Below are 138,398 nucleotides of genomic sequence, written 5' to 3'. Positions count from 1 at the left end.
TGGACAAAAATTATGACAAAACTGTGATAGAGTCTGTGCTGCCAAATTGTATTTATTTCAGTACAAACAGTTGGTAATCTTCTCAAAGTGCTAGTCAGTATCTGTTGCATTTATGATATGCTGCTGAATGGGTTTTTGGGTCTGTATAGGACAAGGTATCAGCTAGTACCAGCTGGTGCTGGGTTGAAGAAAGAGTTCCTGTATATTTTCAAATAAAGATTCTGTGCCTTAGGAAATCTGCAGTGAGATTAGGGCCTACTAATAGTAGTTTATGTAATTAAATTTTTAATGTAAAAATTTGTGTTTTCTGTTTTCCTTCTGTCTTGGACTAGCTTTACTTTGGCAGAACAGATTCTATGTGCATATGTGCCAATATGATGTTACTTTTTTTTAAAGTGATTTTAAGAGGTTTTTTTCACTTTAATATATAGAAAAGTGTGTTAACAAGTCATGCAATTCTACCCTTGGCAGTGTGATAATGCTTTCTCTGGATCCTTGTCTACTTGCAGACTCTACAACTGCTCCTTGCAAATTCCACAGGCTGAGGGGCCAAATCTGTGATACATTCCACCCCTTCTGTGCCAGCTGTAGCTGGAAGCTTTTTTGGTAGAGATGCTTCAGTGCATCATCCTCAGGAAAAGATGATGAGGACAAAGTGCTATGGTGCTGCAGCTTCTGAAGCTACTCAAAAGACTTCAAGAAACAGACTTGGAGGTTTCTTCAGGTTTGAGCAGCTAATAATGAAAATTTGATTATTCTTCAGGATCTGTGAAACATGTGAGTGAACACCAACAGAACTTAAACTGATAGCTCAGATGTTCAAAAAATCTCTAACTACAGGACAGTTTATCCTGGATTGCCTTTCAAGGGAAGACAGTGACAATCAACATACACCCCTGCTGACAAATGGGGAAGATTGCCTCTTAAAATTAGTCCTCTATCAATTCATCATTCTATTGTTTTTATGATTAATCAAATTTGATTACAATCATTATGTGTAATGGGAAAAAAAGGCAGCCAAAATGCACAGGGTTTGATTTGAAGAAATTCTCTTAAAAATTTGTCAAAATCAGAAAAACAGTTTCTGGAAGGCAATTAATTTGCAGTGAGCACAATGTGTTGCTTCCAGACACTGGCACAATAGCAGCTGCAGTACTTGACTTTCCAAGAAAGGCAGGATGATCTGGAAAAGAAGAATTCTCATCAGTGTAGAAGTACAGCTGTTGAGGATAATGGCAGGCAGTGCTTCTTCACACAAATGCTGACAGGGAGGTTGTGGCAAAGCATCCCTCTGTTACTGTGCTGTTCCTGTTCTCGATGCAGGCTACTGCTGTTGAAATGCTGATTCATTTGCAGATATTATGTGATAAGCTTAATGCTGTCAATATGAAAGTAAATCCAGAGAAATGTAATATGTTCCATAAAGAGTAATTTATCGTGAACCTGGAATCAGCACAGGAAGAGGCGTTTTAATCATTGGAGAGAAAGAGAAGCTGTGCAGTGGTGACAGGAAGAAAGAGAAAGCTGGCTCACTGTGGTGACATGAAGCTCGTTTGCCAGCTTGCTAATCTTAGAGAATCATGGCAAAATCAGGACAAAAAGATTCAATGCTTTCAGTCACCAGCATGATACAATTTGGATTTTCTTTGCAGGCTTGAAAGGTTCTTCCTGTTTCTGTGTTAGCTTGCTAACTTTATCCAAGCCCCTTTGGCCACTGCTCACAGATGTTTGTGCTTTTGTTTTGGATGTAGAACAGTGCAGGAGTGTCACAACAGCATGGAAGATGATGACAGCTGAAGTGTATGTTCTTGTAGGATAAATGGTTTTACCAGTTGAAAGAGACCCCTGGCAATGGCTATAGCTGTGCAGCATTTCCATTTTGAGAAGTGTTGTTTAAGGACAACCACAATTGTTAGACTGGAAAAATCTGAAAGGTTATTTTCCCAGTAGCTGGACAAATCCCAGGACCCTCAGGCCTGGGCACAAGCATGGTGGTATCAGTGCCTTACAGAGGTGAGCTTGCTGACAGGCCAGTTGCTCTAGCAGCAGCTGAGTGGGAATGGCTGTTTAGGCATGCTTGGGAGGACATGCCAACTCCCCTGTAATTCACAGGAGGGCAAATGTTACAGAGGAAAAGAATTCTGAAAAATGCTAGCATAAAATGTGATTAGAAAACCCTTGAGCAAATGGAGGCACCTTGCTAAGAAATCTGATTCCATTACTGCCAAAGGCGTTTTCTGGCTGCACTGACTGAGGTGAAGTTTAACAAATGATGCAGCAAGAGGCAGTGATTAGCTGGGCAGGCTGTGGGAGTCTCAGAATGTCAAGACTGAGGCAAAAGCAGGATTTCTGTACAACAACATGTTGGCAGAATGCAGAAAACTGATGAAAAGAAATACTGTGTTTTCATTGCACAGGAGGTTTCCTGTGAAACATGGGAATCTCAGGGAATAGTTCTGTTCTGAGACAAACATTGGTAGCAGTGGACTGCTTTCTAAAAGTTTAAAAGTCATATGATTAGGAACCAAGAAATAGCAGGAATAATGGAGGGATAGAGATTGCAGTGAGCAAGTTCTTTATGCTGAGAGGATCACAGACCAAAAGGAACATCATCATCTTCAGTGGAGTCCACAGAATTTGTGTCACTGTTAGAAATGTGCAAAGATCGGTTGGGCCTGGAAGGCAGAGTCACACCAGAGATTGGAATGGGTTTGTGTTGTTGGTTCCTTTGAACTGTTGTCTTCAGGGCACTTCTGAAAAAAGCAGGAATTTTCAGGGAAGCCAGTGCCTGTGGAGCTGGATTGATGGAAGAATGCAATGAATTCAATGAATGGAGATAAGCATTTTTAGTCCTTATCAAATAATTTTATCAGGGCTCTTGATTTAGAAGACGAAGTGGTCTTAGTCTTTAGAATGCTTTAGGCTTGGTAGCTTCAGAAGATAAATCACATATTTGCTTTGCTTTAGTTGTGAGCAGCAACACAAGAAGTCTGTACATTGTTGTGTTCTGAAAGGGTAAACTTGTTTGGAGCAAACCCTGATTTCCCATCCATTCCTGTACCTTCTCCCACCATATATTTCTTGCTACAGATGGACTGATATGAAAACAAATACAGGATTAATGCATGGTAACCCCAGGAAAGTGTAATGGGGAGTTAAACCTAAACCACAGAACTTCTCAGGGGAGGATTAACACACTCCTCAAACCAACCCACCAAACAAACAACAATCCTGCCAGCAGCAGGCTCATAGCAAAAGTCATTGGGGAGTCTTTCTGTTGGAAGCAGAACATGGTTCAGTTTTGCTAAAAAACTAACCTCTCTGACCTTTGACAGAGGCTGGTAGGGGATGTTTTGAGGAACCAAGCCAGGTAATGTGAGAGACTAATTTCACTTCTGTTGCAGAAGAGATCACTGCTACTTAATGAAGACCTAATGAAGGGGGTTTCTTACAAAAAAAAAAAAAAATTCTCTGTTAGGCTTTTTGTCTGCAAATGCGTCACCTTCCATTGTAATCCCTTCCTTAGGACTGATAAAATTGTGTTTAGTGAGACTAAGAGCTTACACATGGTCTGAAATATTTCCAAGAGTTACTATTTAATGTAGTTATGAGGTTGGCAGTGGCAAGGACTAGTTTAAAACGTACTGTTCCAATAGTTAGGAACAGTGGGTCTTGTACAAGATCTAAGGTTTGCTTACCATTAGTGACTTGTTCTCACAGGAACCTTTGTGCGTGGCTCTTGGATACTTGTAAAGAAGCTGTATCTCTGACCGCTGTGTCACCATGATCTTTGACAATAGTAATGAAATACTGCTTCCACCTTGAAAACATATTATTTTTAAAATATCTATATAAAGCCTGTTGACAGGTTTTCCAGCTGTGCTGCTCCAGCAGAGAGCGCTTTTGTTACTGCTGGCACAGAGCCTGTTGAATCATCTGCAGCTCAGCTCTACATTACAGAACCCAACTCCTTTCTGATTTTCTTTCTAATACTTGACTAAGTGTCTCTTAAAACAGTACACATCTGTTTTGTTTATTTTCTTGATATCTTGCTCTAGACAAAGGTGTTTTAAACGGCTTTTGCACTGGAAATTTCACATGATTTTTGAATGCTGTGTGAGGAGAGTTACTATAATCCTTTCTCTTTAAAAAAATAATTTTTACAGTGATGGATCATGATGAAAAAATTTATTTGCCACACAATTTTAGTCAAATGTGTTTGTCTTAAAGCAGTGAAAATCAATATGAAAATAATGATTGGTTAAATGTCATGCTAAACGTCTATTTCAGACAAAGTAATTACTGAGTTTCAAAGTTTCTAACTTAGTAGAGAAAAGCCCACAAAGGGGTTTGTGACCTTGTTCTTGAAAAAGATATAGTTAGTTTAAATTTGAGAATACTCAGAGAAAACTCTTAGTTCTGTGAAATAAGAAAGTGAGGAAGAATTGGCTTTGAAAAGTTGCATTTTTCTTATTATACCATAGACTTCTAACCTTCTTTCATAGAAGGTTACAAAAATAAGGCTGGAATGTGCCTTCCCAAGGTGACCCAGCTCATTGGCTGCCCCAGGCCAGCCAGAACAGTAAAGCTGGGGGTGACACAGCTGTCTTCATGGATTGCTCTGAAATTCAGAGTGTAGTAAATGCTATGAAAGGGCTTAAATGAATCAGTCAGTTTATACTGGGAATATTTTGTAGACCCTGATATTTGCTTTTACTTCTCATACTGCAAAAAATCCCTTAGATTTTAATAGCATTCTGCTGAAGTTAACCTGAAAAACTATCACATTTAATAATAGCACTAATTCCCATGAAACTCTCAGATTTTCATCTGAACTGTGTTGATATCCTAGATTGTGCATACACACTTGAGCACTAAGAACCAGAAATACTAGCAACTGGGAAATTTGCTTTTCTGGCACTTTTGAAATAATAAATTTCAGGTGATCAGTTCCACCTTGAATATTTGTTTGTTTTTCTCAATTATATTGCATATGACTTTTGTTTGCTAAATTAGTAGCTCTTCTGTTTTTAAAAGAATAAGGTTTACTGACTCTCCTGGTTAATGCTATAGGGTTTTTGTGAAGCTCTGTCTGACTGGTTCTATTTCTGACACCATGCTAAAGGATGCACTTCAATCTGTGAGTGCATTTGCATTAGTAAGCCATTTGGCACAATAGGAGAGTGCCTGTAATGTGAACTAGTCCATGCTGTGGGCTAGCTCAGCTTTGCTCCCACAGGAGCAACACCCAGCAGCAGTCCAAGTGCATTCAGTGCACTCCTAGAGTGCATCCTCTGAGTTTCATCTGAAAGGAATCCAGCTGGTGCACTCTGGAAACCAAAGTGGAGTCGGCCAGGCTGATAGGGAGAGTCACTTCAAAAGCTGCCTCCTGCTCAAATCAAAATACCTGGGCAGGCACACCCTGCCTGTGCCAGGGCCCTGCTCAGCACCCCAGCCCCTCCAGCACATGCCTTCACCCCCCAAATACACCCTGCTGGGGAAAACACAGCTCTCTTCAATGCTTCTGCTCTTGGTAGCATGCTAATATCACCTTCTAAGTCAGCATTTTCCTCACCTTAGAGTGTGTCTTTCATATTAATTGATTCATTGGTTCTTATATTACAAAGGGTGATGGAAAAGGAGAGGAAGCTGCAGCACTGATCATTGCTTATCGGTTCCCAGAACGGTAACGTTTCTCCTTAGAGATTCTGCATTCTTTCCTGCAAGAATTTACACGTATGTATGAAATTCAGCTATGTATGAATCCCACCACCGGCAATGGAATGTCTGCTGTATATGAGCTAATTGCACATGTGAATTTACAGTGCTAGGACAATTGCACTGAACCTCTGTTTTTTGATGGGGGCTGAAGCCTTGTGCACCTTGCAGCTGAGTAAGGAAAAGGGATTTGTGGTTTTTTAACTCGTAGAAAGAATCGATTCCTTTCCCCTTCTATGTTTTCTTCTCAGGAAAACTTAACTGAATTTTGCAAGCTTACAAATGCATTTTTTCATTTTAATATAGATGTCTTAAAAGATTAATTTCTCCCTGAAGACATTTGGGCAAGGTGGAGAGAGAGATTGATCATTTCCAGATGTTCTTTGCTGACAGGCAAGAAAAACTGTGCTTCAGATTAATGTTTATGACTGTATTTAAAAAATATACATTTTGTATACAAATCTGCCAGAGAGAGCCCAAGCCAGTGCAGCAGGGGCTGAAATACACAGATTTGCAGTGTCATAGCTGCATTAATAAGTTGGGGCTTGTTCCTAATGACTGGGCTAAAAGCCTTGGGAACTTCCCTCCCTGTGTTTCCTATGGACAGGCAGGGGAGGTGGATGTGCTTTTCAGAGAGAAACACCAAGGCCACATGCGGTGTGCTTTTTTTGCAAACCTGACTCCACAGTGTTTGCTGAATCAGACATATTAAAATAGGTAATTCACTGTTCCTTTGGGAACATTTCAGACTGGGATTCCTGAACATTGCACACTAAATTCTAGCAAGAATTGGCACAGTGAATGACAAGTAGTTTAACTTTGGGCTTCTGGGAAGGACCCCACATTAGCAAAGCTGGGAGAGCTGGTGTCCTACACATTACCTGGGAAGACAGCCAGGCTGATGGAGCAACTGGGCACTGGCATCCAACTCCCTGTGTGTCTGTCTTGCTTCCCACAGAGCACAAGCAGCACTCCAGCGTCAGCCCTGCAGTTTCTACCCCCCTTGCCTCTGCACAAGCAATAGATGCTCACTCTGGTACTGGCTCCCTTGCCTGGCATTAGCCTCCAGTGACTACAACATGAGGACTTCTTAGTGGTGGAAGATGAGCATCAATCAGTTCTGTAGGAAACCCTGATGCCTGGGAAGAGCAGATTCTTCTTCAGTTGTTTCTGGTCTCTAAGACAACAGCAGCCTGAGCATGGGAAGTAACAGAGCTCATGCCTGTCAGTGGCAAAGGAAATGCCTCCTTGGGAAGCAGTCCTTTGTAACAACTGTTGTCCTTCTCAAATGATGTGTGGAACCAGAAACGCCACTGGGGACCAGGATGCCTTTATGAGTCACAAGCTGGTTTTCACTGGGTGGGCAGAGGAGGTGGGGGCAGTCAGTGGAACAAGCCCTGCATGTTGCCTTCTTGTGCACATTGAATCCTGGATGAATAGGTTTCTGTTGGAATGATCAGTAAACCTGTCTACATTCAGAGGCTGGTGACTACTAAGACTGTTTTAAGTAACTGACAGAAAAACGACTGATAAACCCATTTTGCTATCTAGAGAGGGCTCTGCCCCTGTGAGTGACAAAGCTCAGGGCCCTAGGAGCATTATGGGCAAAGCTCTCCCAAGGCCCAAGGAAGAGGTGTGTGAGGACTGCAGTGGATGTCAGGTCTGGAGATGGTGAAGGTCTGCTTCAGGAAATCTACGGAGCTGTGTCATGGTGCTTGTCCCAAACCCCTGCAGTAAGCTCTGCTGTGAGAGAGTAAGAGAGGGGAAGACAGGAGGTAAAACTAGGGGGACATTGCTCTCTGCGGTTCTTCAGGTAAAGCAGGTAAATACCTAAGGGTCTTCATTGAGTCCCTATGTTCTTTAGAAAGGAAAAACATGCTAGCTTGGAGCATTAATTGATTTCTTGTGTTTCAGAAGCAGACAAAGTAGAGGGCCAAATTTTGGAGTGTTTTCTATGAGAGGAAGATATTGATAGGAAGAAGGGGCAGGACTGGGGAAGAAAATTAAACACTATAGCTTTTGTCCATAAAGAAAGACAATGTGCTGTGCAAAAGAGGGCTTTGAATCCTGAGACAAGGTGTTGATGACATTTAGGTGTAAAAGTTCTGAGATTTGATACTGTAGTTAAAAAAAACCATCCACTTTACTGCCTCAGTGCTGTTGCTGAACTGATCTGTCAGTTTTGGGGCTGTTCATAGAGCTGTGCAGGAGGCAGTCTTTGGTGTTTGCTTAGGATTCTTTTTTTTTTCTCTAAATACACATATGAATATGTGAAGAAGCACGTTTAAGGTATGTTTCCTCAGGGTTTTCCTTTCTCAGCCTGCTTTGCCCCACCAATAGCTGCCCAGGTGGGGTCCTGCATGTCACATACATGTGCAAGGTGCAGCTCAGGAAGGCTGCAAACTGGTATGAGGGTCTCAGCAATAACTTAGCCTGTGACACCTGATGAACTGTAACTGTATGCATTATTAGAATGTGCTATTTGGGGATACATCTTCCAAAGGGATGCTAAAATTGGCAGCTTTACAATTTGACCTGATTTTCTTTTGTTGCTGGTTGTGAAGACAGAAGCCACTACACAGTTAAAATCTGTTGTTGTGTTTGGTTGGGTTTTATTTTGAGAAGTGGGATAATTTTAGTTCTTCAGTACTAAAAATTAGATCAAAATCCTGGCAACTGTACAACATAAATGAGCAACCTTGCAATAAAGGGGTTTTTGTCACCTTGGAAACACAGTTTGAATAAGCTACTTGGAGTAATTTTAGTTTCAGACTTCCCTCTGCCCTTGTCCCTCCCATGCAAATTCTGTTTTTACACTCAGTATATCCGGTTTAAATGTGTTTCTTTCATATATAGACAACAGTGGAATTTGCCAGACAAAAGTGGAAGAACACTGAAAATGACCTTGCACATTGTGTTTCAGAGCAGAAACTGGTGTTTGGAAACATACAAAGTTAAACCTGTCCAAAACCAGACTTTAAAATCCATTATTTTCGACCTCAGAGCTCAATGTAAAAAATCCAGGAGCTTAACTTTAAATAATTGGTTTTTACATACCAGTGGGTCTTGTTATTCTGGAGAAGAATATGGCATTTGGGAAACAAATTTTAGCTATACAAATTTTAACCAAGGAGGAAAGTCGAGGGAATAAATAAGGAGAAATAAATAAGGAAAAATTGATGTAATCTATCATATATACATGGTCTTTCAGAATCCCCAGTATTGTGATATCCATGTGAAATTCGTTGTATTAAAATGCTGTGGGTCTTTGTTGTGAACATTACACAGATTATGCTGTGGCGTAGCTGGAAACTCAAGTAATTACAGAAGAGATTAGGATAAAGTAGTGCTTCTATCCACTGAAGAATGTAAATATTTTGAATATTTTCAATAGCTCACACTTCTCTAACAGATCTCACCTGAAGAGTACCCTTACTGTGAGTGCCCACTAGAGAAAGCACAGAAGCCTTTGTAGCGTTTCCCAAATCAACTTGAAATCAGCTGAGAAATATTGACTTTCCACTCCCACAGAGAAAATATTTCAAAGTGAAAAGTAAATTGATTTTCAGTTATTTGAAAGAGTAAATTGCATTTGAATAGATGTTTTATTGTCCAGGTAATATTCCTGGAATCTCAGAGGAACCCATGTAGGACTGGATGGTGGTCCCTGTGCCAGTGCCTGGTGTCACCTCTGCCTCCAGCTGTGTGGTCTGCTAGGCTGGACAGGAAAAAGTGCCACCCAGGACCACGTGCCATGGTCTGAGCAGCCATAGAAGACCAGCAGGACATTACACCAATACATCACATGAGACATGATGAGACAGAACAGCTGACTAAGATTTGGGTAAAATGTTTGGAAATGCTTCCTAACCACATGACTGGTGAGGTTGCTGGGATAATAATAGGACCATATAACATGACATGCTTAAACCCAGATTGATTTGAATATGAGCAAATGGAGGACATGTATGATTAAGGGAGCACAAATTAGATTCTAAATCCATTTTTCTCCTCCATTTTCTTGGATTCTGTTTTGTCTCCTAGGAGTAACTGAATGTTATGATGGACATTAATAATTAGAGAAGGTTGACCATACCACCTTCCCATGAGCTGCTGTGCTTTTGCCATTCCTTGTTATCACAGAAGTGAGTGAGTGAGTGAGTGCTGGGAGCAAGCTGTCAGCAGATGGTAGGCAGCAACTCTGGCAAGTTTGCAAATAAGGGGCTTTCCCCGCTACAGCCAGCTGGCTCAAGCATTAATCTCCTTGCTGCACTGCTCTTTACAAGTCAAGAAAGCTCATCAGGTCAAAACATGTATTCCATACTGGCTGTCCAAAGCAGAAAAACCTTTTTCTCTGATGAAACACAGTTTTACTTGCTAGGTGCACTCCAGGACATGCAAAAAACTCTTCACAGTTCTTTACCATTAACTTCTCTGATTGCTCTGTTTGACACACACACAGTGGAGAGAAAGAAAAGAATATTTCATGTATGAAATTCCACAGATCTCTCAATAGCCTGAGGTGATATACTGTGTTTCTCTGGCTTCCCCTCCCCCCCCCCCCACCATTTATTTTGGCTTTGTAACATACAGGATAACTATAATGAAACAATCTTATATGCATCCATGTAAAATTTCTTGAGTAATAGAATTATTCAGCTTACATAAAAGAGAAAAATAGACTAGGTCCTTTCAGCTCGTTAAAGTCATTGCCAGATTTTGCCTACAGAAATCTCAGATCTGTTGCTTAAAATTTAAGATTATGAAAACACATCTTTAAGGCATTCTTGAGATTAAGTACTTTGACCACAGCATACTATATAGAGTATTTTTAAAGGATCAGTCTTTCAGTTTAAGGAATATATCTATATATATCTATATATTGCTTTTCCTGATACCACATTTAGAAGTCCTCTATACTTTGCTCTGATGTGAAACTCAGAGTTTGGAAGTTGATGATTTGAAAAATGACTATTTCTAATGGCAGAAGTGGAAGAAAGGGGAATCCACTTTCTGAAAATTCCTAAGAAGATGCTCATTAACTGTGTTCCCCAAATTTGGCATTTTGTTGGCTGACAGTAGGTAATTGGAAGTCATTCAAGACATTCTTACAGTGTTGTGAGTTTTGCAGGATTTTTAATAAATAAATTTTGCATATGCAGCAGGTTTTAAGGCCCTGTGCATGATGTGATTTATGATAGATGTACCTTGCAACATCCCCTGGGCTATGCTGGGTGGCCTGGCAGAGCCAGCTGTGCTAAGGGTCTGCAGGTGTTACAAGGACCTGTGCAATATAACAGGCATTGCTACAGGACACAGCTTGAAAACCTTGTAGTTCCAGCTAGATGGGGGATGAGATTCACAATTGTTACATTTATTCTAAATTTGGATTAATAGCCAAAATCTGTGAGAGCCTGAATGGTGATGGACACTTTGTGAACGCACAAGGTCAAGGAGAAAGATGCACCCCAGGTGGACATGGGTGAGAGCTCTGCTTCTTCTCTGTCCTCCCGGGGCAGAAATGGCAAGACCACAACTATGGTCCTGGCCTAAAGACATAGGACAAGATAGGCAGAGAAATGCTTATTTAGTGATTTCATTTCATCCACAGAGAATTTCCTGATGTTTGAGCAAAAGTTTGAAGCTGGTTTTTTTTTGACCAAATGTATTACGCTATTTGCTGGTGTTTACTTCCACTTCAACCCAGGTTGAGTGCCACCAATATGCTGGTTTTGTCTCCATGTTAGGAGAAGGTAATTTTGGTGATGGTCATGATACCGACTATTTTTACAGTATGGGTAATGCTTTGGCTTCTTTATATCCAAAATACTTTGGTATTTTTAGCATATCTTCAGTGAGACTGACATCTTACCATGCCACTGGCATGATGTAAGATTGCAGTCAGAGGTGGTAATGACAGCCCTGAAGTTCAATGATGCATTTTGAAAAACTCATAGAAATGTTTACTTGCATTCTCTAAAACGTCAAATACTAACTTAAAAAAAATGTGTAAGATGCTAAAAAGAGCATTAATTACTGTCTTATTTTTGCTTAAGCAACACACAGAAGGCAGAGCTGTGAACATTCCTGCTGCTTAATTTAGCTGATAACTATGAACAAAAGCATTTCCATCACATTGCTCATTTGAATCCAGGTTTACCTTATATGGCTCTTAAAATCCTTTCCAGTTCAATTTTAATTACAGTTTAACAGGACAGGTAGACCATGCCCCTGGGAGCAATGGGCTCAGCACTTTACAAAAAGGTAGGGTAACCATCCTGATGCTGTAGGTCACATTGCCAGAGCCCAGGTGGCCCATGCCACTGGAGTCAGAGAAGAACTGATGGTGGCAGTGGCCACCCACGTTTTGTTGGACATGGCCAAGCAACAGCAATGCAGGTGTAGTGTACCAGGTGTAAGATCTCGACAGTGGTACCTCTTAAAGCAGTTTTGGTTGAAGAAGGTGTCTGGCAATGATGCTCACGAGAAAGAGCCAGTGGTCTAAGCCAAACATTTAACTGTTCTTGGAGTTTAAAATATGCTTTTAAAAAGGGCAGCTCCAACTGCAAATATTTCCAGTGACCAGGGAGCAGATGGTGGACCCATTTTGGTAATGAACACCTTCAGCTTTGTCCAGCCTGTTGTCTATCAACCTCCTCAGGTTTAGAATATAAATGTTTTATTCTCCCATTGGTTTGTCTTCTTAAGATAAGCAGCTGTATTCTGGGCCTCTGGGGTGCCTTGGCTGGCCAGTTCAAAATAGGGTGTGGGGGTAACAAAGGTATGGATGACTGTAGTGGTGTCTGCATCTGAGAGAAATCAGTCATTTGGCAGGCTGGAGATAAGACACACAGCTATTAGCTGCCTGATAGAGTTTCACGGGATTCTTATTTCAGTCCATTTTGATGTCAGGAAGGCAGACGCTTTCAATAAAAAGAGTGCTCATAGATTTTATTGGGGCATTCAAATGCTTCCAGTTCCCAGCTGTCATCAGCTCCACTTTAGTCATATAGTTGTCACTTTATCCCTCTGTCTGCGACAGGTCCTGAGAGAAGAAAGATACTGATTTGTTAAGCTTTAATGAAAAGGAGACTCATTCATGTTTCCAGACACTTTTACTCAGAAAAATGAATCCCACTGAAGGAAAATAAAGTACATCTTTCCACAGCTACATCCTAAATTAATAAGAAATTATTATTTCAGATATATCTGAGGTGACCTTGTCCGCTATGAGGGATGGAATTTTCCAAAGTCAGACCGGAGCAGTTCAAAACCAGCCCCCAAGTGTGTACAGAAATTAAAACCTGTGTACTTAGGAAAGCACAATTTCTTCAACCTGTCTGCTGAGGCAGAGCTTATCTCTGACACTGTCAGCAAGGCTGGAAATGTTATTTTTCAGTCTTTTATTAGCAAATATTTAGCTGCATAATTTTATCATTCAACTATATCAGTGCTCAAACATTGCCACCTATGCATCAGCACCTTCACCAGGGATATCCTTCTAATCAATGCATTTTTTTCCACCTTAAGTTGGACTTTTTGCCTGTTCAGTTATTTACAGTTCTCACATTATCAATTCAGGAAAAATTAGGTAATTGGAGAAATCTCAATGTGTTAATGAAAAAACTTTTAAAAACATTTCTCTTTGTACCATCAGAAGAATACTGTTTTCTCTTTCTTAAAAGTTACACTGTTTAACTGGTCCTAAATATTTGCCAGTCTTCTTATTAGAAGCCTCTTCAAGTTGACGCAAGCTCCAGTCCTATCCTCTTAAAGTAGCTTTTACTTTTTGTAGACGGCCAAGTAAAAGGACTCACATTCTGCACTGTGTGCTTTGCAGCTCCTGAACAAAACAGGCTGAGCTGAAAACAAAAGCTCAGCTTTGACTCTTACTCCACTGGCTCAAGTTAGTTCCAGCCAGATCCTTAATGTTACTTTATCTGCAGGTTTGTTGGTTTTTTTTTTTTTTTGGTGTGATCAATGCCAACTCTGTTGGGCAAATACAGGATGCATAGGGATTTAAAAAAATCCAGCTGCCAAAAAGAAAAAGTGCTTTGTAACCACAGTTTGGAATGGAAACAATTTTCTAAGATACAGATCAAACTGTGTTTATAGACTCAACTATTGGCAGCTTTTCATGAGGCTATTTCCTGTGTGCCTATTGCATAGAGGAATAATCTAAGTGCTTAAACTAACATTTAAAACCATACAGAACATGAAGGAAATACTGTGTGAAGCAGCATGGAAAACACAATAGTGTTGAATTTTCTTTTGTTTCCATAGCTAATACTCATGGGAGAAGGCAGTAAGTACTGCACACCAAATGCCAGTACTCCAGTTCTTTGCAGGATTTGGTCCTCACTCTGGCCAGTACTTACTTTCTACTAACATTATTTTAATTGCTTAAATATTCAAGTAACAAACATTTTCAAAAATGCCTCCTAATTACAGGAACTTGCTAAAAGTTACATACAGTTACTTTAAGCGTAGCAAGTTATTATTCCTTAGGAAAATAATTCAGAGGCATATGTAAACAGAAGGAATCTGATTTCCCATTAGAACAAAGGGAAAATCTGAAGGTCTGAAGGTAAGAGTCAAAGTAGATGTAAACTGGTTTGCTCAGCTTGAAATGCTTGCAACAAATTTTTCTTGTAGAAAAAGCCCATAATTCAGCTGCTAGCTATTTTGAATCTTTCCAGTGTTTTTCAGTGGGGCAGATTTCCTCTCCCAGACTTCAAATGCATGCCCTTTGCTTCAGGCATGCATGTGTTGGTGTCACAGCTCACCTCCTGATAGCATCAGTAAGGTCAGGGCAGTCAAGCTGTGGTGCCCATGCAGAATTTTAAGGGGGATTTTGTCGCTGGTGTTCTGCTTGGCTGGACTTCATTCCTTCTATCCAAGCCATGTCTCAGCTAGAGAGCATGGCAGCTCCAGTAGAGGAAAACTTTATGGTTAGAAGAATAATTTAGGTTGGATGGAACCTCCCTGGAGGTTGTCTGATCAGCCCCAACACAGAGCAGGAGCCATGTAGGTGAGTTTGGCCAGGGCCAGACATGTTTCCAATTCTCCAGGATAGAATTCCCACAGCTTTTCTGGGCAACCTGTTTTGGCAGCTAATTATGGCATGCACAATTACAAAAAACCACATCAAATTTGTTTATACTTTTCTTCTTCAACTGTATCCTTACAGATCAGTTCTGGGAGGTATAGTAAAAGGCTTAGCTTTACATATTGATTCCAGCTGGAAATCAAACATTTTTGTTGGGAATGAAAACCACCTGAACAGGTAAGATCAATTTAGATGAGATGGTGTTGGGATTTTACTTTACCCAGACCCTTGGGTAATAAAGAAAATGTAATTGTGAATGAATTTGCTGGAGACAGATGCATTAACTGTACACAGTGAGTGTGATGTCAGAAAAGCACTGATAGTTTTGGGTTTATGCATTTCTTGCATGCCAATCTGCTCTAGATGCAGTTTCAAACCCAGTCCATGGGTGCTGCAATGCAGCTGTCAGAGGGAGCAGGATCTGAGGCCACAGGGACAGAGGCCTGGTGGATCCCTTGGGACTCACAGCTCATCTGCACAGTATTAGGACTGTCAGAGCCACCACCATCTCTTCTGGAATTTTTCCCAACCAAAGGCATTCTGGAATGGTTTTACATCTTGCTCAGAAACTTGTACACAGATATTTCACAACATGTGTATTTAAAGGAATGTAAATGATTTCACAAGACAGGATGGCAAAATAACATTTCAAGTTGTTGCCCTGTGACATATGATGACTGTTGTGAAATTTATTTTAGATTAAGAGAAATCACAACTAATCAGTAACGAGTTGTTTTTACATTGTTGAAATACAGGTATTACTGGGTTACTTCTGCTGGTGTCTCACATATAAAGATTCAAAATTTTATCAGATGAGAAAATTGTTAGACTTTCCTAAAAATCTGGTAAAAGAGGAAATCTGTGAATATGTGTGATGTTCATATATGGTGTGTTGCTTTCTCAAACAAGCACTTCCTTTGGCCCAGGATTTGAGGCATGCAGAATGCACAGAATGCCTGTCTGCTCCCAGCTGCCTTACACAGCAAGGTGACAGCCAACGGGTAGGAGATGGCAGTGGGTCCTCTGCTGTCACCCACAAGACAGGTGTACTACAGATCATTTGTAAGCCATGCCACATAAAAAGCTGCAAAATATACTCCTGAACTGTTTATAATGAAATTAAACGTAGGAGATGTAGATCCAGGTACAAGTTAACCAAGAAAACTGTCTCAGTACTTTATCTTGGTAAAAACTCAATGCCGTATCATCTCCTAGAGATCAGTTTTGAAGGGCTGTGCACTTGCTAATGGAACCAATGCAGGATGCAGCTGAGCATCATGTACACCAAAACTGGATTTTTGCCCTCTTGAGCAGCCTCAGTACATTATTTGCCCTGTCCCGATGCTGTTTGTCTTCTACCCGCGCGGCGTTTGGGCTGGGATAGCAACAGCTGCTAGCAGCGAGGCCAGCTCCATCCCTGCTGCGCTGGCATGGCTCCTTCAGCGCTGGAGCTGCTGCTCGCTGCACAGCAGGCCCGCCGAGAACCTGCCGGGAAGCGAGACCTGCCACATGCACGGCCTGGGCCCAGCGGGCACAAATCAGTTTGCAGCCCACAGATTTGCTTCTCTGGGGGCGGGGGTAAGCAACATCAAGGGAAAAGAAGTATTTAAAATATGCCGCGACTCCTTTGGTCTTCGTCAAGAAACGCTACACACATGGCTGCCGAAGGAGATGATGACACTGAGGGCCGCCGTGGGGAACAGGGTACCGATGGGGAGGCGGGGGCCGGTGGCACGGCACTCCCGGGCCCGCGGGCCCCTCCGGCGGGCAGGACGGGCGCGGCTCGGTGGGCACAGCACTCGCTGCCCGGCGCGGCTCGGCGGGTACGGCACTCGCTGCCCGGCGCGGCTCGGACGGTACGGCACTCGCTGCCCGGCGCGGCTCGGCGGGTACGGCACTCGCTGCCCGGCGCGGCTCGGACGGTACGGCACTCGCTGCCCGCCGCTGCTCCCGCAGCTCGCCGCTCTCGCCCCGCCCGCCCCTCACCCAGCTCCGCTCCGCTCCCCCGGGGCGACCCCGCGCGGCGGGTGGGGCGGGGCGGGTGCGCATGCGCGGCCGGCGCCCTCTCACCCCGCTCAGCTATGCCAAGTATGTGCGCGGCGGAGCCGGGGCCGGGCGCGCGCGGCGGCGGCGCCATGGGGCGGTCGGGGCCGGGGCTGCCGGCGGGGCCGCCGCGGCGCTCGGGGGCTGTGCGCTCCCGCGGGCCGGGGGGCAGCGCCCGCTGAGCGCGGCGCGGAGGCAGCGCCAGGCATGGCCGACCCGCTCCGCAGGACGCTCTCCAAGCTGCGGGGCAGAAGGTCCCAGCGAGGCGCGGCGGCGGGCGCCGGGCACCGCCACGGCGGGGTCTGCGCCCCGCAGGGTAAGTGTGCGCCGGGCTCGGCCGCGAGGCTCCGGCTGCCCGCCCGCGGCCGCTCCTCCACCTGCCGGGCAGCGCCGGACGGGGGCTCCCGCGGCGCCGGGATGCTCCGTGCCCGCTGCCCGCAGCGCCGCGCCGGGCCGGCCGTGAGCCTGGGGCTCGAGTCGGTCCTCAGCGGCGGCGGCGTGCCTTCGGTACCTGCGCCGCTTCTGCGAGCGGCAGTTCTCGTGAAAGCGAGAGCCGCTGGCGCTCAGACCAGCGCTGTCCCGGCTCGTTCTCTTGTCCGACATCTGCTTGTCACTCCGCGGCCGCTGTTCGCCCCAGCCCGCTGGGGTTGGTCGGTTTGCTCGCTTTTTAAAGATGCGCTCGAAATCTCGCAGATCAATTTTCAGTTTTGCCATTCTGCCATTTAGATACATAGTCGTTATATTTTATAGTTTTGTTAGGAAACTTAGTGAAAGGGAACGTGTTTAAATATCGGCCAGAAGAACTGTGAATTGTTTGATCCATATATGGAGAGGCTGGAAAAAGCTGTTCCCTGCTTCCATGCAATCTGCACAGCAAGGCATGGGATCGTGCTGAAGTATTTTCTATGCCCACGGAGTTGGCAGAATGTCAGTTTTGACCTCAGTTGAGTTGAAACATTGAAGCTTTGATTTCTGAGCATACACGTGTTGTTACTATCGTGGCTTAACTTGAAATACTGATTTATTTAATTTTTTTGTTGATACAGTGAAAGGCGAAGGGAATACCTGACTTTTTTTTTTTTCTTCTTGGACACCATATTGAAGCCTTTTGAAAAGGAACTGTTGACATGTTCAGTATTTGTGTGGAGACATGGTCTTAACTACATTAAGTATAATATTAAATATATATGTTAAAATGCTAATAGCAAGCAGCATTCTTCTGAATGAAACTTTACAAAGAGTTTGTTCCTTACCTGTATGTCTCTCAAAGCTTTGTATTTATTTAAAATCGACTCATTCCTCTAACAGCTAACAGCATTGAAAACTTGCACTGTGATATCGAACCACTGGTTGTGCAGATACTTGCATGTGAAGCAGTTTGTTACTAAAATAAACACAGGCATAAGGGCTTTCAGGATCAGGGCCAAGTTCGAATAAAGGGGAAGCAGTGCTTGCAAATACTGCTAGCAATTGCAGAAACTGCAGTTGGGAGATGTATAAGTGTATCATTTGGACGAGTTTCAGTGAACATTTCCAATCGATGACCTCTGGCAGCATGTTGGCTGGTCAGAGCTGGGCTTGTCCTGAGTCCTGGCAAGGTGGTAGGTCCCCTCAAGCAGCCTTTGTGGGGAGGCTGGGAGCTCATGGTTATTATATTTCTGCACTAAGCTTTTGCAGATGGTTTGTTATTGAGATACCTGGGTGGATGTTGAAAGCAGAGTTTTCTGCTGCTGAGGCTGAAGGGCAGCCTGAGGCTGACACCAGATGTGTTGCTGGGTGTATGTTTAGGCACATATGTGCTTGTTAGGAGCCCATTGTTTTGGGAATTGTAGGCTGTTTTAACCAGTGCAGAAGGACCGATGTTTCTACAGCAGAACAGGAAGTAGCAGATATTTTTGTTTGTGGAAATACAGCTCTCGGATGCTCCATCTATTTATGTCACTGGAGCAGGGACCATCCTTGGACTGAAGCAAGGACTTTGGGATAGTTGTCACAGGCAGGAGGATGCCTGCCCAGGAAGTCCCTGATCCAAATATACTTCTTGGAAACATAGGCATAGCCCTGTGCCCACTGCAGATTAGTTTCTTATCATTTTGTTTAGCCCTTACTTGAAGTTGTAGTGTGACAGTGTGTAAGGAGGAACCATTACAGTGGCATGCTTGCATTTCCGGGCTGTGGGTGGGAGAAGGAATATGATTGCTGCCAAATCACTGAGATTTTGACAGAGATCTGCATTCACATTTTCCTCAGATTCTGTTACTTGACCGGCTTAGGCCCTGGTGTAGCAAAGCACTTCAGTGGAGGTGTGCAAAGGCTTCAAATGGAGCACGGTTAATTTTGTTAATTCTTCGAAACAAGTTAATTCTTCAAATCACAAACAGTGATTATATTGCAGTTTAGCTGAACAAGCAAACTGTACTCTTTTGAAAAATCACCAAATGATGAATCCTTCATCAAATAAAATGGTGGTGTTTCAGATCTTATCAAAGATCTCTTTTATCATTAAAGTACAAACCTAAAAAGAGGGTCAAAGGGAAGGTGTTCAAATGAATTTTTTTCATGTCTCCCTTTCTACAGCAAACTTGACTGGATTTACAGGGCTGCTCCTTGAGTCCTCCAGAGAGGTGTCCATATTTTAACATCCATTATTGGTGTGTAAATAAATCTTTGCCGAGAATAATGTTCAAGCAGTAATGAGTAGCTGATTCCATCTGGAATTTCCAATTGCAGAGGGCTTCCTGTGGAAATAGGTTGTTTTATGCGAAGCCAGTTATCCCCATTCAGCCTTAGTGGCTGAACAAGCCCTATTTGAGTTGTCCTGTGCAGAGCAGCATGAGGATTGTCTGACCTGCTCCCTGTTTTGAATGTGGATGTATTTTCAGCTTTCCTTCCAGTCCCAGTGCAGGGTTCACAGCTGCCTGGCTGGGGTGGGCTGCAGCCAGGGTGGGTATGGCACTGCTGCTGGGAGTGGAGCTTGGATGTGCCCTGACAGGGAGCTCAAGTGGTGTGAGTGGCACTTTCCATGGACAATTAAATGTTTGTCTGTTGCTTCAACGAAACTGTGTCAAGTCTTGGGAGCAGTCAGTGGAATTTGTTTACTTGTTGAATAAAATTTTTGTTGTTTAAAAACTTTTCCACATTTCTTCCTTCTCCTTCCTTCTTTTCATGATGGTGTGTTTTGTTTTATTCACCCCAAGTCAGGGGGTGCTTCTGAATTGTAGGATAAAGCTGGTAAGGACAGTCCTTTCTGGAGGTTTTTGTGCAAGGCATATTCTCACCTTTTTTTATATGGAAATCTAGAAATGAATATATGTGGGGGGTTTGTAGCCATTTAAGCAGTACATTGCCTACTAAAAGTAGGGACTATTTCTTCACTGTCATAACTAAACTGCAGAAGTACTGTGTAGTAAATTTTCAAACCAACTGCACCTGAACTTGGCAGAAAAAAGCAGCCATTTCTGTGTAAATATGCATGACCTTTCAGCAGAGCTATCTCACTGCCATTTATCTAAATTACATGGTGTTAAAAATAAAACCAAACAGGCCTGACTCTTTATTAGTTATGTGCACATTCTGCTTTGACAGGCTGAAATCTAATTTTGCGATCATATCAACTTATCTTTTGTCCTTTCGGATGAGGTCTGATACAAGCGTTGTAAGACAGCAATGTGTTCATCTGTCAAAAGCAAAATGATATTCTAAACATTTGTCTTTCCCTCTCTTTTTGCCTTCCTTTCTGGGAACAGATTTCATAGAAAATGTTTACATATCTTCGAGAAGCAGGAAGGAGCCCAAGTGCCCCCAGGCCAGCGAGGTGCCCGAGCACAGGCCGCAGATGAACAGCATCACTGTTTCCAAGAAACGCAGCTGGCTGCAGCAGAGCACCCACCGACGACCTCCTCCTCCTCTGGAAGAAGAGAATGCCTGTAAGGAAGTGCAGGGGGCTGTTATCCCGGTCCCCAAATCCCCCGTCCCGCTGCCTGAGCCCGCGGTGCCGTGGGCTCCCTGCACAGCCGGACGGGAGCGGCCGGCTCGGAGCTGTGCCCTGCCGAGCCCCGGCGCGCTGAGCAGCACCGCCCTGGACTGCGGCGAGGATGGCGACGCCGACGATGAAGGAGAAATATGGTACAACCCCATCCCTGAAGATGATGAGCCCGACCTGCCCGGGGTCCACCCTTCTGCTGTGAATAGCCTTGTTGCTGTGGGCTCCCCGTCGGTTCGGTACAAAGCCCACCCCGGGGGTGACTCTGGGGGGGCCACAAGTCCCCATGAAGGTCCTGCACGCTCCGTGGAGAGCACGGGGAGCAGCTGGACAGCCCAGGCTGCTGAAGGGAGTCAGGTGGATGCTGCACATCCCGGGGAGCTTGCGCAGCAGCAGCGGCAGAAGTTTGCCTGCAAGGCTCCTGGTGTGCCGGCAGCAGAGGACAATCCTGCCTTGAAGTGCCCTTCCACAGGTAAGAGTGCTCAGGGACATAAGTGCTAGGATCTCTGTTGTCTTTTAGAGGAATAATAAACCTTTGTTATGGCTCTTATTTCTTTCTCCACCTCTTATGTTATCAAGCAGATTTTCAGTGGAAATGCATTTCAAGTTCATTGAAAATGACTCAGGACATGAGACTGATGCCTAGTAAGTGCAGAGCTGCACAGCTGTTCCTCAGGCAATCTGTTCATGCCATGTCCAGGTGTGCTTGGCCTCTGTTCTCTTTAGCCCCCACCTCGCTGAAGAGAAAGTTTTTACAAAATGAGCTTGCTGAAGCCTGGTAATGTGAGGACACACTGGGTTTCCTTTGTCAGCTGGTGTCTAGCCCTGGCCTTGGATTCTTGCCTCAAAGCTACTTAATGTCTGCAGAAGTTTCCTTAACTTGCTGTCTGGGACTTTTAATAAAGACTTTTTGGTAGACCATATAAATGCTATTCATCACGTCGCTTTCTGTAATTACTGTCTTGTTGACTGTCTCAGGCTAATCTAATAGACTGGAGAAGAGTGGTTTTCACTTTCAGAAGCCAGCCTCTTTGTTCCTTGTTATCTTTGGCTGAGTGTTTGATAGTCTCATTTCCATAATTCCATTAGTGTGTGAATTAAGTGTCATATTAAAGATTTTTCCCAGTCTGTTAAAAACCCCCAAACAAATATAAAACCACACCAAACAAAAGTAAGCAGAAAAAACCTTCCCAACCCTTTCCAAAAAGGTATTATTTTTAATTACTTATGTGCCTTATATTATCTTGACCTTAACTCTAGTGTCCTGTTCAAAGTTAGAAACAGTGTAAAGTTCAGGAGACAGGGAATTCAAGGTTCGAGAAAGGTTACACTTTCTTTACACTGGTGTTTAAGAGCCTGTATTTCTGCCTGGCTCATCAGAGAGGACCTGAAACATTGGCATGGGAGCTCAGGTGTGCATTGCCTTCCAGAAGGGCTGCCGTTTGGGTTGCCCCTATCCAGCCTTGCCATGCTGGCAGGCTCTGGCCTCGTGTCCCTGTGTGCCAGGAGCTGCTGTGCCTGGATTCCTGGTGTGGAGATTACTTCTGGGAACAGGGTTTGTTTTCAAAGGCACCAGAGCAACTGCTGTAAACAGCAGAAGAAAAAACACTTGGTCTTCTGGGGGCTCCCATTTTGTTCTTTTTGTGGAAATGCTACAGATACAAGCATATTTGTAGTTGCAAAGTGTGTTAAAGTTTTTGGGCATTTATTTAGGAATAGCTCATTTTGTAGCTGCTTCAAATACTTAGACCAGTTTTATTTGCTTGCAAGATAGTTGAGATAATATGTTCTTTGTTAGATTTTTGTCGTTTTTGGGGCACTAGATGCTTTGTAGATATCAGTAAGTGTGGTTATTTAGGAAGGCCATATGTGTCCTGCAAAGTGTTTGATCCCCATTTAGTTGGTTAATCTCTCAATACATTGGTGGCTATTTATTTTTTTAAAGAAATAAATCCCTTTCTGTAGGACCAAAAATGTCAAACCTGTTTTCATACCAAAGATGCATTTATCACTGAAAACAAAGGTGCCCATTTGAAGTGTCTCAGGGAACCAGAAGAAAAGTTACAAATTTCACCTGATTTGTTTGTTATGCATTGAGTTAATTAAGGTACTTCAAATGCAGCTCTCCTTCTACATGTGTTAGGTGGTGATCGCATTGAATAGATTAATTGTTGATGAAGTGGATCCCTGCTGCTCCATAATTGGCTTTATTAGGGAGAAGTGGCTTAGTTCTTCTTTTTAATCCAGTTAAAGTATCTACAGTTATTTTCAGTCAAATTTAAAATGACAGCTCATCCATATAAAATTACTGCATGAAGGGCAACATGGCCAATTTAACTTTATTTGTGTTAGGACCTTGTTTGAATTATACAACTGGAATGAAATGGGTGTCTGTGTTCAAAGAGAGCTGGGTACATTAAGCAGTAACTCCTGTCAAGTAAGCAGTTGCAGCTTTGAGGAAAAGTCTGCTTACCTTTCTTATTTATATGACTTTTATATTTCAATATTGGTTAGCATTAGAGCCTAAATGTTAGATTTTGGGAAGTGCAGACAGAAAAAAGAGGGACAGTACAAAATCCAACAAAATATGTATATTTGTTCATTTTGTCATTTGCTGTTTTCTTCTTTGGACAATGGAAACAATTTTACCTTTCAAACTTTAAACATTATTGCCTTACTTGGATTTCCAACTTTGTGCTGAGAAAATAGTGATGGCATTTTTTTCTTTTTTGTTGTTTTTTGAGACTCTTTATCAGACAGAAGATTTTTAAAAGAAGAAATGGTAGAATTCTGTTGTGACTCTTTCCAAACAGAGCAGCAAATAGGTATTTCCTGTAAATGTTACCAGTACAATGGATCATAGTTGTAGAGGTGCTAATTTGTCCCATAGTCTTAATTTACACTGCTAGCTCCTGGTATTAATCTGGTTACTTTCTACAGTAAATGCCATTTATGTTAATAGGATTTGTCAGGTAATTCCTTAGTGAATAATTCTAGCCTTGTTGTCTTTAAAAAAAAATTATTAGAAATAAGGCGCCCTTATAGCAGAGCTTGGGAAAATAATTCATGGATTTTGTTTATAACACGTACCCAAAAGGTATGAGTAAGAATGTAACTTGGTTCCAAGTTAGTAGTGTAGAAACAGCCCAGCTTGGGCTCTTAGGTCTGTGGGAGAAGAGTTTAAGTGGAAAGAACCCTGGAGGCTGTTTTTAATTATGTGTCTCCTTGCACAGGCAAAATGGTTGTGATTGAAAAACAGAAATATTTTTTTTAATAAATGCAATATGAGAATTTTTTTCATTTTAAAATGTTAAAGTAAATTTTCCTTATAACTCTTTAGGACTGAACTCTTAACTGTGTTTTTATAGATGTGAGTATCACCTGTAAATAGTTGAAAAAAAGCACCCTTTTGTAATGTTGGCTCATGAGATAGATTTACATCATGGAGCTCTGAATAGTGCCTTCTGAAGAATTTGCAATGTTTTTGCTTTTGTGGAGGATTGCTTTTGGGATTAGCGTCTACCTGATGAGTGGAATCATCTTGTGTATCTGTATCTGAGAGACATCCTGGTAGGACTTATGCATTGGAGATTGCCAGGATCTGGACTATGCTTTTGCTACTAAAAATGTACTTGAATTAACTCTCTGGGTGGAAAATCCTTGTAAGGATCACTGTCAACAATCTCTTTCAAATATTATGGCAAGTGAAGATTGATCCCATATTCCCACTTAACCCTGATATGTGCCAACTGGAGCTTGGCTTAAATCCTATTAAAACCACAGTGCTCTTTCTCCACTTAGACTGTGACCATTATCCTGGTTTCCAAATACATCTTTTGGGGCCAATGCAGGCAAATATTTTGCATGCTTACATGTTGCAGGCAAGCTTCCAGCAATATACATAGAGTACACTGGGCAGCAAATGCTATCTACCCCTTTCCTTCAAAATGTTGCAGATATTATTATCGTAATTTAATTTTTTTTTTTCCCAGATGGAAGATGCTTTGTGGTTACCTGTTTTTGAAGTGCAAGGAGCTTTGGTTTCATGAGACAGAAGTGGATGTATGTGAAATATTTGCATGATGTTTGAGATACCAGAATGGTTAGGGGTTTGGCAGAACAGTCCCTCTGCTCCCTCTTTCTCCTGCAGAGGTGAAGCCAGTTTTTTGGTGGGTTTTTCAGGAGTTTGTACACATGCTTTTGAAGGTCAAGGGCTTATTCATGCATTTGTCCTGGATTCATGGGGTGACAATGCCATAAAGACCTGGTGAAAGAGACAACAGAATGTAGCAGCTGTGGAGTGGAAGCAGTTCAGTCAACAAAGTTATTGCCTTTTAAAGTTTCTAATTGGTCCTGAGTAACTGTTTGTATCCTCTGACGGGGAAAATAGGGGCAAAGCTGCTTTTCATGCCCAGTGAGGAGAGTAAGTGTTCGTGAGAGCACAAGTGAAAGACCCAGTGAGGAGAGTAAGTGTTCGTGAGAGCAGCCTGAACAGACAGTGCTTGGCATCACCTTGGTGCTCTGCGAGTGCCTTGGTGCAGCTCCAGCGGCTGGGCAGAGCCGCCTCTGGTTTGTGTGCATCGCACGGTCATTCATGTTCAAAATACCTGCAACAAACTCGTGCTCCTTTGGAGCTACTGAATTCTCTAAGTCTGGTCAGAGATCTAAAGGGCTGTTATGTGTGCATGTGCCTCTCTGCTATGGGGTACTCCGTGGTGGATGCTCTGAGGGTAGCCGCTGGGAAGAGGAGCAGGCACTGCTCGCCCCCTTCACCCCTTGTGCCTGAGTCTTGGGGGGTTATGCTGTAACCATGCCCCGTTTTAATTAAGGCACTATTTAAAGCAATGTATTTTCTATCTTATGCTCCTGTAAAAGTGATCCCTGGGTTGATGGGTTCATCACAATTTAATTAGTATCAGTCGGTATAGTAATCAAAGAAAACAAACTAACTTTACAAAATTCTGAGTGGTTTTTTTGGTTGGTTTTTTTTTTTTACCTTTTTAATTATTTCTCCATTCCTTGACTCTGAAGCATTATGTGAGATAGAGACTGCACTGGTCAAAGTAGTAATTTATATAGGGGTAAAAAAGACCTTTTTTTTACAGGTTAGAAGCAGAGATTCTTCCATTCATTTAGATAAGTAAATAAGATGCTACATAAGAATAATTGCTTTCTAACTCAGTTTTTTTTAAAAGTGCTTTTTAGTTTTTTAATTTTCTTTTGCCCAGTTGCTGATGTAGATAGAGGTGATGCTACCTTACATCTTAATTGAAGTTGCTTGAATTTGATATGAGTTCTTCTCTCAATGCTATTTACAGTTCTGCTCTGAAGTTTTATATCAGAACACGTCTAGAACTGTGCCTGCACCTGAGGAACTTAACAGCCTTTGACATCGGTAGAGCTGATGTGCAGTTTGTGTCAGTTGAGGATCCAGATCAGTATCTCGTGGAATCTACCACAGAAAAACAGCAGCCCTTTTTCACCCATTGTTTGCTACAAGAACAGCTTTGAGATATTTGGGCTTTTTTGTTTTGATTTGCTTTTTCACTTTTAAAAGCATTCACTTTCAGCATTTCCATTAGATGTGAGAGAGGCTGTTTGATACTTCAATAGCTTAGTGTAATAAGCAACTGATAGCTTTCTGACCTACTCATTCACCTCGACTTCTTGTCTCAAAAATATATTACAGGTTTTCTGAGGAACTTTAAAATAACTCAGAAATCCTATCTTAAGCAATGTGACATATATAATAGGGTAGTGAAATGTGCCTGTAAAACAGTGTGTGTTGCTGGCAATGGGTGTGACAGTGATCTGTGTGCTCAAGCACATGTAAACAGCATTAAGCAGGGTCAGACAAGCATGTTTACTGTGCTAAATCACTGCATGTGTCTGGCAGGGGCTGTGTTGTAAGTGCTTAAGACAGGCTGAGCTCTCTTTCCCCTTGGGGCAGTGTTGTGTAGGGGTGTGTCTGCTCCACTGAGGGGACAGTAGTGACACCTGGTTGCATGGGCTGGGAGAGAGGGCCTGGTTTGTGGAGCACTGTGGGCTCTTGGTGTTTCTCTGGCCATGAAAAGGCTTTATGCTTTCACACAGTCATAGTGCTGAGCAAAGTAAAAGGTGGCTTTATACTCTAGCTGAACACACAGGTGATGTTACACACAGTTACGTGGGGTGTCGAGTCATTTTGGCTTGGACTGCATTGTCCTCCAAAAGCTTTTTTTTCCCTGTTACTCATACTGCTAAAGAGTCAGAGGGCATAAGGTAAATGTATTAAAGGTAGTATCTAATAGAACAGCCCAGGCTGGAGAGGACATCAGGTGATCATCTGGCCCACCCTTCAGCAGGACGGGGAGCCTAGATGAGACTACCTAGCACCCTGTGCAGTTGCAGCTTGAAGACCTGCAGTGGTGAGGACTCCACCATGTCCCTGGTTGTTCCAGGGATTGAGTGTTCTCACTGTAAAAGATAAGTTATACACACACACACACACAAATGGTCAGCTGTGTATATAAAACTGACCATCCCTGTGCTGTCCTGGTGCAACAGGTGCCTCTTATGTTTTGTCTTCTCCTACCACCATTCTGTAAGGATATTTTTAATGTCTGACTGCTGTTTACAGCACAGTCTTGTGACTTGGTTGAGAAAAGAGGTGCAACTCAGTTTTGCTGTCACCCTTGTGAGAAAGCTATGTCAGATGGCTAGGCTGGGAAGTGAAGTGTTACTGAACTGTGCTACAACTCCTCCTGCAGCTTGTTCAGAGTTGTCATGTACACTCTTTTAAAATTGCGTGCATACCTCAGCACATTGCTGGCTTTAGTGGAACAACATGTGGCTCAGCGCTGATGGGAATACCATCCTGCATAATACTCGACTGTTAAGTTTCTTCCAGCCACATATTTCACTTTAACTGTTTGGTGCTGAACGCAGCAGAAGTTGGACACATAAAAGTCATAGTGTTAGATTGACTCTTTGGTTTTAATGAGCTGGGGGGGAAGTTTAATTTGCTGGCCTGCTTTTCCAAGCCTGTGCCAGACTTTTGACAGAAAGGGAAGATTAATGTTAGAGGCTGCAGTGTGGCACTGATTGCTATAGAGCGCTCCACGCCAGCCCACCAGTGGGACTGTGCGGTGATTTGCAGTACAAGGGAAGGCTTTGTCCGCCTTTATCAAACACCACATTTCTAACGAGCTGCTTGCCAGAAAAGCACAGCAGGCGTGCTAGAAATAGCTCTTCCCCTGCAAGGGAACTACTTCCATGAGATGCAGGATTAAATGAATTTTCCTCTGTTCCTCTGGAAAACAGATTCTATGCATTATTCTTTGTAACTGAAACTTCCTTTTATGAAGGTACTCTTTTAAGCTACTATCTGCAAAAGTTACTTAATCCAAACTTCCAGTGAGACTAGAACTAGTCTTTGTGGGGTTTTTCTTGGAAGGGGGTGGGGGGACTAAAACCACAGCAAATCACTTTGGTCAAAGACCAGATTGCCTGATTGATATGTTTAAGCTTGGTGAAGTATAAAAAGTAAGTTACAGTCCAATCATGAAAATGAATTGGAATGCACAAAGCACTTGTACGAATCACTTGCTGTGGACTTGAAGTGATCCGTTTAGAATTAAAGTAGTAAGTCCTTGGCAAATCTGAAGGAGAAGCCTCTATAAAGTATGGTTTACTGAGTATCTTGTGAAAACAACACTTCTTTCTTTTTGTGTGCTGTGAACAGTCTCCCTTTCCCTGCCTAGCAAGGGGGAATGACTGATGGATAAAGGTGTTTGAGTCTCTGTGAGCTGCCTGGACGAACTGCATGACACAGGTTTAGTGTGCTTAGGGGCTCTATAGCACCCCAGCCTGCACAGGCAAGGCTACCCAGTCCTCTTGGGAGCTGCTTACATTTGAAAAATGATAAGTGATTGGGATGGCTATTGCTAGCAAAAGGCATTCTTTGTTCCTCAAGGGGTGGAAAAGTGACTCTAAGTAAAAGTACTCATATAATTTTATTAATATCTATCATTCTGGCCTCAGTTTCCCTCGTGCATGGTTCCTTAAGTCAGGTAAATTGATCAATTTTCATATAGTAATTACTGCCTCATGCTGGCAAAAGTGAGAGTGGCTTGAGCAAAACTTGGTATTTGCATTTCCTTAAGCATTAGAGCGTGAGGTGAACCACAGGTTCCTGTCTGGGTGCAGTACTGGCTTATGTCTAATTGTGTTCCTTAATTAGCTGTTCTTTACTGCTAAATTGAGGGAGTCTTGGGGTTTTTTTTTCCTTTTGCCCTTTTTAGCATCAGTGCTTGCTGCTGTAATTTTTTTTCTTTTTGGTACCTTGAAAGGGTGGTGATTTCCTTTGAGGATGTCACTGGGGAACAGTCTAACTTTAAACTCTCTTGTGGGATGGTAGTGCCAAGAAAGCTGGAACATTGCTGGCAGGCAGGGAAATGAGGCAGTGCAGGATGCAGCTTTTGGAAGGAATAAATCTTCCATCCTGCTGCAGAAAGGAGAAGCTGAGAGAAATAAAAGGTGTGAGGCTGCCTGCATCTACACAGGAGAGATTTAGGACTCTTTGAGGTAATAGGACACAAAGAGCCATATTCTTTCCTAGAGACAACTCATTCCTCTAGACCTAAGAGGGGTGGCAATGCTGATGTGTTGGCTGTGTCACTAACTGCTCTGTAGACAAGGGTGCCCTTGCCATGTTTCCAGGATTTTTCTCATTTAAGTCTGATTTTGTTGCACTTGTGCCCCAGGAATGCAGCCATGTGTGCTTGTATGGGGGATGCAGCACAAATGGGTCGAGCTGAATGCAGCGGGTGCAATTGCTCATTTGTTTATATGTAGTTTCTGGCCCTTTCATCTCCATAAAGCAGAACAAATCTGGCTTTTGACAATGAATTGCCAAATTTGGCTGAACGAGTCAGCAGAGCACAGCTTTCTGAGCACTTGTGAACATCTGACTGAATGAGTGATGGTTGTCTGAATGAATTGTGCTTATTGAGTTATGACAAATCAACAAGGTTTCCCCAAGTTCAAGGTTTATGTTTTCATTGCCAAGAGTTGCAGTTTGAAAATGATTATTCCTTCTCTTTTCTTCTAAAGGTCTTGGAGCTGCTCTTGCACACAAGCCTGATATACCCTCCACAGAGGTTTCTCCTCCAAGTCCCAGTCCTCTGAAAAAAAGTGGATCAATCAACTGGCCTTTCCCTGATAGAATAAAATCTCCCAGGACCGTGAGGAAGCTTTCCATGAAAATGAAAAAGCTGCCAGAGCTGAGCAGGAAGCTGAGTGTGAAGGGAACTTCAAGCCATAGTAGTTCAGATAATCCTCCTTCCCTGCTGAAAGGTAGCTGCCGGGATACAAGCCATACAGTATCTTTGCCTGCTTCAGGAAACTCAGCCACAGCTGCCAGCAGGAATGTGATAAGTCGTTACCATCTTGACAGCAGTGTGTCCTCGCAACACACCTCCTACAAAAAGAAGAGCTCAAGGAGCTCCAAATCCTTTAACAAGGGTGGTTACCTCAGTGATGGAGACTCTCCTGAACTTATAACAAAATCAGGTAAACACAGGCATGAAACCAAGTGTGGGAAAGGAAAGGAGAGTCTTTCAAGTAACAGTGGTAAGCCCGAAATAGATATCGATGCCTTCAGACACTACAACTTTTCTGATCAACCCAAGTGCTCTCAGTACATCTCTGGACTCATGAGCATTCACTTTTATGGTGCTGAAGACTTAAAGCCACCACGAATAGACTCAAAAGATGTCTTTTGTGCAATACAGGTTGACTCAGTAAACAAAGCAAGGACTGCCCTGCTTACATGTAGGACAACATTTCTAGACATGGACCACACATTCAACATAGAAATTGAAAATGCTCAGCACTTAAAGCTGGTGGTGTTCAGCTGGGAACCCACCCCACGGAAAAACCGAGTGTGTTGTCATGGAACTGTGGCTCTTCCCACTCTCTTTCGGGTCACCAAAACACATCAGCTGGCTGTCAAACTGGAGCCAAGGGGGCTTATTTATGTCAAGCTGTCGCTCATGGAGCAGTGGGAGAACTCTCTCGATGGCCTTGACGCAGACCGGGAGCCTGTGATGTTTGGGGTAGATGCTCGAAAAGTTGTAGAGAAGGAAAATGCAGGCTTGATGGTACCACTTTTGTTGCAGAAATGCATTCTGGAGATTGAAAAGAGAGGCTGTCAGGTACTGTGCGTATTTTAATCTCTTTTGTCAATATTTCTGTGTTGAGATAGCTGTTGTTGCAGTGTGAGCAGTGAGTGGAAATGGGGGAAATTAAAAACATCTTTACAAGTGAATTTTTTTCCTTTGCTGCTTCTGTGTGGTTGAACACTGGCCATTGTAATGTGGGAAGAATAGCAGGGCTGTGTGCAATCAGTGCTTCCAAATTGGCCTTTGTAGAGGAGAAGTACACTTGCTTGCAGGAGCTGCTCTCAGCAGAGCTTTAGGAGTAGGAGTGGTGAAACAAACCTGCAGCCCTCAGTGTGTAGAGTCACCCTCAGAAAGCAGAGATCAGTTGAGAACTTGGGAAGCTTGACCCCTGGGACATGGAACCCTCTGTAGGGACATGTGTCTAAATGCAAACATGATATGGTTCACTGTTTCCTCCAACCCAAACCTGAGACATTGTGAGCAGTGCCACAGTGACAAGGAGCACCTTTTTTTGGTGCAGTCTGAAGCCAATGTGCCTAAGCCCCATCTTTGTCATCACTTGGTACACAGCATTAGGATGAGGATGAGTCCTTGAGAGGCTGAATTAGTTCTTTACCCACACCACTGCTCCTTGTATTTCTTCAGGTTATTCTCAAAATTGGGACTGCTGCAAAGCAGAAGTGCCCAGTGTCTTTTTTTAATCCCAATATGGTTTTATTGGTGATGTAATCTAATAAACAAAAATATGTATGAGAAATGAGGTATGGAAACAAATCACTGGGTATGGGTGCTAGACAAGAGATCTATAAGGAAGAACTATGCACAGTCCTAAGCTCAGATGTTCCCCATGGCAATTAATTTGAAACTGGTGGGAGGACTCTTGCATGCTGTTCCACAGCATATGTGAGCCCTCCTTGTCTTTAGCACCTGTTCTCAGGTGAAATTGAGAAGTAGTCACACCTACCACTGTTGCTATTTTAAATTGCTGACAGGTTGGATATGCTTCCAGGTGTGATGAGATTAGCTCTGCTGTTTATAACCCAGGTCATGAACTATAGAGGGAAATGGTACTTCTGTGTAGCTCTTTTGCTGAAAGTCACTGCTGATAATAAGTGAATACTTTTCCTAACATCCAAATCACTGGAAAAGAAGAGTTTTATTCTTTCCAGTGTATGTGTCCCATGGTTTCAGCATTTTATTATGGGCTTATTAGCACCTAGTCATGCAAATGATATTGGGTAATCAAGGCAACACTGGTAATGAAGCAATTGGGATCTGAGTTATCTGAATGTACCTGGTGCTTTTGAGCATGAAATCTATTTTTGTATTTGCACAGAGAGAACCAAAACTGCAAAATATACTGTTAACTTCTTTTAACCACGTGCTTGTCTGACATTTTTGACTTTCCTGTAGACTGTAAACTACTGTCATGGTGCATGATCTCCACTTGAATTTCAGATGTGACGTTAGAAAACTTTAAAAGGTTAAAAGAAATTGTCTTGGTGTATACTAGATCATATTCAGTCTTGAAAAAGGGGGAGTACAAATTCCATTGGGTTACTTTCCATTTATTTAAACTGGAATTAATATATGACCAAAAAAATACTCTTGCTTGCAGACCTGCATTTTCATGGTCTTAAGGCAGTACAGGTGGCGGTTTTTGGTTTGGTGTTGGGTATTTTTTTTGTCTTGACTCCATGGTAATTTTGAATTAACCTTTTACTGCTCAGTACAGCTGCATTAATTAACATAATAATGTTAATTAAAATAAAATAAATATTTTAAGATTTAGTTTTGCAACATCATAGGAGTGCTTTATATAAATGGTGTTGATGAAAATGAAAAATAATGATAAAATGGAAAATTTGAATATATGAAAGCACATGATTTATCTGGTAATTCAATTCAAGAGTGGTGTGGGTTTCACTCCTATCACCTTAAAAATTTTAAATAACCCCTGTTTTGCAGAAAACTTTAAATATAATTTGAAACACGTGGAAGTCAGCATCTTTTCATCTTTAAAACAACATATTCTAGATGTAATAATGGGGTATTCATAATTTTCTTGAAATTCTGATAAAGGGTATAAAATTAAATTTTAATTTTTTTACTATATAATGTAATACTGTAGGAAGGATGTTCTGGTTTATTTTGATCTTGTGTTGATTTATTAATTGGTTTGTAACTTTTCTTATTTTTAGTATGGAGTCAGTTGTATGACTTTTTTTTCTGCTAATGATTAACACCCATTTTGGTATAATGTAATTTTGTCCACATAAAGCTCTAAACCCTTCTCACTTCTTTCTGCTGAAGTTTTAATTCTATTTTGTAAAATTAAACAACTATACCAGGAAAAATGACGATGATCTGAGTGAGTAGGGTGAGAAGCAAATACCTGTTTTATCTGCATTTCTTTCCCGAGTTTGCGTAAAAGCGAAACATTAAACAATTTCAATTTAAAACTCGTATTATGTCAATAAAACACTGCTCAGCATGTCCACAGTTGTGGAAACAGGAGCATCATTCAGTTGCTGCTTAGCAGCCCCTGCCGTGTGTCCTGCGAGGTGTGGATAACTGTGTGTGATGATGGTTTGCAGTTTGGCTTTCCCGGATTGCATTCCCAACACGCTGCTGCTGCTGCGCTCTCCGGATGGCTCAGGACACATGTCACTTGCTGGTCCCTCTGCAGGCCGGTGGCTGACGTGGGGCCATTGTTTGTGCTTGCAGGTGGTGGGTCTGTACCGGCTCTGCGGCTCGGCAGCGGTGAAGAAAGAGCTTCGAGAGGCGTTTGAGAGGGACAGCAAGGCTGTTACCCTCTGTGAAAGCCAGTACCCTGATATTAATGTCATCACAGGTAACACTTCCACTTGCCTTTCTTCTGATAGGGTTGTGTCATGTTCTTCATGTACCTTTTAAAAGGTGACATTGTGCTTTGAAATTATTTCCTATTGTCATTTTAAGAAGCTTTTAACTGCTGCTGAAAGCTGGCTGGGAATGAGTGCAGTTACTGTGGGGATGTGTAAGTGATTTGTAGGGAGGGGAGGACATGGAAGGACCTGCTTCCAGTAACTGCTCCCCCAGTTACAGAGGGAAGTGGGAGGCTGAAAGGAGCTGGGGTCTTGGAGCTGGTTTGTATTGGAACAGATCTGGAAAAGCTTGGTTGTGATCAGGCACCTCTTCTACGCTGGTGACCCACTACATGTGACCCAGGGCTGTCTTGGATCAGCTACTGTTCTCCCCTTTTTGTTGGAAGCTGCAGGAGTTGTGGAAACAGCTTGTCTGTTGTATTGTGCAGGCTAGTTAGGGCTGCAGGAAAGTGCCTTCATTTGATCATTGCTTTTTTAAAAACCTTACTAAGCTTTCTCCTGCTCCTGGAGTGGCCCTTTAGTTGGTGTCACACAGCAAGCTCCAGGCACAGGTAAGGTCCTGGGAAGCCTGTCTGCATCAGCTTCTTAGGTGGGTCTCTTCACAGGAGTTGCACTGCAGAAGTGAAGTAAGTTGTTGAGGATTTTTTGGTTTGCTTAAAACTGGAACAGTTTTATAACTATTGATACTTGTTATATAAGGTAAAGTTGGTCTAATTTCAGGCATCACTGAGTAAGCCAGTTGCTCTGGGAAATTAGTCAGAAGCATTCACTGTATATCTAGAGATGGAGAGAGTAACAGTAGTTGGGGTATAAATTTTCTGTGCCAAAACCCTTCCTGTAATATCCAACATCCAGCTGTATAAGAGAGTTATATGCTGTTTGGTGATTTATTTTGTTTCAATGTACTGGGAATTAATTTTATTCATTACATTTGTAATTATGCAATGTGTTATCAGGAGATAGTACTCAATGACATTTACTGAGTTACATAAACCTCTTGGTTCAGAGTGTGCAGCCAGTCAGTTCACCTTACTTGCCTCAGCTGATTTTGCTGTGGGTTCAGTGTTGTTCACACATACCAGCATTCTCAGCATTGGAAACTTGTATTTATACAATCATAGAATTGTTTAGGTTGAAAATACCTTTTAAGATCATCAAGTCCAGCCGTTAGCCCAGCAGTGTTTCACTCTGATGTTATACAGCTTTTATAAACAAGGTGTACGGTAAAGGTAAAAACTACACCTTTTAAACTGGATCATTTTCTTCTCTTTACAAATAAATTAATGAGACAAAGTAGTGAGAACTTCTAAGATCAGATTGTTCCATGAAATTATTGAAGTCCTATTTGCTCAAATTTTTTGTCAATCAACTCATAAGGTGGAGTAAAACCCCTCTGTTGCTTTCTGCCAGCAGCAAAAGCTGTCTGATATTGGCTTGTAAGCAGACAAATGCCAAACTGCAATTAGGTTCATATAAACTTTGGATTACTGGAAAACTTTGTTGTTACTTTTTAAAAAAATCTTAGTTACTAAAAATGGCATTGTACTTCCATGATACAAGTAATCATAAAAACAGTATTTGTAGAAACAGCTTAGGAGTATCATGGGGAAAGGGTGTAGGAATTAAATACTTATCCATATACCAAAGAATCTGGAACATTTCCTAAGCATGTTGATTTTCCTGAGTATATTGTAGAGTCAGAACCAACCAGAACAGGCTGAAGCCAAAGTCTGAGCTGCAGGAGAGCTCAGTATTCCTGCAAAGCCCTGGAAGGGCAGCCACACAGTCCGATTGATCTTTCCCTCATGAGTTTGTGCTGTGGTGGTCAAACTGAAAAGCTGAAGTACACTTTTCCATATACATTGCTCCAAGCCTCAGTGGTGGTGGTAAACTTCTGGTGACCATGCAGGTGCTGGTACTACTAAAGGATAGTATTTTGCATCCAGAGTTTGCATTGCAAGAGTGAAAAGACTACAGCTTTGTTTCCTGCCTTACAGAAAGTCTGCTGGGTGTGCTTTTGGATGCATTCTGTTGCAAGAATTTACTTACATGCTACTTTCCTTACAAGGGAAAAAACAGTTTTAGGAAATTACATTAGAAAAGCAGATTGTTCTCCCTGGTAGCCCTGCAGCTGTGCTGTACAAGAGCCTGCTTTGCCTCTGTCAGTGTTGTGCTGCAAGGACTGCCTGTGGGGGTTATGTGGGCTAGGGGAGCAGGGAGGGAGGGGTTATTGGCACCCAGAGCTTCCACAGACCAAAATGCAGCCACTCTCATTATTGGAAACTGCCTGGTGTGGATTGATGGGGCAACCTACAGTTTTTGTGGACAGCTGAATTAGCCACTGTGCTTAGTGGAAGGAATAAAAGAGCCCACAAAACTTACTGCATGTGCTTAGGGTGTTGGGTTGAGAGGGAATGTTTCCCCTGATTACTTAATGCTGAGGCTGGTGCACATGATTCATACTTCTATCAGCCAAAACATGTGTTCCACAGAATGTGAATCCTCAGCATAAATCTTGGCTGATTTGAAGAGAAGTGCTGCCTTATGTCCTTTTTGAAATTTGAGTAGCGCTCCTTTCCAAAAAGATGATTTTTTTTTTTTTGACAGCTCTCCAAAGACTAAAGAATGAACATTTAGTGATTAAATCTTGACTGAGAAATACTCTTGGGATTGGCACAGGCTTACACAGAATGAAGTGAGCTCATGGATCAAACTGAAGCGTGCAGGCAATTCATGGAACTGACCTGTAGCTGTGTGGTTGCATCGTGTCTGTTGGCATCCACGTGAATTCATATCTCTGCATAAAGCTTGCAATACTCTTAACAGTTCAGTGGGTCAGAAAAATGATGGATTAATGAAGTGGATGGCAATTTCTGCTCTCTGTCAAAATTTGTTGTGTGTGGTTGTGTCAAGAGGAATGTGCTAGTGGGCTGGCAGCAGCGGGAAGGTAGATTCATGGAAAAAAATAACAGCAGCCTCTTAGAAGGCTAATTTAGCTGAGTGAATAGCAAAAGGATTTAGAAAGGTCAAGGGGCATTCATGGCTCCCAAACCATCCTGTTATCCAGGGCTGAACAGGAGAAAGTCCTTTGGCAGGTGGTAGTCCTATGATTGTAGATGCTATTAGAGGAATTCCTGCTAAGTAATTACTAATAGACAGTTGTGAGTCTTTCAACAGTACAAGCTAATTTGATTAGAACATACCATTTCCTCCTGTAAGCTGATTTTGATTTCAGCTTCTGCCTCCAAAGAAAACACAATTGAAACAGGGATCCTGATAGAAGTCAGCACCTCTTGCTAAGGTATTGCTTATGAAAAAAGGAAGATATCCCAGACCATGTTGTACAGCACCAGCATCTGCCACATTTGTTTCATAAATATTTTAACCAGCTTATCCACACAGGGAACATGAGCCTCCAAATTCAGGGAAGGAAAAATATTTGATGGGAAGGGAGAAATATGAGTAAGTTACTAAACAAAAACCAGCCACTTAAGTGGAGAAGTATCAAAAGTGCACATTCTTTTTAAAGAAAACAAGAAAAACCCACCAAACCACCAGGGGAAATATTTTTTCAGGAAAAAATGGTTGTTCACGTATTTTGTGTTGCTGAGGGGATGTTCCCATTTTAAGCACTGAATGATCTGCTGGAGGCTATGTGGTGTCTGCAGAGATGGTTTTGCCTGGCTGCCCCATGCCCATGCTGCAGGGGAAGGTGATTTGGCAGCTCAGGGTCAGGGCACTGCTGCTTCAGGCAGTGCTGCTCCTGCAACACAGCTGCAGTAGCTGCACTGCTGGCAAGGCACAGGATTCTTTTTAAATTAAAATTTTTATACAGATATAAGCCAACTCTTGCATTCTGCATGTGAACATGGCTGTGAAGGGCAAAATGTTAACTTTTGTTCCCTGTACTTTTTTAGAAATAACCTCATAACAAAGGCCACACTGTCCAGTTCATTTTACAGCTCAATTACACAGACTTGGGTTAATGAAAACTGTTGCTTTGTTAAATAGCACGGTGTGATGGTAATTGCTGTGATGTGAGATTTTACAAGGATGCAGGGAGTGCCTGCTAAAAGATCTTCTGCCTTTCCACCTTCACCTGTTTGGAGGACAGGCTGCTTTTTTAACAGCAGTACCTGCTTTTAAGCAGTTTCTTTTAATCCAGCATTTCTTCCTAACAACATATTTAAATGCAGTTGTGATCTAGCTAAAATTAATGGATATTTGTAGCACAGGATGCATTCTTTTAAGGAAAACAAAACCTGCTGGGAAGCAGGCTTGTTTTCCTTCAGTGTCACTTGTCAATTGTATTGGATATGTTGCTCCTGGATAGCATTCTGCTATGTCCTTTCCAGAAACTGCTGAACTAGAAGCCTGAATATTTTGGGGTTTTTTCATTATTATTCTTGTAATCACTGAAACCCCTCTCAAAGTGAAGTATGAGCCATGTTCCAAAGGCAGCTTACAAGAATGCAAACGCTCAATTCCTCTTTGGAAAGAATAGGGTTCATGAGGCACTTGCCTGGTTGTTGCAGTGCCTAAGAACAGCCTCTTCCCCAGCACATCCCCAGCTTCAGAAATGGTGCAGTATTTCTCTGCAACAGGGAGGGCTCAGTGCCTGGACATTCTAGCCAGTGTCTGCTATGGGTGTGAATCATATCTGTCCCAGCAGGAGTGAGTGGTGCTGGGGCTGCAGGGAGTTGGTGGCTCCTTCTCATGAGGAGAGGTCTGGTTTGTGCTTGGCTGGGTGAGAAGGCATTATGTGCTTCCCTCTATGTGCCACTGTCACTGGGATGTTTGCTTATAATTTTATAGCTGAAAATAGAACAAAAAACTGAACTGACAGGTTTATATAAAAGAGGAGGGATCATCAAGCTGAAGACTTTGGTGTTTGTAGGAGCTCCTTTCCTTGGATGGGCGCTGGACTGCTCTGAGCTCTTTCCTTGCCTCCCCTCAACCTGAACATGAGGGAAACTTGGAGAGATGGTCACCTGGTGCCCAGTGTCCCCACTCCTGCACATGCAGCGGCCCCTGTGCTCAGACCCCTCTTTGCTGTGCCCTTTTGGTGTTGTCCTCCCATACCTCGTTCCTGAGTGCAAGGTTTGTCACTGACACAGAGGATTTTCTTGCGGTATGGGTGAAGTTGATGTGCCTTAATGCTCCCAAAAATTGCTTCAAAGTGAATCTGCATCTTGTTAAAGGTACCTGTTGTTGTGTCTCATTAGGTGTCCTAAAGGATTATCTGCGAGAGCTGCCCTCTCCCCTGATAACCAAGCAGCTCTACGAAGCAGTGTTGGATGCCATGGTGAAAAATCCCTTGAAAATGACAGCAAACGGTTGTGAGAATGACCCAAGTGACTCTGAGCACACAGCAGCCCTTCTGGATTGCCTGCCAGATGTTGAGAAGGTGAGTAGTGTTAGCGCATTCAAGTAGATTGCAAGCTTCAGAAAATAAAGGAACATTTTCACATTGGATATAAAATGTCTCAGAAGGTGTTTGCCTGTTTATCAGACCAAGTGGTTCGCTTGGATTTGTGATGTTCCCCATATTTGAAAATGTTTTCATGCTGTAATGAATTGGAGGGTGTGCGTTGCTGGATTTGCTCTAGTTTTCATTTTATATTGTTTCTTTAAATCTAAATGAAAGGCTGTGATCACTACTTTTACATGATTAGATCCATTATCCCTGTGTGTTGTCCTGCTCCACTTCTGCGGAGCTCTCTGATCTGTATGTTGTAATTATCTGGAGAAATCCATTCTTCTTTGTTAAGTATGTGCAATAAAGCCTTTGCTTCTCATACTGCTCAGTGTAAGAGAGCTGTGCACTGTTACCTGCCAAACTCACCTCTGTAGCAAAGCACAGCTAGCCCCTTCTGGGGTAGGGAGTGAGAGAGGGGCACAGTATCTGGAAGTTACCTGGAAGCTTGTGCAGAGGCTGACATCATATCGAGAATTTATTGTCTAATGTACCTGGATCATCTCTGCCACTTCTGCAGCCTCTTCTCCCTTCCTAAGGTACCCTTTTTACTGTGAGAAAACTCGTCCATGTAAAACTGAGTTCAGATGAAAAACAAGCTGAATTTTACCAGAAAATATCTTAATTGGTCTGCTCTGTCATAGTCCAATACAGCTTTCCCAATTCAGCACTTAGATGTTCTGTTGATGAGTGTTGGTAGTAAAACCAGAGCTGTCAGCCTTGATCTTTTCCCTCAAGAGCAGTGACCAGCACCACTGTTGTGTAGTATTTGGTTTCCTGAGTGTATTTTGTTTCTTTAGGCTACCCTGAAGATGCTGTTGGATCACCTGAAACTGGTAGCTTCTTACCACGAAGTAAATAAGATGACGTGCCAGAATTTAGCAGTGTGTTTTGGCCCTGTGTTACTGAGCCAGAGGCAGGAGACCACCAACCATAACAACAGAGTCTTCACAGACTCGGAGGAGCTTGCTAGTGCCCTGGACTTCAAAAAGCACATAGAGGTTCTTCACTATTTACTTCAGTTGTGGCCAGGTACTGTTCTTGAATCTGATGAAGGAAAAAGTCAAACCTTTGCTGTATGTTTTTACTGTGTGACACTGTACATTAATTCACAGGATGACTGAGCAGCATCAGAATTCTTCAAATGTGAGGTGCTATGGCATCACCTGATAATCTAAAGAAGTCATGACAGTTTTATAATATCCTCTATTTGGTCACTTTGCTGAGTGAGAAGTTTGTTTGTTTCATTGCTTTGTTACCAGATGGTAGAGTTTGAGTATAATGTAAGAAATGGTGAAGACTTTGAGTAAAGACACTAGAAAAAAGAAACCTAGTCACATTAAAGTTTCCTCATCTGAATTAGAGACCTTTGAGATTTTTTTTTTTCCCCTGGTCTCCAGCTTCGACCCGATGGGGTTAATTTATTTCTGCCCTTGTAATTTGGCAGAGTTGAGAACATACTTGGAATAAGAGCTCTGCAACTTCTACTTGTTTTTGCAGAGCTTTGCATAAGGAAACATGTTGCTGCTCCATGATGGGTTTGAGGTGACCAAAGATGCTGCTGCTCCCTTGTGAGCTGCAGATGGGCAGCTCCAAAGCTGCTGATCATCAAAAATTAAAAGAAGCTTTCAATCAGATCAGGGAGTCTGTGCAAGAGAGATGGGACATGTAGGAGGAGGAAGAGGGAGACCAAGAGCTGTCTGGGCAGCAAGTACTGTGCAGAAGCTAATCATGAAACCCTGGGGATGGGTTATGGCATGGCTGCTGTGGCCTACAAAAGCAAGTGGATGTAGCTCTGCCTATAGGAGTGTGTATTTCTCTAAGAGGGTAGGAGTAGGGTAGGTAATAGAGTTTTTGTTCACTTAGAAGAAAAAGCCGAGTGCTATCCCTTAGCTTGCAAAAACTGCAGAATGTGTTGCTAAAAGGGAAGTAAAACACAAATGCAGAGACTTGAGCAGGTGAACACCACACAGTGTAAACAGCACACTTGGACTGAATGGATGGATCACAGTGTTGTACCTTATATTTAATCTTCTGTAGTTTGAGACAGCTTGATAACCAACATGTTTTGCAATACTTCAATTTCCGTATATTTCCAGCCGAAAACAAATAGTCCTTGTTTGGTTAGACCATGTAACACTGGCAAGTTATTGTTAACCCATGGCCCTTTGTCTTAGTGGAGCATAGTCTAAACAGAAGGGGTTTTGTTACAGTAAAAGTGGGGGGGAAAAGCCAGTGAGAGTTATTGCATGTTACTGTGCAAGACATAAAGTGAAATCCCCTGGAGAGACCTGTAATGTGGATCCAGAAGGAGGATTGGGCACATTTCAGGGCTGAGCCTTTGTGCTTGTGTGTGGGGAGTCTAACAAGGTGGAGGTCAGATTGTGAACTGCATGGGTTTGTGTGCACTGCCTTTTCAGCAGTGAATAGGAATAGAAAGTCTCTGCTGCTCATTACAAGAAGCAATGGTCTGTATAAAACCAGAAGAAGTTTTGCAGCTCGAATACTTAATAAGCACAGGTCAGTGAAAAGAGTTGTGCTGTTTGCCGTAGGCAGCTGTAACAGCAGAGGAGCCTGTTAGTAACTTGTGCTGTGCAATGGTGAGCTCAGGTAACACTGCCAGCAAACCTCAGTGAGTGTATGTCTGCCATGGGCTTGTGGCTGCACGGAAAAATTACTGCAAGTGAGCTTCTTCAATAGCACAGAATGTTAGGGCAAAAGAGAAGCACAAGAGTTCAGCTCTTGGTGTGTTGTTGGCTTCTCTAGGTGTTTTTAGTGGTGGTGTTTTTGTTGGGTTTTAACCTTTTCTGCTGTGCCTGTTTTCTGTTACTCCTTAGCTGGGACAAAGTGTGTGAACTGAGCTGTTTGTTTTTCTTTCACCTGGAGCTGGATGGTGATTAACTGTGAATTTAATTGGTGTTCTGGGAGTTTCTACTTTTAGAAAGGCTTCTCTGCTGCAATTCGAAGCTGGCATGAATCTTCGAAATATTTTACAGTAGTTTTTCCTAATTATTTTATATCAAACAGTGGCAAAAAATGTGCAATGTGTTGGCTGTAAGCTTGCATGTATTAATGCATGCTGTTAGTGGGACAATGAGGGAGGACAGTGGGCATCTGCCATGGGCTTTTTTGTTGCAGCATGGATTCAGTTCTGACTGGTTTAACTTCTCTTTTCTAGTTCATCACTCACCTGCCAAAGAACCAGTGCATCTGAATGCCTTTCCTGAGCACTCCTCCTCCCTGAATTACCTGAGACCCAAGAGGCAGAGACCTCAGCTGCTGAACCTGAGCAGTACTGAGATGTCGGGGCTGCTCAGACCACGGCCAGCAGGGCTGGACAGCCCCTCGAGCAACCGCTACGCTGGGGACTGGAGCAGCTGTGGGGAGAACTACTTCCTGAACCCCAGAGACTGCCTGGGTGAGGCTGACTACGATGACGTCCCTTCGGAGGACACGGAGAGCGGCGATGACAGCAGCAAAGCCGAGGAGTTGGATGTCCCCAAAAGCTGCCCACAGCCCGTCCCTGGAGAGCACCCCTTTGGGAGCTACCTGGCAGTGCAAGCTATAGACTCTGCAGTGGATCACAGAGCAAACCTCAAGGACCTGCAGGAAAGTATTGATACTCTCATAGGAAACCTGGAAAGGGAACTCAATAAAAACAAACTAAATATGAGTTTTTAAATTCTGTCCTGCATGACGTCTCCTCCTTGTGCCTCCATGCCCCTTGTTGGGCTTCCCTAGCTGTGTGAGGAGTGATGGTGCCCCTGAACACCTTGTGGTTAGGCCACAGCCCACCTTGTGTTAGCACATTTTAAGCCATTCCGTAATGTTTCTGCCTTTTTGTTAGAAAGCATTGTCCTGATTTTTGTGTTGGAGACAAGCTTAGACTGTGATGGGATTCCACATAGTGGCATTTCTCCCTGAAAACACTATGCACTTAGGTGGCCTGGGCAATACCTGGTGGAAGATAAAGCAACATCTCTGCTGTCAGTGGCAGCAGAGCTCCTCATTCCTGAAATCCTGGCTCCAGTACAGATGTTCCTCTCAGAAGAGGATGAACGCTGCTTGGCCTGAGTTTTGCAGCAGGGACTTCAGATAGACTTGTTTTACTATATATGCAATGGCTGCTATGAAAAATGCTTTATATAATATTTATATATAAAGTTTTAATTGTACAAATATTAACGTATTACTGTATTAACACTTTTCAGTAATTATTTAAACAAGCAAAAATAAATATTTTTCTAACCTTGTTTGTATATATCTATGTATAAATGTGCATGTGTCTGTAGCCATCTTTGGAAAGGAAAGGTCTCAGAATTATGAAATGTTCCCATTTCTAGGAATACATGTTCAGTGATGCCAGGACGAGGTTACCCTTTGGGTAACACAGCGTTTGATTTATGCACAGAAACATGGCCAGAGAGAAGGTAGGGTGAATGATTAACGGAAATGACCTTGTGTATTGCAGGAACAGCAGTTTGCAGGTGTTGACTATTAACTCTCACTCACACACCATCCTTTGTTTGTTTTGTGGGATTTTTTTGCTTCATTGTTTGTTTCTTCCTCCATGGGTTTTTTTCACATATAAAGAAGGTCTGGAAAGTATATACTTTTCAAAAAATATTTTTTTGTTTGTCCTTGCAACATCTTACTTTATTCTTGATGATTCGGTACATTTGTGTGGGTTTTTTTCTCCAGAGTTTCATGTATTTTTGTTGTGGTACCCTTGGCTGCTGCTGGTGTTTGGATGTGTTCGAGCCCTCTGTAAAGGGTTGTGGCCCTGGAGATGCGAGATTCAAGTTCAGCACAAAGCCAGTTACTTTTTTTTTTAAATTAGTCTCCCGAAAATGGAAACCAGAGTTGTCACGTGGGGTTAAATGGGTGGAGTGATGGTACTCCTGGGGAGTTTGGGTGGGATTGCAGTTCACTGTGACCTTATTAGATTCAGCTATCATCATTTGCTCAGAGACTCTTTATCTCCAGTCTTTTATGGTGAGCCATTAAACATTTGACATTAAGGAAACACATTGTTGATTTAATTTAAAATTGTTACCAAATAGTTACCAAATTGTACACAGGTGTTTTGATAGTCCTTGTAACCAAAAGGACATGTGGAGTCATTCCTCGTCCTCTACAGGTCACATACCCCCAAGGAAGGGAGGATTTGGGCAGGTGGGGGTGAGAAGGTTTTGGTGTTTTGAGAGGTCAGACACAGAGTTGCTGTCAGTTGGCAGGGTAGAAATTAATTCCGCATCTTTTGGTACAATTTTTGGCATCCCACCATGGCATTCCATTCACCCTGTGGGTAAGTGCTTTTCTGCTAAACTGTACTTCCTTATATTGCTTAATTGAAGAGTTATTTATTTGCAGTAGCAAGGAATTAAGAATTGCTATGGCAAACTTCACCCCTCTTTTCTAAGGAATTATTTTAGCATGGTTCCAATGGTTTATTCAATCTCATTAATTTATTTTTATAAGTGTTAAAAGATGCAAAACAATTATTGCAATATAATGATATGAATGAAAATGTAAATTTAACCTCCTGAAGCATTTATCAATAAATCGATGTATTTTTTTAAACTTTTATACCTACAGAATGTGCATACTTTTTAAACTATAAATTTAAATTCTAAATAAAATTTGAATTACAAACAAAATCTGTCTGTGCCTAGCTAGTGTTTATTTAAACTTGTCTAAGATGATGTCATGCATTTGCACTGGCTGCACACATGAATTAATTCCATAAAGACATTTAGCTTTTCAGATGTTTTGTTCTGTTTTCATTTCTAGATTGACCCAACCTTTGAGTTAGGTAATTAAAAACAAACCACTACTCCATTAGCACTCTTTGAAAGATATTTGCATTTAAACTTATTTGTTAGTCTTTCATTGCCTGTAATAATCCAGATGATGTAAGTGGTCACCTCTTGAATATGTGTAAGCTTTTTCTCCAGGAGGCGTCTGTAACTCAGGGCAGCAGTGCACTGCTCTGTCAACTTTAGTATTTTAATATTACAGCAGCAGAAATTAATGACTCGATAAATTACATTCATGTTACTCTCACTAGGTAATTAAAATACAGTGATATATTGTACTGCTCAAATGAAACATTTCCTGGTAATTTAGTTATAACAACTTGTAAAACACATTTTGTATCTTAGAAATCCTCCTTTAATGGGACATTTCCCAAATGATATTTTTGCTATGTTATTCCTTATATATGTATTCTTGTAGATAATACTACATTTCATATAGTTACATAATCTGGTCAAGCTGCATTCTTTTTATGATTGTTACAGATTCTTAAGGAACAGGATTACTGTGGGAATTACTTTAATCTGGAAACACTAAAGTGGGAGATTAAAACAACCTACTTCTACCAAAGCAGTAATTAACTTTTTTACACACAAGGGCAGCCTCTGGCTCTGTGTGGTTCCAGGGCAGAGCTCCTCCAAACCCTGTGGCCACAGCCAGGAGCCTCCCTTGCTGTGCTGAGCTGTGCTGTTGTCTGCTTGGTGTGACTCTGTTTGGCATCAGGAGCAGCTCCTGTTCACCAGGGACGGGAAGAGGTTGACAGCAGAGGGCAGAGGCTGCGGTGGAGTTGAGAGAGCAGATTGTCCTTGGAGTCCATGGACTTCCTTCAGGTGTGACCTCTGCTTGCCAGGTAAAGGAGGTGAGTGTGGGGGCTTTCACAGAAGCAGTTCCAAGGCTTGCACCAAAATCACACACAAATGGTTTTACCCAAGCATGAGCCAGTGATGGCCACATGCAGGGCTGGGTCACAGCCAAAAATTGGAGTTTGTACTCCCCAGGGAAAAGCAGAACTACAAAGGTAGGCCTGTGCCATTCTTTGGTGCCAAGTGTTAGAGATATGATACACTGAGGTGGATTTAGGAATGGACTCCCATTCACAGAGTTTTAATCCTTTCCTGTTTGTTTCAATAGGATTTTCCAAACACTGGTGGTGCTGTGTGGCTGATCCACCTTTTTGCTTCTCCCCCTTTTTTGCTTCCCAAAGTGCTTATTACAGGAGCGTGCAAGAGGTGGGTGGGGATGGTGTGGGATGTGGAACAGTGAGGTGGCATGACCTCAGGCTGGCTTCAGCCATGGGGGACCCACATCCTCAGAAATGTCAGGTTTTTGCATCTGTCTTTCCCAAATGTCTAATGTATATGTGTGTCTGTTAATGCACCAGACAAGAAATGGAACTGCAGCTATTCAGATGTGTTCTAAAAGTGCAGGGAAACATCCCCAACAGATATTCAGGATTTTTACAGAATAAATCTACAAACCTGATAAGCCAGAGACACACGCAGTACCTCTGCTGTCAGATCTTAACCCTTTCACCTTCTTCCCCATCCCAAGGTGTAGGTTGGAGATACTGGGATTCTTGACAGTAAGTGTATATTGATACAGGAAGCTGTTGTCTCGCATTCTCTACCAGATGAAAGATGGTTATGTGGGGAGGGGGACAGGAGTGATGTCACACTGTCATGTAACTATGATACATTTGCTTTAAAATGTCACCCTACATAATGAATTTACTTATTTCATTCTGCTTGACTTTTAGAACCAGGCAGGAAAACCTGTAATGTGTCTTAACAACATTTTCAGGGCAAAATTGGAATGGCCGGACATGGGATGATGCAAAGCTGACCCTACAGGTATTTGAACATCTAGAATTGTATTAGACAGGATAAAGGATCCTGATGGGATGTATAATCTCGTGTCTCCTGTGTTACTTGGGAACAGAGATGACAAGGAAAATGGCTCTCAGGAAGATTACTCCATTTCCACTGGGGCATTCCTGCAGCTTCCCAAACTACTTTGATCTAGGGAGGGAGGGGGAGTGATAAGCAGAGTCCTGATCCACTGGCTCTTTGGCCTTACTGTTAGGAAAACCCATCTGAAATCCCTCTGTCTTTTGGAATATTTTCTTAACCAAAACTCTAAAGAGTGCCTCTGTGGTGGGGAACAAGGCTCCCATTGAGTCTGCTACCTCTTGCTGGGGGGCAGTGACAGAGCTGCAGGGGAGGGGGGTGGCTGGGTTGTCCAGATAAGCCATGACCATAGGATTGACATATATATGTAGTTTGCAGCCATGTAAATCAAAAGCAATGTGTGGAAGATGCTCTGAGGTGGTGTACTAATGAAGTCCAGGCCTGAAAACAGAGAGGTGAGCTTTTTAATTAGTCAGTTGTGTGATGTTTACATACCTGTGTAGAGCAGGCTGTTAGTTAAATATTGATTTAGCAGAGGAGCAGTGTTCTCTTCCTGTTTGTGCTCTGACTGCAAACACTGTGCTGCAGGTGCTAGGGACAGGCTTGTTGAATTTTCCTTGGTTTTAATTTAGATATAGTTCAATATGAAAGACAAGGAATATTGCTGTAATATTTAAACTTCAAAGCAGCAAACAAGAGACTGTTTTTCAAGCAGAGTCCTGTCTAGTGGCAGCAAACCTCTCTTAAATCTGACCAAAGTTCAATCAAAGTGCTAAAAGTACATGTCAGGGAGATCCTGGCTGTAGAAAATTGAAGGGGCATGTCTTTAACACTGCCTAACCCCAATTTGCAGTGTTTATTTTGGGACACAGGAGCCTCACACTGATCCTGTTTTCTCTTTGGCTGTGCTTTACTCTGATGAAGCAGAGCACTGGGGCTGGCTGTTGCTTGTCAGCTGAAGATCCTCTCTGCAAATCCCCTGTGTGTCAGTTGTCTTTTGTGCTTTAGTGTCTACTGTGACCACATGGACATTTGTTTGACAGGAGTCTGTGACCCTCAAACAGTTTGGTGAGTCATGGAAAGAGTGAACTCACCCGTATAGAGTTTAATCTGTCCTACTCTGATGGATTTAATTTCTGCTTGACAGGCTCTGCTCAGTTACATGGTGTCTGACCTGGCTATTGAAACCCAGCAGCAGCAGAACCACTTACCAAAGAGTCCTCTCTGGATGGAGGGTGAGCATTAATATTCATGAGCTGTTATTCATTTACACTGGTAAATATTAAAACTTCTGTGTAACACCATTTGATCTCTCCGAGGGATAATTGTCTTTTGACAGAAATGCACAGCTACAATGAGCTTGCTAAAAGCTGTTTGTTCTACATAATATGGATCTCTTTGAGGGAACAATATATTTTAATGGACTTGGTTTTCTGTTTGTAAGCACTTGCCAGAATTAAGTAACAATAACTTTGTCAACTGATGAGAGCAAGTAAAAGTGGTTCAGAGTCCTGACAGATAGAGCTTTGAATACTATTATTTAAAGAGAATATTCATTACAGTTGTATTAATGAAAAATAGTGGGGAAACTGTGTCCAAATCAATTGTTCTTTAACCACACTGTGAGCAAACAAATGGATAAGGTTAATGAAACAATCTCTCACTGCAAGAGTCTTTATTTCCAAAGCTAAACATGTTCTGCTGAAATAGTGGTCTTTAAATAAGAAGCTTTCTGGTTCTAAAGGTGATAATGGGCTCTAAGCATCCAATGAGAAAAGTATTTCTTGTCTCTAAATCCATTACTATCTGCTTCTCCAGCTCCAGAAACACAGTATGATGGGCAACTTCTTGATCCTCCATCTCTTCTTTTCTTTTCTGTAGTCATATGCTGAAGGAAAAGAAACATACCAGGCAATAACGCACTGTTAAGCTTTGAAATCTGTATGTGACCCCATTGCTTTCCAGTGGATTGTATCAGTGCTGTCACAAATTAATGAAAATAGTCATCACCTAGGGCTACATCAATCAACCAAAGAAATGACAGTTTACTTATTTAGTATAGTTATTTAGTATTATTAAACCATTTACCAAATAATGGATAGGCAAAATTCTTAACGTGAGCAAAGAATGGAAGGCTGGAATCCATCCTTGCTTGAAGGAGCAATGTTTATAGGGAAGTTGCCAAAATGTAACTTTTTTGAACAAGCATTTGATGTAATATGAAAAGCAAATTTATAGTTGTTACATGTCCATAGGCTCTAATGCTCTTGCAGGGGGTTGACTTGACCAAGAAATGTGCCCATGTGAACTAGGACCATCTTTTCCATTCTTAAGAACTGTAAATATGAAATAAAGAGCTAAGCTATTCTGATTATGTCCAACCTGATTTTTTGCAAATACTGTGGAAAATCCTGTCTAGCAATACAGGTGCATTTTAAAGATACAAACAAACATAGAAAGTTTTTGTGATTCCAAGCATAACATACGGTTTTCTGTATCTCCAGTTCAATTCCAATTTTGTTTTGGCATTAAACTTTTGATACTCTTTAAACTCCTGTTCACAGTACTTCAGATATTTGACTTCTCTTTTGAAGTAACCAAGTACGTTGGCCTCCTGTTAACACAGTGACAAACAAGGGTCATTACATGCCCAAAGACACAGATCTCTTGCTGATGATATGAACAGTATTAATATTTTATCTAAGTTGGAAATATGAGTATCTCTATTTATCCCAATAGTTTGCAATATAAGGATGTGACCAACTTGAGACACAAAGAAACCATAAACTACCATACTTCAGTATTACCCTATGCATTTATTTTATCTGGGATTCCATGTTTTAGTTTTTATTAGTCTCTTTAACAGCCTCGTATTTTTCAGTGAATACTTCAGTTACAATGAATGTAATCTAAAGATTAGTTCCTTGGTTAATAATTCTGCACCCTGAACAGTTTAGTTCCAAAACACAGGTAATCTGTGCAGAAGCAATGTGTTTCCTTATATCACTCAGCTCCTACCTTGCTTTGGAGAGGTTATTTTTACTAAAATGAAACTGCTGACTGGATGTTTTGTTGCTACCTACTGCAGCTCTGTGCATGGGAAACCTTTATGGGATGGTTATAAATTATTTAAATGCCTACATAAACTTAAAACTGCAATAGAATGGGAAGAGATTTTGTGATGTAAGAGTAACAGACTAGGTAGCAGGCAAGACTGCTAGACTGAAACAATAGCTTGATCTTTGGCTGGGAGGTGGAGGAAAAGAACAACTGAAAACTGTGTAGAAAAAAAGAAAAATTAAAACAGCTTCCATTGTCCCCATGGCCTTTTGGCACAGATAGTCCTTATTCCAAGAGCATGAATGAGTGGTAATGTTAGTAGCAGTTTTCAAAATGTGCTTTCATTAAACTAGAATACGAAGATATGTAGATTGAATTACCAAATTTAAAGGAAAAAATTAATGCAAATGTGGACAAGAAGGTGTAAAGAAAAAGGAATTCAGTATATCTACATTACTATGCACATTGTTTTAATGCATGAAAGGTGTAATTTTGTGGATGTGGCAAAAAGTGCTGACCTCTTAATTGTGTTTTCATGTAGCCAGGTTGGAGCAGTGGAATTCTGCCAACTATCACTGAAATTTCCTTAAGTTGACTCTTAGCTAAGCTCTGTGCAAAGGCATCTTGGCTACAAGTGATCTTTGGAGAATACAGCTATACTGATCTCAAATTGATTGCCATTATTTGAAGGCATTTTTGTCTAGGCAGACTTGTTTCTGTGTTGGAGTTTTCAGGATAAAGTGTCAACGAGATTTAATAAAAATTCTTACCAACCTCATTACTCAAAGGGTGAGATAGTGTTTGACAGATTTCCAAAATATGCAGTACTCCAAGATTGTCAGAAACAGCTAGAAGATGCTCCTCTGCTGAAAAATATTTGACAAAAAACATATAAACAATCCAAATTCCAACAGTAATGTGACCCTCCACCCAAAGACAAGCTACAGAGGGTTCTTTTTTTTCTGGTCTTTTTAGTTTATTGTTCACTGCAGCAAAAAAGGCAACCTTCTTGCTCCCTTATTTTATTAACAAATGAAGTTCCCTTTAAAGTTTGTCTTTTATCAGACTTTTTTTTTTTTTTAAATTAAATGTTTTCAGTTGCTTTTATGCCACAGTAGTACACTTAGAACTGATGTGTCCATTTTTGTATGTGGAATGTTAAATTTGTGGAAGTATGTACTTCTAGAAGATCATTTGTAGTAAGATTTATGTGCCTTGGAGTCATGGGCCATTTTGCAAACAGGGTAGCACAATAAAGTGCAATCACCATCAACATACCTGAGGCATTGCAGGGGCTGATGAAAGTGATGATTGATTTGGAGATGTTCTGGAAATAAGATGGCTCATGAGTTTTCTTCAGTAAGTCCCAAATATCTATATTTCCATTGTCTCTGCCAATGAAGAAAACTCCTGGTCTTGTTGAGGACCATTGTCCTGCAGTGTATCTTCCTGCAGAGCAGCTTGACTGAAGGATTGGTGCATTCTTAATTTTTTTTGAAAACAAATAAAAGATAGACCCAACAATCAAACAGTATTATCAGTTCACTACTTCAGATCACCTATAATTGGAAAATACTCACAATATAAGTGGTCCCATTACAAAAATTATATAGATGGCAAAATTCCTACCTATAAAAATAATTTATCTGCTGCAGATAAAAAGGATTGTGGGGAAGTAAAAAACCTGGTATCTCACTTCCAGTCTGTTAAGGTAATCTGTCTGTCTGCTGTTAAAACCTGTGGTCTGGAGATTTTGTCAGGTGCAGGATTCCTACATGAGACAAACTGTAAAAACCCCCATGTTTCTTTGTCTTCACATGATGAAAAAACCTTCTCCTAAAATACAAGTTCTTCAGATTTGTTCAGTATGCATTTGCTTTATTCTTTGGTTTCCCTAGCAGCAGAAATGAATAGTTGGGAAGCCACTTTTTTTACAAGGATGGAACTGAAGAAAGTCACTTCACTTTTTCTGTAAAAGGCAAGTTTACCAACCTATAGCTAAAATAGTTTTCTGATGTGAAGAAGACGGAAAGCTTCTTTTATATCTGGTTTGTTTCTAAAATATGAAGCTTTGAGACTTACATATGTTTCTAACAATACAGTCTCTGGGCCTGTTACAGTTCTGTTTTGTACACCTATCACATATGTTACAGCTGTGTTAAAGTAACTTACTGTAACCCCTTCTTTCCAAATGGCAAATTTCTGGCCTCCAATGCTTAGAAAGATGTCTTTAAAAAATGGAGATTTCTGGAGAGTGTTGATAGTTTCAATGTGGAGGTTGTATTTCTGAGAGTGCTTCTGACCTAATGAAGGAAAAAGGCAGTTGCTTGTTACTAGTGCCCTAGTGATCAAGGAATAAGAGTGCAGGACCCAGCAGAGACCTGGAAGATACCAGCTGCATTTTTTTGCTCACAAGGTACAGAAGTTGGAATTGCCACAAATCTGGTTACTTCCATGATTTGTGCCAATAGCTTTGTGCTGTTTTGTCATGCCAACTGAAGTGCTTGCACTTTTGAGGGTGTACTGCTAAATCCAGATGTTGTCAGTGAGATAGACTATTAGAGCTATGAGCAAGAGCCTTAAAAAGACAGAGTACTGACACTAATATTTTGAAATTGGTGATATATTAAGGTTTAGTCAGGTATTGAGAAACTTGAACTTACTAACTGGTTTTGCTGAATGAGTATCAGTTTTCATTTTCCAGTCAGAATAAACAATTTCTCCATCCTGTAATGCCAAAAGAATCAAGCAAGTGCTAATGTTAGAGCTTGGTGGCTTATTTCAAGGTGACTTGTTTTTAAGCTGTGACTTTAATTATAACCATCATTAGATATGATCTGAGCAAATTAAAACCTGAATTTGCAGCCAATGACTGAAAACACATAAAAATTTTGCATCACTATTTTTCAGTTATATATTGCCAAAACAACTTTACTTGCCATGATGTATGTAGGCAGTCCTTCCTGCACAATTAGGTGCTTGGTTTTTATAGTTCATGCTTTGCTCCAGTATCTGGGGAAAAGGTGACTGGAAGCAAAAAGTTATCTAGAAGCCAAATTTTCATTTCCATATGAACTCAGAACTGGGAGAGATTAATGAATTTTAGTTGCATAGGGTAGGTAGTGGGCTATGAATAGCTGGGATTTCCTAAAGTGAAATTAAGTTGGGGGGGGGCAAAGTCTAGTATAAATGTTTTCACTTGACTTGTGGGAAGACACTAAAAAAGATTGTGTGTTCTGGAATAAGGAAGTCCTCTTTGGTTCCTTATAGGTGGTTAAGCTTAACATATTCTGGAAATGTTTTTTAGTTTTTCCCTTGAAATAAAGGGTTCACAGTCTGCCACGTGTTGGAGGTTTGTTATTTTTTAAGCATGTAGCTAAAAGCATTGAAATGGAAGTAAAATGTGACATGTTCAGAAAGTTCTTTTCTTTTCAGACCTGAAGGAAACATGCAAGTGAAAACAGGCAAAACATATATGCAAACTCTGCCATTCAACTGTTCAGTCTTTTGGACACCTTGGATTAGCATTTTAATTGGTAATATATTGCTTTCACTTACTTCATTTCCAACAAAATATTCAGTGGATATATCCTCTAGCAATTCCAGATTTTTGCTTGAAGAGGTACTCATCTCTGTTATTGGCTTCTCTTCGGTGGGTGCTTTTAGTGCGCCCATATATTTTGGCTTCCCTGGGAAACAACAGTTACTTATTTTTGTCATACACTGGAATTTATCAGACTCAGCTATTCCTTCATCTTGTAATGGTAGTCCTTGGATAAGGGGAGTTTCAAGAGGAGATATGAAGACTGCCAAGAAAAGCAGCAGTTCTGTAGGTTTACTGTTTCCTGGTGGAATCTCCCCATTGCTGCAGCTCTGAAATCACTGTTTCCCATATCCAGACAATACTTAGGGCAGCACCATCCTGTTCTTCACCAGTTTTGCACAGCACCAGTGTCTCTGTGGGAACTGCCCTCACATATCACCATTAGCTGCTGCAACCAGGAGCTAACATCTCTGCTCCAGGGGGTGGATTATGTTTCTATAAATAGTTTTCTGTAATGGCTGAAAAGGACATACTGTTTCAGGGACAAAGAGATTGGATGGGGGATTTGCATGGGCTCTTAATTGAAAGTGGATAGAGTCGCTGTGTATATGGAATTGCTCAGTTTGCATTCAGTACATGTGCATCTCTTTGTAGTCAATACATGTAGGTCACACACCGAATACCACCATACTTAAGAAATCCTTTTCCCTGGGTGTGTTTAGCTATCCAGCATTTTGTTGCTCAGCTTTTATTGTGTACATACTGAAATACAAGCTTATTTAAAACATTTTCTTCAGTAAGATGTAATAACAAATATTACCTGATTTTTTGTAGCAATACTGCAGTTCCCTTAAGTTAATTCTGGTGGGACCATACTCAGTGTTGTTATCCCTTTCACGCAGATTTATCTGTTCAGAAAGAAGTGCAATTGCTAAACCATTTTGTCAGATCTTTGAGGTACAAATCTAAATGGCTTTCTGCTGTAGGAACAGATCTTTGCAGTGTAATACTCCACAAACAGTATGTGCTGCCTCACATACAAGCACGGAGAAAGTGCTCTTTGTGTTATCTTTTTCCTGTATGAATTTTGCTTTGTTTCTAGCAAAAAGGCCCAAAAAAACCAGTAGTCATACTTGTTCAAAAACTAAAAGCTGCAGCTATTCTGAGCAGCACAGATCACCATGCCAAAATTATAACTTCTTTTTCTTACCTAACACTGTTTTCAGCCTTGCTTTTTTCCCTAGAAAACTAAACTGCTACGACCATTTTCATGAGACTGAATGTTGGCTTGCTAGTAATTATGGTACTGCTGACCATGACTATGTTCCACCATTTGGGACCCACTGAAATAGACAGCAGAGCACCTAAAAAGCCTGACGGGAATTTATACTCTTTGCACAAATACTTTTGCACCTACTGCAGTTTTTTAGAAGCAGACATGCTGTTTCTCATTAATTAGCTTTTCAAAATACATTTTATTGTAGTTTCAAAGGAAAATTGAACTGTTTAATTTCATAATCAGAAAGAAAATCACAAGGAAGTCACAATTTTCTGGAAAAATTAGAGTTTGGAAACAAAAGAATACATTCCTATGGAGTTCTGGCCACATCTACAGTTTGGCTCGATCCCTGTGTTCTATATTTGTGTACACTACCTTTATGAGAGGTTTCCAGGAGAGATCTAAATTCTGATCAGTATCTGGACCACCAGGGGGCTTACGAGATCTTTTCTTCTCCTTTGCTTTTTCACGTAAAGCTTTTTCAAGTTGTTCGATGTCTGGAATATCCCAAAATAATATTGAGCTGCAAAATAATTGTATAATGTATATTGTATAGTGTTTTGGTTTGAAGTTACTTATAATTTTCCTTACATTATAAAGCTTGGAGGTTTTTAACCTTTCATATTTAGTCTTTATATAACAATAAAGACTAAAAATCAGACAAATGCTAGATAATTAATTGCTTCTCTTGTAAATGATGAAATATATTTCTTTATTCACCATTCCATCAGTTAATTATACCAAAGCAGTTAGATAGTATTCATACAGTTTACTTATGGACAGTTACTGGGTGAACTTACTGGCACTGCCTGGATTAAATTCTTGAAGGCTGATAAAACTTGATAGAATTCTGTAGCAGGTAATCTAGTAATCCAAATCAAAGATCAGTCTCAATTTTTGTGTGTATCAATTTATTTGCTGCCATTCAAGGCAAATGGTCCCACTCACTTGTATCTGTCATCTCACTGGAGTTTCAGCCCTCTGATTGTTCCTTTTGCTCTACTCTGGACATTCACTCACAGGTTGGTTTGAGCCAATGAAACTTTCCTCATTGCTGATATCTCTTTCCCTTTTCTAACAGGAGTTGCTCAGGGACCTGTTCTCCTCAAGTATGACATTACAGTGACTTCCCTGTTCTTAACTTCTGGTAAATACTTCCAATTTGGAACCCTGGTAGGTGAGTAGTTAGAATAATTTGTTCTATGTGTATTACTTGCATTACACTGCAAACTGAGAACTGCTTTCACAATCTTTCTTCTCATTTACTTCTTCAAAGTCCTCTCTGTTATTCAATTATGGAAAATAACTTATCATTATTATAAAATTTTCTCTCTCTGACCCTCCCTTTAATGTAACTAACAAATATATGATTGAGCCCAGCCATGCAGCCTTGAAGCCTTAAGCCTTTTGACATCATGAAAGCTAAACATTTATTTCCACTTTTTGCATTCTGCCCCCTTGCTAGACTTTCACACAGAATAATAATATAACTATCAAGACTATTCAGTCCATGAAAGAGGAGATTCATGCAGAGGAATTTTGCCAGCTAAGTCTCCAAATTTATCTATAGTTTACAGTATTTCTATGGTCTTAGAATCTTTTAACAGCTTCTTGTGCAACACACACAATCAAATGTGTGGGGATGCGGCTTTCCAGCTAATGCATGTGTGATCAAAACTCTTCTGAAGGTGGTATATACAGAATATAAATGTATATATGCAAGGTTTTTCAGTTAATAAACTCTTAATGTCACTGCTGTAAAGGGTTTAACTGGACAAGAATGCAAAGTGCTTGTCTTCTAGCATACAGAATTCCAGCTACTCAGGATATGCTGTTAGGAATCCAGAAATGTGCTAGTTAAATCATGGATTATGCTTCATAAAGTTTTCCAAAGGAAACTGGAAGATGTCTAGGAGAGTATGTATTGTATATACCAATCAGGGGAGCAGGTTACAAGCTGCAGGTACTTTTCCTCTTTGTTTGCTGAAGTACCACCCTTTTGGTCGCCCTGAAAATAATAGGAATAATTATTACAGGGGAAGCAGATGATGAAAGACAAAAATCACACTCTGATATGAAAGTACTTCAACACATAAAACATGCTACTAGAAATTAAGTCACTGTTTCTGCTTGGGTAAGGTTTGAAAATCAGGACTTACTAATTTGCAGTTATAGTGTCGAGCTATTTTAAAAATGTGCTTCCAGTGGACTGATATAGTTTTGCCTGCTACACACCTAAAATTCTAAATTAACTTAGCAGGATAAATACTTACTGGTACCACTGCAAGTCAAGCCCTCCTTAATTTGCCAAGTTTGTAACTTCTTTTATATGGCTTAACCAAAGATCTAGTAATTGAGAAATTTATCTCCAGCAGTTCAGTGTAGTGGGAGTGATGTGTCTTTGCCAAGTTTACACCATGGGTCATCTATCTTAAATTATCACTTGGCTAGACCTCACTGTGGCATCATAGTGGTGCCTTCAAATGTAAATTATTAATAGTTTAGTTTGTGTATGTGAGGTTCTGCAGCTTTTATTCTATTTATCATTTACCAAGTAGTTATTGGTTTATAGCAAATTAGTTTTAATTACTCAGGAAAATAAAGAACAGGTGTCAGGAGTAACAAATGGTTATAGGCTAATCAAGTATAACTTCCTGTACATGAAAAACAAATATATTTTGGCTAAAACTTATCAAATATGTGGTAAAATTTCAGCAACTTTTTTTTTTTTAGGCCAAAATTAGGCCTACTCTAATTTTTGTTCATGAGTTTGTCTACCTGGAATCACAGTGGTAGTCTTGCAACCAGGCAAATCTGAATTAGGTTCTGGATATAAGTTTGAAGAATTTTTCATTAATATGTAATTATAAAACTGCTGATTTTTAGGAACTGTGCAATGAAAACTGCTACACTGTGCAAAGGCTGGCACATATTCCATGTTTATATAACAAAAACTATGTCCCAACACATGTTGCTAAATACTGGCAAAGTGACTCTTTTGTCAGTGTTATTTATTAAGCTTGGGTCTCCTGTATCTGTTATGCCAGATGAACACAAAAACAGCTTTCTGAGCCTAAACCTTGACTAAAAAACCCCACCCAAACAACAAAAACCACAACAATGTTCTGCTATCCAATTCCATTCTTCATGCTTTACATCTGGTACCAATTAGTATCCACAACTATTACTGTATAAAATAATGAACAGTGGTACCAGCTGTCTTTTTCTTATACATTTGTGCCTTTTTCTTCACTTTTCTGGCTGTAGTATCTGTGAAGTCTTACAATTTTTTTTCCCCCAAAAATTTATTGCTATATAATTTCCATAAACCTTTTAAAGATTTCAGTTTTGTTCCTCTTGGCCTGCTTTTCCACTGTCATTATTTTGCATTTGACTACATTTTCATTTCGAATTAATTTAGCAACCATTTGGAATACTTTATCAGTAAATTAGCACACAGTAGTCCTGTTGGACACTTCAACTACATGGGTCCTAAGTACCTTGAAGCTTTAAAACCATCACAGAAGAAGCAACTTTTGAGTACACAGACAGCATCTAGAAAAATTAAGGCAACTACAATAACACCATTCTTGGGTATCCAGATATTTGGGTAATTGAAACTATTTCTTGGAATTTTCAGTGACTGGCTAAATTACTTATGGTAGAGATTCAATGCATTTTAGATAGGAAAGGTTCACTATAATTTTGAATTATAATTTTCTGTAAAAAAAAAGGTTTTTTACAGAAATTTCTTCCAATGTGAGCAGATTCATAACAGACTGGGAACACAGCAAAGTTCTAAAGCACAATGAACAGGACAAGAGGCACTGGATTATTAATGTTTACTAAATGCAGTGAGAAATAATAAATACATTATTATGTATTCATTGACTCTTTAGTATTTTCTCTAGAGTTTACACTAGGATTTCTGAGGTCGTAGATTAGAAAAGCAATGAAAAGAAGAAAAGTGAATTTTTAAGCTCACCTCAGAATCACACGGTAGCCAATGTATATCTGTTACTGGCATTTTATGACTATACAGCGTGGAAGAGATTGCACAGTATCTCACTAGAGCTGGCTCTGTTACTTTATTGCTCTCCTGGACTTCTGTAGCTGGTGGCTAGAAATGTTTTAAGAAAAAATATCTTAGTGTATTTCCAAAATAAAGTAGTAGATCAAAGAAAAAAAGATTACTTTGCATTCTATTAATGCTTCTTCAGATATTTCAGATCAGTTTATTGAACTTTCTAAGGCTCTAATACCTTCCATTAGGGAAAAAAAATAATAAGGAAGTCATCAAAACAGGGCTTTGGATAGGAAGCTCTAAAAATAATTCCAACATGCCACCTCAGACACACACATCATTACTGTCTCCTCTGCTTTTAGGTCTTTCTTCTGCTTATCCTCTTTACTGTCCTTCTCTACTGAAATCTTCTTCTCATCTTCCAACTGACCTTTTCTCTGTTCATAAACATCTAGAATACTTTTCAGTATTGCCTTCAGTAACAGCCACTATCTGTATTTAATAGGCTTTGTAAGAGTGGAGGGTATGTTGTTGCTTTGGATGCAGTAAAGGGTTCAGTTGGCATTCTGGGCTGCCAGTGCACACTGCTGGGGAACCTCTGTACACCCAACCAACCATCACCCCCAGAATTACCTCAGTCACCCCTGCTACAGCTGCTATTAGATCATCCTCTGTCAAGTCAGTGGGTTCCTCAGCAACAGGATTTGTTTTTTCAAGCCTTTCTTTATGTTTAGAGATATTCCACAGTACAATCTACAATGAGAAATAAGTATATTACAAATTATTTCACCCTGTGTATTAATATGCATTTTTTTTCAAATCATGGAGATTTGGGGGAAAATAGGAAATCTGTTCCCTGCACTAGACTTTATGAAGTCTTTAAAGTATTTTCTCTTTAGTCTGATGCAATCAGCAGAAGGGTTACACTTGTCTCTAAAAAAAGTCTTTACAACTTGACCTATTTATGAGTACTACAAAGAAGCATCATATAGTAATGTCTCAGCTATGGAATAACCAGACATAGCTTCAGTCTGGGTTAAGAAAGCTTCAAGACTCTGTGACATCTGTCTTTTGTCTCTACGTCTTACTATGAATGTTGAATACATCTCTTCACCCTTATTTTTATACTGGAAGAAAATACAGAAATAAGCTATTTTATTTTAAACAGCAAAAAACCTGTCCATTGACACATCCACCAGCAATGAAATTTGGATCACTTGGACTGAACTCAAAGCAGTAAATGTCTTCAGGAGCAGTCAAGATTAACTAGAGAGAAGAAAAACAAGATAGTTGAGAAATACAGTCACACCATTTGTTTATTCTCATTTTATTTAAATACTTGGCATATTTAAAAGTCTTGATTAAATACCTGGGGGCAGATAGGATCAAAAAAACTCCAGAGAAGTATAACTGACTGATGTAGCAATGATTTATTAGAAAGGTTAACTTGCTCTTCACACACAGGCTGTTCTCTTGCTGACAGTGCTATAATCCCTGATTGAAAGAGAAAATAAATTTTCTCAAAAGAGACAATTCAAGTTTCAACACATTGATAATTATTCTAAATGACTTATTTTTATACCTTCTGAATACAGTGAAAGAAACCAAAGCAGGAAAGAAACTCCAAACAAACCAGCCATGTAGTTTTCTTTTTTTTCAGACCAGCTTTGAGGAGACTGTTTTTGCTACTTAACATTAAGTAATTTAACAATGAGTCATAGAACCTATGCATCAGGATGAAACTCCTCTTTTATTGCTAGTGCTCCTCAGTGGTGTAATACTACCTGAAATGATGTGGCAGGCATGTTGTCCTGGCCACCCATCATGAAAACAAATCTTCGGTAACCCAATTAATTTTCTACACAGGCTGCAGTGTTGGTTAGTAGTATGCTGGGAGCTGGGGCATTTATATAGAACTTAATTGTGCCATTAATTCTGGCTGTGCAGAGCAATAATCCACAGCAGGGAGCAGGAGTTGACATTTAGTGTGTCTTGTGATGCTCCCTGGCACTCAGCAGAGCCACATCCCGTTGTGGCTGTAGCATTCCTCACAAGTATTGGGCTACAAAAGCAGGCATGGGGACAAGCACAGTGGTGTGCAGAGCCATCCAGAGAGTCTGGCACAACAACCCTGCTTAAAATGAGCCTCCTGGGGGGAAATTTCTCTTCCCTATGATCTCCACTTATACATTATATAAAGGACTTTGCATGGCTTGAATGAATTCTACAAAGAACTTGTCTGTCTCATTTTTCATTTTGTCTCAAATTGGCAATTCAGACAGGGATACTAAATCAGTTTTGATTTCTTTTTAAATTTGAAAGCTGATGGTTCTATGAAAGATGCATATTTAAAGCTGTCATATAATACCCATCACTGAAGACTCAAATCAGTACTGTAACTGCATTACCAAAAATGGTTGGATGCCAGTGAATGCAGCTAATGGTTCTGTTCTTGAGATACTGCTCATCTGTATATGAGTGGTATGCTTTAAGATAAACATCTGGTTTGCCATCAGAACTGCTTTCATCTTCTGTTAGGGCCTTCCAGTCATCAAAAAAAACATCCATAATTTCATTTTGCTGCAATGCAATTTCCATTCTGTTGTGTGAAAAGAACAGTTAACACTTCAATAATCCAGATGTGACTACTCAATAGTAGAATAGTATTTCTGTCAAGAGGTAGCTTTTTTCCCCACAAAATGATGATCACATTAGTTAAAAAATCAGGTATTATTTTCTTAGAGATGCATCACTGCAAGGAAACCCTCTTCTGTTTAAACAGAAATAGCTACTGTACCAAGAATTTAACTCTAGTTCTTTGTGGACCAAGTACAGAGCAATTGTCGAATTCTTACACAAAAAATGTCATTAAGTAGGTCTTGTCCCACTTAATGAGACATGGCTAAGGGCTTAGTCATGGGTAGGGGAGCACCTTTGCTCACTGCATAACCATCTGCTTGAGCGGGCAGTGTTAGAAAGATCAGCTTTGCAGTTTGTTTGAAAAGATGTATCACTATCAACTTTAGCAGTTCTGATTTCTATTTAAACAAACATTCATATTTATATATATAGTATAAACTTCATGCTTGTTTTCATAGAAACAAGTATTAAGTCAATATTTGTTAATATTAAAATAATAAAAAAGAAAAAACATATATATCAAAATAAAATTGGTATTTGACCAGACCAGTGATCTATTCAGATAAGAATACTTGCTTGTATTCTGTATTATTTCAGGTAGTCTTTCAGTGTATTGCTGCAGTAATTTTACCTTATATGTACTGATGTAAGAAATTCCTCCAGCGTCTTAGATGACAGACTCTCTGCTTTCGCTTCATTTGACAACTGTCTAGTAAAATACTGCGTGGATGCATTTTTTGGATAGGTCCTACCCAATTGGAATAAATTTGAATGTAAGTATAGAAAACATTTCAAAGACAGAAACCTGTGTAATGTGTAAAATTTAAGCATATAGTTTTTCTAGAAACTTTTTAGAAAAGAGCTAATGAAAAAAGATGCAAACAGAGCATCCAGTTTTGTTGTATTAATCAGTTTGAAACTGAGTAACTCCAGAATTGTAGTTGAGATAAGAAACAGTGCATAGCTTAATAAATAAGCTGATAAATATTTTCTCATACTTACCATTTTGTCTGAGTACTAGTTTCTCTTACTTTTGGAACTATTTGCAACCCCACATCTCTTTCAAGCATTTTAATACTGAAAGTCTCGTCTTCATAGGGTGTGCATTCAGCATAATTGTCTTTGTCATCTGAAGCATTCCTATCAGTAAATGTAATTGGTGCACCAAACTTCCTCCGAATTCGAGAAATCCTGAACTTAATCTGGAAAATATATATTTCCATGGCTAGCAGAAGAGAAAGTTTTTGGCAAGTTCATTCTGTAAAATGGCTGCATTCATATAATTGCAGAATTCGTTGTACTAACGATTTCCATGTTGAGCTTACTCATATTTCTGCATTTTGAAATTCTAAAGTGTTCTTATAAATAAACTACATATGTAATATAAGACGCGCTTTTAATTGTAAAACAAGAAGTTGTAACCTTTTTTGATTACTGCTAGGAGAATAAAAGAATTACATTTTCTAATTCATGCAATATCAAAACTCCATGTTTAATTAAAGGACTGATTTGCAGGAAGATTTATGTAATACTGAATTAGGCTTCCAAAACCTAACTTTTCAGCTCTTCCCTCTTAGTGGAATTCTCAGCTTTGGGTGAGGTATTTCAGCTTCCCTTGCAGTGACTAGGGAGAGAAAGATACTCTGAAGAAGATGCAAAAAAAATTTTGGAGTAGTTTCCTTATGTTGGGAACTAGGAAGGAAGAAGGGATGTGTCTTGACTTCTGCCCACAAAGAGAAGTAGGCACTTGATTTCAGGCAGTAGAGAGGTATTGCTTTGTCTTGGATTCATATCCAGGTACTTTTTCTCAGCACCTCCCACAGGACTGGAAGGGAAAGTAGGCTTAAAATACTTTTGAGTGGACCTTGCCAGCAATGCAGAATACAGAATGCTTGGACTACGAATGTGTTAAATTTAGTGACTGTGAATTAGCTTTAGAACAATCAGACATCTTTTTAAGTGTAAATAAGATGTCCATCTGCTGAGAACTATCAAAATTTAGCCAAACAAGGATTTAGATATTGAGTAAAAACCACTCATGGACAGTTAGATGCTTGGAGATTCCACACACATCACAAGTTAGGTGACAGCTGTGAGTGGATCTAGTTTTTGGACATAGAATTTTCTCAGTATAATCTATAGGTGTAATTAATCAAATATGTCCTTCCATAAAGTCAGCTTGTAATACCTGTAAATACTTTAAAAGTGTTGCATGCCACTGAAATGCCATCCATATACTAGAACTGTTTACTGAGCTTCATGGAAAGAGAGCAACAACTCACACAGCAATCTGGCCATATAGTAAATTGAGCAAAAAGTGGCAGAGGTGCCAATAACTAGAGATGATCAGGACTTTTGAACTTACACCTTAAAAAAGTAGTTATGTCCAATGCAGCATCACATGCCTTATTTGCAAGACTTAAAGAGAACAGAGTTTGAAAAAAAACTTTCTGCAATGTTTTCAACTTCTGTTAAAAGTCTAGCTATTTCTCTAGTTCTCCCTCTTTGTTAGTTTTCTTAAAAGACCTCAAGAAAAGCTAGGATTGCAGCTTCCATTTTTCTGACTTTTTTTTTTTTTTTTAAGGAACTTAAATTTGGGAGGTTTATATTGACTTGATTGACTATCATCTGTTGATTCTGACCTTTGTTTCCCTTTCTATAAGGGATTCTTCTTCAATTTCCTTTTCGCTGCCAAGGGAAATCCAAGGTCTGGGGCCTTCTGGAGTTTCCTGTTTATTTTCTTCTTCTGTTTCTTCAGTTACTGGAGGCTGTGATATCAAACAGTGAGAAATTGTACTTTTTCAAAAATTTGTTACTGAACTGTAAGTATGAACTAGAAACCCAATTTTCAGTCTTCATTCGCACATTCTTTACTTTTGTTTCAATGCAGTGAGTGTGGGTATACTGTGCCCCTGGGTAGGGCTAGGTTAGGTCCCATTCATTTGTGCATTAGAGTTTTCCAATAAATGTTACATATTTAATATTTAACTACTAAAGAGAGACTGTTGTCTTGAAAGCAAATAATTTTACATAAAAAGAATTTATAGTGATTTTTTCCATTAGGCTCTCTGGCCTGGAGCTGCATTTTACTTTTCTTAATTTTTGCTTCTCCTAATTCCCTGATGCTGGATGGAAAACTCATATTGAAAAATTATATAATCTTTCTATAAACATTCTCCTACAGTGCAGTGCACAAGTTCCATTTATCTAGAGCTATTTGGAATTCGAGAACATTTTAATGATTTGACAAATATATTCTTAGACATATATTGATATATTGATATGATATATCATATCTATATATCATATATGGATATTGATATATAGATATGACTAATATATTCTTAGATTATGAAAAGCAAGTATAATACTTTGAAGACACCCAATATATTGTCTTTTATTTTTATGTCTGAGAAATTTGGGTATTGGCAGAGAAAATTAATGCTTATAATAAAAATGCAGCAATGGGGGTTATCCTGGCCTCTACCTCTGAAGTAAAATACAAAAATTTAATCCGACCCCTTGCAGTGTAAAATATATTTTTACGATACACGTATTTTTCCATGATCAGTTTAACCATTAGAGAAACATGGGATGCTTAACATTACAATTCCTGACATCTTTATTTGAGACTAGATTATGAAACATTCATAGATAGAACAATGATATGGTATACTTGGATTTTACCTTTAGAAGGTTTTCTTTGGCTTCCTCAGAGGCGACAATGTAAAAGTTCTGTCCGTACTGGACCAATGGATCAAAAACTACCAAAAGTTCTTCCCCTGGATATTCCTATTTTAATTAAAAAAATTAGTGGAAAACTGAAAACAAATAACACTCAAAACAAATATGAGGTTGTGACTGGAAAAGCTTCCACTAGTGTAAATTTAGTATCTTAGGGTAATTTTGTGTTCTTGACAGAGAATTTCATGTGCTAATTGAAAGGAATAAATGAGATTTATTTTGGAATAAAAATAAGTCTGGGACAAAACTAATGTTTCATACAGACAATTAAACAGAAAAGAAACTATTTTAATGATTCTTAATAAATAGGCCATGAATTAGGGGAAGCCAAATATGTGAAGCTCTGTTAGTTCACTGAATCAAAACTAATAGTATTTATGTTACTTCAGCATATTTTCAATCTAAAGTTAGTAAAAAAAATACACAGCAAGCCATGAGAAACTTTGAGTTGACAATGGTTCATTACCTATTGCACTCAGATGTTACAGCATCAGTGTATTTACACGGAGTCAAACAAGAACAGACCCCTTCCATAAAAGAATGTACATTCTGAGAGCATGAGGTCTTAAAATGAGAATGAAATAAGCTACATACTAGGATAACTTTCTTGAGAGGGAGGAAATCAGAAGTTTTAGCTCTTGTTTTCATATCCTGAATGATGTCCTCTTTTTTAATACATTTGAAACAGTTTTCCTCTGTGACATCTTTATCAGGTCGGCAATTAAAAATTTCTTGGGTCTTTGCAGTCAAAAGCAAAGGAAAAATTTCTGGGTGGCCTATGAAAAAAAGCAAAATCACATGACAACTTCAAAGTCTTGTTTAAACATACACATATACTTTGATAACTCTATGTCTTTACTGTTTCTAGCATAATGCCTTTGAATCTCCCAGCCTTGTTTCTGGTATTTTGGAAGCCATGAAATACAAATTATATTTATTTTATTAATCTTTGAAAATACTCTACCCAACATTTTGCACATAATGAATATGATTTCCCTGGTATGAGGTTGGTTTTTTTTCCCTTCTTGATCAACAGATTATTAAGAATTTCAGTGAAAAATCTTTAATGGACTGGTTTTAATATATTAAGGGCAAAAATGCATCGTTCTGACTTCAGAAAGCCTTCGAATAAATATACTGTGGTCCTTCTCTGTAGGACAGCCAAAGTTTAATCTAGATGAGGCTTCTCCCAAGTAAGGATGTTTTTCTGATTTTGGACTTTCATCTTGCTCACATTGAGTTCAGAGTGCAGTAGAGACTTTTTTTCACTAATCAAATGAGACTAAAGCAAGGTCACTAAGATTAAAGTCAGATTTTTTTTCAGCTTTACTGAAGAATATATAGCTGTTGTTTTCTAGACACATGATCCCTGTTAGATTCATTCATATTAATTCAGAACAAGATATTTCTTATCCTAGTTCTAGCACTGATGTCTTCATTGCTTTTGGTAAGGCTGGATGCAGTTAGGTGACCTGTCAGGTGTGCTTTGCAAACACTCAATCTGATGATAATATACAGTACTTCTTCTTAAGTGTGTGCCAGCTGTAAGCAAGGCAATGTATGTAATGCTGGTCTTGCTCATGTTACATGTTCTGTCTGCAGCTTATGTTGCAGCTGTAAGTGGCTCAGATCACTCTAAACCCAGCTAGTCTAATCCTGCCCCTGAGACTCCTCCTTTGCTATCCTACCCTGCTAGCAGACCCATGCTCTGTCTCAGTAGCCCTAGTAAGAGCATTCCTCATGAAGACCACTTTATTTTTGCCTGAGAAGGGTAGCATATGTTCATCTTTTTGGTGAACTGGGAACTAAAAAACTTAAGGACATATATACTGTGTACTACTCTTCTGTACTGAAATGTGCTGGCTCTTGTGATAGTAGCTGATACTATCATCTTTTTTCAGTCTCTTAGTTTGAGTTACTTAGTATTTCATCTTAATTCCCAGCACCTGTGGGGTTTTTCCTCTTCATGCATGCCTTGAAGAGAAGTTGACATACCTCAAATGATGATTGTGACCAGATGTGTCAGCATGTTTTGAGAACTCATCTCTAATCTAAGCCAACAAGGACTGACAAAATGATAAATCCTCCTTAATCTCTGCATAATCCTATCATATAATACATTATGTTTGATGAATCTGACATTTATCCTTTAAAATCTTTCAGTGCTGCTACTCCACTCCTGCTCTGCAATAGTCATCAGTAAAATTAATGGCATGCATGATGTTTCTGCCACACTATGCCAACTATGGATTACTTAGTCCCCACTAGTTATTTGTAGCACACACTATCTGTTTGTAGCATGCACAGGCCATTACTTCACTTTCATCACAAGCTATAATTAATATTGCATTATTTTCCTTTTCGATATCTTGGAGATTTCCAGGATTTCTGTGTGGATGCTTCCAAAAAATACAGAATCATAGGGGTGTTGATTGGGACAGACTTCAAAGTCATCTGGTCCAAACTCACTGTTGATAACACCAGACCTCAGAAATCCCAGCCAGGAGTAATTGTGGTTTATTCAATAAGCTTTTATGCTATTGGTTTTTAAATGCTGAATCATATATACAGCCTTGTGCACAAATGCTAATGCTAAAAAAAAATAAAATCCTTTTAAAGAGATGTAAGTTTCATTGTCAAATGGAACTATACAAGCACACATTAAAGTTAAGCAAAAATACAATAGACTTCACTATGAGAGGAAACTGAGTAAGACAGATACTCTAAGTGTATTTTCTTCAATGCTGTATTTCTAGAAGCCCAAGTTAAAAACAAAGTCATTATCAGAATTAAAATTACACCTTTCCATTTAAAGACCTAAAATTCTATATTGCAGAATATTTTTTAACAGAATCTATAATATAAGAAGCTGATACTGGAATTCTTACATTATAAACATTTTATTGAATGCCATTTTCCAGTAAAAAGTGTGTGACATCAGATCATAGGCTTCACATTGTTTTTCTACTAGTAAATTGTACCTGTATCATTTGTAATAGTCAGCAGCTCTTAGTGCTACAAGAACTTCACAAAGGACCTGCAAACTCTAAGGTACAAGTAAAGAACACTTGCAGGTCTAAGGAGTGCATGCATGGAGTTTAAATCTTGCACAGCCAGTGTCTGCTTACACCAATGTTATTTTCCTGCTTTCAACAACAGATTCCTAGCAGTAGTTTAGCTGTTAGTGCTCTAACCTAATTTGCCAGTAGGTGGAGGTACAATTCTCTTTTTCTAAGTATCTCCTGGAACATTGAAAATACATTTTTTAAAGTGACACCATAATCACGAGGGATCACTTTTTGTACATTTTCATTAATGCATCTTAGCCATTTCGGTGATGCTAACCAAAGAACAATTTTCACTTCCACCCATGTGCTCACAGGATTATGTAGGAAAACAAGTGATTTATAGTTTCTTTTATTTATATTCTAATATTAATTTTTGTATTCCTTGTTTGCCACACTGTTTTAGCTTTTAACAATAAAAGCTATACTGTTACAAGCAAATTAATAACATAACCCTTTGGACTGTTCCTGTATACCATAGATGAATTTTACATTGACATAAATTTAAATTATATCTGAGAAACAATTGTACACATTGGGTCAGAAGAAAAATCCAACCAGAAATGTGGAAAATAAAAACCCAATTGAAAATAATTTGGTGTCTAAGAAAAAAGAATATATTTAAATTCAGAAAATTGCATACTTTTAGTCCTTAACTATGACCACGCTTAAAACTGAACTTTACTTGCACATAAGCTAAATTGTGACCTTTTCTTCCCCTACAAAACAAGATGCTAATCAATGTCTATTGGTATCTATGATTAAAAACCACAAGTGATATGCTAAAGTCATCTTCTCATGAAATTTATTAATGATTTGACAAAGATCAAAGCTTAATAAATTATAAAAACATTTAATGTTTTTCTTTCAATTGATAAACTATTTCTAAATGCAAAGATTTTGTATCCTATAATTCTGTTGTGATCCTTTTTATTTCCCCTGAGCCCAGCTCCCCTCAACTGAAGACAAAAACCTCTTCTACAAACACATACCTGTTTCCTGCTGCCCTGCCTGCTACCCAGAGAGCCACTGTAATCACTATGATAACTGCATTTCTTCATAATTTCTAATTTTTTTCATTATTAAAAAAGAAAATACTTCCTTTTTGTTCCCTGGCATTAGTAATACTGAAGCTTCAAAATGCTCTGAGTATTCCAGAACTACTACTTTAAAGCTTAGTCATCATAGCACTTACCTATACTGGCCATAGAAAGATCAACTTCATTTTCTTTACCTGAAATATAATGACATGATGTTATCAGTAGTGTTTGGTTACAAAGCTATAACAAGTAATTTTACCTATCTCAGTTATTTATATAAAATAGCATATTCTAATTCATCTCATAGTTTTTCAATGCAATGGGCCAAAATAATTAAGGTAGATCTCATGTGAGACCAGATTGCTGCTTTTTTGATTGCTGCTGTACCTTACAATACCAAGCTGTGCTCCTTTTCCTTTTGAGGGTTCCTTACCTTTGTGTTTACCTTTTTGTTTCTTTGGTGATTTTTTTGTCATGGTGGTGTTGCTGGGTTCTGATATTCAGATTTCTCTAGAGAAAGAAATGTATCATCAATAATTTTAAATAGACAACAGAATGCACCACATATGAGTGAAAATTTGATCCATGACTTTATGTAGCTTGTCATTATAGTAATATTTTCATATGCAGCTAAAGGTGTACTTCATAATTTTAAATCATAAGCTGTATTTTCATATAATGTGTAATAGATGGGAAGACATCTTCTGTCCAGGGTGATTAAAAATGAACACAGATTATCCAAAACATTTAAAGGTTAAATTAGGATGGGAGTTTCCCTTACTGAAAGTTAAGGACCTGAGCTAAAGTGGGAAGAGAGTGGGTGAAAATTCACCAGTTATGAATGTTTGTCCCAGTGCTCATAAGTGCAAATCATTACTCAGCTGCACAAAGCATTTCTATTTCCAGTTTATTTTTCAGTGTAGCTCTGTGGAAGAAAAACTCAGGAAGATGTAAGCATAATTAAATGTAGCGATCACACAGCAGGAGATGATACTGTATAGAAGGCTGCTCCTGTTTGATTTACTCTCCTTCATCCCACTAGCTGGCAATAGGATTAGAACAGCAGTACAGGAAAGGCTCAGTTCCATGGAAAGGAGAAATGCAGTTCAGCCTGCCTGCTGCTCAGGCCGGACAGCACCATCATGTGGGAGGTGCTCATGTAGCAGCCGATGGAACTAAATTGTGATGGCCCCAATTCTCTTAGAAGTATTGAACATTGTTTGATGTTAATAATGAAGAGCTAGAGGCATTCAGATGGGATGAGGACAATGGGGCTCTTACTTTGTGTCCTCCCTCTTGCATGTTCACACTTTTTAAGACTGTAAACTGACTGGGAGAGGAACCATTTTTAAAATGTTGACAGAACACCAATTGTATTTGGACACTATTACAGTTTTAACACTAACGAGTGGAAAGTAGATGCATATAGGACAGAAAGACATGGCACCTTCAATAATGCTGTCATGACAGAACTTTTTCTGATGATCTCTTACAGGAGCTACAGCCCATCTGCCTGGGCATGTGAACAGCACATTTACTGTCAAAAGGCTTCAGGTGAAAAGGTGAGTTTATAAAATAAATGTTCTGTCTTGAGAGTTTCCTTATGAACAGCCTAAAATATTGAGTGCTAAAACAAATACAGGAGTAGAAACACTGTTAAACATAGTTTTGTTTAACAGTCAATGTATTTTCATAGATATAGATATATGCATTTTATATATTTTAATATATTTTCATATATATGTGTAATCTTTCAAAGGAGCCTATACAATATGCTTAGTGTATAGTTTTGAAACACTTATTCCTACCTCACTGAGAATGCATATAAATTCAGATGGTTAAAAGAGACTAATTTTTCCTTATTTAAAAAGGAAAAAAAGTGCAAAGCTGTTTCTTATCTATCTCCTTGTATATTTTACATATAAAAATTGTGACCCATTTTGTAAATGGGTTCTGTGACTATTCTAATTTGAAACCAACCTTTATGCCTCTGTATAAGAGAGCCAGTTCTGCAGGATAGGAGGTGAGGCCAGCTGTTGCAGAAATTAGCTGATGGACAATATGAACCATCTCATACGTATTCCAGTCACAATGTCTTACTTCACCATTTCATAATTATGCACTGCCACAAAGCTAGCTTGGAAATTTTGAGTGAGTTCCTCTGAGTATGCTAAACTTTAAGTCATATGAATAGAGGAAACACTGAGAAGGCTGAGATAAATTACATGCCTATGTTTAGTAAAATAACTCACAAATAAAAACATCCCTTTACATTCAATTGATTTAAAGTATATTTTACCTATAAAAATGGCTAAAGCTCTTGCAAATGGTCTCCCAGTAATCAGTTCCTCCTCCTTCACTGAAAGGATGAGGTATAAAGGTAGATGCAGCACTCCAGAGATAAGGGCAGTGATCTGGTGTTGGTGCCTGGTGCATTTATTTGTGTATGTTAATAGAAAAAGTACCTCTGTTTATGGTTTGCAAATGAACAGAGCAGTCAGTGGGACTGTTTGTGCCTCCCTCCTTGTGGGATCCACAGGACCTCCCAAGTGGAATGCAGACAGAAAAGTACTTATCTTCTTTTATAATATCCCTAATACCATATCACCCCTGCCCATTTGTCATCCTGTGGGCATGTGATTGTCAGTGGGCAGGAAACATGGAAGGCCTGCAGAGAAAGCAAAGGCAGAGCTTCTAGAAACTTCTTTGGAAGCATAACCAGGCCCACAGCCATTTACAAAGCATATATGCAAAGGTGGTTTTTACACAGGAATATGGTAATCTCCAGGTGTTCCCTTCAGGAAACAAACCCAAACTGAGAACTTTAAAGTAGGTACTGAAGAGAAGCCTTTTGCACCTGTCCTCTTCCAAAAATAGAAATAAAGGAACAAAAGTCTCAATGTGTAAGTTAAAAGCCAGTATTTTTAGAAGTTACCTCTTAGTTTGGGGGTTTGCTTTTTTCACTCTCTTAAGTTTTTGTACAAAATACCAAATACTATCAAGAAAGCCATGAAAAAATCAGTCTTTATTAGTGGACTGTCTGAAAATATGACCAAAACAATTAATTTTTTTCATCTATTGTTACTTCCTATTCTCTTGGGGATATTTCTATATTGCATATTTAGAAAGGACTTGCCGAGACACGCAAACGTATTTCCCCTTTCCATTAAGTTTATGAAAATTCATGATTCTATAAATGAGAAGAGGTTGGAAACAAACATAACTTTAAAATTTTAAGAGTGCAAAACCTATATAAAATTACAGCTCTTGAAAATCAATGGTCATAAATATTGCTGTGTGGTTTATTTTTTTAATGTAAGTAATATTTAGAATTCATTAAATATGTTCAGTGTAATTTTTCAGCAGTTTTTCAGTGGAACATAGTGTTATATTATTTAATTGCTAAAACCTGAGTAAATAGTTGACAATTTTGTTTGGCATTTTATAGCCTAGTTTGTTTACAGATGGCTCTAATATTTTAAACATTAGACTCAAGAGAAAAAATAAGATCAGAGTGTTCTCCTAATCCCTTAATGTACCAAAACATTTACAGCTATAAAGAAATCCGTGAAGTTGCTAGGTACTGCAAAAAAGCAAAAGTTAATTAGCTATCAGTTCTACACAAGATGCTGTCTGATTTGAGGACACAGAGTGATCCATTAGTTGCCTAATTGAATGATTTAAGGTCAAGTTTGTGTACATTACTATTTTGGGACTGTAATTTGCTATAATTTGGAATGACAGAAGAAAATTGGATGCATGTCCATTTTACAAAAGCATTACAAGGAAATTATCAAAACCATGTGTTACTTGCTTTTTAAATTGTTGTTATTTCTACCAAGCTAAAAAAATACATTTCTGTTGGTAAACATTTAGGAAATTATTAAAAATACCATCTTGAGATTTACTTTGTCTCTCCAGAAATTCACATGCAATGTTCCCATTAATTAAATTTATTCTATTTTGCTCTACATGAAGAGCAAATAATACAAAATTATTAAAAATTATTAATAATGCTTGTGCATATTTGGATTCAACTTCACTGTAGAAATTGAAGGGAGTAAAGATGAAGTTTTGCAACTGCCAAATCATTTCAGCATATAAATAGTTCTATTTGAATGTACCTAGTTTCACACATACAACTTTTCATTAAATCAGGCTTACTTGAACCTGGTGTTAATTTTGTTATTTGATAGAAACCAGTAGATATAGTTACAGTATCTGGGATAGTAAATACAGTATGTGTAAAAAATTAGGTTAAGAATTATTAAGAAAGTAATAAGAGAACAAAATGGAAAACTCATTAGAATGTTGGCTAATACTGTGTTCTGTTTCTTTCCTTTCTTTCACTCAAAGAGAAATAGATTAAAATTGGAAAATGTATAACATGGATGATTGAAGACATAGAATATGTATTGTACTGGGAATAAACTAGGATTCTTTTTAGCCTGAAAATTATATAAGTCAGTGAAATCACAAGAGACATGGAGAAAGTGACCAGGAGATGCTGATTCACGGTCTTTCATACCACAAGATCGAGCTGGCATCACATGAGATTATGGATGTGAAACAAACAACTGGGAACAAACAACAGGACTGCAGAACTGTTTCACTGCACAGTAAGTGCTCGAATTATGGAATATGCTGCCTGTGGACAGGACAGCTGCAGAAAGCACACTATTTCAAAAAGTTAACAGCGCAAACTGACAGGTGAAAAATTGAGGGCTACTAAAAGTAATGATAAGACACCTGGCTAAAGAAATGAAACTGCAAAGTCAAGAAAAGAAGGGTGCAAAGACTGGAAGTATGCCTTTACTATCACCTTGCCCGGACAGAACTTCTGCTATGAGCCAGTACAGCTGGTTTAGGTTATTAATATTTTGTAGCAATCTCTTTTGTACTTCAAAAGTTACTAAGTATGGCAGAGAAGTTTCAAAACATGATCCTGCCAAGAACCAAACAGTAACATATGTTGCCTTGTGACGACTTTTGAAACAGAAATGCTATATTGTAAAAATTTACACTAGATAAGACTGTTCTAAGCGGAGGTAAGAAAAATAACCGTCTCGTCTTCGAAATGAGAGCGCTGGGTGGCTGGAACGAGATCATGCATGGAGAGCGGGGCTGGGGGTGTGGATCTGGGGGGTTTGCAGCAGCAGCAGGGGGTTCCGGCGGGGCTGGGCAGGGTTTGCAGCCCGGCTCTCCTCCCCAGCCCCTCCAGCCTGCGGCACAGCCCCTAGCAGATTGGAGCCCGGCGCTGCTCGGCCCGCGGGCACTGCCCGCAGCACAGGCGGCTGAGGCGGCTCGGCTCGGCCGCACGGGGCATGGCGGGCTCCGCAACGGCGGCTGTGCCCTGCCGGCGGCTGCCCGGGTGCTCCCGGCTCGGGCATCTTTCACCCGCTCCCGCCAGCGCTGCCGGGTCTCCTTCGTGCCCTTTGTCCCCTACCTGCGCGGCCCCGGCCCGGCGCGTCCCTAGCGGCGCGGTTGTCGTGGCGACGGGGCCAGCCGTGATTGACGGCTCGGACAGGCAATCAGCGCCCTGCTCCTCAGGCCCGCCCCCGCGGGGGCAGCCAGGGACGCAGCAGATAAAACTACCCGTCCCGGCATGCCCTGCGTGGGAGACGCGTGGCCGGCGGGCCTCTGGGGGCGCGGGGCATGATGGGGTTTGTAGGCGACAGCAGTTCCATCTGCGGCCAGGCCACCCACGCACCCCAGCCCCGGCATGGCCGCGGTGTTGTGTGCCGGGCAGGACTGGGGCCGTCTCCAGCTGGGTGCTAGGCGATTCGATGCGGTTTGTTAATATGAAGATTTGTATTCTGTATCTTTTGTATTTTGGATGCATAAAAATAATTTAGTTTGCCTTGCTGCAATGTAAAACACAGGAGCCCCGGAGTATCTTTCTCTCCGTGCAGAGCACTCAGTGCTGGTCCTTGGTGCCGCTCCGAGGTCCATCCAGCCCTTCTAACGGCAAGCAGGAGAGTTCCTTCTGTCTTCCGTTTCAATCTGTAAAGCCAGGAAGTTCCCTTTCTCAAAATGCCTCCTGCGCTCCTTGTTTTGGTCTTGGCCTTATTTCACCTTCTCGTTTTATACCAGTGTTCAGAGTGGTGCTCGCAGCACGAGTTAGGCAGCTGAAGGCTGGACCCATTTATAACCTGAGATTTATCATCTTGTCAGGCAGCAATGCCAAAGGGGTCATTTCGCAGTGCAGTGACCCAAGGCAGGAGTCTGTTCTCTTTGAAGTTCAGTTAATAACTTTGATAGTTTATGTATAAGTGGAATGACTTAAGCGTGTCAGTCATTCCACTCAGTTCACTGTACCACTAGCTACCCTTCATAACTACAGCTCTGTGACTTGAAAGGGATTTTTGTGGTTTTTTTTCGTTTGGCTGGTCGGGGTGTTTTTATGACGGGTGCGACAGAGCTACTTATAACATAAACATTATTTTCCCTGGTGGAGAAGCCTAGGTCATTAAATCTGGAGCCGGCATTGCCATCCTATAGCAGGTGTGTTACAGCGGGGAGAGCCGCCCGTCACGTGCGGCAGGAGGGGGATGTGCAGCACCAGGTGTCAGAGGCCGCGGGTGCCGGTGTGCACGGCACAGCCCCGCAGAGCAGAGCCTAGCACAGCACAGCCCGGCACAGCACGGCACAGCACAGCCCCGCATAGCAGAGCCTAGCACAGCACAGCACTGCACGGCACAGCACAGCACAGCCCTGCATAGCAGAGCCTAGCACAGCACAGCCCTGCACAGCAGAGCCTAGCCCGGCACGGCACTGCACAGCCCCGCACGGCAGAGCCTAGCCCGGCACAGCCCAGCCCCGCACGGCACAGCCCAGCCCAGGGGCCGGGCGGGCTGCCGGAGGCCGCGCTCCCCCGCCCAGCGAAGCGGAGCCGGCAGGGAGCGGGGGGCGGCCGGCGGCTCCCGGTGCGGGCCCCGGGCTGCGGGCTCCGCGCTCCCACGGCCGCCCCGCGGCGGCAGCAGCCCCCGGAGGCCGGGCAGCGGCAGGACCCGGCGCGGGTGGCAGGTACGCGGGAGCTTTTCACAGCGGGGAGCAGGGGGCGGGGTGCGCTCTCGGCCCCCGGCCTTCGGCCTGGGGGTGCCACGGCAAAGGGGAGCCGAGCCGGGGAGGGACAGCGGCTCCGAGCTCCGGCCGGGCCGGGGGTGGGGATGCGGATGCGGGGGGCTCCTCGTCCGTTCCTGTGCCATCCGCCAGGCTGCGGCAGCCCGCGGTGGGCAGGGAGGGCGGCTGAGGGAAGGGCTCGGCCCGCAGTGACGGCCCGGCTGGGATGGCCCCGGCTGCCGAGACCTCGGCCCGGCTTGCGGGGGAGCACGGGGCTGCGCTTGTCTGGAACGGCGTCTCAAGCCCACCGGGAGAACCAGAAGTGGGCTTGGGTTTTTTGTTTGTTTGTTGGGGGTTTTTTGTTTTTTTTCAATCCATCACATATATTGACGGGACTATTGCGGTGTCAGAGTAGGGCTTAATTTTAGAAATGCTGGATCAGCTGTGAGAAAGATGAGCAGAAACCACAGCATACTGTACTGTGTCCTGCAGGATAATGGGAGTCTGATAAAACGGGAGCTGAACTTTTTTAACCCTCTGTATGGGCTTGTTCTTAGTGTTAAACTGCTGACTCAAAACTTTCCTTGCCTTCCCTGACAATAGGGGAAATTGAAGGTCTCGAATCATATCTGAAACAGACTTTTGTTCTGGTGTGTGCAGGAGCTGCTGGAGGAGACTGGATGTGACTGGACGTGTAAAAATCAATCTAGATGATTTTGTGTTTGAGTTGTAAAAAAAACTATTCTTACAGGAATCAAAAATATTCTGTCTAATAAGGCACATCATTAGTCACAGCCTAGGCTGTCTTCTTGGTTCTTAATGTCATCAATCTTTTATCTGAAATAAGTATTCCTGGCTACCTCTTAAATATTTTACAAAGCATTTATAAAATGTTTGGGAATCAGTGAATTTAGTAACAGATCAAAATCTAAACATGCTGAATACTATGCAGAGCAATGTCTCAAACCATGTTTGGAAGATTCTCATCTAATCTTTCCCCCTTATATTCAACTCAAATATGAGCCTCTTCGGCTAATCGTGATTCAATTACCTCTTGATCTTTTTGTCTGGTTCATGATCACTGTTGGTTTGCATTGGGTCTTTTATGGCCAAAGAAATAGACCTAATCCTGGTAAATGACCAGTTAATGCTCTCAGGTAATTTATCTGAATTGCAATCGGTCATGCTCCGTCTTCATTTCCAAGAGAGAACAATGCTAAATACTAACTTATAAGAAAACTGTTGTCTGTCTTGAAAATTCCATTTCTTTCAGGGACTGGACATAGGCTTGTGGGTGTGGAGGAAAATACTAGCTACAAGAGTAGATAATTTTTCCAGAAGAGGGAATGCTCATGAGAGGCTTTTGGTGCTCTTCTTGAGTCAGGATGTCTTGCATATATGCTGTTGTTGTCAAGTGAGAGAGGAAGTTTCCAGGAAGTGCCCCTGTAATTCCAGATGGACAGAAATTCCACTATTAAATGAGTGTCCTGGCAATCTAGCTGCAAGTTTACGAACTTGCCCAAATTTTTCTTGGAGTTCTGCAGAACATGTGCAATAATGTGAGAAAGGTCTGAAATTCCATGTAATGTGCAAGTGCCTTTCACAGAAGATAAATATCTTTGGAGTCCAGGTTGTTAGTGCAGACTGATCTGGTGCTACTATATCGATGCTTGCATGTTTTTCAATTGACAAGGACTGTTTTTCTTTTCAGAAATGGAAAATCCTGACGTGTCTGTGAGCAGCTGCAGTGCTCATGACGATGAAAACCTTTGCAGCTACAAACGACACTCATCAGTATCACAGGAGGGTCTTTTGGAAGACCAGCTTAGAAGGAAGTTAAAATTTTTCTTCATGAACCCATGCGAAAAATTTTGGGCCCGGGGCAGAAAGCCTTGGAAACTTGGGATACAGTTACTCAAAATATTAATGGTTACAGTTCAGGTGAGTACCTATGGAAGCAGGGATTCAGCCTATGGGAAGTCAAATTAATGCAGGTGACATGCTATTCATGGTGTGGTGAAGAGAAAGGGAAAGTATAGATTGCAAAATTGTCTTATTTGCATATACATAGTTTAGATCTCAGGTGGCATAATCTTCTCATTAAACTATGAACTGAAAAAACCAGCTTTCCTAGGAGTACAGATGAAAGGAACCATGTGTAAGGGCTCAACTTGACTTTTCCCTTTTCTTTTTCTCTCCCATTTTACCCACAAAGGATGGCATCCCTACACATCTGTTACCCCAAGATCTGCTTCACTGTTGTGTTTGAGGGAAGGAAAAGTAATTTCTGTTTCAGTATCACAGTGACAAGAACTGAAACTGGTCACCTTTCATGATGTTTGCTTATATCTTGCATATGGTATACAAACTCTTGCATTGAAAAAAAACCTCAGAAATTCTCCTTCCCTCTTCCTCTCACCCAGCCTTGCACCACAGATTTCATAAAACACATTTATCTGCTGCCCAAAACGCAATTGTTTTTCTCAAAATCCTGTGGTTAAGGCCGAAGAAGGTTTTTCATAAAACCTTTCTAATGCCTCAGATGATGATTCTTCAGAGTTGCCCACGTGTGATTTCCCTTTATGGTCGAGTCAGTGTTATGACAATACACATATAGAAAAGGATGTTTTTCATGGTTGCAGGAATGATGGCACAAACTGCAGAAATAAGAGTTCTCCTGCTGTGCATCTGGCAGCATGTTTGTGTCCCTTACTGCATTGTTTTGAAATGTGCTATAATTCTCTGATTGTCATCTCTCCCATTTTGCAACTAAAAGCAAAATTTGATTATGGAAGAATCCAAATAAGAAGGAAATGAATACTGATTTAGTATTTTCAGAGAAAATCTGTCTGTAGTTAATTCAATCTTAGCAGTGTTTGCTGGTGTATTCCTGTGTGCAGAGCATGCTGAGCTTGCCTACAGAGCGTTTCAGCATCTCTGTAACTGAGTTACCCTTATCAAAACCTGCATATCCAGTTTGCATCATGGCCATAAAACTAATCTGTAGACTAATGATTCAGACTTATCTCTGATGAGTTTCTTCACGATACACCTGACACCAGATTTGAAACAATAGTCAAGAGAATTGTGAGCTCCCAGAAACAGTACATCATGTACGTCTAAACCCTTTTCCAGTCTGGAGAATAGCTAACAGAGTTTTGTGCTCACTTTTCATGAATGGTTCCAATATATTTTCTTTTTACCAGCTTAAGGTGTTATCCTATTACAAGTGCAGCTTTGCCCAGTTATTCTCAAAGCACTTTTCACTGAAACTTGATTGAGAGAAGTTTGTTTTCCTGAGTTGTCCTCAATTTGCCTTTTGTGCACTGGAGTAAGGACTTCAAAGGGGGGTCTTGTTAAGTCTCCTCCTGCCTTTTCGGCTGAGGAACAACGATATTCCCCCAGGGCAAGTCAATTGACACCAGGCTGAACTAACAAAGCATGTGTAACAGTATATAGGGAGCTCGAACTTGAGATTGTATCACTTTCTTTGTAAAAATGGCCAAGATGCTGTAAACATGTTAAAGGCACATTCTTGAAACTCAGTGCTTTCCCAAAGTCAAACTTTCTTTTGGCCAGCTGTGAAATGGAGCAGCCTGTATAATTGCCATGTCTACCAGTGTGACAAAAGACTAGCTGTTTGTTTTTAAGACAGGATTCATATGTTGATTCAGAACTCAACTTTGTCTTTGAACAGGAAATATAAATGTCTTTTTCAGCTGGTAGTTTTTGGATTGAGCAATCAAATGGTGGTTGCCTTCAAAGAAGAGAACACTGTTGCATTCAAACATCTCTTCTTAAAAGGATATACGGACAGAATGGATGATACCTACGCTGTATACACACAAACAGATGTCTATGACCAGATATTCTTTGCAATAAACCAGGTAGGGATTGTTGCTGCAATGTATACAGTATATGTGATCTTTGCCTGCGTACCTCTTCTTGAATTGAACTTCTGTGTCAATTGCTTAGGACTAAAGCATCAACTCATTTAGGTTTTCTGTCATTGCTGGAGCATTGTACTGTGGTGACATCCTTAATGCTAATCAGTGTACTAGTTCTACACTAAAAGCAGTCCTTGGATCTGAGGCAGAATTCTTTGCAAGTAACAAATTAGGCTTTGTAGTAAGGATTGTAAAGACAAAAACATAATAAGCAAAAAGGTATTTAGATCCAAATCCTGGACTTAGTGTTTTTGTCAAATACCTTAAAATATTTGAGGACTTAGCTGTTGCGTAGTTTAGGTTTCACAGTTCTTTAGGTGACCTCTTAAATAAAAGAGATGGATTATAACACAGATCCAAACACATCTAGGTTTGCTTTGTTTTGTTTTTTTCCCTCAGAGTCTAACAGTTTTATTGTCATTTAAGTTGGTTTGTTTCTTCTGAACTTTAGTACCTCCAGCTGCCCAACATCTCTGTTGGAAATCATGCTTATGAGAAGAGAGGGGCAGAAGAGACACCTCTGGCTGTTTGTCAGCAGTTCTACAAGCGAGGAATCATCTGTCCTGGAAATGACACCTTTGATATAGACCCAGAGATTGTGACTGGTGATGAACCTAATCTATTTTATCAGTACTTTGGGAGGAGGGACCCCAAGTTTTTGATAAATTATTTGGAAAACTTTACAGCACTGTATAGTCTTCTCACATGATCTGTATTGAACTTACTACCAGCCAAAATTGGTAAGAAAAGTACTGTGTAGGTAACCTCTAGCCCTCATCTCCAGTGTCTAATGCCACAAATAAGTGATGAGCCATTAGTACTGATGACCACCTAATGCAAGTATTTGGGGCTAATTTCAGGAGCCTTCCCTGTGAATTTATGATGAATATCTTGGCTGGTATTCAAGGAAGCCAGTGTATTTGTCAGTTGGCTTCTCAGATGACTCCTCACTCAAGCATGCTATCTTGTCTGGTGTAGCCAACAGCTCATAACAGCCTCGGGAGTGGGACAGGCAGATTACGGTTAAAGAACCTGATAATCCATGAGATATTGTTGTGAGTCCTTATCCATTCCAGACTGCTTGTACATTGAGCCAACGACTTCGTTAGACAACACAACAATGGGAAAGCACAATTTGAATCTCACTCTGGATTTCCCCAGGTGAGGAGGAATGAGCACCTCCTGCATTAGGGTATTGGTGCATTTTCCCCCTGGCAGGCTAATCTGAAGCTCTGTTGCAGGCTGGTTGCAGTGCAGCTCATGTTCAATCTGAAGGCAATCAACCTCCAGACCGTTCGGCACCACGAGCTCCCTGACTGTTACGATTTCACTCTGAGGGTATGTGGAAGCCTGCCATGTGCCTTTCTGTTCAAAACCAGAAACTGACTTGCTGGTTTACTGCACAAAGAAAGCACAGATATTTCCTGAAGAGTTGAGTACCACTGGGTCAGTGGTGCCTGGATTACTCTGTTCTGGTGTAGTGTCCTCTGTAAATAACCAGCATTTGTGACTGTGGGAGGCTGAGCTTTAAGTGCTCCTGATGTGGTCCTGAAGCACTTGCTTGGCTTACAGCCACTTGTGCTCTAATCCATCTGAAGTATAATGAAAGTGAAAATCTCTTCTCTTTGTTGAGATACTTCTGAGGAAAGTTGTTTCCAGATCATAGAGGAAGGAGAATGTAGTTTAAAAGAATTTCACCTAGTAACTAGTTGATCAAGAAATTTGTGGCAAGGTTCATCAGATTTTTCTTTCACGTTGACAGCATTTGTTTGAGGATAAATTTCGGAAAATTACTTTAAGCTTTAAGAATTTTTATAACTTCCCTCCTAGGAGAATTATTCTGGATCATTATGCAGGCTTAATAATACAGCAGGCTATATATGTAATTGTTTAAAGTTATAAGGACATGCATCTTTTTTCATTTGTTTTTGTTTTTAATACAGATCGTGTTTGATAATAAAGCACACAGTGGAAGAATTAAAATAAGTCTAGACAATGACATAGCAATCAGAGAATGTAAAGACTGGCATGTTTCTGGATCAAGTAAGTGACATAAATGTGTTCAAATTTTCATGCTGAAATTTTGTCCACTAGCACAATGTTTGTTAACATTTTTCTTTATTAAAAGATGAGGCATCATTGACAATCAATCTCTAGCATGTGCACTCTAAATCCTGATTTTCTAAGAAAGTGTTGTTCTTCAACCTCTGATCTGAAATCCTGGGAATCCAGCCACACCATTACTTTTTGTAGCAGTTCTCAAAGCTTGCACCATTGATAATGTCAAACCAAAAAATTTCCATGCCTCACCGTATATTGTTCTATCTTTGGCTACTAAATTTATGCTGCTCATTTCTTCAGGCAGGGTTGTGAACTGTTCTAGCACCAGGCAACAGGACACATGATAGTGGTGGAAAGTTGAAACTGATTTACTCTTATTTCAGGACTTAGCACCAGGAAAGATAAGGAAGCATTATTGCTAAGGCTTGCAGGAGTGGAATGGCTAGAAACGCTTCTTATTGTTGTTTAAATGTTGTTTGCTGTGTATTTGGCTATAACTGAGGTGCACAATATGGCTACATTTCTTGTATAGTGACTCACAAGAGTGAGCCACCTTTGTTGGCAGCTATTTGGCCTGGCCAAAACACCATCTTTTTTCATTAGCAAAAATTCTCTCCTTGATAGTTAGAAACTTCCCCGGACTTTAGATTCCTCTGTGCAATAGGATGAACCAGGTCCTTTTCCCTACTTTTCCCCATTCCCCGTTGCTTTGCCTATGCTTGGAAACGAAGAGCTGGTAGTGCAAAAGGAGCTCTGTTGTTTGTGTAAAGATCAGAGTGCAGTTAATGATGGGGATTGAAGGAGCTCATCCCGCAGCGCAGCGCGGGGCTCTGGGCTGCCGCCTGCCGTGCCAGCTGTGCCCAGCAGGCGGCGCTGCCCCAATGCCCGCGTTGGGTGACCAAGTTTGCCTCCAGCGCTACCCAAAAACATCTCCCGCAGTGCTCTCTGGTGCTCTGCAGCCCAGGGAAAGGCAGGAAGGTAATGACCGCAGCTGGACAATAACGGCTTGCTGCTGTTCTGCACTATACGGCAAAACCATCTTCAATGGCAGCAGTATAACAAGGAAGTACTGGGTGGGCTTTTTCTGAGAAGTGCAGTTTGTGAAGTCAACTAGAACTTCAGTAGCCCATTTTGTAGAATTGGTCCATGTTCTTGCAAGTTTGATTTTTTTTTTCTCAAACCACCATTCTTTTAGCATTAAGAATCTAATCTTTATTCTGTGACACTTATTTTCAGCTGTATGGTAGGGATAAAAATCAAGAAACAAACAAACAGATTTGGTGCAATGTTCAACATTAGATTGTGAATTTCAGTAACATAAGAGATGGAGAACTCATGTCTTACTCAATGTTGATCTTGGCTAGCTGAACAGCAGTGTAAGTTATCTGCACTTCTCTGGGACAGAAAAACTATCTCATTGTGAAATACTGGTCTGAAAGAGAAGATACTTGTTATAAAGTTGCTAGGATTTAAAAAAAAAAAAAAATCGAGACGTTCTATCACTCCAAAGGCCATTCCAGTCCCAGTAAAATGATTAATTCTCACCTCTGATTCTGCAGGGTTGTAAGAAGCACTCACACTCTGGTTGTAAGAAGCACTCATACTCTGGTATATTTTTGATGTGGTATCAACACTCCTAAATTTGTTGAAGTGGTATCTGTAGTGCAGATGCACTTATGTCTCTTGTGAAAATATGTCAGATAAACTTTAGTCAGAAAAATGCTAAGATTTTTCTTAATTCAGTTGTATAAATATAGTCAACACCAAAACTTGATTTTTACTTCAGTACTCAAGATGGCCAACAAGATTAAATTCACTATAAACATGCACATTTTTGTTCTTGCAGTACAGAAGAACACTCATTATATGATGATCTTCGATGCTTTTGTCATATTGACTTGTCTGGCTTCATTGATCCTTTGCACACGATCAGTGATTAAAGGAATTTGGCTCCAAAGGGTGGGTATAACTCCTTCTTTGTAAAGTCTTGTCTTGTGTAAGCCAAATTAACTGTTTTCTTTCGTCCTTTCCCCTAGGAATTTGTAAGGTTTTTTCTATATTATTATAAGAAAGAAGTATCTTTCAGTGATCAAATGGAATTTGTCAATGGATGGTACATCCTGATTATGGTTAGTGATGTCCTAACTATTGTTGGATCAACTCTAAAGATGGAGATACAAGCTAAGGTAAGCTTTTCACACTATCAGGTGGAAGCAAAACTGTTTCTGTCCCAACTAGGTTTAAATCTCTCAGAGGACTTTAGGCTGGCTGTACTTGCTTCTGAGTGGAATGAAATTTTAAAACTCTATCTTCTCCTCCAGAATTGTTACTGATGCATGTTGTTTCTAATAGCAAGATTTAAAAACTCCAAATATCACTATATATTATAGTTCTAAATTACCTTTGCTCCGTGTGGCTCTGAGGAATAAAATGAACTTCATCTCTGAAAGTGTGACTGTTCACTTCCTCTCTTCCTCACTTATGTTAGCTCATGTAATGGATTTTTTAAAATTTAACATGTAACTTTTGGAACTCTGTTTACAAATGTTTAATTAACACAGAGTCTCTCTCCTTAAACATCACTTTGCTGCTTTCCCAGCTTCTGTTTTCCAGCATGTATGTAACAGTCAGCCACAGCAGGTTCTGGGCTTTCAGTTTCTGAAATAAACTTGATATGGACAAAACCCAAAACTTGTAAAACATTATGTGCAGACAGAATTAAGGAAGAAAAAATATTTTAATATGCTATCCTGAAGCACTCTGGTGTTGAGATAATATCGTTCTTCACAAAATCTGTAGCAGACTTTGAAGTGTGACATTGCAACACAGGGGACTTTGGACAGTGGTGAGGAAAGGATGGGTCTGAAATCCATCTGCTGACAGCTTCACTATCACAAACACCCTGTACAAATTGCTCTATCTTACCACAAGACCTATAAACTCGCTAAGAGTAGAAAGAAGCTGTGAGGAAGTTGGCTAAGATAAGAGATAGCTCCCTCCTGCTTTGGGAGAAGCAAAGAAGAGAACAAGAGTGGAATAAGATCTTGCATTTGGTGTTCCTGTATCTTATATTATAAATACATCTATTGATATATGTTTCTTTTCTAAAAGAGTATTTTACTAGAAGTCCTCTCTACAGGTACTTTAGCTTCATTTTGCAAGCCTTGTGGACCATAATAAGATCTTGTTCCATGTTACTGTATGAAAGTGGTTGAATAACAAGTTCACATTAAAGTAGCCTAAATTTGTTTCTTGTCAAGCTCTAAATGAATTGTGCTGATAGAAGAGATTAGCCAATATCCATTGCCAATATTTATTGTTTATATTTTATTCTTAGGAGAATAGAAACAGAAAAAAATGAAAACTTCGTATTCAAGTAAGCTGTCACGATCCATGTCAGAGTAGAGGTGCAGCTCAGGAGCAGAATATATGCTAACTTGGATGAAAACAGGCCAGTATGTAAAGGTGGAAAAACCAGCAAAGTGCCAATAAATACAAGTTTGGTGGTTAGAATTAATTAGAAGTTAGTTAGTCTTCTCCTTGATAGCTTTCTATACCTCATAGTTCCCAACTAGCTAAGAAGATCCTGCTGAGTATTTATCTGAGCATTGCTGACAAGTCATGCTAATTTTTACAAGCAGCTTTTCCTACATACTGGAAGAACCTTCTTTGCTCTGTGTCATGTCTACATTGTCCATTGGGATGCAGTGGGGAGATTCCTAGGATGCTCTGAGGAGTCTGTCAATGCAGATTCCAGAAGCAGTTGCTGCAAGCCTGGAAACAGCACAAAAATGTTTGCAGTGCCACTGCAGATCTTGGTGAGCAGGGTACAGAGGAGGTGTCTCTGCTTCTGCAGTGCATCTGCACTCTTGGCCTTGCAAATAAACCTCATCTTGTCAGAATCTGTTTTACAAACAGCTGTGGGTAAAGGCATGTGTAATGAGTTGCACTTAAAAGTGTCCCTGCTCCTTGGTGAGACTGCTCTCTGATGTATATTGCCTCAAACTAATTTCTAACTGGGAGAGTTTGCCAAAGGAAAAAGGTTTGTTAACAAATCTTTGTAGTAATGGGAATCAAAATTTATAACCTGTCACTTGTTACAATATTTTTTTCCTTTCTTACTTTTTCTTTGTTTCTTCTCTTGCTTTTTTTTAGAGTCTGACAAGTTATGATGTCTGTAGCATACTCCTAGGAATATCCACTATGCTTGTGTGGCTTGGAGTCATTCGCTACCTAGGTTTCTTTCAGAAGTATAATGTAAGGATCTCCTGGGATCTTCATACTGTTGGTATTTATTCTGTTTGTTGCTATAAGAGGACTGGAAGAAGAATCTGGTTGAATTCTAATTGTTTGCATTGCTTTGTGCAGCTTCTCATCCTAACACTGCGAGCAGCATTACCCAACGTAATGAGGTTCTGCTGCTGCGCTGCTATGATCTACCTGGGCTATTGCTTCTGTGGATGGATTGTACTGGGACCATACCATGTGAAGGTAATGTACTGACCATGAAAAAAGACAACTTGAATAACAGAATGAGAGATTACTGTTGTTTTTTTCTAGTTCTCCATGTCAAGTCTTCCCTTAATATAAAAATAGTGCATCTTCAACATGACGCTGCTCTGTTTGAGGAGTCTGACTTCCATGACTCAATCAGACTTTCCTCAAGTTATGAAAGCTCCGAGTCAGAAGTGGAAGCTGCTGTGACTCCCAATCACATGCTGATATTTTAAGAAATAATTTCCATTTTGCAGAACACTGGTATCAGACTAAAACTTTGGAGACATTATGCTTATCTCTTTTAAAAGAGAAATTTGCTCATCTGAATTGAATATGTATAGGAGGTGACCAACTTTGCTTGTACCGCAGATGTTTTACTGTTTGCACCTTGTCATCCCTTGGGTGTAGGAAGAGATCTGAGGCAGCCAGTCATCAGCTGTATATCTTCATGTTATGTACAGTCTTTGTGTCCAAATAAAGCAGTGACACATGTCCTTGTCTTCTTCCCTCCTCTATAGTTTCGCAGTCTGAACATGGTTTCTGAATGCCTTTTTTCATTGATCAATGGAGATGACATGTTTGCCACCTTTGCACAAATGCAGCAGAAGAGTTACTTGGTTTGGTTATTCAGTAGGATCTACCTCTACTCCTTCATCAGTCTGTTCATCTATATGGTGCTGAGTCTCTTCATTGCACTCATTACAGATACATATGAAACAGTCAAGGTAAGCACAGACTGTTCATTTGGAAAAACAGTGCAAGATTGGTGCTGTCAAAACTCTCATCTCCCTCAATACTTTAACTTGCAGTGCATGCCAATATAAAGAATAAATATAGTGACTACTTTTGAAGGTGCAAAGTGATGACAGGAGGGTTTTTAATCCCTCTCTACTTTGTTTTTCTGAAAAAGTCTGTCTGTTTTTCTGCTCCAATGGAAGCTAAGTGTCTACTAAAAAGCAGTATTTTCACATTAGGTTCTGTGAATCTTCTAATTTTAGACTTGAACGGTGTCTGAATAGTGCTCTGGGGAGAATCTGGGTTATTGTAGATTAAAGGTTTAACTAAGTATCAATCTTTAGCACTACCAGCAAGATGGCTTTCCAGAGACAGAACTTCAGAGATTTATATCACAGTGCAAAGACTCACCAAACTCTGGCAGGTACAGGCTAGAGGAGGAAAGTTCTGCATCTCTCTTCTGTTGTTGTAATGGTATGTATCTATATTAAAATTATCTATTATGGTATATGCAAAAGCAACACACTATAAAATGTCCCTGGTACAATGTTTGTGAAAAGTACTTAAATTTTAGGGGAAGTTGGAGGGGGTGGGGAACCACACACGAAAATCCCAAGCTATTTCTAATGAACAGAGCACTTCAGCAAAATGTCTGCAGCCAACAAATTTCTTAGAAGATGCAAGGAAACTTCTAAATTAAGAATCATTTAACTTGTGAAAAATTATACAGAAAGTTAGATAATATATGCAGCAACTTGGGAACCCCATCTGTGTAATGTGTAGGCATTAACATTTCCTGCACTCACTGCAACAGGCAGGACTTAGAGAACTCCTTCAGTGTGTTCTTATCCACTTTTTAATGACACCTTGTGCAGGTAACAGACCTGAAACTTGGGGAGAAAATCAGCTTGTCAAGGTTTTAAGACAGCATGCAGTTTGAGATACTATCACAGCACTTGGAAAACATTGCCTAACTTCCATTATGGAGAGAAAATGCTCCAGTTATTTGAAGATGTGTTTCTTCAGGAATACTGATTGCAGGATACATGGTTTATATTTAACCTGGCTGGCAGCAACCTCGAATCTTCCTTGCTGAAGGGCCTTTTGGTGGGGGAGCTGAAAATTATTTGCTGCTTGGTTAAAATGATCAAAGGCATTTGCAACTCCTTGGTATTGGGCCTTTCTGGTGGACTGTATTGTTATGTGCCTGATAGAATATATCTATGAGAGGGAGGAGATGGGGACATATTTTGGAGCAGGGAGATGACAGAGCCTGCCCTGAGCCAGCCCCTGTTTTGACCAAGTGTCTTACTGGAGATAAAAGTGTGGGATGAAGCAGAGCAGGGCATCTTGCTCCTGGGTAAAGGGCATGGTCATGTTAATATTTCCTTTTCTGCACACACCTCTCAGTTTAACCAGACAAGAAAACCAGCATAAGGCAGAACAGGGTAGGGATGTAATAATTTTCCCACTGTCTGTGCAGTGGGGATCAGGCACCTAGAAGAGCAGTCTCATGTTCAAAATGTTTTCTGGTGGTTCATAGCAGTTTCTTATCAATAAATGTGAAACTAGTAATAGTGCAGTTGCATTTTGTACAGTAAAACTATTATTTTGATGCATGTACCTGACAACTTCCTCCTCCTCTCTTGCACAGGTTGTGGTGAACGTATTTAATGGATTGTGGGAGTTTATCATGGAGGCTTTGAAGCAGCACACATTGCAAGAACTGGACAATGGAACTGGTGGAAAACTTTATCTCTAAAGACTTAATTTGCTTTTCTCAAAAAACAGTGTAAGCCTGTGGCAGAAGTTTGTGCTAAAGTTACAGACTTTTTGATTAGATACTCACTGCTAGTTCAGGGGGTTTGGGAATTGGTTTTTATTAGTTTTATTCTATTTGTTTCCTCTGTTAAATTGTGCTAGAATGCAAAGGGCATAAAAACCTGTCTGTGTTCAGAGACTTGGCTAGATTATAACAGTAGAATATAAATGTAGTAACTTTCAACTATAAGTAGAACTAATGGTGGACAACTTCAGCTTTGAACACCAACCTAGCCCTCAGTACTGCAGGCATTATCTGTCTAAGGCTGACCTGTTACTGAAAGAATGCTCACTCTAGAGCCCTCAGCATTTTTTGTCCATTTGCACTCACAGTAAAAATAAATACTATGAAATTTGGAGTAATTTGTTTTTGGAGTCATTACAGTGACTTGATACACAGGCCATTCAAATATATCTGAAAGCATAAAATAAATATTTCTTTAAACAGAAGTACCACTGGATGTAAGTGGCAGTCTATTCTCAGAGAGCCTGGGATATGCCAGGCTGAACTGAAATTCGAGGGATGAGTTGAAGGGAGAAATGTTCTCATGTATTGAGCACTGGGCAGGATCAGTTACAGTGTTCAGCTTATGTTTTTAAAGGAAAAATCAGACAAAAGCACTTTCAAAATATCTATTTTTTTTAAACTTGAAATCTTCCTCTGGTATACAAGTCTGGAAACCTGAAGTCTAAACTAAGTTAAATACACAGGAGATATGTCTCTGAGACTCATATCTCTCCACACCTTAGAAACTGAATGCTTCCTACCAACCTAATAACCTGCTACTGTCAGTGGCTGGCTGAAACATTAGCTTTTACAAAAGATCAGTTTTGACAATTTAGTTTATATACTTTGTTGATTGTGATGCCATTTAATGGATGCCTTATCTTCTATAGACTATTCACTCCAGGAGCAGAATAAAAAACCAAAGGGAAGCATATTTTAGGGAACTTGCATTTGTGAGCAACATTGCTGTAGCTGTGTGTGACAATGTATAATGCTGCAGAGGACACTAAACATGTTCTGTCTGAATGCTTACACATTGTAAATGTGCTACAATAAATACTTCCAGCTGCAGTAAGTATTGGGTGTGTCAGTATTCATCTGTAGAGTAAATACATTGCCAGGTTAATGTAGGAGCTTTGGTTTTGAATAGTACTGTGTAATTTCTGGCATGAAACAGTGTGGTGTGAACTTGGATTTCTTGTAGTTGTGATAGTTCCTGTGGACCCTGGTGAGCATCTGTTTCCAGCCAATGTTTAACAGCATTTCAGAATTTGCCATAGAAACAAATATTCAAGTATTTCACCTTACACTAAAAACACTCCTTGAATTCAGCAAAAGCAAACCAAATGCAAGGAGTAGGCAGAACAGATTATTCACAGTACCTGAAAGTTTTGTGTACTAAGATCCTTGTCCTTCAATACTCACCTAAGATTGAAGACTTTTGAAGCTTTTCAAGAAGATGCAAGGCAGTCTTGCCTCCAAAAGCAATTATTAAGTGGCCATGTTTTCTCTTGGCACAATGAATTCCTTATGGATCTTTGACAACACACAAGATATAATGGGCACATTATTATTGTATAAAGTAGTTTATGCAAGGAATTCTGACAAGGGTGGCAAGCACTTTAAGATCAATGAAATGCTTTTTCATACAGAGTTAAGAGAAACCTAAGATTGATAATTCACTTAAAATACAGGTACATTTTGTAAACAGCTATGGAATACTTTGGTTGCCAATACAGTTATAAGGCAAGAAGTGGTCTGATTAATTTAGAAACGGGGCAAACATATGCTTCATCACTGTCAACTTATTAAATTAGCAGCAAGTTTCAACAAACTTGACAGAGCTCTAAGGTATCAAATTCTTACAGGGTTTTACAATAGCAGAGGGAAAGCATGTTAATAGAAGCCTGCAGTATGAACATACAGCATGGAAAGCTACAATGAGTGACCACAATGCAGGAAAAGACAGTGTATAGAATTCTTTCTATCCCTAGTACAAGTGGAGAAGACTTCCACTGAAACTGGCTTCTATCACCTGGAGTGAAGCATGTTTTGTAGTGTACCCTGGTAGAGTCTAAGTGATGACCTGTGCTTGTGCTACAGCTAAAAAGTCAATCAACTGAGATGCAGAAATTAATTGGAAAATCATGCTCTGTTACTTCTGCTGGACTACACAACTTTTAATTTAGCATTGCTGGCAGTTGTGTGGGTTTGGGGCGGAAAGAGTTGATGAAATACAAGTTGCTTTCAGACAGTAATAGGCAGGGGCAGACTGTAAAGTCAGAGGGAAGGGCTGTCTAAAAGAAGGAGAAGGATGTTTAAAGCAAAGGACAGGATGGGGTGACGGGAAAAGAAGGGACAATTGCCTAAAAATTTAGCAGGGCAGCAATTGTGTATTTCTGGCTACAGATGCAGGTCTTTACACTGGGAAAGAAGAACAATACCTTCAAAGGTTACTGGCTGACAACTGCTCAAAATATCCAGCTCTGACTGGGAAAATAAATGCTGTTTGTATTAGATATCTGGTACTTACATTCTGGGGTTTTTGGAGAAAATAACCAGACACTCAAACACACATTGTTCACCTTGGTGCTACTGCTGGCAGTCTAAGTGCTTGTTTGTCCAGGTTTCTGACCTGCTTGATCCTTGGTGTTTAAGATCTTCATCTGCCTGAGTATTTTGCTCACCTGAGAAGAAGCCAGTCCATGCTGTGTTTTCTAGCCTGCTGGCTGCATTTGAGATGAAGTACAGCTCTGCCAGATCTGTGGCTGCTGCTGTTGTGTGTGTGGTGAGGTTTTTTTATCTTATCAACATATGATGTGCTGTTCATGGCCTTGCAGAGCCAAGAAGTGTGACAATAATCTTATTCTAAAACAACCCTTGTGACTTCAGAGTATCAGTGATCTCAGCATTAGCAATGCTGGTAGCACATGTAAAGCTGCATCCTGGAGACATTGGTATCTTTATGCTGATACAATCAAGCAGGCACAGATAGGACTGTAAAATGCAGGTGGGGAGAGCAAGGAAGCAGATAAAGCATCCAATAAACTCATGCTTAAATATGCCATCCTAAGGAAAACAGGGCTTTCAACCAAGAAACTTGGAGGAGTAAGAGATTTTCTTTGTTCTGATTCTAACTGAATCACCTGAAAATACCAATAGTCAGTATTTCCTCATGAAAATGTTGCAGAGTGCTGAACTGGATAACAGCTGTTCTCATACCAAGGCTTATTTCAATACCAATGTTTTGCATATACAGTTAGGGAGAACTTCTTGTTTTCAGCAGAGCTCGGATCTCTTAGCACAATGAAGTTACACTGAGAGGAAGAGAGGTGGGGGCCCTACGTGTTTCTAAGTACCAGTTTCCGTGTTGGATTGAAGCACATCCTCAAGAGAACGTAAACAGCGTGCATGCAAAAGAGTAAGAACAAATTCATATATGTGCATACCTATCTGGTATTAAAACTTGTAAAGGTATAGTTTATCTGGTAGATAGCGGGGACAGGAAGGGAGACAAGAGGAAGGATGACACACAGATGCTACTGTAAAAAACCAAGCCGGTGGCTGCATCTACTGGGAGCATCTTCCTGCCTGAGGCAGAAGCTAATTGCAGAACAAGCCTTAAGAAAACTTTCATGCATGAGCTGACACAATGCTCTTGCAGCTAATGCTGAGTAACTGCATATGGATGTTTGTCTGGGCTTTTGTTCCTTCTTCTCCCTTAAACAATGTGACCATAACCAAATACGGCATCATCTGATAACATTTTGTAAGAATCCTACACTGCCCATCCCCACTGTGTGGGCAGGTAGAGAGCTCAGTTACTGCAATGATGGCTCTTATGAGTCTAGATTCTGTTTTGAACACCCTAGTTTGGAGTAACAATGGTGATGAGCGCCTTTGATTCTCATTAGCTTTAAAGGGAGATGAGAGGAATCAGTGGGTCACAGGATCAGACTCTAAAATGAAAGGGAGATTTGAAGGAGTCATCTACAAAATTTCAGACTGATGCTGAGTTGGAGGGGACCCACAATGATCTTCCACTCCAACTCTCAGCCCCGCACAGGACATCCCCAAATGTCACACCAGCCCCGTTCGGGACATCCCCAAGAGTCACACCATGTGCCTGAGAGCATCGAGCCTTACCCTCGCAGCCAGAGCCCGCGCAGGGGTAGGAGCAGGGGAGCGGGCAGGGAGCGGGCGGAGCAGGGGCAGGGGAAGCCGGGCTGCGGTCAGGGAGCCGGGCGGGCAGGGGAGCAGGGGCAGGGGAGCAGGCAGGGAGCGGGCGGAGCAGGGGCAGGGGAGCGGGCTGCGGGCAGGGGAAGCCGGGCTGCGGTCAGGGGAAGCCGGGCGGGCAGGGGAGCAGGGGCAGGGGAGCAGGCAGGGAGCGGGCGGAGCAGGGGCAGGGGAGCGGGCTGCGGGCAGTGGAAGCCGGGCTGCGGTCAGGGAGCCGGGCGGGCAGGGCACGTGGGCGGCGGGCGCCCTCCTCCGCCGGGCCCATAAAGGCGGCGCGGCCGGCGGGGCAGCGTGCGGGGCTTGGGCCGCTCCGCCGGACTCTTGCCCCGCCCGGGCAGCGGCCGAGCCCCGCGGCCCATGGAGATCCCCCTCAAGTGCCTGCCCGGCGGGCGGGCTGCGGCCAGCAGGTGAGCGGAGCTGCCGGGCCGGGGTGGGCGCCGTGCCGAGCCCTTGGGTCAGCCCGCCCGGCGCGCAGGGGTCAGGGCGCTCCCTGGCCGGGGCTGTCCCCTCCCGCCGGCCGGGGCCGCGACAGCTCCGGGCACGGGCAGGGCGGGGAGCCGCTCGGCGGCGGGCACAGGCGGGCAGCGGGCGGAGGTGTCGCGGCACACTCGTGTTTCGGGCGCTGCACAAGGTGGGTCCTGCGCTCCCCGGGAGGCTCAGCGGCGCTCGGAGCGCTCCCCGTGTGCCCCGGTGCGGCCGCTCCTCCCGCGGAGCCGAGCGGGGCTGGCGGCAGCAGCTCTGCCTGCACGGGAGGGCTTTTCCCTCCGTTTTTGGGAAACGCGAGGCGATGCCGTCCTGTAGCAGAGTGCTGATCTTAGGAGAATTCGTGAAGGTGAAGGTGGGGTTGCTTAGGCTGATAGGTAGAACTCAACTCAAGGAGTTTTTCTGTTCCGGTTTTTTTTCTCCTTTACCCCTTAACACCCCGTCAATCTCGTTAGCGCCGTTTCAAGATACAGAGCACAAGCAGATCAATGTTGTTGATAAGTGGTTCTGGTGGACACTGTTAGTGTTGCTACACAAGTGAGTTACTCATTAAAAAAAGTGACTATGCTCCCTTACTGAGCACATTTTAGCCACTTGATTCAATGGTGCTTTTTCTGCTGGGTGAACAGCTAAATATTACAAGTGTATTTCATAAGTAAGTAGCTGTAAATTGTAGTCCTTACTGTTGAAACCTCTTTATTGAGTGGAATGTTGAGCTTAAAATGCCTCCCTACAAAACAGCCGGACAGCAGACTGTCCTACCAGCTACAGCATTGAAGTGTTGGTTATATTATAGTAATGCAGTTGATAGAATTGAGTTGGTAACAGTTATAATATATGAGACTCGTGACACCTGATAGGCACCTAAGCATGCATAGTACAGTTGGCCTTCATCATCAAAAATTTGCTTGTGTCAGTGCTTCACAAAACACACTATGGAAACCTGTTAAGTGGTGTTAATTACACCAGTGTGTCTGAATTGAACTGTTTCATTGCTCTGTCTTGAGCTGGGTGCTTTGTTTCGATTAGTTTTAGATTATTAGGCTAGTAACCATTTGGCAGAACCACCTGGTTTGTTTAAAATATGCTAAGTCACTGTTAATCAGTTGTTTTTTTAAACTTCTTTAATGCTTTGGTTAAAGGTTCTAGTTCTGCAGATTTAATGCAGTCTATCTGGATGTATTTTTGACTCTATTCTAGAAGTGAATTAATTGAAAAACAGTTGATGTATTTCACCTGTTGCCCTGTTAGCTGTTTCACCTGTTTAAGAAATTGATTACTTCTTAAATACTACACCAGAGAATGCCTGTTTTTTATTGGAAGACAAAGTCCAACACTGATATAGGCTTGAATCTTGGATCTTAAGCAGAAAAAACATGTTGCTTTCCTTGGCAGAATTTCCTGCTAGTAATTTCTACAGTTAATTAATAAAGGGAGCTAAAGACATAATTGAAAATAATCCCTAGCCACAGGTGAGGGTTGTGTAAAAGTGAAGGTGCTGTAATTAGTCAACATCAAGTTTTTGGAATAGCTGTAAGGTCTTGACAAGCAACTTTGGAATAAACTATTATGCCTTTCCTGGTATGTATTTGAATATAAAAAAATAATGTTTGTTATGAAGTTTGCTGTTTGATTTTGTTTTGGGATGGTTTAGGGTTTTTTTGTTTGTGTTTTTTGGTTCTTTTTGGGGTTTTTTGGTGGGATTTTTTTTTTAAGATCTGTCACTTCTGATATGCATTTACTGAAAGCTTAGGGGAGGATTTTGCTGAAGTCTTGGAGTGCTTCTTATGTCATACCTTCATGCTTTAAAATTTGACCAAATTCAGCTTAACCCTGTTCTGTTTCCTCTTTCTTTCCTACCTGCTCCTGTCACTCTCACTCTGGGTTAGCTCTTGTTCATTGTTTTCTCACACAAATGTTTCTGCCTCTTCAAGAGAAGCTGGTGCAGGAGCAGTGATGTCTCTGGGTGTCAATGCAGGATTGAAGTATGTATGTACCTGTTGCCTTAACCAATGCTCTCAGCTGTAATTATCACATGCTCTTCTGTCAGGTGTGTTCACATTTTTCAAAGTTTATATCTTAGACATTACTAAAGCTAGTCAAGTATGTTTTTATTATAAATTTAAGTAGGGATGCTGTCCACAGTTCCTTTTTCTTGGAAACTTCCCATATTTTTCCTGCTTCAGAAACCAAAATCATCATGCCTCTCATCTTAATGAAAGAGTGATTTAAGGCTGTGTAGGAAAGATAGCTATGTAGGAAAGATAGCTTTTTGACCTTTTAACATTAAAACAGGGTTTTTTTGTTTTTTTCACTTCCTCTTCTGAGGAAACACCACAGTGTCAGCTTTACTGTGCTTTTTAACTTAAATTTCTCTTCTTGTGAGACAGCTGGTTCTAGAAAATCAAATGTGCTTCATGATCTACACTTTGAGTTTAAATACCTGTGCACTTCAGACAGGTGAGGACACAAAAAATAAAAACGAAAAAGTATTCCGAGTATCTGAAAACTTGAAATTAATGCTTTTGGTTTTGTGCCTGAGACAAAATGATATCCTTTATAAAATTCAGAACATTTGGAATAGTATTTTGAATGGTACATGGGACTGATAATCAGCTAGTGTCAGATATGATTCTCTTAACATGTAAAGGGAGGGAAAAAACAACAAGTTTGTTTCTGGTATGTGTGAAGTAGGAAAGTTCTGAAGATCTATGGCACTGGAAAACTGGGTCAAAATGATTAGGAGATGGGGAAAGTGTTTTCAATGTCCCGTTCATTTGAGAAGGAGAAACTTAAGGTGATTTAAGACACCTACAGCAACAGTCCTCTGTGCCTGGTCCTCTGATTTTTACATGCCTAGGTATTAAAGTAAATAAATGCCTATTAATTTAGCCCTTAAAGCTGCATGTTCATAACAGAAATGTGTGTAAAGCCTGCTCTGGTTTAATCTCTGACACCTTTTTCATCTTGTAGAATGTGGGTTATTCAGACAAGTGTGTTAACAGTGTCCATCTTTATTTCAAGTGGATTTTTAAGAGAGTAATAGCAAGTGTACATTTCTTTCTGTTACAGACCCTCTTATTTAATGCCTGTTAATTATTTGTCTAAATAGTGTATTTTAATGATTAGATGTGTTTAAATGATTTTCAATGATGTGATCACAGGGAAATATTTTTGCATTTGGGTAAAATAACACAAAAACTATTTTGGACCTTCTATGTCATGTGGTGATCTGAGGTGAAACTGCAAGGAGGAAATTGTCTGCCAAAGCATTCTGTTGGTTTCTAATTAATATGTTGTTTATGGCAGAAATATGATGACTCAATCAGATTTAGATCTAAAGGAGATGGCTTTGAAAGAGGATTTGAAGTTTTACTTCATGAACCCATGTGAAAAATACAGAGCAAGACGTCAGATACCATGGAAACTGGCTTTGCAGATTTTGAAGATACTTATGGTTACTACACAGGTAATCCTCTGTTTTTACTCTTAGAGTAGCAATGGTGTGCAAGAGGAGCAGGTCTGTGGTTCTGGGCCTTTGCCATCCCTGGATATTTGTTACTGACTTGAACTTCCCACTTTAGTCCATAAAGAAAAAATACTGTGAAAGGTGTTTCAAGCGGGAAGAATAACATAAATTTCAAAAGCCTCTTGGAGACTTTTGGGCAATGTTTGACCAGGTATTTTGCCATTTTTGACATAATACTTTAAATTATTCTTCCCACTAAATCCAGCACTGTCTTCATGCTCGTTGTCATAGTACTGCTTCTTGTTACATCTTAGGTTAGAGTTTCACTGGACTATTTCAAAAGTGATATTTCTTGCTATTTAATCAGAAAATCGAAATGTACAATGTGAAGATGCCATGGTTTCTGATGATGATGGGATGACTGGGCTACAAAGTTTGGATGTGGCCCTTGCTTCTGTCACCTAATAATGCATTTCAAAAGTCAGGTAGTGTTTGAGGTACCAGGTAGAGGCAAAGAAGAGGGTGTTTTTAAACTGCACTGGTATCACAGTGTAGCTGGTTATCTTACAATCCACTAATAGTGACTGCACGTGGAGGGAATCAAAATGGGACATACATATAAGTAGAAAAGACTTTTTCTGAACCTTTGAAAGGCAAGATGGACATCTGCCAGTTTAGTCAGTTAGAAGAGGGATTGTATTGGGGTGCTGGGCAGTGTGAGCACAGTGCAAGCTGAAAGGAAGGGGTGCCCTGGCTTTCTTTACTGGCAGCTGCACTTCTTATGTGGATTGTTCCTCTTCCTTCAAAGACAGGACAGTAAACTTTGCATGTGAATGATACAAAATACAACTTCACATGTTCAGTACTGCCCTCTGTCCTAACTTACTGACTTCAATTCTTGGGGGTATCACTGAACATGTAATTTTTTTGCTGCCCAGTCTCACACTATTCTTTGTGAGCAGAAGGGTTGCTCTACTGCTTGGTTTTCAAAGGCCACAAGATTTTCTGGACTGCTGCTTGAGACTTTTCTTGCCAGCCCTTGGTTTTGCTCAGGTGTCAGGCAGATAGTTGGTGCTTGGGGATATCCTTCTGCTACTGTGCCTGTGAAGAAGCTCTTGCTGAAAAACCAAGCAGTTTCTAGGTTCTGTTTGTTTTGCTTGGTGGTGGTGATTGGAATGAGAACATCCATATGGCAGGGGAACACTAGTCTTCAGTCCTACCTCTGCTGTTGCTTCTTGTTATAGCCTCCTTGAGCAGCACCTGGCTCGGGCAGGTGATGCTTTTTGTTGCTGTAGAGTGCCATGTAGGTTTGCCCTAATCCTGTGCTATGCCAGAGGTAGGAAAGGTGCAGGAATTTGTCCATAGCAAAACAGAGCATTTCAGAGGTAGCAGGTTGTGCTGTTATCTTGTTTGCCATTTGCATCCTGCACAAAGGCTTTTGCAAATTCCGGTTTGAGTTGTTGGTCCATGGTATGTAAAAGGTGAAAGTGATGTGGCTCTCTGTTCAGTTGCTGCACTTAGATTTCTATTCCTCTAACCCTGCATGTGGTAACCTTGGCTTTGGAAATCTTACGGCATTAATTACCAGGTTCTCTGCTCCTGTCACAGCAGAGTTACAGCAACAGGCACCTGTCTGTTTTGTATTTACTGTAATTGAAAGCTGTTTCCAAAATGCTGCTTCTTGACCACTGTTCAAAATTGAAATGTGTTTCTTTTTTCCTTTTGTCAGCTTATTTTTTTTGGTTTGAGTAACCAGCTGGTGGTCTCATTCAAAGAGGAAAATACTGTTGCTTTTAAACACCTGTTCCTGAAAGGCTATTCTGGAATTGATGAAGATGACTACAGCTGCAGTATATATACACAACAGGATGCTTATGATAGCATTTTTTATGTTATTAATCAAGTAAGTGTGAGTGTGTGTTTATAACTGTGTTAAAGCTGAAGCTACAGCTATATACCTCTAAGTTTCTGGTTTTCTGTTTCCATTCTTGGATTTCAGTTTTGATATTTCACTAAATCAGTGAAGTTGGGGTGTCCTGAAGTTTGTGTTGTAGCTGAATTTTTGTCTCTTGGAGCTGAATCCAAACCAGATTTTCTCAGGTAGTTCTTAATTCCAAAATCTGGAAAATGTGAAAATTGGTCACCTTGCATGGAACCTTAGTTTAGGTCTGACTTTGAAGACCTATGGGCCTGAATATACTTTGCATGGTAAAAAATTGTGCTTACAGCTCTCCTGAATTGCAGCTTTGTAGTGAATGCTGGAGGCCTCAAAATGGGGAATATGGTACTTCAGGAGAGTAGGGGCACTCACCCTGGTTAGGGATGGTGTTTTAAAGAATAGTCCCTTTACAATTTTCAGAGAAAAGTGAATAAATCTAGGATGAAAATTCCACAAATGATTTTGTATTTAATATTAATACATTTGGAAGTCACGAGATGAATGACTCTGGAATATGAAATGTCTCTTGTGTTGGGAAAGATAAGTCCAGAAATTATTAACACTGGATGAATAAAAAGTGTCTTTAAACCACCTTTCATTTTCACTGGCCTTGGCTCATGAGCTCTGGTGCTTGGATTAAAGCAGTGCTGCCACTGCCAGCTGTGCCCAGCAGTATCTGGGAGCTGTGGGGCTGTGAAACCTCATTCTCAAACCCCCACTCATGAGGGCTTGCTCCTCTCCTGTAAGCTACAGCAGAGCCACCAGCAGATCAAATGTGCTGGACAACACCCAAGACTCTCATTCCTGGCATTTTAAATGGATGGTGAAGTAGTTTCCTTAATCTTTCTTTGAACTCTCAATATTGCCACTGTTTCTGCAATAAACTGTGCTTTCTTTCTTCCTTTTTTTTCTTCCTAGCTTGCTTTGTTTCACTTTCCTTCTTTTGTAGGCACTAAGGCTGAGGTGAATTCCAGATAGAAGACAATAGAGAAATAGTAGCTTTGTATCCTCAAGAATGAGCCAGGCATCAGAAAAAGGTCTCTTCATAAAATGTCAATGTGGTATAAATGTAGTAATACCCTTTAAGGAGATTTAACTTGTGAAATCTGGGTTCTTTAGTGTCCTTTGGAGCTCCTGAGACTTCTGTATAACATGTAAGAACTCAAACGGCATATCTTCAGGTGAACATTATGACTACCGTTGCCTTTTTTTGTTCACATTTAGAGGATGTCTTGTGGGAAGAGCTGATCTAGATGACTCCTAAGCTAAAAGCATTTTTTTTTTTTAAATTTTGAGATGGGTGACTAGAAGACATGGGGTTTGGTATTCTGTGTTTTTGAAATGCATGACTGGGTGGGTGAAGCGGAAGGATACGACATTACAGAAAATAGTAATTGTGCACAGTGAAACTGGATCTGTAAAAACTGAATTTTAGGCTATGTGTAATGTACCGCTGGGGATATTTTAACACTTTGGAAAAGACCCCAAACAAACCAGCAACATAAAAACCCAAACATGCTTTTACACTTTGGAAGAATACACAGATTTCCCTTGCTTGTCTACTGGGCTCAATCTGAAGTTTCTATCATGAAGAAGCTGTGTGAAGTTGTTGCTCTTGTGCCCTGCCCTGTGGGAGAGGCTGTAGGACCAGGATATTCTGCTGCCTGCTCTGTCTGAGGCTGCTGGGAAGTGTAAAAACAGGAATTTTGCTTTTACTGTTCCATAGTGTGGTTTGAAAGTGGCATGTGGGTAACCCAGCACTTGAGTGATGCCTAACAAAGAAATCCATGTTAAAGGGGAAAAGGGACTAAACATTATTAAAACCAGCTGAACAAATTTTTAAGAAATAGGAAACCTTGCCTGACTTGCCATGTTTATTTACTTCAGGCCCCCCCCAGAAAGCTAAATGCTTTTTTGAGAGCAGACCACTGCTCTACACTGCCCTGAGCTCTTTTGCTAGGTGAGCTAATGATAAAAGCTAACAAACCACTATGTGTTTATGCCTTCTTCCCTGAAAGGCCATGGGTCTGGCTGGCTTCTCTTGGACAATGTTAGCTGTTGGGAAACTGAGCTGGCAGGCAGCTGCTTTCATGGTTTGTCATTGATCTCAGCTTTGAGGAGCCAAGGGCTAGCAGAAGAGCTGTGCCCTGCGGCTCACCTCACTCCTGCAGGACCAGAAAGTGTGAGTCCAGGGATCAGAGGGTGTATCTTGCTTCCAGTAGACACCAAGGGTGTGTGGAAAGCAAGCTGGGAGAGGACTGGCCTGGAATGTAGTTCTTGGTGATGCTCAGGACTGATCCATATTTGTCACAGCTTTATTTGCTTCCACTTTTAGTCCTTGTTTTCAAGTGTATCTTGCATATGGATAAGATGACTTAAGGAGTATAACTCCAAACTGTCCTTTGGAGTAAGTGGAAAAAGAAAGTACCTTCCTCACAGGTATGTGTTCAGCTGCTTCTGTGCTTGTGTAAAGCAGGCAGGTTAAGTTACTTTTGGAGGTTGTTCGAGCTCTGTGTGTGTTCCCTGGTTGCTGGTTTTATAGGGAATTCATGGCCTCCCTCTTCTGTAGCCACATGGGGAGCAGCTTTGCTTTTGATCTTGGCATGGACTTGATAAGAACCGTGACTTGGGTCACATGTAAAGTGATCAGGTTTCAAGTGGTGTGAAAATGATCACCTTCATGAGGTGAAGACATTAGATATCCCTGGGGGGTGTGTGGTTAGCAGCAGTAGAGCACAGAAGTCTCTGCCAGGCGTCTCATGAGCAGCTGTCTGACACTCAGTGATCATTTGCAGGCAGTAGGCACAGGGCTGCAGGGCTCTCACCTGGATGCTGATCACTGCTAATTAGTGGCCAGCAGCCCTCTTGTCTCTAAATTGAGTGGGAAGCTTTCATGTGCAAGTAAAGATTTTGTAAAATTTAAAAACCTGTATTCATACGCATAACTTTGATGTTTCAATTTACTATCTAGTGCAAAAAAGATTACTTTCTCTAACTACTACTTCTGCTTTTTATTTTTAAACTAGTACAGGCATTTAAAGAACATATCCCTGGGGACACTTGGTTATGAACATGAAGAATCAGGTTTAAAAATCTGTAAACAGCAGTACAAGAGAGGCACGATGCTTCCTTCCAATGATACACTGAACATAGATGTTTCTACTGAAACAGGTACAGTACTGTTGTAATTAAAATGTCTTGCTGTGGAGTAGTTAAATTCTAACGCTGAAGCTGAAAACCAATAGCTTTTTTTGTGGCAATCACAGGAACATTACCATGCTTCTTGCCTATTTCCCTCTTTGTTTTTAGTACTGTCTAGAAATTACAGGTGTGTGGCTTGTAAGAGGCTCTCTTCAACCACTGTCATTAATGAGTTGTGGAGCTCATTGTAGTTGATAGTGAGGTGGTGTTTTGTTAGTTTTTTTGTTCTTAAACACACCTCTTCCCCCCTCTGTGCAGGAGATTCAAATACAGGATTTTGGGTGCTGGTCAGTCTGAACCCTCCATGGGTGGGTGCCCTTACTGCCCCTCAGAGCTGAGTTCTGGCTTTAGCTGACAAACAAACCTGCTGCTGGCTCCAGTAGTTGGGCCTCTCTGTGAATAGGTTTGCTCAGAATTAATGTTTTGCCTGATTAGGACCAGCTATACACACTGATTATCTCAGTTTAATGCTACTCTCAATATGAAGTTTTTATGATAACATGTTTGCCTCTTGTCTTACCAGAATGTATTCTTTTGAAGCCAGAGGAGCTAGCTAGTAAGAAGGCAGAACTGAAGCTGAACTCTTCTTTTTTCAATCTTGAATTTTACAGGTAAAGCAATGGGGGTTTTTATTATTCCAACTTGTCCTTTCATGTTAATATGGTGGATTCTGATTTGTGCAGTTTGAGTATATTTTTGTGATATTTAAATATATTTTTACCCTTTTTCAAATATCCAGGCTTATACAGGTTGAAATCTCCTTCAAGCTGAAGGGCATTGCTCTACAGACAATCCATGCCCGGGAATTGCCTGACTGCTATGCATTTCAAAATACTGTAAGTGAATATGGGCTGTGGCATTTCCAGCACTGTATGTGTAAGGAGAGCTTAAGCCAAGGTGTAGGTATCATCCTCATATCTCGACTGTGGCAAACACAATTGAGCATGTCCTGGCCCTTACTCCTTCTTCCCAAAGCTGCTGAAATGGTGTTTCCATGGGACAGTGTAGTTTTGTAACATATTCCAGTAGGTAACTTCATAACCTGAGAAGGGGATAAGGAATTGTTCCTCATCTAAAGATTAAATGTGACGTTTGGCCTGTTGGAATACTGCTCACCAGGCAATACATGTCATTTTCTCCAACGGTCTACACCATCATTTATGGTGACAACTTTCTTAAAGCCTGTCTGATCAACAGTATGAATGCATGCTATGTCCAAAGCACTTAAGATTAGCTTTCTGGAATGAAATCTTGCTAGTCCTGTTTCTGATACAGCTCTGTATTTTCAGATAACTTTCAATAATAGAGCCCACAGTGGAAAAATCAAAATCTATTTTGATAGTGACACTGACATTCAGGAATGCAAAGACTGGCACATATTTAACTCTGGTAAGTATGGTGCTTGTCTGTTTCCATAACAGCAGTTAAGCATCTCCCATTGCTTTCCCTGGTCTGTAACAGCCTGTCCAGTGAGACATTCCTCAGCCTGTCCATCCTTCTGCCCTTGAAACAATGCAACTTGCCTAATGCAGTTTATTACCTCTTGCTAATCAAGAGCTAGGAAATAATTCCTGTTGTGAGGGTGTTGTGAGATGATATGGCCATCTCTGCATACCAGTGTGTGTTAGCAGTGAGCTCTGCCTGCAAGGAGGATGAATGTTTCTTCCACAGATTTTTAATTGTTGTGCTGCTCTGAGATGACTCAATTTAATCCACTAACACTGGGTACATTTCTGACTGAAGTCCTCTACAGCTTTCCATTTTTTTTTTCTTCTAACTAATTGAAGCATACTACTTCTGAAAGTTGATTTTTCTTGTTGGTTGTTCTTTTTTTTGTTTTTCTTGCCATGGCTGATAGATTAAATGGTGTGTATGAGCAAAGGCTGGCATCTGCTATGTATTTCTAGTGTTAAGCCTTGGTCTGACAGCTCAGGAATGTGCACTAAAGGTCTTTTAAAGGAATAGTAGCTGTGACAGCACTGTGCAACTGCTTCTCCCATGTGTTGACTAGCTGCAAAGGATTGTGATGGAGCAATATTTTTCAGTGTGCTATACAGTATCTTGATTAATAAATATGTTAAGTGGCCTGCTTTTTGCCTGGGTAAAGCCAGCTTTTCTCTGATGACACCATGTTGTACTGATATCAAAATGGTGATTTATAGGATGTTCTGAATAATTTCAAAGTGCCTTTGGTTGCCTCTATGACCAGTAGTTTGTTGTTGCTGTCTTTCAACTGTTTCTGGGTAGTTTATCTTACATCTAATAACCAGCTGAGGGAGCAGGCATAATTCTGTAATAAAGGTGAGCTGAAGTGCTATTGCAATAATTAAAAATTAGTGTTGGCCTACATTTCATATAGTTAAAAATGTATGTTATGAAAAGATAGGAACAATTGTTGGGAGGAGGCAAAGGAAAATACTGAATTTGCTTTCACATGATGGCTTTTAAACTTGTGGATGAAAAGAACACAGTACAGGAAGTCAAATAAGTTTCTTATTGCAGACTAAGGTCGGATTTATTTTTTTAATTTAATTATGTTGATACAAACCAAATCTGCATTTCTTTTACTTCATGTAGTTGCAACACTGTGGAAGCACAGATGGACAGGTAAAAAGGAGGATACCTGTATTAACATGTGAATTTTGGGGTTTATTTTTAAGAACCTGAACATACTTGTCATTCCTGTGGCCCAATCTCCATGACTGTCTTGATGTAATTCTCTACCTAGTTGTGCTCAAGATATGCTTGCAGGAAACATATAGCTTATAACCCATCAGTTATAAGCTATATGTTTCCTGCATATTCAAATGGGAGTATTTGAACACAAATTGTTATAAAATGTCACATAACTTGCACTAAAAGAGATGTGAAAAGACTAACCTTACTTCATTTCCTTGACTCTTTGCAGTTCTCCAGAAAAACGCTCAGTATATTCTAGTCTTTGATGGATTTGTCATATTAAGTTGCTTGGCTTCTCTCATCCTCTGCACACGATCCATCGTTCTTGCCTGGAGACTGCAGAAGGTAAGCACAGTGCTCATTACATTAATGCTTATTTGGTCTCTGCCTTCTTTGCTCCTGGTCTTGTGAAGAGATGTCCTTTGAAACATGGAGTATTAAACCGAGTAAATCTGTTGCAAGGTGTCCCTTTCTTGCTGTTATCTCTAGAAAGGAGGTGTAGCTGTCTTGGTGAACAATTGCTAACTGAATGGGGCTTTTTTTCTGTTTGTGTAGTGCTGTAATATGAAGTATTTTGTTGTATTTCCTAAGGGCAAAAGAAGGAGACAATTTTTCCCCCGTCCCCAGGATTTTAGACAAAAAGACTTCTGATCTTGGTGCTTCAAACAGGCAATGTGTCCTGCACCGCCAAGCCATTAACTCTGTCTTCACTGGCTTCAGAGTAGAATTCCCATAGAGGTCTAGTCATAAATTAATGCCTCACTGAACATCCCTCAAAGCCAGCTCTAACTGGAGAAAATGTAAAGCATAGCAAGTAGGGTAACTCTGGCTGGTATTTTTTTTGTAAGCATGTGCCTCATGAGAGTTAAAAAAAGAGTCCAGGGTAGGTAGGATATAAAAACACAGATGCTTGCTTATCTTGTCCAATATATCCTTTTTTTAGCTTGTAAACAACAGCAAGCATGACGAGAACATGATTCAAGAGAAGCATTGTCAAACTGCTCTCAGAAACAGACACATCACATTTTTTCGTGAGCAAAAAGAGCAAGTGAAAGCAGATGGGCAGTGCTGGGCATAGAGGTGATATTGTTTGCTTTATTGGAAATAAGAGCTCTTGCCCTGTAGTTGTGTTTGAGTTACTGTCTTTTTCACCTCTTCAGCTGGGTGGCCTTGCTCTGTTAGAGGTGGAGAGAACCTATGGTAAAGGGGATAACATGCCATGGTTAGGCTAGTGGGGATTGATTATGAAGTCAGGTGTTCTGTGAAAAATTCATTTTCACTGGCCTAAATCTATCTTAATTGTTTTCCTATTTATTTCTGTTGCTATTGAGAATTAGCTTTAAACTACTATTGCAGTGAGTACTGTAGCAGAAGGGGACCTGTGAAAATCTAACATTGCCACCTTATTTATCTAAAGTGACCTGTAACTAAATATCTAAATGTTTGTCAATAGAGATTTGTGAATTTCTTCTTGGAGAAATACAAGCGCTATGTCTGTTATGCTGATCGCCTGGAGTTCCTGAATGGGTGGTATGTCCTGGTAATTATCAGTGATGTGATGACAATCATTGGGTCAATCCTAAAAATGGAAATAAAAGCCAAGGTAAGAATTTGATACCTCAGCTAAAATGCTGTCTTGCTACAACCATGTGTAATGTGTTTTAACTTGGGAACGAATGGAATTGAGCTGTAATAGTCAATAGTCATTGGTTTGCTTTTTTTAGTTCATTTCCTAGAGCTAGTTTATCTAATGACTACTTTCAGTCACTCTTCCCCAAAGTCTTTCAGTAAGACCATGTAAGCTATTTAAACATCTGATTTCCACAGTGCTAAGACCCCTAATCCCTGGTATAGGACCTGTGGGTTGACAGTTCCTAACACAAAGACCCAACAATCTGAGTTGTTAGTTGTGGGAAAAGTAGTAACATGTACAGTACAGGGAAACCTCAAGTCATCCCCTTGAATGAAGCAGGGGTCCTGATGGCTTATAGGACTGGAAACAAGGCTGTCACAGCTTGCTTTCCTGGCAAGCACAGGCACAGACAGTGTCTGTGCTTGTCCTCGACCTGCCTGCCTGGGCTTGCTGAAACCAATGTGCTTTGTCCAGCTGGCAGCTCTTCAGGAGGCTTTTGGGGTTGGTTTGGTGGGGCTTTTTCTAGTTTGCTTTTTAAAGTCTTCAATAGATGTGTGTCAACAATTCATGTGTTCACAAAACTTTGTATTCTGGGAAAAACAGGATAGGTAGTGTTCTGCTCCTGCTTCACGTGTTCTGAGGCTCAAAGGGCAGATCCCAGAGTGGCCTTCAGAACAAGAGCTTGGGAATCACTGGCTGTAGGGTGAGGTGGGGATTGAGGGCAGGAAAACTTGATCTAGATGTCTCTCTTGCACTTACTGCAACCACTTCTAGTCTTCTAAAGCACAGTGCAAGTAGATTTGGTTGTAAACTTCACTGTAGAAAAAACAATGTTCAGGGTCTGAGCTGCCAGCAGAGAACCTATTCAGGGATGTAAATGCATGTAAGCATGGAAAGGGCTGTAGTCCCAGGCTCACTTTTCATGTAAATGAGGGCTCATGTTTTTTTAAACAGTGAATGAGAGCTTCTTTGCCTAACAACAGAATATAGTAACCTTCTTTTTAATCAAAATTTTGAGTTATTCAAACTAAAGGCTTTTGTTCTTCCAGACTTTGCACTTTATGCAAAATTTCAGGAATATTGGCATAAATGTACTTTCATTTGCAGCACTGTTGTGTTTGAATGATCTCAGTAAATAACTGCAGTTCACATTGATCTGATTTTTGTGATGTAGCAACAGGCTTTCAATATTGGACTGCCCTGCTTTGTTTGTTTGAGCTACTGGAACTTGAATAGCTGTCAAGCTGACATACCTACTGCTTTGTAACTTGACCACCTGCTCTGTTTGGATCCCTCAGAACCTCACAAGTTATGATGTCTGCAGCATTTTACTTGGAACATCAACTTTGTTTGTCTGGGTTGGAGTCATCAGATACCTGGGATATTTTCAAACCTACAATGTAAGGAGAGAATCAAATGTCTAGCAATTAAAGCATATATATATATACACATACACACACATATACATGTCACTTCAGATCTCTCTCTAATCTTTTGGTCTTTTCCCCTTCTTTGCTGCACTCTGACCTGTAGGTACTCATTCTAACTATGCAGGCATCGTTGCCCAAAGTGCTCAGGTTTTGTTGTTGTGCTGGGATGATCTACCTTGGCTATACTTTCTGTGGCTGGATTGTCCTGGGACCTTATCATGAAAAGGTACATCAGTAGTATCACTCTTTTTGTGGTGTGATGTGAATATCTTTGTGTGTTTAGCTCCTAGTCAAAACAATAGAAATGTGTCTTAAATGAAAATGTGTTTAAAAGCTGTAATGTGGACATGGGAGTGTTTCTTGTTCCATCTGTACCTCCTTCTACCTGCTCCTTTCAACAAAATAAGTATTCTTGCTGTTACCGTGTGCTTGCAGTCAGTGTGATCTCAGCACCAGGCTGTTTGTGGTGAGTGTGTGTCCTTTTTCCAGACCACGTGCATTGGGCTGTGGCTCTTCCGCCCTCTCCTGGCAATCACTATTCTGTTGGGTTAAGAGACACTAAATAGTTCACTCGAATTTTTTTTTTTTTTTTTCGGAATCTCCTTGGCTCTGGCTTTGTTTTTCCAAATCTTTCCCGTGCCATGTAATTTCATCTCCTAAACTGTGACTCATAAAGGGGTGGATGACTGCTTGTCTTGTTTGCTTTGCTTCCTGTGTGGGGGTGTGTTGTGGGTTTGTTTGTTTGTTTTCTTAAGGTTAGTATCAAAGCGTGTGCCTGGTATGCCTTGTCTGAAACCTGGGTGCAGGAGTAAGGCTTTGTATATTCTAGAACACAAGCAAAAACAACCCTAAAGCTTGTTTGCTTTTCCTCTTGGCAGATGATCTATGCAACAGTTTGAGCAGAGGCACATTCCTGTTGTGACAATTCTAAATGTCCCTTAATGACTAACAAATGTCTGATTTCTTGTTCCTGATCTCTGGTTACACACAGTGTATATGTAACAGAGACTTGCTGCAGTGCTTTATTCAGCTTCTTCTGCCTCCAAAGTTTGGATTCCTCTAATTTACTGTAATTCTCTCCTTTGAGCAATGTAGGTATTCAGTCTGCACATGTTCCAAGTTGGTGACAATGCATTTCTCTGTGGGATGCTGGATGCAGAGGGATCCTTTGCCACACTAGAGGCTCAATTGTTTATAATAGGCACAGCATAATTACTGTTGTAACTTCCCTGCAACAAGTACATTATCTGAGCCAAAGAAAAGATAGTCAACAGCATGCTTATCTATGAAAATATTACCTCTTGCCTAAATATTATATATCAGTGTCAAGGAAAGCAGCTGTAGCTGTGGGGGATTGCCATTCCTGCCAGTTCCCCACTGTCCCACAGGAAGGCAATGTGGCACTGTGCAAGGCAGATCAGCCCAGGACTGGCTTCCTGGGGCTCTCCAGCCACCCAAGCCATTCTGGAAGGAAATGCCCCCATTCTTCACAAGTAATGTACTACTGAATTTCACAATGGCTTTAAAATTCAATAAAAGCAACAATAATAACAAAATAAGCCATAAGTGTAAGCCAGACCTGCTAGCAGGTTCCTGTGCACCAGTGTATTCTTACAAGCATATACCTCTTGACAGCCTGTTTTCAATATGGGGCCACAATTCAAGTGAGTGTAGTTGTGTTAGTTCATTGATAATGCACAGTGTTTTAATGAGGCTATTAATTAATATTGTCCAATTAATTATAGTTAACAAATCCAGTTATTTGGAGGGGCAGAGCAAAAGGGGAAAGTGGGCTTACCTGGTAGCCTCAGGACATATTCCATCTTGGATAGATGAAGTTTGAATTTAAGAGAATGTCCTTGGGATGAAACCATGATTTTTGTGCAGGGTGTGCTCTGGTAGCTTCATAATACAGCTATAGCTTGTATTTACAGCTCAGAGAGGGCTTTCTGAATGACAGATTGTTAATTTAGTTTAGACCATTTGAGTTCTGAGGGCTATATGCTACCTCTAGCTCCTTAACACAGTATTGATTTATTACCCATACTCCAGTAATGCTGCAGAGCTGGGAAACCAGAGGATGTGGATTGTGTTCCCAGCATACTACCATTAATTTACTGTACAGATTCTGTGAAATCACTTTAGCTGTGCTTTGGCAAATGGCATGATACTTCTCTGCAGGTCTAAAATTGCTTATATTTCAGTAACTTTCTGTGGTGGTCAGCTTTTGATTGTTTTGCCTGTTGAACATCACAAGTTTTATTTCTTGATAATAAATATTCTTATGTCTGACATCAACACATCATGCTTAGTCAAGATGATATTCCTACATGGTTCTATTACTGACATGTATATTTTGGCCTGAATTTACAGGTAGCATTTGATTGCCTGGGTTGGCTTTTTTTGTGTGCTGTGAGCGAAACTCAAACTTTATTGATCTTCACATTTTACTAATTTATGTTCATTTTTTAGTTTGAAGATCTGAACACAGTGGCTGAATGTCTGTTTTCTTTGGTCAATGGTGATGATATGTTTGCAACATTTGCTCAAATCCAGCAGAAGAGTTCACTGGTATGGATGTTCAGCCGAGTGTATCTGTACTCCTTCATTAGTCTGTTTATATACATGATCCTCAGCCTCTTTATTGCACTCATTACTGACTCCTACGACACCATAAAGGTAAAACATTTGTTTTCTGTTACACTTCTAATCTGTTTTGTATTCATTCTTGTTAATCACTCAACACTGTGCTATCTACTATTGGTTCTATTAAATGATGAGATTATTAAAATCTTTTCGTTCAGTCTGTGGCAAAATTGGAAGGATGGCTGGGTTTGCTGACATCTCAGAGACATGCCTTTGGCAGGAGTTTGGAAAGGTTCAAGCAGATAACTCTAAAGTCATTTAGGTGCCCAGGCCTGCTTAATGTGCTGCTTGGAAATGTGCAGTTAAAAGGCAGCATCTTCTGAAAGATGAACTACTTCTCCTTCCAGTTAAAATTGTGCCATCCATTTCCTGTATGAACTGTCTGAAAGTGAACCTAAATTTTCAGTAATTACCTTCTGTTCATGACCTCAAGTGCTGCCTGCCCTTTGTGCTCCTGGTAGCCTCAGTGACCAGTGGGAAGGCAGTGTGGATCATACCCTTCAGCTCTTATCTCTTTCTTGTCTTAGTGTCAGAAACAGGCCAGCAGAATAAGGCTGGTCTGACATGAACTGCAACTCCCAGACCAAGCAAGAGCTTCACTTTTGAAACACCTCAAAGTATACCTTAACTGTCTGTGCTTCTGAGTTTACTGGATGGTCTGACCTCCAAATTGGCATTTTACTGTCACTCTTCCCTTTTAGCATCTTACACAGATCAACTGGGAGCTGTTTCAGTATGCTGAACTCATTTTTTTCATAGCATTTCTTCAGCATGGCAATGTTGAATAGCCACACTGGGGCCCTTCAACTCCAGCATTAGAGTTCTTAGGGAAAAGGAGCCCAGGGCACTTGCAGTGAGCACAGCAGCTCACTCTGAACAAGGGAGAAACAATGCCATTATGGCCTGAGATCCCTTGCTTGGCCTCATGGGCAGCAAACAAAATATAAGAGTATCTGTGAACAATGTGAATTTTCTGTCACTTACATTGTTGGTGGGACAAAGCAATCTATGTAGTGTTTCTAGGATGAAAATGGGTTTTTTCCTTCCTACAGCACTATTGAACAAATGAACCAAATAGTCTGGTTTTACTGTCACACACTAGAGGAAATTTTAGAATCTTTCATGCCCAGTAACTTCTCGTGTGTTGTAAACGAAATGCTTTTTCTTTCAGAAATACCAACAAAGTGGTTTTCCAGTAACAGATCTACATGAATTTCTGAATTCCTGCTCTAAAGACCATAGCAGTGCTGGTTACAGAAAAGACAAAACTTCTTTTCCATTCATCTGCTGCTGCAGGAGGTCAGTAGGGTGTTTTTAATGAGTGTTTTCCTGAGAAGTACAACAGTTAGCTTCACAAATACTGAAGTAACCAGAATTCAGCCTGTGTAATATTTGGATGATGTTGTTCCTCCTGTGCTTTGCTTCATGTCAGATCTTTAGTCAGCTGATGACTCAAAGGCAGCAATTCTGAACTTTAAACATGTTTTTGTATGGGTGTAACAGCTAAAACTACTATGCAGGAGATGAGAGGAATGGGGAAACTACCTAGAGTTTGGTAGCAAACCACCTCCCTGCTTCTTGGGGTTTTGCAAGTTGTTTCGAAAAAGCTACTGCAGCAATTTTTGCATCATTGTCCAGTACAGGTGTTAGAGTTGTATGCTGAAATGGGAGAGCAGAGAAGAGAAGCATCAAAACTCAACTTGAAAGGATAAATGTTTCCTATTGCATTTCTCTCTGAATGGAGAATTGTGATTTTTTTTTTTTTTTCTTCTCAGACAACAGAGTGATGACAACTTGATCCTTATTAATTGATGGCTGCATGTTGAAATTCACCACTGATATGTGCAAAGAAAGCATAGAGGTACGGAGAAGGATAATTCTCCAAATGACAATGAAACCCACCGTCTGGACCTGTCTCATGAACAGACTCATCCTAGCTAATTAAGGTTTTGGGGGAAGAAAACCATTAATGTGACATCAGCTGGCTGACCAACAGGAGAGCCCAGAAGCTCTGTCTGGAGGAGAGCTGTGTAGAGCTCTGTATTCTTGCCTCAAGTTCTGTCATGATAGAGAAGACTGATCCTTGAGCATTGTCTGTGGAAGCTCTGTTTGCTAATGACCTTGAGGAGGAAGGAGAGTGGCTGTAAATCAACTGTTGTTAACAAGAAAAAGAACTCTATGGAAATAATTAAAGAAAAATAATCCTGTATTAAATAAAAGGAAGTCAAGAAGGGAGAAGTTTTTCACTTAAAGTGATGCATTCAGCCTGTCATTTCTACTTGGCACCTTGCATTTATTTGAAGTAAAGTTATGGAAAACTAAAATGCTGCACAAAAGCAGAAAATAATTGCTGTTCTCCCTCTTTTATATGGTTTTAACACAAACCACATAGGTCACAGTCTTTAACAACTTTACTAAAAAGCAATTTATTCTTTTTTTTTTTTACTATCTTTTCTATTATACCCACAATATTGATTTGTACTGTGTTCAGATTATATTTACTGCTTTAGCTATAGTTAAATACTTTTTTGCATTTGGAAACTTTCATGGTAAGCATTATTGGATGGATGCTGAAAAGATTTTTTTCTTTTTTTTTGCATAGTATTATACTGTTGTGTTGTCATAATCCAGAGGACTAATTTAGGCAAAAACAGTGCCATGGGGTTTTACATCTATTTCAAGATCTAGAAGAGAGAATTACTGTCTTCCCCTAGGACAGAAGAGTCAACTCTTCTCCTAATGTCTATCTACAGAACTTGTTTGGGTCAATGTTAGCCTTTTGGTGTATGCTCTGGTGCCCTGGATAACCCAAGAGCTCTTCTGCAGACTGCAGAATGATCAGCATTAACTGATTGCTGAGGACCCCTGTCCCTTACAGTGTGCAGTCTGCTTGGTTATCTGCAAGATGCTGGTGTTTTCTGAATTTCCTGCTATTTTACTGGTTGGCTTTCTGGAGTGTCTCTAAATCAAACAGGTCTGTCATGTCTGAACATGGATTGTGTTTTCTTTACTGCTCTGCCCTCTGCCAGTACTTACAGAAATCTTAGTTTAGAGACTTGAGCCTAGAAAAAGCAGATACTAATGCATGTGTGTGGATAATTAGCCATATAATGTACAAATAATATAACAGGCTCATCACCTCCAGACACCTGGTGCCTCTCTTCCCTGGGGCAGGTGAGGAACATCCCACACCCCTGACCCTGAGCCATGGTGCAGGAGCTGTGGCTCCTCACTCAAACTCCAGCTCCAACCCTCTCTTTCCAATTTAGTAGGATGTTTAAATGACCTGCGAAAACCATTGCTCAGATAAATACTTGCTTTGTGGGAGAATCCTCAGGGAATGAGGGAAAGCATTATCAACAAAGGGAATGCAGAGAATACTTTATAATTCTTAACTGATTTTAGGATTTAATTTCTGTAATGGAATCTTAAAGTTCTCTTGTCCAGTATTGTTTTTTTTTTTAATTGTTTAAATCATATGAGCTGCTTGCTAGCTAGACTGCTGCTACAGCCCTATCATATTAGAGCAAGTCACTAATGTGTTGTAGAAACCAATTTTTGTCTTCACCATCTGGTGGTTTTTTGGGGTTTTTTCCCCCCCTCTCTTGGAAAAAGAAAGATAAGAGGCACTTGCTGGAAGCTATTACTGGCTTTCTGTTCCACAGAGGTGAAACTTAACAGGAAATCTGGCATATGTTGACTCTGAATTCTGCACATTAATACAGATTTGATCACAGTTGCTGACTGATAGGTGGTCCCACTCCAGCTGCTAAGGAGGTGATGCACGGTAATGGAAGCAGAACTGGAACATAAACTTTTGCAAAGTGCTCTGAAAAAGGGCTGTGGCCTTTTGTAGTCTTGTTCTGTGGGAAGAAGAAGCTTTTGCTAATTGCTTATAGGACTTAATGAAAGGAGGAGAGAAATGGATCAGACAGTGCAAAACTTGCATTAGACAGGTACAGGATGGGAGAGAAGAAAATTGCTTGAGCCATCTTCGAGGTGAGCATTCAAGTGAGGGGAAAGGGGCAGTAACAGTTTGGGCTCTTATTCTGGGGCTTTTCTTTTTTGGGGATAAAACAGAAAAAAAAAATGTTGGAATGGAGTGTGTTTGGCATTTCATATATAATGTTCACGTGCAAGACTGTACCTAGCCTTTAACACCGTATGTTTCATGCTGTAATTGTTACCAGGATTTCTGAGAAGTGGGGCAGAGATGTTTCTTTTGTCATTTCTCCAGCTCTGAGCAGACCTGTGCATAACTCTGTGCTCCTTGGAACACATCCTGGCCTCAGTAAATGATTCAGGTCGGTAGCAATGGGTCAGACCCATCTGATCATGGGCTTCAGGTAAATTTGATCTTGTACTGCCTTCTGCTTCGAGTTTGACTTGTCCTTCGTGGCAAAGCTGTTTGTGCTCAGCCCGGCCCGTTGGAGGTGACATGAGCCTTAATGTTTCTGTATCACTCTGTTGGGTGTGAAGCGGTTCTTGTTTGCTTTTTACACTATGTTTCAAAGCATAGCTACATGTGATGCTGGAAGCGGCACCTCTACCTGTGTGTACTGCCCGGATCTACTTGCAGAAGTTACTGCAATTTCATCTGGGTGTCGCGTTTGTTCCGCGATGTGTGAATGATGACGGACCGTCTGATGGGCTTTTCGGGCAGCACAGCCCTTTAGGTTTGTGCAGCTCCGGGTTGCTCGGGGGTCTCGCTCGCGTTGTCCGCAGACGCCCCTGCCGTGGGAAAGCCAAGCCTGGGCCCCGAGGGGGAAACAAAGGCCTGGGTGACTCTCCGGTTGCCGGGGCTGGGGCCGGGGCAGGTGCGGGGCGGGCGGGGCCGGACGGGTTAAGGCGGGCGGGGCGGAGCGGCGCGGATCGGGGCGGGCGGGCCGCTCTGGCGGCGGCGCTGGCGCTGCTCCGCTCCGCTCCGCGCCGCGCCGGGGCTGCCGGTGAGTGGGGCCGGGGCGGGCGGGCTCAGCCGCCGACAGCGGGGCCGGGGCGGAGGGGCGGGCGCGGCTCGGTGAAGGGGGCAGAGGTGGGAGCGCTGTTATCGCAGGCTGGGCGAGCTGCGGGAGGAAGGAGCCTTTCCCCCCGGGGTCGGGCCGGCAAAACTTTTTGGGGTTCTGTAAAAGTCTCGGCGGTGGTGCCGCAGCGCCGGGCGCGCCCGGGCCGTGCCGCTGAGCAGAGCGGGCAGCGCCCGGAGCGCAGCCAGAGCCCGGCGGGCAGAGCCCGGGCAGCGCCGGTGCTGCCGCTGTGTCCCGGAGGCGTCCCGGTGTGTGCAGACAGGGACACGCACGGACAGACACATCAACGCGAGTTTCCATCCATTGCAGGCTCCGGGGGCGCGGGTGCAATGCCCTGCGGAGGCGCGGGCAGCCGGGATGGACCGCGGGCGCTGGCGAAGGGTCTGCTGTTTAGTTGGTTTTTTAATAGGCTGTTATCTTAATCTATGCGATACACCTCAAAAATACAGTGCTATTATCTTGCATTATGTCTTTTGATAAGTTTTTTCCCTTGAGGAAGCAAAGTCGGAGGGGGAGGGGAGAGGGAGAGGAAGCAATTTTGTACCCTTATGTTTCCAGAGGCCATGTACTTAGATCTGCTCTCCCATCTGTGATATGAGTCTAGAAAAAGACATTTTTTGTTACAGACCGGCAAGGTGCATTGCTATAGCTTTGTTCTTTAAGCTGTGCTGAGTATGTGGTTTCTTGCATGCTCTTATGGTCTTCTAAAAGGTGCAGTAGGAAGCACAACTCAGATCCAGTTATATGCTGAAAAATCTGATTTCACTAAGCTTATCTGTGTACTGAAAATTAAACTAAAAGCAAATAAACATAATCAAATAACCCCACAAACCAAACTCACACAATCAGTAAAGAAGCAGCAGCTCTTACCAGCATGTAAAGCTGAGAGATGTATTTAGCTTTTTTCGGAATGTTAGGTGAAAGTTTCAGACGAGTGAGACTGGCTGTGTCCTTATCCTCCTGTGCTACACTGACCATTAACCATTTAGGAACGGCTTCCAGCACAGCCTTTGTGCTATCTGTTAATGAAATAAGATCTCTGAAGTGTAAGTTTTGATATTGTAGAGAATACATTTATCTTGGGTATTAGTCTTAAAGACTGACATGCCTGAATTTTACTATTATGCCATTTGGTTGATTTCTATGCTTTGGGCAAATATGTTTTGGAGTGTGCCATATCTATTGGTTCCACTGACACATTTGCTTGCAAAGCCAGGCTCTGAATCTGCTAACAGATCAGATACAGTCAGGTGACTTGTTTTAATTAGCAGTGGTGTGATTTAGGTCCTTACCAGTATGTGCTGAAAATAAACAGTAAAAGTTTACTTGTTTGGGACTGTGCTGAAATAGTCTGCATCCACATTCTGTAGGTTTTGTGGAAGCAGGCTGATTTGTTGAATGGTAAAATGGAGCTGGTAGTGATCAATGAGTGGACCTGGAAGTTCTGCAGAAATGGGAAACTTACTTTAAAAGCAGAACAGGTATTTTCTTCTAGGCATGTTTCACAATGCATAAGCTTTTTGAATGACTTTTAAATACTTTAAATGCTGTGTCTGTTTCCGCATTATAGGATGACCTGCCAGCTCCTTCCAGAACCACACTTAAAGGAGACTAAATGAAGGCTTTGCAGTAAAGTTTTTAGTTTGAACTCCATATATAGATCTAGTAAACCATAATTTCAGAAGGTCTTAAATTACCAAAGTCTGAAGTCTCAACTTGTGGTAACTATTGGGTTACTTGCTATCTGCTCCTTACAACTTTCTGCAACGTATCAGAGCTTTCAGAAACTATTTAGTGCAGTAGAGCAGCTTTGCACTAAAGGAATTTCAGGAGCTGTTGCATGAGCTTTGTAATGCCTTGGTGGAGGTGCCCCTGTATCTCTGTTTCACAGTTCAGCTGTCAGTGGCAGTCTGCAGCAGTTTGCAGAGGAACAGCACTGTCACATACATGCACAAGGTGACACTTGTGTGCCCTGACAGTGATTTTTAAGCCTCTTATCAGGCTGTGTGTACAGAGCACTGTGGTCCGTGGCTGGTGGTACTGCTTCCTCTCTCTGCAACTTTAAATATTTAGTCTTGAGGTTCTACATTTTTGGTAGGCTTAATACTTTTCTCAAGGCTTTTTGTTTGTACTGTATAGCATTGGTCTTTTATGCAGGATGTATGATAATACATCCTTAAATGTTTCCACCACTGATATCTGAAAGTTTCCAAAGGATCATCTTCATTCCCTTTACTCCACTCCCTTCCCAGTCCAAAAAATGACACCACAGAAATGGACTATTACTGGAAATACCCAGAACCATGGTGGAAGTATGAGTACTGCTGTACTTTCCATCAAGTTAATATTACGTAGATGAAGCAGGCTTGGAGAGAAAATGGATGTGGCACTTTGCTCTCCTTAGTCTAAAAGGTATTGAAGACCAAGGTAATGGGATAATGCTTCTTGGGAGTGCTTGATTTGATTTCAGCCAGTTATCACAAATTGGGGATACTTCTGCTAAAGAAAAAAAAAAAAGGGTCAAACACAATCTCAAGTAGATTTTCCTACTAATAAGTAAGTTCTCTGGTTGAAAAACTTACTCATTTGGCCTCATAGTAACTCTTTCAATTTTTAAAGCTGCATTTTAAAAATGTTTTTGAAAAATTATGTTCTCAAGTCCTTGAAGTGTACCATGTACCGTGCTCTTTCAAGTACAGGCAGTGCCTGCAGAATTTCTGAAATAAACAAAATGTAGAACAGTTACATTTCTGAGATAATTTGTAAAACCTGTTAAATAGATGTTGGCTTCCCTTACCATCTCTAACAGTACCAGATTAAAAAGAAACAAAAAGCTTTAGATATATTTGTGCTTAATTTTGTGTTCTCTGTGTGCTTTCTTTCAGCTTGTTTCTCTAAACTGAATATAGCTATGATATCAATTAACTATTAAAGATAATTAAAAGTGAACCAGAGCACTTACCTCACAAAACTCTTCCTTACAGTTACATATTAACGTTTTTGGCCTCAGCTGTGTTACACACCCTTTTCTGCACTGGTATTTCTTTCTAAACTGAGGTAACCTGAGTGGGTTTCTTGGGTTACGGTGCAATCATTGGGTTGTGTTTTCCTCCATGGCCATACATGTAGCAGGGTGTGGAGGGGAACAAGCAACCAGTTCCCTTCCTGAACTGGTGCTGCTTGTATGTATAGCTTTGGCTGCCCAGCACCCTGGCTTCCTTCTGCCTGTGCCTTCCTTTTGGGAGTAAGGGGAGAGAGAGCTTTTTGGTAATGAGAGAAATAAAGGCAGCACTGGTGGTTTATCCAGAAGAAGAGGATGGGACACAGGCTGTCTGTGTCTGCCTGTGGCACAGGGGCTGGGCAGGCAAAGGCAGGGCTGCAGGAGCCCTTGGCAGGAGCTGCAAGACACTCCTTTTGTGGTTCTCTATCAAGGACCATCTGCTGCTTGTAGAGTGAGTTTGAAAAGTCAAAGCAGTGTGTGCAAGTAGGCAATTGCTGCTGATATTTCTCTGCTCTGACAGCCTGAACATGGAGAGAGTATTTCAAGTGACCATCCTCCCTGTTCTGCCACCTCTGCCTGTGATCAATCAGAGGGATAAACTCAGCTTTCTGCAGAGCAACTTTTGTAATAAATTTCAAAATCTCATGGAGATCTGTATTTAATACCTGGTCTTTGCTAATGGAGAAGGGGGGCCAGGGAGGCAAAGTGCTCAGGCAGAGCTGGCAGCCTGCCTGCTTTGCAGGCTCAGCCTGGGCACAGCTTGCTCTTCTGCGCCGTCTCACGGACCTGCCCGGCCTGTACTGGCTTTGTGATCTCTCCTGTTCCAGAGTGTAGCATTTTGGATGCTGAATAGCCCTGAAATTCTGCACAGAAATTCCTGCACCAGCTTAGGAAAACCAGCAGTAAATCAGGCTGGTTTTCTGCCTGGGCAAACATCCCTTCCTTTCCCCTAAGCTGACTTTCAGCCCTGCTAAAGGGCTTCACCACTATTGTCCTCCTTGTAAGTTGTCTTGCTCTCTGCACTTTTCAGTCCAGTTCTAAAGTTGGCTTGAATCCTCTCAGAGGAGCTTTCCGTGCCAACCCAGGCCTGTCTGCTCCCTCCCTTTTGTCTTTATCCAGAAACAGGGTAGAAGCCATCAAAGTCCCCCAAACTGACGCCAGCCCTTCAATAAAATTGTGGCCAATGTATTGAAACATCTTGGTTTTTAATGGACAGGGAAGAGGTAGAAAAATGTGGGGTAGTGCCATGAATCACATTATGGCTTGCAGGCTAAATTTTATAATGACTTTATAGTATTAAAATACTATTTGTGTTTTCCTTCAGAAATGTCTGCATTAATAATGAGTAACTCAGAGCTGTTTCACAGGCTAGATTTAATTTTTAATCAAAAATACTTAAAAGGTAATTTTAATAGCAGTTTCAAACAGTACAACTCTTGACTTAAATAACTGATATTAAATTTCATTATAAATATAGAGATTTTTAATAAATTTATTGAAGCAAACCAGATTCCAATTTAGTAACAACCATTAAAGCATGCTCACTTGCAACCAGCTGAATCTTTTGTCTTAACATTACCAAGGTAATGTTTTATTTCACTGGCTCTTTATTTAGGTAGCTAGTGCAATATATTCCTACATACTCATGCAAATTCTTGACTTTTCTTTAAAGAATGGCAAAGAACATATTCTGGCGTGGCACAAGTTATACGTTCATTGAGGAATTTAAAATCAATTAAAATAAGCAAACTGTTATTAAGACAAACAAAGTTCAAGATGCGACTGATTGGAAAGAATTATTAAAGCATGATTTTGTGTTTGAAAACAGTTTAACTGAAATCCCAAATCCTTTGAGATTTTTTGGAACAGGATTTTTCCCATCATCAAAAAAAAAAAAGAAAAAGAAAAAACTTGAATATTTACTCAGGAGTGGTAGAGGAAAATGCAGTTCACAGTCCATCATTTTGTGAGCTTTGTAGTCACTATTAGTTGAACTGAGATAATTACATAGAATGAAATGAGGAAAAGAACCTTTTAGACAAAGGTATGCTTTTGGCACTTGCAAAAGTTTGATGTATTTGGCTGCAGGTAACAGGGCAAGCTGTTAGCTCAACTCCCCTGGTAGGATATGCAACATGGCATAACTGCTGGAGGTCTGTAGGGTGGGATAGGAAACACCAAGTGGCAGAGAACAGGTGAATAGAGAATATTTGCTATCCTTTCCCATAAAAAAACCCCCAAGAAATATCAAGCTTGGGAGAGCCAATTTCAAAGCAAAAGTAGGCAATTCATCATGAAGTGAGTAGCACAACTGGGGAGCTCTCTGCTGTAGACTCTAGAAGACTCTTGCCTTTTTAAGTCTGAACTGACAAGTTTAGCTGTTTTTCTACTAACTTTGAACAATATTTTTGCCTGATAATTCAAATTCTTGTGTATTTAATAAACAGATCTGACATATATAATATTTAAGGATTATTTTTAAGAAAGTGTTATATTTAAGGGTTTTTTGTTTTCTTCTGAAGCTTAAACCTGCCCTGAATTAAGAGAAGCATCTGATTTGCCTGCAGAAGAGAAGAGCTGGTGAAGAAGGTCCTGCCAGGATATGTGACATGCCAGGAACGATGGGATATCCTATCTCACACCTTGTGCCTGGTGTGGACTGGGGCAGGAGCACTGAGGATTCAGCTGAATAGCTCTGTCATAGCTGCACAGCTCCCCAAGGCCAGGCTCATTCTGCTGGGAAGGCTTCAGATGGAGTTGTGAAGAAAACTGCTGTCTGCAAGGCCCCTGGTGTTGTAAGTGCTTTTTGTGCACATGCTGGTACAGACTGCATCTCCACTTTGAAGGACTGAGATGTAAACTAGCTCTGGTTCAGCTTCTGGTTTGGTGCAGCTTCCATTTGGAAATCTCCAGAGTCTGCCCTGTGGCCCTGAGACCTCAGCTGGATGCTTTTCTACTCCTTCTCGCCTTACATCAACACCTCAGGGCATCTCTTTCAAAATCATTTGTCATTTGAGCTCTGCTGTGTGATAGTAAGTGTTTGTATTGTAATTATGTCAGTGGAGAAATATGGATGTGTGAATATTTTTTTATTTGGTTACTACTTCAAATGAGGATGGGATCTCATTAAGCTGAAGTATTTAGAATAAGTTCATAGTTTATATTTTGGATTTCTTTAAGCTTTTTGACAGATGAGATGCAAAAAGCATCTGCAGATTTCTTTACTCTCCTGTCACTGCAAGAAAGAGATTCATCTGTTGAGATGATTACACAGTAAGATACAACATGTTCAGTAAACTTTCTCTATAATTTTCACAGGTTTGGTTGTTTTTATTTTTATCCTGCCATTCTTGCCCAAAATGCTGCTTCTATTTGCAGGCATTTGGGCTGTTCTGTAAAAGCTTAATGTCAAGCTCAGTGCCTTGCTGCCTTGGTGTGTTAGAGCAGTGGCCTCTTGGCTGGCAGGGTTCCCAGCACTCAGCTACTCGAGTAGCTGCTGTCTGCAGCTCCTCAGGGACTTCTGGTCACTTACAGACTGAATTTGATTGTTGAGTATTTCCCAGGTGACAACAGGCAATGTACTGACTGCCCAACTCCCCCATATTGCCCTGAACAGGGAGCAGTGGGCGTTGAATTCCAGTTGACTCATTGCAGTGCATCTGCATTGCTGAGGCTTTTTTATTTTTAGATGGAGGGATGCTCTGTAATACTTCAGCACAAGGGATGATTTACTCGTTTCCTTCCACTTCTTGTCCTTAAGTAGCTGTTCTTAGTTCTGACTAGTGCTTAAATTTGACGCTTTAAGTTATACAGTCTTTCATAAAAAGTGGCTGGCCAGGTTCTTGTGGATCATAAAGTGGACAACACTGTCCAGTAGCCTACTTTCCTGTTGACTACTAGGTGGGAATTAAGAAAAATCAAGGAAAAAAGGCTACGGAGCTAGTTCAGAAAAATGAACTATTAAAAAAATATCTCTGCTGAAAATATTATGGAATAGTGTAATTTGATTTAAAATTAATATAAATATTGCAAGGAATAACACAAGTAGCATAACATAAATGATGAAAGATGGACCTTTTTAGCTTAAAGCTTGGAAGGAACGTTTAACGTAAAAGTGGCACATTAGCCAGCCTGCTGGGGAATGTTTAATTTGCTTCCCAGTCCATGGGAAGATGAGCTATAACTGTAAAATAACCACAGGGTAATAATAGACTAAGTGAAACTGATGTTTATCTGTCAACAATATAAGCTGCAGAGGTGGAAAACCTATGCTTTTTAAAATCTTTCTGCCTGTAACCACTTCTAGTTTTTTTGTTGATTGCCACTTTGTGTAATATGTAACATGATTAAGATCTTGTGCCATGGCTGCGTTCCTGGGTTTTGCTAAAACTATACAATATCTATTATCAAAATAATTGTTAAAACCCTTATTCAGATACTGACAGTGAATGTGAGGGCTAGTGATGATCACACAGAAACTCTCCCTTCTGGGCTGTGAGACTCTGCATGGGGTCCCACAGCCATGAGTAATGCCTGTAGGATCTCCTGGGTAAATTAGTCCAGGTTCAGTTTAGTTCATAAAAAAGGCAGTGGAATTGCCAAGGCAGCTGACATTGACCTTGCCAGAGTAGCTGAAATGTGATGTAATCTGGAACTTGGACTCCTTTTCCAACATCAGGTTTAATAGCCCTGTGTCCCAAATAGTGCTGAGTGGGTATGAGAAATAAACCCCAGCACTACTGCTGTTTCTGGGGCTTGCTTTAACCTGTGGTTGGGTATGGAACTGGATTTTGGTTTTAAAGATAGCTGGGCTGTGTGGTGCTCACAAACCTGTGAGCCAGGAAAATAATTTCTGGCTTTAGAATAGTCAAATATCTAGAATGTATTTTTCTCTTTTTAGCACATTTACTGAAGTCCTCTAGTAGTAAATAACAGGTATGTGCTCAGAATATATATGCCTGTAGTATCTTATATGCATGCATTTTTGTATTTATTAATATATAATTGAAAAACAAAAAAACATTTTTTCTGTAATGGCCCTTTTATTGCTTAGTCAGTAAAATGGAAGAAATGATTTATGCTTCCCTATCCCAACCGGCTACGCTGAGAAATGGAAATAATGATGGGGCTGTGGCTCAAACATGGGATTTCACAGCAAGGATGGCTTGGCTGTTGCTCAGATTTTCTCCATGACCTCCAGAAAGTAATTTTTAACTTCTTAACTTCCACCTTGTTGCCTGTACAGTATGACTACTAGTGCAAATTAACTGTGCTGGAATTTTTTAAGTAGAAAAATCTTTTAAAATTCCTGATTCATCCAAGCATCATGCACTGTAGTCTTCCAGAATATCTTCTGCATCAACCCTATACAGTTTGAATTTTTACTTGGTATATACCAAGTATATACCCTCTTTTGTCCCTGTCACAACCCCTTGTCCCCCAAAAAAGAAGGTATGGTGATTGAAGCAAGGACTGTTAGCTGACTGTTAATCTTCTTTCTTTTTCCCTTCCTCCCTCCCTAGAATGCAGGGGCTTTAATCCAGGATGAACGAATGCTACTATGACAAGCGCATGGACTTTTTCTACAACAAGACAAAGACAGACACGGCGGATGAGTGGACAGGACCACAGCTCATTGTTGTTCTGTGCTTCGGGACATTTTTCTGCCTCTTCATTTTTATTTCAAATTCATTGGTCATAGCAGCTGTGGTCAAGAACAAGAGGTTTCATTTTCCCTTTTACTATCTTTTGGCCAACTTAGCTGCTGCAGACTTTTTTGCTGGGATTGCCTATGTCTTCTTGATGTTCAACACTGGCCCTGTGTCCAAGACACTGACAGTTAACCGCTGGTTTCTGCGGCAGGGTCTGCTGGACACCAGCCTGACAGCATCCCTGGTGAACCTCCTCGTCATCGCCGTGGAGCGCCACATGTCCATCATGAGGATGAAGATCCACAGCAATCTCACCAAGAAGAGAGTCACCTTCTTAATTATATCCATTTGGGCCATTGCTATTTTCATGGGTGCTGTTCCTACCTTGGGTTGGAACTGCCTCTGTGACATTACTGTCTGCTCATCCCTGGCACCCATTTACAGCAGAAGTTACCTGGTGTTCTGGAGTGTCCTAAACCTGGTTGTCTTCTTCATTATGGTGGTGGTTTACATAAGAATCTACATGTATGTCCAGAGGAAAACCAATGTCTTGTCATCACACACTAGTGGGTCCATTAGCCGGAGGAGAACCCCTGTGAAGCTTATGAAGACTGTCATGACTGTCTTAGGTAAGAGACTACAAACCATGGTGAGCAAGGCTGGCAGTGCCAGTGGATTGGTTTGTGTTGATTTGGTTTAGTTTTTATTTAAAACAAACAAACAAAAAAACCTCCACAAAAATCGCTCAACCCTCCTAACACAAAAAATCCTCACTGAACTTATGAGTTCTGGAAGCATCTAGACTTCTGTGTGATTTAGACAGTGAAATAGCTGTTGCACTGTGCAGGAACATGAGATAGAGGACTGGTCAACACACAGAAGAAAAGTGTCTCTGTTGTGTAGGCACCTTGTTACAAAACACAAATTGTGAAGGTGTACTGGGTTTTGGCCTTTTTTTTTTTTTTTTGGAGCAGGAAGATACAAAATCAAAATCACTTTGGAGAAAGGCTTCGGAAGGTTCATAACTACCTAGTGGAACATTTTCAAAATAATGTTCTTTAATATTTGCACAAGGTCATGAGTCCTAATGCTGGATGTCCATAGTTTTCTTTGCACATCTTCCTCTTGGCTGTTTTCTGAACACAGAAAATTCTTCCCCCTGGAAATGCACCTTCCGTAGGGAAATGAGAGGATGCCTGATGGGTCTGTGACTGACAGAAGTTTACTTTTCAAGGGAAAGATTCACCTTCATTCTGTGGATATTGCATGGTGCAAAATACTTTCAGATAATGATGGTACAGTCTAGCCTTAGATATCTTAATCTTAACGTGGGATTTGACCTGGATTCTGCCCTAAAGACACTGTTCATACTTGAGCAGCTCAGATCACTTCATCAGGTAATTGAGATGTAGCTGTGCTTTAAATTAGAGATGGACAGAGCAGGTGACTGATCCTTGGAATAAATACCAGCTGTAGCAGTCCATTTTCCCCAGAATTACTTGAATCTGAACAAGATGTGTCCTGGAGAGCAGGTATCATGTTAGCAGGGCTGCAGGTGGAACTGGGGGTACACTGTCCCAATACATGAGGATGGAGCAGACTGTGGTTAAATGCTGCATTGCAAAGAGGAGCACTTTTAAAAGCAGTTCTGAGAGCATTTCTGTTGAAGGCAGAGCTGCGCCCAGCAGCTGATGTGGGAGTTGGAGGGACAGGGATGGTGGCTGCCATTTGCTCATCCCTCGTGGTCCTTGCCTGTGCAAAGCCTTCAGTGTTCTCAGTGACCATGCTGCTGTGTGAAAATAAACCCCACTTAAAATCTCATTTGAGCTTAATCTTTTTTTCACTAAGGAATGGGGCCCTAGGATTATGGGTTGGTTTGAAGTTCAGCATTAGCTTCCTCTTGCTCAAAGAATATGGCTTTTCAGCCATGAAATTGACTATAATTCAGGCAAAGCATTTAATGGTATTTTGTGCTGAGCCAGGCAAATTTAACTTAAAGCCTGAGTGCTACTTTAGAGATCACAATTTTGTCAGTCAGAAACAAAACCAAAACAGAGCCTGCTTTCAGTCAGAAACAAAACCAAAACAGAGTCTGCTTCCAAAGAAGTCGAATTAACGCTGGTGTTGCTGGATGTACAATCTGCTTCAAGCTCCTGGGTCAGAGGAAATGTATCTTGGCATATTCCTCCATATCAATTCTCCAAATTTTGACTCTGAGGGGCTTTTTATAAACATTTATTTCTAAGAATGATAATTTATTTTTTTTAAACAGTTTGAAATGTGCTCTCCTGGCCAAGTCATTCAAGTACTCTGTGCAAAATGTATTAGGAACCAAAGAGCTTGTTTTCTAGACTTTCCAATTACCACAGGAGGCACCAAGTGCTTCTTCCAAAATTCTGCTTACAACCACTGGTGCAAGAGCCTACAGCTATAATGCAGCACATGGGTTTTGCCCAAAGCAGTTATTTTTTATGGTTTGTTCCAAAACATCTGAAAATGCTTTGGAGTTCATGCCTGATGTGGTCTTAACCAAAAGCCTTTTCCAAGATGCTTTATCCTGTTATGCCGGATAAAGCATGACAAACCCCAACATTCTTGTTCACGTGCTCTATTGGTTTCATGGGAGATTCAGGACAAAATCCTTCTGCTCTGCTGCTGTGTGGAAGGAGGCTGTGTGTGGCTGGGTACTGCTGACATGCTGTTCCTCCCAGCTTGCTCCTGCTCCCCTTTTGGGAAGACTGGGCTGTGGCTGGCTGTCCTTGCAGCAAAACATCCCTGTCCTCTCTGGGTGTTCTCCTGTGGCCCTACAGTTGATGGGGGAATTGAGATTTTAGTGTGATTTCATGGACTCGTGGTGATCACAGCTGCAGGTGGCTTTTTGCACCATCCCTTAGGATTGGAGGGTCCCTTCCAAAGGCTGGGAGTTAAGTCCCTGTCATCTGCATATTTCTGCCAAAACTCCTAAAATAGTCCATCATGGCATAGGAGGAAGGCTTTCCCTTTGGCATGCTGGACCATAGGGAGTTATGCAGTTGAAACTGGAAGATATGAAACCAAGCAAAAGAAGCTAAAATCCTCTTGGGCTGACTTTGTGGCATAATCCCAGCTCAGCCTGTGACTGTAGCTTTGAATAAGTGTGGCTGCAGGTGTTCAGGGTATGTGATTTTCAGGTGGCTGTGTATGTGGTAGCTTCTCTGAACCTGGCAGTGAAATTCCTGCTGAAATAGCAGCTTTGGGGTGGATGATTTTCAGTTTCAGTGAATTTATAGTTTAATTGGTAACTTGCTGTTTTAACTTGGTTGCACGTGTGGCAAAGGCAGCTGGAACCTATTGCACTTTTTTTTTTCTCTCAGCATTAGCATGTTCAGGGACAGCCTTGATGTGCAGGGTTTTATGAAATGATGCTATTGAAGCATCATTAGCACTTCCAGATCCACGGGAATTAATTTTTAAGCAGAGATGATGTAATCTACAAGAAACTCCATGGTTAAATCTAACCACGAGGAAAATACTCAAACTAACCCTGAGGCATTGTAACACCTTATCTCCCATAATCTGGTGGAAAGGCTCAGAGTTGTTCTTCTAATCTATATGGCAGCCAGGCTGTATTTCATGCCACTTTTGTGAATTTTAAAGAGTCCCAGAAGTTCAATTATTTTTGGAGTGTGGCACTTTGTCAGGGAGAGGAGCTCCTCTGGGATAAATATTCTGCAAACAAGAAAATTGAAAAGGGCTGAGACTAAGGTATATTTTTATGCTTAACCATGGTTCCCTCTGAAAGCTTGGTGGTAAAAATAACAAAATCTGAGCAAGGCTGTGAGTCTGAGACATGCCTTGCTTTCATCTCTGTGGTGCCAAGAGTAAAATGTGTTTTTGGTGGAGTTAAAGCAACAGTCCTATAAAAGAATTATCCAGCAACTTGGACACTGTCACTGCATTGCCCTGTCCTTGTTTTCAGTTGTGGCAAATATGCAGAGACATACCAGACACCATGCAGGTGTATTTATCTTTCCTTACTTTTGCAGCTGAAACCTTTTAGGGTTTCACTTGTAGGGAGGGATATATCCTAGGAAGTCATGGACTAATCCTGCCTGCAATCTTAGGGTTGTGTTTGAAGGAGAGATTTCCATGCCTTTTGTTACATGTGGCTTTTGGGGTCTCTTTCCTCTCCTGCTGACTTCCACAAAAGCACTACTGCACCTTGCACACTTTGTGGTACGAGTGGTCAAAATGCTTTCAGCGTCTGTTCTGAGGAAGGTTTGCTCCATCTCACCTTCTGCATGGAGCTGATAGATTGGCAGCTTTCCCAGTGACCCTTGGTAGGTGGTGAAAGCTCTGTGTCCAAATACTTGCTGAGACACTTAACTAGGCACAGTATTGTCTGGTGGTTGGGCTCCAGCACTTGATAAAACTGATGGGATTTGCTGGTGAATCCCAGGACAGCAGAGCAGTGCAGTGTTTTCTCCACTGTAGATGATAAGGGAGAGCTGGTGCTCTGCTCACAACTGCTTACTCAGCATGCAGGAGCCAAACCAGTGTGTAGTACAGAGACTGAGCAGGGAAAACAAGTGTTGTGGTAGTAGCATGCAGCTCCCGATGCCAGTGGGCAATGGAGGAATGTTACTGATGTTAACCAGTATCTCAAAACTAACACCATGAAATTAGTACTTAGCATCACAAAAATCTTGGTACAGCAGAGTAGAAAACGCCATTTCTGAAGAAAGTTGTCTCTTGCCTTTCTCCAGTATTGCCTAGAATAGAGTAAATCAGTTGGTTGAATTTTGTCTTTAGTCTGGGAGCACGAAGTTGCAGCCAGATCCACAATACCTTGTCCTAGATATATTTTTCAACAATCCCAGTGCTTGCTAAATCACACCAATTCGCTTAACAACCCATTATGGTCTGCCTGCCAGATGGGCAATGTCCACTCAAGTCCTTGATGGGGAGAAGTGTCAGTGCTGCTGGCACCAGCCCGTGTGTGCAGCACAGCTGTGGGGTGGCTGAGGTGCTGCAGAGCCCTGGCTCTGGCACTGCCTGGGTCCTGCTGTGATCCAGGCTGCCCTCCCACTGCTGGCTTCCACAGCTTGGATATGGGAATATCAGCACCTTTTAAGAAATGAGGTGGACTTGCTTGTTCTACCCAAATTATTGAACAGATACCCAAAGCCCCAGGAGACCTTCTAGGCATGTACATGCTATTATTTGTTGAATTCTTTTCTTCTAAGCTCCAAAATGGGGAAACTCTGCTGTGATAAGTGATTGGAATTTCCTTGGTACATTGTTCAAACTGTGACTGCTGGGCAGAGTTGTAATTTTCTATTTCTGTATGTCAGACAGCAATTGTGGCTTGTGCTAAGTTAGTATTATCATGCATATGGCTACTCCTTCCCTGGGCTCTGGATGAGGGATCACAGGGTGCAGTGCAGGGGGGAGACCAAGGGGAGATGTGGCAGTCCAGGGCTTCTCTCTGACTTGTGGCCAAGGCTGCATTTGGTAGCAATGTTTCCCCTCCTCACCTGTCCTGACAATGCCCCTGCACTTTTGCTGTGGCTGTGCAGGAACACAGGAAGGTGCAAATGCAATATTGAACTTCCTTTTAAGCTGTAGTTTTAATGCTTTCTTTGTGTTGTGTTGAGTCTTTCCAAGACCTCTTCTCCCTTATTCTCCCTTTTTTTTTGTCTCTCTTGCAGAGTTTTCTCTTCCCCCACCACTATACACTTACTTCCTCATACTTTTTGTGTTTTGGTTTTGGCTTTTTTCCCACCCCTTCATGTCTTTGCCATGACTGCTACATCCTTCAGTTCACCTTCATTAACTCATCTGTTTGTTTCCTCCTCTCTTTTCCTGCATAACTAATTTTTTTTCCTGCAGTTGAGTTGCTGTGTCTCAATGCCCAGCATGCAGAGCCTGGGAGGGAGCAGTGGAAGGAGGTGGGCTCAGCTCTGGGGAGCTGACAGTGCGTGTGTGTTGCAGGCATGCATTCTACACTAGCTGTGGGGCTTCTACCCAGGGCATGTTTAAATCTTGTGACACCTGTCTTAATAACTGATGCTGCAGGGTCAGCTGCAGGATGGCTGGAGCCTTGTCTCTTTAGATCATATTATGGCAGTGCTGGAAGTGAACCACCTCATGTGCTCTCCAGTACATGAGAGAGATGAACAGAGCAAGTATGTTTTCAAGTGTCAGTTCTCTGCTTTTAAATGCTCCAGCACCTTTGTTTGTTTATCAGCATGGGTAAATCACTGTGTGGTGACCTTTTCCCATTTGTGCTTGAGTTGATGTTGTCAGCAGCTGATTCTTGCTCCCTGCAAGAGAGCTGAGAGCTTCTTCTTCTGAGAGCTGCCCTGCCTCCTGCTCAGGGCTTGGCAGAGAAGCTGTAGCAGATACCATTTTGCTACTGTCATTGGAATTTTGTCCACTTCTGCTTTTATCACTTTTGTGTAGAATTCTGATGAACTCAATAATCTTGTAAGATGTTAAACACTCCAAAACCCCAGAAGTTCAAAGTCAGGTTTGGTTTTATTTTTATTGTCTCCTATATTTCTAGGTGCCTTTGTTGTCTGCTGGACGCCTGGCCTGGTCGTCTTATTGCTTGATGGTCTGAACTGCACTGACTGTGGGATTCAGAATGTTAAAAGGTGGTTTCTTCTCCTGGCCCTGCTGAACTCTGTCATGAATCCAATAATTTATTCATACAAGGATGATGAGATGTGGGGTACCATGAAAAGGATGATTTGCTGCTCCTCTGAGGATAAGAGCCAGGAGAGACGCTCATCTCGCATCCCCTCGACAGTTCTCTGCAGGAGCACAGACACCTCGGGCCACTACATTGAAGATGGCATTATTCAAGGGACAATTTGTGGAAAAGGAGATCTTGGTGACAAAGGAAACTCCTGAGCCATGCAAGGGACTGACTTGGCTGGAAAAGGAGAGGGGGAAGGGAGAGGTTTTGTAAGAGAAGATTGACTGGCAAAGCTAGTAAACAATATATCCACTTTGTTCCAGAGCCGCAACTCCAGTGTTAACAAAAGTTCTTATAAATAATTGCCTGATGGAAAAACACTTTGTAATGAAGAAAACTTTCTGTGCTGCCATCCTTTTTGTCTTTCAAGTACATGAAATTTTTTTTTTCATGTGAATGGAATAAATACCTCTCAGAGACTTCTTGTGCATGGAAACAAAATGTAAGCAATGTAGTGAGACCCTCCTGAAGCTCCTACAGAGAGAATAAACCTGCCTGCCTGTGCAGGTTTGGCATTCATTGAGTATTTATGCTTTGAACAGTTTCTGTGCATCTGGAGGAGGATTGTAGGCTGGTTGGACAGAATTGTGAGCTGTTTTCTTGGTTTATGAAGTTAATGAAATAGTTTGTACTTACCTCTTCTCTTCCTCCTCCTTATCTTGCTTTCAGAATAGGTAGTTTGTTGTTTACTAAAGCTATGCCAGAAACCTGGCTGTGAAGGGAGACCCAGACCAGGTGTCAGTGTGTGTAAGTCTGTCTGACCATGGATTGTCAGGATCTGAGGGTACAGAAAGCACAAAAGCCATTATTTCTTCCATAGTGGGGTGAATGCTGCAGGGAAAGACAGTGCACTTTGCTGCTGTTGTGTGGGCAGATATTGAGGGTGGATTAACAGAAAAGCAGTGAGGCTGTGTTCATTATGCTCATTTCTTACTTCCCCAGATAACATCAAATGGGTGTGCTCTCTCCTCTTTACCTACTATGCCACTGAGGGAAATGAGATCCAAAACTCTGGTTTACACAGGAACTCTTAAGGGAAATTTAAATACCCATATATATATAGGTTCAATCAAGCTATTTAAAATAGAAATTAATTTACAGACAAAAAAAGCCTGAAACCAATTTAAACCCCTACAAGACCACAGTATGCATGGATTGTCGGACCTTGTCTGGACCACATTTAACCTCTGATTTGCAGACAGATCTTACTGGAACAGGTACTTGAGGAAGGGACCATGAAACAGCAAGCAGTGGAGGGCTTTCAGCATTGTGGCTGATCAAATCTAGCACTGATGCAGCCACAACCCAAACAGCTGCAGTTCTGACCCCTGGAGTATGCTCTAACAGAGTCCAGCAATACAAAGCTTTAGGGTAAGCTTTTTAAATTTTAACTTTCCAATTAAAAACTGGATTGTAGGTTTCTCAGTACTCTAAAAACCTGACTCATGCTCTCTGGTTTCAACAGCATTAAGTTCCCTGCTGCCATTTTAGCTTCAAGAGGAGTTACCTGTGTTGTCTCCTAGAGAAAGTCAGATCCCTGGTATTAAGCAGGTGACCACTACCAGAGGTCACGTCAAAAAGTTTTGACCACTTGGAAGAATGACACCAAAAGCCAACATCAAGAACGTATTTCATAAAGCTGAAAGATAAAGATCAGCTGTAGTTTGGACAAAATCTTCATTTGCTGCCACTTGCATGTGGATATTTGGACTGTGTTGGTCAAAACAGAACTAGCCCTCAGCTCAAAGGCTGAGTGGGGGATTTGCAGAATGCACTGGGGGACTTCATAGCAGCTCTTAGTGTAGCTTAGAAACACAGCAAAGCCCTGTTCAGAGAGCTCCCCAATAACATGCATTATCCTGCAGGGATGTGGCCCAGTATTCTAGGTAGATGCTGTATTTGAATAATGCTAAAAACGTTTACACATTTTTTGCTATTATAATGCAATTTTTTTGTGCAAATACTACTTCACTGCTTTGGTGTTGTGAAAAGTGTGTAAAGGTGCTTTGTAGAGGCGGTGGTGTGGTGGGTTGAGCCTGGCTGGAGACCAGGTGCCCATCAAAGCTGCTCTATCACTCCTCTCCTCAGCTGGACAGGGGAGAGAAAATAAAAGAAAAGGCTCATGGGCCAAGCTAAGGACAGGGAGAGATTGATCACCAATCACAGACTTGACTTGGAGAAAAATTAAGTTATTACCAATCACATCAGAGTAGGATAATGGGAAATAAACCTAGACTTTAATACTTTCCTCCCAGCCTCCCTTTTTTCCTGGGCTTTCCTGATTTTCTCTATCTCCATCCACAGTGGTGCAGGGGACAGGGAATATAGTTGGTTCGTCAGTTGTTGGCAATCCTTCCTCCTCATGGTGAGGTTTCCTCACACTCTTCCCTTGCACCATCATGGGGTCCCTCTCACAGAAGAGAGTTCTCCTTGAACTTCTACAACAGCATGGGTCCCCCGTGGAGTCACAGGCCCTGTCAGCAAACCTGCTCCAGCATGGGCTTCCCATGTGGTCACAGCCTGCTTTGGGCATTGCCCTGCTCAGCATGGGATCCTCCACCGGCTGCAGGTGGATGTCTGCTCCTCCATGGGCTGCACCACAGGCTGCAGGGGAACCTCAGCTCTGGCACCTGCAGCACCTCCTGACCACCTTGGTGTTGGCACAGTTGTTTCTCTCACACATTCTCACTCCTCTCTTCAGCTGCAGTTGCACAGGTTTCTTTTTCATCCATCTTAAATACATTATCCCAGAGGTGCTGCCACTGTCGCTGATGGACTCAGTTTTGGACAGGGGTGGGTCTGCCTTGGAGCCAGCTGGCATTGGCTCTGTCAGACAAAGGGAAGCCTCTTGTGCCTTCTCACAAAAGCCACCTCTGTACCCCCCACCCCACACCGCTACCAAAACCTTGCCCTGCAAACCCAACCCAGTGGCTTTGCAAAGGCACAGTGTGCAATCACCCCTGTCCCTACACAGTGCACAGTTTGTCTGAACTAGGCTGAAGCTCTGTATGCAAAGCTAATAGAAAATAAAATGCTACTTCAAAGTAAAATTCTTGGTTTGCTTCCTGTTTGAATGGTGATTGATCAACGTTGATGGGAAAATGTTCTTTCCTGTTACTCCAGGGTGGGAGTGGGGGTTGTTTTAATAAAATTTTCCTATTTACTAGCCATACTAGACAGTGTATTACTTGGTTGACCAGGCCCTGAAGACAGCTTGGGTGAAGATCTTGATCACCTGCAGCAGTGGAGAAAACACTAGGTCTCTCCTGCAGAGCTTGGGATTCGTGATGCAAAATAACTACATGTGGGTGATATATGCAGGTAAGCAGGAAAAGGTGACTTCTGTGAAGGTAAGGGACTTCAGTATTTGTACAGCACCTCATACAGTGGACTCCTGGTCTGGGTTGAGCTCTGAGAGCTATTACCAGTCATTCTGATACAAGTTAAGTGTTATGGTTGGTCTCTTATCCTTTCTGTTGTCTCATTAAAAAAAAAAATAAGGGACCCCCCCCCCCAAGGTTCTCAACAAAACAAACCCCAAAAGCTTGAACACTGGTACTTGGAGAATGGTTCTATTTGCAGTGACATGCCCTTTGTTTCTGCAGGATGCTTTCCTTGGAGCTGCTACCTCACAATCTACTGCTATAAATTGCAATGTGACATGACTGGAACAGGAAACTGATCTTGCATCAAACTTTCCTACACACTGCTACAGCACAGGCTGTGTAATGTTTCCAATATCAAACTGTCTAAACATCTACCTACTCACATAGCAGGGAATTCCTTATTAGCTCCATAAACATTTATCAGAGTAGTTTGTCTCAAGGAAACCATTAAAGCGCTATTTATACTTGAGTAGAAAAAAAAAATTAACAGAACAAAGGGCAGTTGGTGAAGGCAAGTTCTGTGGGGTTCCCTTCTTCCCTTTATCACTAATATCCCAGAATATCACTATCAGTTGACTTTGCACATGCCTGCTCCAATTTTTATATGTCAGTGTGCATCCTCCTGGGGAAGGCTTTAGGGTGAACACTCACAGAAACCGCAGGACATTAGTTCTTAGGAGGAAGAGGAAGGCAAAGTGAAGAGTTAAGGGTAAATCAGATAGTTATGAGGTTCTGCATGTTTCTGGTGATGACAGAGGTCTTTCTGCATTTCAGAGCCTTGAGAGCTGCTGTATTGCAGCAAGTAGTAAGATACTTCTAAGACAAAATCTTCATAGCAATTATGGTTTGAAAACCTTTGTGATACTCTCCTCTTTTTTTCTCTTTCCAGCTGCTCCCAAACCAAAGTTGCTTTTCCAGTTGATCATTGGGTCCAGGAAGAAACGCTCCATGGCTTTCCCAGGGCAGAGATGTATGGTCTGTCCTCTGTGATTTGCTCTCCCATAAAGCCTGTGTGGTCACGATCATTAGAGATGCTTTTCAGAGAACGGTTATTGAAAGCTGGGAACAATGAGGTTTTATTTTACACGATAGATCTTTTGAATCTTTCTGGATAAGCAGCTAGACTGATCATTGTTAAATAGCTGTGCGCGTGGGAGAGAAGTTTCCCCAGTATCTGTGCTGTCAGTTTGACCTAGGTGGTGTGGGTGATGAGTCCCTCTGGGACAGCAGCCAGATTGCTAAAGCTCGAGTGCCTCTAGAACATGACCCTTCCACTACTTTAGAGCTGCTTTACCATGACTACTTTTACCTCTGTGTAGGTTTTTGGTGAGCTTTTTCTTTTTTTAGTAATTCCTGTAGACTGGTGAAATACATCTGTATTTATGCATATGACAGCTTGTGCATGTATTTGAACTGCAATAATTACTGCAGCTGTATGATGCTGCCTTTCTCTGATCAGATCTTTATTTTTTATATATTGATTTTTTTTTTTCACTTAAAACTGTCTTCCAAGTAGCAGATAAATACAGGAGCAATACTTCTGATTTGATTCTTTCACAGTTTTAGTGAACAATGCATGGAGATTCTAACTACTGGTTGTTGGAAGATGATGGAGGAAGGGCCATTTTAAGCTTGTCATATTTCTTATGCTCTTTCCCTATGGTTCTGGCTATTGACCACTATGTAAGAAGATGCAGGGCAAGACCATTCTTTGGTCTTGCCCAAAGCAATGGCTGCTTGCAAGATCAGAGCCAAAAAAAGAAAATACATGGAAATGTTAAAAAGAAGCAGGCAGAAAAATTCTGTTATTTATCCCAACCTATAATTCTAACTAAATCTCTAGAAAGAAGTGATCCTACTTTCCCCTTTGCACCCACTCCTCCTTATTTTGGCTCATCTATTCATGAGACCATATGGTGAACTGTAGTAGGTCTGAAAAATAACCCTGGATGACAAATCTTGCTAGTAACTACAGAAGATTTTTTACTTGTCATAAGCCAACAGCTGCGTTATTTCCTCTGCTTGCTATGTGGAGTCACACAGATGATTTGTTTCCTAGAAATCTTTGTAAAACACAGTCTTCCTTAAATGCTATACTTTGCAGTGCTTCTATGAGGGAAAAAGAAAAAAAATCCATCTGGAAATGAGGAATTGGGTCATGATAATTTCTCCCCACCCACAAGGTTTTTTGGAAGATAGGGAATTTAGACTCTTATATGCTTTGAGCCATTCTTCAAAACATCCTGCTTATCTTTCAAGTACCATTTGGTCCCTGGCTTCTTTTGCACACATTTTTATAGTATTGAGTGTTTTTTCATTGCAGCAGGCAGAAGCATCTGTTTTCTTCCAACCTACTTAGAAGTGTTGCTTTGCGTCTCCCAGGCACTCTGCTGTGAATTGTCTTGTAGGTGCATCCATGCATCTCCTCCTGTGTGTGTGGAAATGAATCAATGTTCAAACTACCCTCTGCTGTACTTACCACAGACAACTGTGCTAGGGACAGCTCTTTTTTCTAACTAGCCTCTTATAAAATTCCAGTTGTGCACTTAGGACTCTGATATATGGCCCGACAAGAAAGTCAACATGCAGAATAAGAAAAGCACAAATCACTCATTAATCTGTTCTCAGCAATAGCTGTATTTTATCTTAAATGTTAATTTCATTGAAATCATTGACATGGCATAACTTTTCTAAAAAAACCCCAAAAGAAGTAAACAAAAACTCCCATAAAAAAAAGCTACAGCAAACCAAACAGCAACAACTCCCCCCCCAAAAAAAAACCCCAACAAAAAACCCAAACCAAACCCAACATTGTGCATATCTGTAGGCCAGATACAGGCCACTTACTATCCCTGACCTTTAGTTTACCTGACTTGCTTTGAGATATATGAAAATAAGGAAGTCTTGTTTCTGAGCACAAGTAACTGCTTGGGGGTTTGGTAGGTGATCTCCTGAGGATGTGCTTCTCATCTAGACAGAGTCTTTAGCTTTCCTCCTAAAGCTTCTGTGGAAGGTGGTGGGATACTCGCCTGGGAGCATTGTTGTCTCACACATTATTGCATTTCATGTGTGCAATAGTTAAGGATCTATATCTATTGTGTTATCCCTAAATATTAAGATGCTTTGCTTATGCTAGACTCTCACAGTTCTGTAGCACTCATTTTATCCCCAGGTTCCATTTGTATTTATGTAAACAAATGCTTGGCATGTTGGCTTTACTTAGATTTCTGTTAGGAATATGCTCAGTTGCTAAAGGATGTCAAAATGCACAGA

General features: G+C 41.1%; 6 protein-coding genes across 20 annotated transcripts in view; 5 read left to right on the top strand and 1 right to left on the bottom strand.

Annotated features, from left to right (window-relative positions):
* Positions 1 to 297, top strand: part of C8H1orf52 (chromosome 8 C1orf52 homolog) — a 3,003-nt gene extending 2,706 nt beyond the window's left edge. Inside the window, exon 3 of the mRNA XM_085067986.1 lies at positions 1 to 297. This exon is cut by the window's left edge and continues 846 nt beyond it. The gene's annotated coding sequence lies outside the window, so the exon portion shown is untranslated.
* Positions 298 to 16,922: 16,625 nt separating this feature from the next.
* Positions 16,923 to 45,018, top strand: SYDE2 (synapse defective Rho GTPase homolog 2). Its single transcript, XM_085067974.1, has 7 exons — positions 16,923 to 17,186; positions 20,617 to 21,324; positions 29,946 to 31,048; positions 33,743 to 33,869; positions 39,108 to 39,289; positions 40,159 to 40,390; positions 42,537 to 45,018. Exons 1-7 carry the CDS (start codon positions 17,078 to 17,080, stop codon positions 43,037 to 43,039), a joined length of 2,964 nt encoding a protein of 987 aa, XP_084924100.1. The 5' UTR covers positions 16,923 to 17,077; the 3' UTR covers positions 43,040 to 45,018.
* Positions 45,019 to 46,441: 1,423 nt separating this feature from the next.
* Positions 46,442 to 90,686, top strand: MCOLN3 (mucolipin TRP cation channel 3). Of its 4 annotated transcripts, XM_085067984.1 has the most exons (20): positions 46,451 to 47,025; positions 47,454 to 47,537; positions 48,010 to 48,150; positions 48,230 to 48,317; positions 56,047 to 56,142; positions 70,974 to 71,040; positions 73,835 to 74,097; positions 78,252 to 78,481; positions 80,260 to 80,427; positions 80,939 to 81,092; positions 81,564 to 81,648; positions 81,729 to 81,825; positions 82,431 to 82,530; positions 84,395 to 84,507; positions 84,585 to 84,734; positions 86,704 to 86,805; positions 86,917 to 87,039; positions 87,564 to 87,770; positions 88,125 to 88,254; positions 88,656 to 89,426. In XM_085067984.1, exons 7-20 carry the CDS (start codon positions 73,983 to 73,985, stop codon positions 88,718 to 88,720), a joined length of 1,839 nt encoding a protein of 612 aa, XP_084924110.1. In that variant the 5' UTR covers positions 46,451 to 47,025; positions 47,454 to 47,537; positions 48,010 to 48,150; positions 48,230 to 48,317; positions 56,047 to 56,142; positions 70,974 to 71,040; positions 73,835 to 73,982; the 3' UTR covers positions 88,721 to 89,426. The 4 variants fall into 4 exon arrangements, with proteins under 4 accessions (XP_084924109.1, XP_084924110.1, XP_084924107.1 ...); XM_085067983.1 differs by lacking the exons at positions 88,125 to 88,254; positions 88,656 to 89,426 and having other exon boundaries at positions 46,442 to 47,025; positions 86,704 to 86,836; positions 87,564 to 87,769; XM_085067981.1 differs by lacking the exons at positions 46,451 to 47,025; positions 47,454 to 47,537; positions 88,656 to 89,426 and adding an exon at positions 89,435 to 90,686 and having other exon boundaries at positions 47,940 to 48,150.
* Positions 48,741 to 75,056, bottom strand: DNAI3 (dynein axonemal intermediate chain 3). Of its 5 annotated transcripts, none has more exons than XM_085067977.1 (23): positions 74,925 to 75,056; positions 69,912 to 69,988; positions 69,634 to 69,672; positions 65,968 to 66,149; positions 65,317 to 65,421; positions 64,272 to 64,397; positions 62,632 to 62,831; positions 62,261 to 62,377; positions 61,398 to 61,588; positions 60,359 to 60,483; positions 60,166 to 60,255; positions 59,623 to 59,742; positions 58,951 to 59,085; positions 56,900 to 56,973; positions 55,341 to 55,488; positions 54,507 to 54,594; positions 53,701 to 53,831; positions 52,806 to 52,869; positions 52,315 to 52,445; positions 51,421 to 51,625; positions 50,917 to 51,008; positions 49,569 to 49,696; positions 48,741 to 48,970 (listed from the first exon to the last, which is right to left on the bottom strand). In XM_085067977.1, the coding sequence occupies exons 2-23, from the start codon at positions 69,952 to 69,954 to the stop codon at positions 48,964 to 48,966; spliced, it is 2,541 nt and encodes an 846-aa protein (XP_084924103.1). In that variant the 5' UTR covers positions 69,955 to 69,988; positions 74,925 to 75,056; the 3' UTR covers positions 48,741 to 48,963. The 5 variants fall into 5 exon arrangements, with proteins under 5 accessions (XP_084924103.1, XP_084924104.1, XP_084924106.1 ...); XM_085067978.1 differs by having other exon boundaries at positions 50,917 to 51,005; XM_085067980.1 differs by lacking the exon at positions 64,272 to 64,397.
* Positions 90,687 to 94,096: 3,410 nt separating the features above from the next.
* MCOLN2 (mucolipin TRP cation channel 2) lies at positions 94,097 to 113,576 on the top strand. 5 transcript variants are annotated; one of them, XM_085067968.1, is made up of 14 exons: positions 94,097 to 94,251; positions 97,637 to 97,796; positions 99,526 to 99,699; positions 102,762 to 102,906; positions 103,460 to 103,547; positions 103,676 to 103,772; positions 104,226 to 104,325; positions 105,845 to 105,960; positions 107,069 to 107,218; positions 108,547 to 108,648; positions 108,782 to 108,904; positions 111,151 to 111,357; positions 112,496 to 112,623; positions 113,100 to 113,576. In XM_085067968.1, the coding sequence occupies exons 1-14, from the start codon at positions 94,202 to 94,204 to the stop codon at positions 113,134 to 113,136; spliced, it is 1,677 nt and encodes a 558-aa protein (XP_084924094.1). In that variant the 5' UTR covers positions 94,097 to 94,201; the 3' UTR covers positions 113,137 to 113,576. The 5 variants fall into 5 exon arrangements, with proteins under 5 accessions (XP_084924094.1, XP_084924099.1, XP_084924097.1 ...); XM_085067971.1 differs by lacking the exon at positions 94,097 to 94,251 and adding an exon at positions 94,319 to 94,475; XM_085067972.1 differs by lacking the exon at positions 94,097 to 94,251 and adding an exon at positions 96,766 to 96,787.
* Positions 113,577 to 116,188: 2,612 nt separating this feature from the next.
* Positions 116,189 to 134,789, top strand: LPAR3 (lysophosphatidic acid receptor 3). 4 transcript variants are annotated; one of them, XM_085067965.1, is made up of 4 exons: positions 116,189 to 116,270; positions 121,914 to 122,378; positions 124,869 to 125,626; positions 131,545 to 134,789. In XM_085067965.1, exons 3-4 carry the CDS (start codon positions 124,891 to 124,893, stop codon positions 131,892 to 131,894), a joined length of 1,086 nt encoding a protein of 361 aa, XP_084924091.1. In that variant the 5' UTR covers positions 116,189 to 116,270; positions 121,914 to 122,378; positions 124,869 to 124,890; the 3' UTR covers positions 131,895 to 134,789. The 4 variants fall into 4 exon arrangements, with proteins under 4 accessions (XP_084924091.1, XP_084924092.1, XP_084924093.1 ...); XM_085067966.1 differs by lacking the exon at positions 116,189 to 116,270 and adding an exon at positions 116,343 to 118,757; XM_085067967.1 differs by lacking the exon at positions 116,189 to 116,270 and having other exon boundaries at positions 121,115 to 122,141.
* Positions 134,790 to 138,398: the final 3,609 nt, after the last annotated feature.

Source organism: Lichenostomus cassidix, chromosome 8 (genome assembly GCF_008360975.1).
Source record: "Lichenostomus cassidix isolate B80296 chromosome 8, HeHo_3.0, whole genome shotgun sequence".
In the NCBI taxonomy this organism is placed as follows: Eukaryota; Metazoa; Chordata; class Aves; order Passeriformes; family Meliphagidae; genus Lichenostomus; species Lichenostomus cassidix.
Note: the sequence above shows the minus strand (reverse complement) of the source record. Positions and strands in the feature narration are given on the sequence as shown.

Bases quoted from the DNA above. Each gene is read 5' to 3' on its own strand.
- SYDE2 (XM_085067974.1), top strand. From the start codon at position 17,078: ATGGCCGACCCGCTCCGCAGGACGCTCTCCAAGCTGCGGGGCAGAAGG. The intron at 21,325-29,945 runs GTAAGAGTGCTC...TTTCTTCTAAAG, and splicing joins CTTGAAGTGCCCTTCCACAG to GTCTTGGAGCTGCTCTTGCA. The intron at 39,290-40,158 runs GTGAGTAGTGTT...TTGTTTCTTTAG, and splicing joins GCCTGCCAGATGTTGAGAAG to GCTACCCTGAAGATGCTGTT.
- DNAI3 (XM_085067975.1), bottom strand. From the start codon at position 69,954: ATGACAAAAAAATCACCAAAGAAACAAAAAGGTAAACACAAAG. The intron at 64,398-65,316 runs GTAAAATCCAAG...TTGATATCACAG, and splicing joins CCAAAGAAAACCTTCTAAAG to CCTCCAGTAACTGAAGAAAC. The intron at 52,446-52,805 runs GTAAGTTCAAGT...TTCCTTCATTAG, and splicing joins TCATTCAGCAAAACCAGTTA to GTCAGAAGCACTCTCAGAAA.
- MCOLN3 (XM_085067984.1), top strand. From the start codon at position 73,983: ATGCTGATTCACGGTCTTTCATACCACAAGATCGAGCTGGCATCACAT. The intron at 80,428-80,938 runs GTAGGGATTGTT...TCTGAACTTTAG, and splicing joins TATTCTTTGCAATAAACCAG to TACCTCCAGCTGCCCAACAT. The intron at 84,508-84,584 runs GTGGGTATAACT...CCTTTCCCCTAG, and splicing joins AAGGAATTTGGCTCCAAAGG to GAATTTGTAAGGTTTTTTCT.
- MCOLN2 (XM_085067968.1), top strand. From the start codon at position 94,202: ATGGAGATCCCCCTCAAGTGCCTGCCCGGCGGGCGGGCTGCGGCCAGC. The intron at 102,907-103,459 runs GTACAGTACTGT...TTGTCTTACCAG, and splicing joins AGATGTTTCTACTGAAACAG to AATGTATTCTTTTGAAGCCA. The intron at 112,624-113,099 runs GTCAGTAGGGTG...TTTTCTTCTCAG, and splicing joins TTCATCTGCTGCTGCAGGAG to ACAACAGAGTGATGACAACT.
- LPAR3 (XM_085067965.1), top strand. From the start codon at position 124,891: ATGAACGAATGCTACTATGACAAGCGCATGGACTTTTTCTACAACAAG. The intron at 125,627-131,544 runs GTAAGAGACTAC...CTATATTTCTAG, and splicing joins GACTGTCATGACTGTCTTAG to GTGCCTTTGTTGTCTGCTGG.